Source organism: Geotrypetes seraphini, chromosome 3 (assembly GCF_902459505.1).
Source record: "Geotrypetes seraphini chromosome 3, aGeoSer1.1, whole genome shotgun sequence".
NCBI lineage: Eukaryota > Metazoa > Chordata > Amphibia > Gymnophiona > Dermophiidae > Geotrypetes > Geotrypetes seraphini.
In genome coordinates, this window is record NC_047086.1 from 227,926,259 (window position 1) to 228,054,841 (window position 128,583).

Here is a 128,583-nt window from a genome sequence, read left to right on the forward strand (position 1 = left end):
AGCCCCTTGAAAGGCCCAAATGCTTCATATTACAGCCAGACTAGAGTTGCATGGGGACAGAAATCAAATCTGTCCCCACCTAACCCTGCTGGAAATCAAATCCGTCCCTGCAAGTAATCTCTTCCATCCCCATAAACTTCTTAAGTAGTTATTTAATTCAATTATGCTACTGAATTAAAGGCTCTAGTAGAGACCCATTTACAGATAAGCACAGATTCTTTATTAATTTGGAAATATTAATTGGGAATACATACTTTTGTGAATGGGTCTCTGCCAGATACTCTAATGTAAATATAAATACTCCAGCTGATGAGGACCCTCAAGCTATGTCAAGCTCGAGGGTCCTCAAGCTATGAGGACTTCCTTTGATAGTGGCCAGGGGTCCCTTTTGCCAAGTTTGGCAGGCAGGCAGGCAGCAGAATCATCATCATCATCCCTGAGTCACAGATGCTGGCATCTCAGTGGTTCAGGAATGCTGCCAGCAACAGCTACACTTGGTGGAGGAAAGTTCTGAGGTTTGGAGGAGGTTCTTAACTGGTGGTGTTTGAGGATCTCCACCAGCCATAGCAAGAGCCAGCAAGTACTTAAACACTGGAGAAATAAAACCAGAAATGCATTTCCTTTTCTGCTGAACACAATACATAGACATCAAATATATACATTTCCCAAAGCTAACATATTTCACAGTCAAATTCCTTTTTTTTTTTTTTTTTTTTAACCTTTGTTGTCTGGAGATTTATTTTTCCTTCAAGTGGTTCCAGTTCCTCTTTTTTTCTGTCTTCTGCAAATTCTTCTTCAAGCGGTTGTTGTCCATTGGCTCCTCCTACCATGGTCCAGCATTTCTCTCTTCCCTCCCTCCCAATGTACTGCATCCTCACTCCCTTCTATCCTGGATCATTCTTCCTCTTTTTCCCCTTCCCCGCTTCTACACAGAATTTCTTCCTCTCTTCCACCCCCATGTGCAAAAAGTTTCAAGTTTATTTTTATTTACTTCCTATGTAGCAGTCTAAACGGTGTACATACATATAAATTCAAAAGCAAATCAAAAAAATGATAAAAGCAAATTATACAGAGGGCCAAACAGATACTGACGATGTACAGAGACATGGTACAAGAGGCAGGAAGGTGAAACTGGTTACAATAATTTCCTATGAAAAATAAAGGGTGTGACACAGTGGGATGAATGTGTCTAGGCATAAAGTTTTGAATGATGGAACTACGCAACAAAGGCATCTTTGTATAAAAATGTCTTAAGATTGAATTTAAAGTTTGTCAAGTTGTCTTCTTTCCTAAGGTATCTTCTTTCCTAAGGTAATGGGGGAGTGTTCCAAAGGCAGGGAGCTGTAACTGAGAAGATTGCTTTCCGAGTTGTGTCATAGAATATATGACGAATGGGGACTGAAAGAAGATTTTGTTCAGCTGAACAAAGTGATCTTGAATGGGAATAAGGTATGAGCAGTCGATCAATGAATGTCGGTGTACGTTCTGATCTTGCTTTGAAAGTAGGAGGATTTTGTATGTTATTTGATGGGTAACGGGAAGCCAATGGATTGAAATAAGAGGTGTGACAAGATCAAACTTTCTCTTGTAGATGATTTTGATGGCAGTATTTTGGATTAACTGGAGTCTTCTCATCTCCTTATTAGTAATCCCTTGGTATAGGGAACTACAATAGTCTAGATGAGATATCACCAAAGAACAAATGAGGATATTCAGTGATTGGGGTTCAAGAAGAGCGGAAATAAGAGCAGATCATTTTTAATTTGAAAAACCATTTTCTGACAACTGTACTTATTTGCTGGTGGAAAGAAAGTTTGTTATTTTTAAGGACTCCAAGTTCTCCTCTCTCTCTCTCAAATTCCCTTGCTGCAAAGGGAGTGGGGAAAGAGAAAGAGGGATCCAGGGTACATCTCTGTCAACCCCTCTACTGCCACATCCAACATTTCTCCCTTTCTCATCCCCCAGACCATGTGCAGCATCTTTCATCCCTGCCCACCAGCCCCATGCCAACATTTCTCCTTCAATCACCCCTCTCCAGCACCATGCCACATCTCTCTCCATCCCTTTCGATCTGTCCTACTGTTCCCTCTCCACCGCCATATCCAACTTTTCTCCCTCTCATCTTTCTCTTCCCCATTCATCTCTACCTTGCTCCTCTCCCTCCCTATGCCCAACAATTCTTTTTTCCATTCCTCATGTGCACAGCTCTTTCCCTCTCACACACCCATACTCAATTCTCCCTTTCTATTCCTTCCTACCACCCTCCCTGCCCTCCATCCTGGAGGAGCGTGTGGCGCAGTGGTTGGATCTACAGCCTCAGCACCCTGGGGTTGTGGGTTCAAACCCCACGCTGCTCCTTGTGATCCTGGGCAAGTCACTTAGTCCTCCGTAGCCCCAGGTACGTTAGATAGATTGTGAGCCCACCGGGACAGATAGGGCAAATGCTTGAGTACCTGATTGTAAAAACCGCTTAGATAATCTTGATAGGCGGTATATAAAAACCTAATAAACTTGAAACTATGTCCCAAGTTCATACCCCCTCTCTCTCCCTTGTCCCAATACGCTTGCTTGCTCACTCCCTTCTTTGGCCCAAGTACTTCATTCCCTCCTCGCACAAGTATGTAGCAGAGCCATCCAGATGGGCCACTTCCTTCCAGACACACTTGCTTCTTCGCAGGGCCATGGGCGGCAGTTCCTGCATACTACATATGGCTGACCTTTTTTGAACATTTAGATATACCATTTATTAAAAAAAAAAAAGGTACCAAATTGATGAGGCAAGACTTCCCTTGGATAAATCATACATGAGCTTAAACAAAAATCTAGCCATCCAATATGCATACCTATTTAAATGGGCAGGAGAGGCTCCTGGCAGTTAATTGGATAATGCTACTGAGCATCGCCACAAACTGGCCCTGCACTGTCTGGTTAGTACTGGGATGATCTGTGGGAGGTTTAGTGGCCACATTCAGACAGACAACCAGTTAAGAAAGTGACAAAAATTAGTACAACAAAGAAGGCTGGTCCAAATTTGATTTCTTAGGTAACCAGGTACTAGTCTGAATGTTGGTCAATGCCTTGTTAACCTCCAGCTAAAGGCAAAGTATTTCTGTCTGTCCCCCCGTTTCCAAATCCCCCTCACCTTGAAGAAACATAAAAGCAGGCCTGCACCCCTCCCTCCCTACCTGGATGTTACCGAGGGCAAATAGGTAGAAGCGATGTCCACTTGCTCTGGCTCAGTAGCCTGTTCAAAATGGTTGCTGCAATCTCTAGGGATTGCAGAAGCTATTTTGAACAGCCTGCCATACCAGACAGGACTGAGTGAGCATCATTCTTGCCTGTTTGCCCATGAGAAATCCAGGTAGGTCTGGGGTGGGGGGAGGGGCTTAGGCATTATTTTGTGTTTCTTCCAGATGGAGAGCCTGGACCTCATAAGTGTATATTTATGTATATTTCAGTTGATACTCAGCCTGGACCTATATAAGTGTCTTATGCAAGTCGTAGCTAAATACAAAGGGCATGCAATAATTTATCTACCTCAGTAGGAAAGAAAAGTTTTAAAAAAATTTTGTTTTACTCTTCAATATAGTCCCTGATCGCTCCATACACTTCATCCAATTTTCTTGCAGCGATTTTAACTTCTTTGAAAATAATTCTTCTGTTTGACCTTCAGACCAGGATGTCACAGCTTCCTTGATAACAATAATTTATTATTTCTATAGCGCTACCAGATGTAATCAGTGCTGCAGTCCCTGCCCAGAAGAGCTTATAGTCTACTTATGACAAGACACACAGGACAAAAGGGAAGTTAGAACATAGTGCTCATGTATGGAATTAGAAGGGGGAAAGATGAGTTGGAGTCACACAGGACAAAAGGGGAGTTAGAGCTTAGTGCTTACAAAGGGAATTACAGGGGGCTGGAGAGGTGGGAAGGGAATATTGAGGGGATGATAGACAGATATCTTGGTAGGGTTAGGATTTAAATGCGTCTTCAAATAAGTAGGCTTTCAGTCTGGATTTGAATACCACCAGAGACAGAGCCTGATGTAATGAGCCAGGCATGCAGCAAGGTAGAAGGGACAGACAGGAATTTGCAGTGGAGAAGGATACTGATAGGAGGGACTTGTCTGATAATGGAGTATCTTGTCTGATAATGGAGTGGGGGAGTATAGGGAGTAATAAGAGGAGAGATATTGAGGAGCTGCAGAGCGAGTATACTTTAATGTCAGTAAGAGGAATTTGAATTGTATTCGGAGACAGAGGGAGCCAGTGAAGTGACCCGAGGAAAGGAATAATGTGGGTATAATGACTCTGTCGGAATATGAGGCATGCAGCAGTGTTTTGAACAGATTGAAGGGGAGAGATATGGCTTAGAGGAAGACCTGTGAGAAGCACATTGCTGTAATCCAGATGAGAGCATGGATGAGGGTCTTAGGCAATGTGCTCAGAGAGGAAAGGACAGATTTTAGCAATATTACAGAGAAAGAAATGACAAGTTTTGGCAGTCTGTTGGCCAAGGAGGAGATCGATTCAAAGATGACCCCAATTTTGCAAGCCAACAATACAGGGAGTATAAGTGTTATCTACCACTATAGAGAACAAAGAAGGGGAGAGGTGGGTTTAAGAGGAAAGATAAGGAGGTCAGTCTTGGCCATGTTTAATTTTAGATGGCGGTGCAACATCCAGGTAGAAATATAGAGGCAGGCTGAGAGTCAGGCCTGAATTCCTGTAGAAATTTTAGGGGTAGAGAGTTTCAAGTTTTCTTAGTTTTAATATACCAACCATCAACGTACATAGAGCCAGTTTACAATGCTAAAAAATTTAAAGGAACAGGGGGGGGGGGTATGACATCAGGAGTGGGGGTCACTTCTTAAAAGTGGTTGATAAGTTTTACTAGCTGTTGGAGAGGAAATATTTAAGGGATGTGATATGCAATAAGAATGTGTTTAGTTTTAAATGTGTCAAGGAAATTTTTGAGACAGAGTTGAGATGGCATAGTGTTCCATAAAGTTGGAGCAACTATGGTGAAGTTAGTTTTCCTGGTGTAGTAGAATTCTTTGATGGAAGGGATGATCAATAGATTCTGATCTGCTGATCTAAGTGTCCGAGAAGGGCAAAGAGGAATGATGAGTTTATTGAGAAAAGATGGAAGACGGGAAAGTTTGATTTTAAAGACCAGCATTAAGATTTAATAAGTGATACGGTGTATAATGGGTAGCCAGCGGGCTTCTTTCAGAAGAGGAGTAATATGATCATATTTCCCTACCTTATAAATAAGTTTGATTGCTGTATTTTGGATGAGCTGCAGACGACGTAATTCTTTACGAGGAATTCCATTATATAGAGAATTGCTGTAGTCTAAATGAGAAATGACTAATGAGTGAACATGGGTTGCGATAGTATTAGTTTCGAGAATTGAAGTTAGGGAACAGATAAGCCGAAGTTTGTAGAAACAGGTTTTTATGACAGAGCTTATCTGGTCATGAAAAGTTTAAATCTTTTGTCTATAGTTACTCCAAGTAGTTTTATTTTTTATTCCATTTTTACTGGACATTATTTAATAAAAATTTTTCCTTTTATTATTTCATTGTTCCTGATCGGAAAGAGTATGCCACAGGAATTATTGATGTTAAGGGAAAGTTTATTTATGTGGAGCCAATCACTGATTTTGTCCAGTTTGGTATTAATTTCTTGTATTTCGTTTATATTTGAAGAATCAACCGGGTGGAGTAGTTGAATGTCATCTGCATATGCAAAAATAGTAAAGCCAATAGACTGAGCTAGGGTGAGAAGAAGAGCAATGAAAATATTGAATAGTAATGGAGAAAGAATAGAGCCTTGGGGGACGCCGTAAGTTTGAATAGGTGATGAGGTTTTCTCTTTCAAGTGAACTTTAAAGTTACGTTCGTTGAAATAGGAGGGCTGAGCCTGTGATACCGCAATTCTTAAGACGATCAATAAGAAGATGGTGATCGACAGTGTCGAAGGCTGCGGACAAATCGAGAGAGATGAGGACATATTTTCAATGGTCAAGAAAGTAGTTTATAGTAGTGGTGAGACCGAGTAAGGATAATTCAGTAGAATAATAAGAGCGGAAACCTGTTTGGTCTTCATAACTTGAAAACCTCCGTCCACAGAGAGATTTCATCAAAATTCAGAACAGGAAATAATCTAAGGAGTCAGGTCAGAACTGTAGGGTGAATGGTTCAGCTGCTGAAACCACATTTTCTGATGGCAGCCTGTGATTGTCATGACATGTGCACCAGTGCATTGTCATGAAGAAGCAGCATGCCTGCTATGAGTTTTCTTCATCTTTTCTCCTCGATCGACTCCTGCAACGTGATCATTGTGTTGGCGTAACTCTTCCTGGTTATGGTTATATTGTGTGGCATTATGCCAGAAGGGTCATTCCATGTCAAGTGATCAGATTCTTGGAAAGTGCCCTGCATGACCATCATGGATTTTGATGAAACTTCATATGCAGAGTCCACCATGTCTCAAATGAACTTTGGTAAAGTTTTAGTTTCGCCTGTGGAATATTTGTGGAGATATAGCCATTTGTTTGACCCCATACCACAATGAAATACAGTACTACAATGACATTCTGACAACTTTGAGACACAATATCTCCCGAGCTGTGTTTCCAAAAAAACTGAAACTTAGCTACCCTGCACAACTTTTTGAGCTCTGTTCATTGCTACCAATAACAATTTTTGCCGAGCACTGATTGAATGCCTGAATTACAGTAAACTTGGCCGAAAAAATTAGTGCTCCAAAAAAAGTCAAAGTTTGACATTACTTAGCTCCCACAATAATTGAGTAATAAATGCGAAATTTGGCGCATGTCTCAGTACAACGTTGTTTTCAAAAGTACAATTTCAACCTCCAAGCTCTTTCCATTAGTTTACAAATTAAGTGTAAAGTTGCTAATTTGTGTAAAAAGGCCAAAAATAGGGTATTTTCAGCCTGCTTTTACAGAAAAATACCTTTTAGAAACTCTTTCAAATTAGTCTCATTAGAAAGAGCATATTTGAAACCCCCTAGAAAAGTGGACTTCATTTTTCAACGCAGGTTAACAATGGCTGAAAAAGGGGGACAAAGTTGGGAGACGTTGCCACGGCAACAACCTCTATTTCAACATAGTTCTGTCATTTTTAAAGTTACAGTTTTGTATTGACATAGTATTACTACTACTCTATTGCATTGGTCCATGGTGACATTGTCACTACCAGTTCAAGAGTTTGAACTGGCAACCCCATCGCCATAGGGGTCACGCCCGATAGCTGTGCAATACCAGCCACGGGTGGGCCACTTCGTCCAGGTTCCCAAGCCTCGCATTTGGTTTCTTTGTCAAGGTTCCAAAGCCTTTTGTTGGTATTTTTCTGGTTCCAAAGCCAATGATTAGGGTGTCTTATCCTAGGTTCCCAAGCCTAAATTGGGTATCTTATATGGTTCCCAAGCCGAAGTGAAGTCCACTTTGATTTTAACTGCCAGCAATCTTTATAACATTCTGTTAAATTTTTGAGCCACTTTCTTCAATGCAGTTTCTGGAAATTGATATTGGCGGCCGGATGATGTAACTGAAGGGGCACAAAGCATGCAGATGAGGTGTTGCTCTGGAACCCAACATACGTCTTGCCTTTCTGGCCAATAAAACGAATGAGCTGGACCGTGAGGATGCATAAATTTTATCAATGCATCATTTTGTTCAATTGAGACTTCAACAACGTTGCCTATCCACCATTGATTATCGTAAGTACAGGCAACGTAGCAACCAGGAAAGATTTCAGACGACACTTTCAAATTTGGAATGGCAGTATCAGAAATTTTGGCAACAAAATTTATTGTGTCATTTGAAACTTTGCTGACACGAACCGAGTTTGAGTCGACTGGTACAAATTGGTGGTGCTCTCTGGTACCGGCTACTGTGCTGCTTTCATGCCATCTTTCTTCTTGAAACTTTTTGCTTTCTTCAATTTCTTCTTTTGGAACATAAATGTATTTAACTCCGTGTATATTTTGGTCACAAAAGTTAAATAGATCCTTTGGCGTCAATATTTGATCCGTTGATGGTCTTTGGAGGTTAGCCCGGGCAGCCAGTCATTTAGTTGTTCCACCAACTCCATCGCAGGGTGATTTTCCGTGGCTAGTTCCAAAAAAATTCCATTCAGCCTCAATGTTGAAATCATTTCTGTGATTGCACAAATTCACAAAGTTCTTGTAGTTTTTATATTGTGCAGCTGAGCCGTCACTGAAGTAGTATATTTTGGTAATGTTTGTTTGAGTTACCAAAAATTCGATCAACTTTTGAATAAACCCGTGTACAGATATCGTATCATGTTGCATATGATCAGAAATAATGCAACAGTTTACAACTTGCAATGTGCCCACTTCATTGAGGTAATATGCAACAAAAGGATGTACCGTAGCTTGTGAATTTTCCCAGTGAAAGCCTTGGGCGGCATCCTGTACAACAAATGAGTAATTTTCAGCGAAATCCATCAAAATGATCATTTCCGTTTCTTTTAAGCCTGTCTTCAACATCTTCAAATATTCACTTTGATGTTTTGAAATGAAATGGTGGCTTGTCAACTTCCAAATCTTGCTTGCAAGTCTTTCAATAAAGTTGTCCATGGTTAGTACGCTTGTTTCTAATGTTTCACGGTCAGCGTGAACCCATTGCTTAAATTCTATTGATTCTTCTGGATCTAAATCCTTGAATATTTCTTCCAGGTATGCTGTTAGTGCTTCTTCACCAGGGCAGTTTTGACATTGTTGTAGCATACAGTCCTTGACATTTAGGTTGCACACAGTTTTTTCCATAAGAACTTTGTAGTTCTTTGACATTGGCGCCTTGTAGCATGAGCTTTACATTTTGATGTATCGTGCAGACACACACGGAGTGTGCACCTGATGCACCAACGGTTACACACCACTTTGGCCTGAGCTCACAGAATTTGGAAAAACCAATTTCAGTTCCGTATTTGTTACAGTACGCCACGTACAGCTCTTTTAAATTACACAACAGCAGCCGCTATTGCTTTTGTACTTTTAAACCATTGAGGCGGACTGAAATGCAATCTTTTTTGCCAGGACATATTCTGCTGAATTCATCGTCTTCGTAAAAATCTTGAACTCTATTTGCAATTTCTTTTGGAAGGGACTTGCCAATTTTTGCATCAGGTATAGAACAAATGCCTTTCTCTTTCTTTATTTTTTGGGCTGTTCTGACCATGCGCTCTGAAACGCCAAACTTCATTGCTGTTTCCTTTATTGACCAACTTTTTGGGGCCATCGTCAATAATTGAACTTTCATTGACCTGTTGGATATTGCAATTTTCGTTTTCATTTCTTCATTGAGGTCAGTGTAATCTTCACATAACTTCCATTCTACAGACTGACGAGACGGCCCAACTTCTTCAGCTGAAACTCCAGCAGCAGATGTAATCTTCTTGGCTATCACATTCTGCACACGTTCAATTTTTCGTATCACATAGCCGGCTTTATCTCTACTAGCTAACCTTCAAATTTTCAATGGAGATGTTCCTAAAGCAGTCAAGCTTTGATCAACTGCATCGGAGATGCTGATATCAAAATCGTCTGAAGATGAAGATGCTGCAGTAGCTTCACTCATTGAAACATATTGGGCTTTGCACCTACTGCAAAGTTTCTGACCTGGCTTGATATTTATTTTTGCCACTTTTCTAAAATCATTAGACATGGCAAGATCGACTTTTAACAATCCACTTTGAACAATGTGATTTTTCTTTTCAAATGGATTACAACACGATGTTTGCTTTAACTCGTATTTGTCGAGATACTTTGCTTTGTGGTGGAGGCAGATTTGGTCTTTATCCATCAGTTCAACTTCAGAGCGCCGAGTGATAAGCAATTTTTCATCGGTTGACAAATTATGTAAAAAAATGAGCCCACATTTTTTAGAATAAAATGTGCCATCATGACACTTTGACAACAATTTTTGCCCAATGGCACAGTCTGGCAGAAAAGGATTATTATTAGTCGATTCGTTGGCATCCATTTTAAACTGAATTAATAATAATGTGGATCTGAAAAAGAAAACAAGTTGTAATTTGTGATCTGCGTGCAAGAAAATTATCACCTCAATTTCTAGTTAGGAATAATCATTAATTAAGAACACTATAATTGTACCCAAAGCTTGAGTAAAAATAAACAGGGAAAAACAGTGTGAAAAGTGACATAATTGTAAGTTGAAACGTAGGCCGTTGCCATGGTGACATCTCCCAACTTTGTCCCCCTTTTTCGGGCATTGTTAACCTGCGTTGAAAAATGAAGCCCACTTTTCTAGGGGGTTTGAAATATGCTCTAATGAGACTGATTTGAAAGAGTTTCTGAAAGGTATTTTTCTGTAAAAGCAGGCTGAAAATACCCTATTTTTGGCCTTTTTACACAAATTAGCAACTTTACACTTAATTTGTAAACTAATGGAAAGAGCTTGGAGGTTGAAATTGTACTTTTGAAAACAACGTTGTACTGAGACATTATGCGCCAAATTTCGCATTTATTACTCAATTATTGTGGGAGCTAAGTAATGTCAAACTTTGACTTTTTTTGGAGCACTAATTTTTTCGGCCAAGTTTACTGTAATTCAGCCATTCACTCAGTGCTCGACAAAAATTATTATTGGTAGCACTGAATAGAGCGCCAAAAGTTGTGCAGGGTAGCTAAGTTTCAGTTTTTTTGGAAACATAGCTCGTGAGATATTGTGTCTCAAAGTTGTCAGAATGTCACTATCGTACTGTATGTCATTGCAGTATGGGGAAAACAAATGGTTCTATCTCCACGAATATTCCACAGGCGAAACTAAAACTTTACCAAAGTTCGTTTGATACATGTGGGACTTTGTGCATAAAGTTTTATCAAAATCCGTGATGGTCGTGCAGGGAGCCCTTGATCACTTGACCAATAACCCAGAAGACAGTTGCCATGACTTTGCCTACAGATTTTTCTTTCTTGAACTTTTTGGGTGTAGGAGATGACTTTTGCTTCTACTGCATTGACTCCATTTTGGACTCATGATCTCTGTGTTAGACCCAAGTTTTATCTCCAGTCACTAAATGATGAAAAAAATCCACTTGGTCTTCATGGAGCATCTCCAAGTTTTCTTGACAGTACTGGAATATCACGGCCTTATGACATTATGACATGGTGTCAGCATTCTTGGAACCCATGTTGCACTAACCTTAGAGGTGATACAAGGATAAATGTTGGGTAGAAAATGACATTGTGCCCGTTTCCCACGGTTAACCCATGGCAACCACAGAAATTGGTAAAAATTTGATATGTTGACCATAGGCACAAAAACAGATATTTACTGCTCTACAGGAATGGTAAAATGCTTTGATCCATGGGAACCCTCCCAAAGCTGACCCCCCAAAAAAATTTTTTGAAGGGCAGTTAGAGGCTTGGCGTTATTGTGGCTTTTTGGCTGCCATTGTGGTCCAGAAACCTGTATCTTGGATTTTCCAGCTTCTAGAATATCTGTCTGGAACCTTGATAGGTTTTCCGAGATGAGCCTCCTGAGGAGTACTAACAAAAATATCAGGACCCCCAAAAGAAGCTCTGGTTTTGGCTTCTAGCTGCTTCAGATCTGCTGTTTGGTAAGGACTTGGGATGATGATCTTACACACTGGCTATAAGATCATCCAGCCCTTTGCCAAAAAGCATCTGTCCCTTGCAGGGGAAGCCTGCTAAGCATAGCCTTGGAAGTTGAATGGCCGGCCCACTGTCTAATCCACAGCATACATCGGGCAAGTATGCAGAGACTCTTGCCATGACTAATTACATCGTAAAGTGCATCAGTCACATAGTCCACCCCTGCCAACACAAGCTAAGGTAATGGCTCGGCCACTGCCATGTCCATGGTTTGCAACCGTGAATGGTAGGCGCATGCTACAAAACAAGCAGCTGATGTCACCTTAACTCCCAGGGCCAGGGTCTCGGTCTCAAACTGCCTCCAGAGAACCATATCCACTCTGCAGTCCTGTGCATCCTTCAGCATGACTCTTCCATCACATTTACTGAACTCTTGCTCCAGAGGTTATAGCCTAGTCATGGCTTTCATCCCTTTGAAAGAGCCTTCTAGGACCTCTCAGGGCTCAGTAACCAGGAGTTTTATGTCTGGCACAGAAAGATTGTGGGCTGAGGCGGATCAATCTTGAGCTCACAGACTCATTAATAATGTCTGGCAGGATCAAAGACTGCAGTATGGAGGGGCCCTCTCCTGGGTCTGCAGCTGGGACTCCATCCTGATTCTCAACATGAGGCTGAATATCCCATCAGGAAGGCCTCGCTCTGAGATGGTAAGGGGATCAAATCTGAACTTTTGTCCCCCGAATCCCTGTCCAACTGACAGTCAGGGAGGAGCTCTATTCCTACAGAAGAAGTGCTTCAAGGATTCTTAGAGGTATGCACCGAAGGTTACTCTTTAGTGGACCTAAATTGTGTATTTTGGCCATGCACATGTCTGCCAGAGCAAATTAATGACTTCTGGGGTAAAGACCTTAGTAGGCAACTCTCCTTCCCCTTTAGAAAAGGAGAGACATTTTCTTTGGTTGTGGAGCCTCTGCGCCAGTTTTGCACGTCATGCTGCTGCTCCGGGGCTCCTGAGGAAATTTTCACTCCCCTAACAGGCTCCAAAGTCGTGTACCATGCCTCAGAGACTGCGTGGGAGCTAAACTCAAAAAGTTCCCACCTCTCCACTTTGCTCAACTCGAAATGACGCAAGAGCACTCTTCCACCAAACATCCTTCACAAACAAGGCATGAAATAGAGGTATAGAGTCCATCCCTGGCACTTTGGAAGCAAAACAAGAGAGAAACTGATGGGAGCAGCAGACTCCTGAGAGAAGGAGGAGGCTTCAAAAGCTGTGATTGATATCTTTCTGCAGTATGCTCTTGAGAATGGGCAGAGTACCCCAAAGGTTCAGCATACCATTCCTATTGCACTGGAACCATTACCGTTATTCAGTTTTCAATATAATTTTACACAACAGCCTAACAACCTTCCCCTCCCAAACACTTAATGCAGCTTAATAAAAGGGCCCTAAATTTGTACCTGAATGGAGGGTTAAGTGACTTACCTGGGATCATAAGGAACAGCTGTGGAATTTGAACCAAACTCCCTTCATTGTCAGCTGGTGCTATAACCACTGGGTTACTCCTCTACGCCTGGCCATCTCTAAGGGAAACGAGCTGATGCCTCTCCCTACCTCCCAGAAGGAGCAGCAGTGCAGACACATCAGTCCGTTGTGTGATCACTACAGTTCATCAAAGTGCTACAACATGAACTCCTAGCCTAACAGACCACCTGCTACGATAAAATCAGTCAGACAAGTCTGGCTTCAAATCAGACTTTTAATTTAACAAAAGACATAAGAAAAAAAAGGGAGATACAGATTTATAAAATCTATCCTGTAAGATCCATGAGTACAAACTTTAATAGAACATCGCTCACACATGTTAAAACGCCAGTGATATTGCAAATACAATTTCTTTAAAAACTGATTGTCCAAAGACATTTGCTTTTTTCCTTTGCCAAAAAATCCTTGTTACTTCATATATTTATAGTTTATTTTTAAATTTTGAGTTTAAGGCAGTTATGCACTGCAGATTTGTTTTGCAGCTGGAGCTCTCTAACCTTCACTCCTCTGGACTACTGTTTACACAGATTTATCCTAAAACTCAGTCTGCCAGAGGAAGTATGAACTGATGTGTGCTGCACACCACTGTGATTCTATCCCTGGAAAATTAACCCCCTGGCTGCCCTTTTAGCCAACCATTGGTTTCTTTAAAATAAACTCTTCCAGCAACTAGACAGATGTTGTGCCTCTTGAGATGTCTCTTGTTAAAAACATGAAAAAAAGGTCTTTTTAGAAGCTATGAGCTCAGATGGACCAAAAATGCACAATAATGCCTGCCCCACCAAAAAAGTAAAAATCGGTGGTTGAAGAAAATTGTAAGCAAATTTTGTGTGTGGTAAAAATGTACTATTAAACAATGTGGTGGGGGGGGTGGGGGAATATGCCTGGCATATACGCAGAAAGGTTTTGCAGTGAGCATGACTATTGTGTGAATGCCCAGACAAAAATGGAAGTATCGGCATACATCGGCATTTTTTTCTATGAGGCTCATGTTGAGGCACTATTACTAGTACATGCAATTTTTGCAAGGCTCATATTTAGGCGTGGAAGAATGGATGTGTGCTTTTACTTTTGGTTTTGTTCAGACACACACGTTTTCTCCTCATCTACTTTTAAAACTTGATGGAGACTCCTCCTCCTTCTGACAGATGACAAAATTGGCAGCCAGTTTTTCAGATTAACAAGAAATCCTCTCCTCAAAAACTTCAACACTATCCCTTGAAAATCATTTCAGCACTATAGACCATTTCCTTCTATGCACTGCAGCATTCCCATCTGAGTGTTGCGCAAGAATATTTACTGACCTCATTAACATTCATTTAAATACATTTCAATATAATTTTTTGCCATCTTTACTGCACATTAACAACCGTGCTTAAGCCCTCTGAGCATTCGTCACACAATAACATGCACAGAAACTCGGCATTAACTGCATGTTTCCAGTCACAGTACTTTGAGTACTGGAGAATTCTTCCTGAGTAACAACTCAGGGGGCCTAGCAGGATCTTATCAGTGAAACTGAAGAACAGATATCACAGCAGCATGACAGTAAACAAACAAACAAAAAAAAAAGTTAGAGAAAGTAGATCTGAAGTATTATTCCCCCTCCCCCTTTGTATCACACTATATTACAACATTATGCATTTGCAAATGACTTTTCTCCCAACTTAAGCCATTTAATACTGTTGTAACCCACCTAGCACATCTGCTTGTGGGAATAGCTAAAGGAAGTCAGGGTACTGCAGACCCCAAAACTGCAATTCAAAAGATATTAGCATTATTACACCCCCCCCCCAAAAAAAAAATAGTACACAGCCAATGGAGATGGACATCATATTCCAATATACTTCTAGAAAAAAGTAGGCATTATTTAAATAGATATCTATATGCATATGTATTATATATTAAAATTCTTTTAATCAAGAGAGGTTACAGTCAGCTCCTACATTCTGTTACCAGCTGGGGCAGGGACTTCCTTGTCCTTGGATATACAGAAGAAATGAGGTTCTCAGCAGGGGGAACGGGAATGAAAGAGAGAGGGAGGGGGAGGGGGGAAGAGAGAGAGAGAAACACTGGGTGAAAATAATGATATTAAGGGCATCATAAACCAAAAATATTCCTAAAGGTCTTATAAATGAAACCCTAAGCCTCATCATTTGAGAGTCTCTCATAAATAAAGTGGCTTCTATTTCTGCTACCATAAATTAACAGGAAATCTTGCTGGTAATTGCAGCAACCCTGTTCTGCTCTAGTTTTCATGCAACATAAGCTCCTCCACATAGATCTAGGCATCACCATTTTTACATCCAGGCATAAGAGTGAGCCTGTCCAGGGACAAAGATATCATCCCAGCACCATTCCCTTCCACCAGATCTATAGCGTCATACTGTAGCCAGGCAAGAAACAAGGTTCCAAACGATGCTAGAAGATACAAAGCACATGGCAAGAGGGGACGGGGGAGGGGCAGAGAAATGTTCATTTTACAAAGATCCTCCTCTCCTTTTGTAACCCCAAAAGACTTTAAAGAAGCCCCTAGGCTCCAACACAGGTAATGTGCTGTGCACCTCTTGTCACATATACTAAAGGGGTAGGATGGGAGACCCCAAACCCCTTTCCCTGAAGTTCTTTGGTATGAATTTTAAAAATATATATATATGTATATATAAAGGCTGTCCTGCAAACCAGGAGTTTATTCAATGTCTTTCCTAGTTTTTTGCCTTACTTCTTAAAAAAAAGTCCTAAGGACATGAAATGATGAAAAGTTCACAACAGACCTCCATACTTCTGCAAACCCCTCTTCTCTCACCTGTAAGTCATCCCCCCTACTGAGAAAAAAGGGTACAGAGAGGAAGGGGTCGTGCCACTTATGAAGTGACTCCTTAAACCACCTCCAAGTCTGTAAGGGCATGTCACTCATCGCTGGAAAGGCCTTCTGACTTTCTTCTTCCGTTTGGATCTGGAATCCACTTTGGCTGTGCTGTCCGACTTTGGTGGGGTGGGGAAAGCAGTGCCTGAGGAGCTTTGCTGGGGGGTGTTTAAAAAGTCACCATTGGGCATGGGTCCTGGAGAGCCCTGAAAGATCCGACTGAAGAGGTCTTGGAGGTCAGCAGCAGAGGGGGGGCTGCTTTCTGAAGCCATCCTGGTAGAAAAGAAAAAGCAGATAAAGAGAACACTATAGATCTGTTACAATGATTGGGCAAAAATCTTTACCCCAAAACATCTGCATTGCTTTACTCTCTGGTGCCAAAAAGTACTAAAAAATAAATGTGAAATGCAAAAGACAAATAAGGACATGACCATATAATTAACCAACTAAAGCCCCCCTTCTTTTCCAAGGTATACCAACCTCTGCCGTCCTGTGGCCCTGGAATTTCTTGAACCAAAGGAGATATGGTAAGGGACGCGATGAGTGTCCGGACAGATGCCAATGCGCTGGCAGCCAGCCCACTCTGATGAGAGATATGCAGTGTTAGAAACAGTAAGTTACAAGGAAAGGGAAACTGCTTACTATATGTCAGCTGCAAGAAATTTCCCTATGCTGAGGCAGCATGATCAGACTCTGGCAGACAGAAGATCCAAAACTTAAGACTCAGTGTTGCCAAGCCACAGGGCTGATTAGGGGAAAATACAATTGCCTGGGTACCTGTCACAAAAAGGAGTGGAGGTGATGAGGAAGAAAACCTATTTCCCAGTTATTTAGATACCTGTGATGTCATAGACCTTTCCATCCATCATTGCAAAGTATGTAATCTTCAATCCCAGCATACTGGATTCAGCCCAGAAATCCCCCTCCTCTGCAGGGTGCATCTTGCTGCACTTGGCACAGTAGCGAGCATGGAGGGCATCACGATCCATTTCAAACCTCCTAGAATTCAAAAAGAATTCAGATAGCTACCCCACAGGCAACCAATATTTGTTAAAAATATTTATATCCTGCACCATCTCCAAATTTGGGTGGGTTACACCACATACATTAATCAAGCAATATTGTTACAACACGTACACAAAAACAAGTACCCCAAACTACCATTTATACTCATCTAGAAATTTTGACTTTAAGAATTCCAGCAATAAAACTAGGGTTGTCAGTGCCATAACACTCTTGCTATTGTTAGCTTTATAGAAGTACGATGAACAGATTGGCTGTGCTGAAGTTGCTTGAGAGGATATAGCCAGTGCTTTATATGTCCCTGGTGTGGGGGGAAAAAAAAACCTCTCGATTTGGGGTGAGCTTGAACAGTGTTCAAATTAAAGAGAAGAGGTTTAGAGGAGCTGTGCAAATAAGACTGGGGAGTGATAACATAACTTACCAGTTTCTTTTATACTGCAAGTTTCAACTGGGATTCAGTGCAGTTTGCAATAAGATTGAGATTTACAGTAAGAAAGATATGGTTTACAATAAGATGGATGACAATAGGATGTGGTGGATTCCTGACAAAAGTCTTACTGAGGGAATGAACACCAGTCAAGGTAATATAGGCAGGTTAGGGCTGTATTAAAAAATAAATAGTAATTGTTTAAAATCTGTAAATGTTCTGACTGGTTGAAAATTTGTTCTAAGCGTGTATGCTGAGAAGAGGGCATGCCTGCAGGAAGTGTGCATGACAATTAACAGAAGACAGCTAAAAACTATTTGACAGGCTGATGATTCAAGCAGTAGGGTTTAAAGAGGAAGTTAAGCTGAGAGTGTTGAAGGAGTCGTGTGAAATTCTGATTCCCTTTTTTTTTTTTTTTTGGGGGGGGGGGGATAAAAGTAAAACAGGAGTGGGTATTTAGAAATACTGATTTCTGAATAAAAGTTTCCATGGATAAAAGGGTGACTGATTTGTGAAAATTCATTTTGCTTTAGTGAACTTGTCAAAGTTTAGAGTGAGACTTATCAATGAGGGCTAAATATATAATCTTCACAAAGGGCTCCTATTAGAAAGCTGTGCTAGTGATTCCCGTATGACAAATGTAATGGGAGTAACGTCGCAATGTAGGGGCATTTAATTTTCGAAAAGGCGACTATGATAAAATGAGGAAAATGGTTAAAAAGAAGCTAAAAGGATCAGTTGCAAAAAGATTAGGACTGTAAACCAGAAGTGAATGTTATTTAAAAATACCTGCGTGGAAGCCCAGACCAGATGTATTCCATGTATCAGCACAGGTGGAAAGAAGAGGAAACGGTTAGGGCTCTTCAGCTTGGAAAAGAGACAGCTGAGGGGAGATAGGATTGAAATCTACAAAATCCCGAGTGGTGTATAACAGGTACAAGTGGATCGATTTTTCGCTCCGTCAAAAATTACAAAGACTAGGGGACACTCGATGAAGTTACACGGAAATACTTTTATAACCAATAGGAGGACATTTTTTTTCACTCAGAGAATAGTTAAGCTCTGGAACGCATTGCCAGAGGATGTGGTAAGAACGGATAGCGTAGAACGGATAGCGTAGCTGGTTTTAAGAAAGGTTTGGACAAGTTCCTGGAGAAAAAGTCCATAGTCTGTTATTGAGAAAGACACGGGGAAAGCCACTGCTTGCCCTGTATTGGTAGCATGGAATATAGCTACACCTTGGGTTGTAGCCAGATACTAGTGACCTGGATTGGCCACCGTGAGAATGGGCTACTGGGCTTGATGGACCATTGGTCTGACCCAGTAAGGCTATTCTTATGTTCTTATGAAGCTCATAGGAACTGAATGGACTGTCACATTTTTCTATGTGGGAATCACTAGCATGACTTTGTACAAAGGAATCCATATTGAAAGCTGATGATTTAGTTGTTGCCTTCTGACTAAGTCTATTCTGACCCTGTTGAAATCTGTGGGCTTAGGAAAAACAGGGGAAATGCTGGAGAGGAGAAAGAGGGGCAGAGGAGTAAAGACTTGAGTTATATATGGGTACCTTGGATTACGAGTATAATCCGTTCCAGGAGCATGCTCGTAATCCAAAATGCTCGTTTATCAAAGCAAAGTTCCCCATAGAAAATAGTGGCAACAGCAACAATTCGTTCCAGAACCCGGGGTCTGTACCTGTCGGGTGCTGGGTGCTGCAGCGCCGTCTCCTCCGTCCGCCTCCTCCATCCGTCATCTGAAGAAGAACCCCAGTGTGCCGCTTCAGGGGGGGATGCCAGTAATGTCCGCAAGCCACTGGAGAACCCCGCAGTGCCGCTTCAGAGGGATGCCTCCTCCATCCACCGGCCAGCCCTCCACGTCTGATGCCCCTCGCATGCTGGAGAGCCCCCACCCGAGCGCCGCCCCATCCACACGCCACGCACAATGCCGATGATCGACGCTGTGTGCGTCACACGCAACGAGCAGGCGGGACAGCACCCAGTCACGCAGGCCCAGATAGAGGTCCTCCAACCTGCAGAAGGCACCCGACATGGAAGGCTGGCCAGAAGACGTAAGTGCTCGTTTATCGGGGCAGTGCTCGGTTTGCAAGTCAAAAGTTTGCCGAGTGTTTTGCTCATCTTGCAAAACTCGCAAACTGAGGTTCCACTGTATTTTTATTCCTAAAACTGCCCTTGACTTAGACCACCAATATAAATTTTAAGAAATTATATTTAAAATCATAAAAAGTGCTGTCAAGCATTCTATTAGTAACATTTGTTTAAGGAAAGCTTCTACAAAATATTGTTTATGAAGGCTGAATTAAAGTAACAAGATCTGTTTGTCACAGTGCATATGCTGGCCCTGATCTGCACAGAATCTGTTTTTACTCTCCTTCTCCCCCTCACCATGACTTTCACATTCACACCATCTCCAGTTTTTTCTTCTTGGTGACCAAGTGCTAGGCTAACCTTTTTAAGTTTGTTGGTACACCACAATATTTGCTGGAGCAGTGTGATTTAGGAATAAAATTATGCAGTATGAAGTATTTACATAAGAGGGATAATGAGCTTTCTCATATTATCCAATGCATTAAAGTGCAAAAGCTATGTAGCTGCGAGAAAGATTAATGATACTGGGGTGGGAGAGTGGTAGAAAAAAAAAAGGGCCATGTCTAGAGCTAGCATATTTTCGTGTGGGTCCTCGGGAGTGGAATAAGCTTCCGGGATATATACGACAACAAAAAGATGAAATATAGGACTCGATTTATAGTTTTTTTGATGTAAGGCGCTGGTAGCCTCTGTAATTTTAGGAGGCTTTACATTATCACTATTATGTTTTATTGATGTTTGATTTGTTGTACTGTATGTGACTTGTTTGTGTATGTACTCTATTATGACCCGCCTTGGGAAAGGCAGCGTATAAATAAATAAATACAAATAAAAAACTATGCATCACAGAGTCAATGTGTTTCCTCTCTGGCAAACATTCCAACTCAAACACAGTAAATATTGGCAGATAAAGACCTGCATGGTTCATCCAGTCTGTCCAACAAGGTAGGGTTAAGTGTGCCGCTTGGAAATGAGGAAGGAGGTATACTACCTGTGTTTGCCTTGACACTTGTTGCACATCATGGTGTTCATAGCTTCTTTCAGGTCATCCTGTAGTTTGATAAGAAACTCATCCATAGACCTGATCAGCTCACTCTTTGCCATCTGTTTCCTGCAAACAATTCCATAATAAAATAAGCCACCACCACACACATGGTGCTGTAATCCCCCCCATCCTAATATCACTGAGTTCAACAGCCTTCAACTACAACTGACTTACTGGAATAAACAGCACAGAGTGGAACTAAGTGTGTTTCTATAAGGCAAGTCCACAAGTGATGTAAAATTTCCACAGAAAATGCATTAATTTAAGGGAACCTGTGCACACTTATAGAAAACCCCTAAAGCAGAAAAAGTCAAAAAAAGATGCCAACACTTAACACAAAAATAACCTTTCTAAAAGTAGAAACATTTTGTTCATTCTTAGGTTTAGCTGGGCAAGTACAAAGATGAACCAATTTCACCATACACATCAAATCAACACTTCTAGGTCAGGGCTCCAATTTAGGCATTATCCCAGGACAAGTAGGCAGCATATTCTCACTGATGGGTGACGTCACCACGGAGGCCCGGTACGGACACTTCAAGAGCTTGAAAAAAGCTCCTGACACCCACATTGCGCATGCGCGAGGGCCTTCCCACCCGGAGGCGCACGGTCCCTCAATTCTTTAGTTTCTGCGAAGCTAAGAAGTCACGTTTTCAACGGCTGTTGAAAAATTTTTTCGCTGCCTTCCTGCTCTCGTGGTTTTGTGACTTTTTATTGTTTTTCTAAGTACATCTATTTAAAAAATAAAAAAAAAATAAAAAAAAAAAATCGAAACAAGAAAAACTTTCATTTTATTTTTTCTCTTCGTTGTGGGTTAGGTCTTATGGATCGCCATTTTCTTTTCTCCTCTCTACATGGTTCTTGTCCCGGGCTGGTTTTTCCTGTCCATTCTTCATCCACACGATTGTTTTGTGGGGAATTTGTCTTCACCGACATCCCCCTGTTATTTTAGCAATTTCGGGGCCCCGACCTTGTCAGTTTTTCTTCCCTTGCTTTTTTCATGTGCTTTCTCCAGAAGCTGTTTCCAGTCAACGATGCCATCCATCCGGCACCCAGCGTTTTTCCGACACCGATTTTCCAGCCACACCGTCAGTAATGTTTCTTCTTTTGGTAAGTTGGTTTTCTCCTTTGAGTTTCAGGTTATTGTAACAGCTTGGTTTACCAGTGAGTCAAGTCCTACTAACCTTTTTTTCAGTCCTCTCTCTGGCTCCGCTTCGATGTTGATGACTGTCTTCATATAGGCATGTTCATCTTGGAAGCGTGGAGCGACACCGATGGTGCTGATCATGAGACAACAGTACCAGTGTTCTTTGCTTTCTTCTATTCAGGCTACACCAGGGGTGCCCACACTTTTTGGGCTTGCGAGCTACTTTTTAAATGACCAAGTCACAATGATCTACCAACAATAAAATTTTAAAAAAACACAACGCACACTGTACGCATAGAAAATGTTAATCATCATTCCTATTCCAGGGTTTTCAAAGAGGTCAAAGCAGATGACTCTATGCACTATCACTTCAGTAACAACCATACAAAAATAGACAAATATACTCCCTCCCTTTTTACTAAACCACGTTAGCAGTTTTTAGTGCAGGGAGCTGCGCTGAATGCCCAGCGCTGCTCTCGACACTCCTAGGCTCCCTGCGCTAAAAACCTCTATTGCGGTTTAGTAAAAGGGGACCTTAGTGTAAAATATAGACAGCAGATATAAATTCTGACACATTTTGATCACAAAATTTAAAATAAAATCATTTTCCCTACCTTGTCTGGTGATTTCATGAGTCTCTGGTTGCACTTTCTTCTTCTGACTGTGCATACAATCTTTCTTCCCTTCTTTTAGCCTGTATGCTTCCTCTCCTCCAGACCTCATTCCTTCCCCCAACTTTTCCTTCCTCTTCCCTGCCCTTTCTTTCTCTCTGCCTCCCTTTCATTTTTTTCTGTTTCTCTTCTTTCCTTCTGTCCCCCTGCCTGCCCTTTATCTTTCTTTCTCCCTGCCCTCCCCCAAGTCACTGCCACTGCCATTGCCATCGGGGACTAGGACCCAAACGCCACCAATAACAGGCCCCAAGCTCTCCCTGCTTCGGCCAACCAGCATTCCTCTCCCCGACGTCAATTCTGCCATCGGGAAGAGGAAGGCTGATCAGCCCAAGATCGTGAGCGACCTATTAGGGGAAATGCTGCCGGGTCCTGCCTTCGCGGAAACAGAAAGTAGGCAGGACCCGGCAGGAAGAAGAACAAATGCTTGTCTCCCGCATTAGCCCATAGCGAACGCTTGCTTCAGGGCTCTCAACATGTGCGCGCCGGCTTCCCTTCTCCCCTCCCCCCCCGGACATAACTTCCGGTTTCGGAGGGAAGAGAAGAGAAGCCGGCACGCACACGTTAGAGCCCGGAGCATAAGTTCGCTACGGGCTGAAATCTCCAAGCCGGTTTTTTGTTCAGCAGCGGCAGATGACAGCTGGGCGGATCGCCCAGCTAAAAGGCCCTAGGGAGAAGAACACTGGAGAGGAAGGCTGATCGGCCCGTAGATCAGGACGGCAACACGAGTCTATCACAGAGCCCGGGATAGGCTCCGCGATCGACTCGCGTTGCCTTCCTGAGCTACTGGTCGATCGCGATCGACGCGTTGGGCACCCCTGGGCTACACCTATGGTACCGGTCATCGACCACAGGTACTGGTGTTCTTTTCTTCCTGCTCTGGAACGACTCCAATGGTACCGGTCATGGGCCCTGGGTGCCGGTGCTTTATTCTTTCTACTCTGGACTGACACCATGGGTACCGGTCATGAACTAACAGTACCGGTGTCTTTTTCCTCTCTGCTTAGCAATGACACCATGGGTACCGGTCATGGACCCACAGTACTGGTGTCTTTTTCTCTCTGCTTGAGAATGACACCATCGGTACTGGTCAGGGATCAACGGTACCGGTGTCTTTTTCTGTCTGCTCCAGGTTCAGTGTGCCTCGATATCTAGGGAGTGTTGCACCTTGGTACTGGCGTTATATCCCTTGGTACCGGTTTCTTCCTTTTCCACAGTGTTTTCTTCATGCCACAATTTTGGTTGGCCTCGGCATGTTTTCACTGTTCTTATCGGTGATGTCAACGTTTCTAATTGGTGTCGACCTCCCTGCTCGATGTCGACTTCTATATTGACATCATGTTAATGTCGTCATTTCTGATCGATGTCGCAGTCCATATCGACATTCAAGGGTCGACTTTGTCGACATTTTCTACTGTGATTCCAGTTATTTGGATTGTCAGCCCTATTGACTCCGTCTCTTCTAATGCTGGCCTGCCCGGTTGAGTTTTTTGTTTCCGGGGACATTTTCACTTGAGTCTTCTCTGCTTATGCCTTCTATCCCATGACCCCAGTTGTCGTTGCAGTTTCTGGTGTCAGTGTTGCTTCCAGCATGGGAAGGGTTTGCAGTCATCAAGCTGTATTTGGCCTTAGACATCGACTCCTTGCTGGTCTTGGTTCTGACTGGTTGAGACACTTGGGGTGTCTTTTGGAACTACGCAGAAGCACAAAGAGAAGAATCCAATGTAGTCTGCATTTTGTTTGTTTTAATAAACAACGCCTGCATCTTGTACATTATCTGCAGTTTGTTCATTGTTTTTTGGAACTACGCCCCATCTCTCTCTGAAGTGGTGGGTGTTTCTTCATCACATGTGCTTTTTCCCTTGAGTGGGCTTCACAAAACCTTCATACTTGTATGCCATTTCATTTTTTCCAGATCCATTAGGGAATTTTCTGTAAATACATTCCTTTGGGAGTTGACTTTTTACAGTCATTTCTTTTCCTATGGAATTTCTTCCTTGTACTTATCTCCTCAAGGGTGGTTTGCTTTCTTTCCTTGATCTCTATGGGGACTTTTTTGACACAGCCTATGAAGCAGCTACCAGATATCTTTGTTTCCCTCCTGATGGATTTCCTCCTCACGGCTAGTGTGTAGCCTCTGTCTTTCTGGGCAGAGTGGACATGACTAGGGACTAGTTATCCAACTGGGCTTACTAGATACCTCTACTGCCTGCAAGGTTTTTCTTTGGCATACTTTTGTGTACACATGCCATGTAGCCGCTTTTCAATTTCAGTATCTATTTTTGTAGATCTGTTTTTTTACGGTTCTGGTCTGCATCTGACTGTCTGTTCTTATCATTACTCATCAGCACAGGTTATTGAACGAGTCTGCTTTGGGGAGGTGTTTCTGGAGCTGTGCTGGAACATATTTCCTCTCCATTATGGACTTAGTGAGTTTTTCTGGCTGCATCTGTGTAGCAGTTTTCACTTTATCATATACTCCTATGAACCTAGCTTCTCCGAGTTCTTTGTGCGGATGCTTTATTCACTTAATCGTTTTCCCTATTCTCAATCTCTGGTTTCTTTTGAGAGTCTACATGGGATCTTAGGCTGTCCTTCATGTTTTTCTCCTGCTACTTCTCCTTGCAGGGTTTTCTTCATTTCTTCATTTACTGGCCTTTATCTTAATTGTCAAGGCCTCTGGAAGCTGGTGTTTTTTCTGGATCTCAGACCTCATGGCTCTGCTTCCTGATTTTCTGGGCAGCCGCTACAGGCTTCAATTATTAAGGCTTTCAAGCTGTGTTCATCCTCCTTCCCAATTTTGGGTTGGTTCTTTTCAGATTCAGGTGTCTACTTATGCTAGCCACATCTATTCGATTACACGGCCTTCTTGTTTTTTCCATTTTGGAACATCAGAGTTTTTACCCGGTTGTTTTTTTCCTTGAGAGATGGTTCAGCTGTTTTCTCACCCATCTCATTTTCTTTACCGTTTAATTTTCTGTACCCATTTTCTTTGGGGTACTTTTTCACTCCACTCTTCTGAGAGTGTTTCTTTTTCAGATTGTTTCAATCTTCCTCATGCTGTTTCTTTTGAGCAACAGGCATTCTCCGGTTTCTGTTATGCTATGGATCGGTCTACATTCTTGTACTCCTCAGTGATCTTTTGTTTTCCAGTGGTACCAGGCAAAGGCTTGTCTCTCCACGCATGTATATCTTGGATCTCCTCTAGTTTCTACGGAGGTCCCCTTTTTTACTTGTTACCTCCTTGCATGGTCTTCCTGCTTGCTGCATCTTTTTCATGCCTGGGGGATTTCTGTGACCATTCTTCAGTCTCGGGGTCTTTCGCCTGCCAGGTATCAGATCTTTCCTCATTTTTGTACTGATATTTTAGGACCTCATGATTTTCGTCATCTACTTTGTCCTCAAGTCCTCCTTCCTTGCACAGTTCATACAGGGATTTTACACTACATATAACTGAGCAAGGAGTCTAGGGTTCTCTCCTGTTATCTCAAGAGGCTCTGTTTTTGTGCCCTTGGGGGTGATTGGTCTTCTGCTCTTGCTGTTGAGAAGCTGAATTTCGTAGCAGACATTTCAGCAGAATTCTTTCTTCCTTTTACTCCAGGAATTTTCTTCGTCTGACAACTGTTATTTTTCTCCTGGATTAGGCGAGCATATTTTTCTATGCATTCCCCTCGCTTCTTCTCCTGTTGACCCTTTTTTTTCATCAGGCTCACAAGCGCTGTTGCTGCATGATGCCCAGTCAATATGGGTTCTCGATTCTTCGTCCACTCAAAATTTTTTTGAACCCTCTCTTTTTCTCATTTTCCTGCTCAGGTCTGTCCAACTCAGGAATCTTCCTTGGGTTTTTTATTCTTTGGGCTGCGTCTGTTTTATTTACATCTTTCTCAGCCTTTTTTTGTTGCCCTCTGCCAGGACACTAGCCACTTGCCTTTGTTGAAATCAAATGTGGTTTCATTTTTTTCCTGGTGTCTTTATCTGCCTGTTTCCACCTTCCTATCGGTGGTATTTTTTCTTTGTTGCTTCTAGTCTCAAGTCTATAGCTCTCAGACTTTTCATGCCATGCATTTTTTTTCCCTTGATCTCTCAAGGAGCACCTTCTTTTTGATTACTCCTCTGATCCCCAGGATCATGACAGATGTTTTTTCATGTCTGTAACCACATCTCATTCTTTTTTCTATCTGTTGAACTATTCCTGTGGTTCTTTACTGGTCGTTGATGCTTCCATTTGTAACATTGGCGTCAGCTCCAATTGAGTTTCTTTCCTGGGAAAAGTTTTTCCTTATGTCTCTCACCTCTTCCAGGGGGTAATGGTGAGTTTCATGCCCTGCTAGCAGCTTCATCCTTATCAGTCTTTCATCAAGTCAGGGTGATTCTGTGTTCAGGTCTACAGTATTTTCTACTGTTTTCTTTTCGCTCAGTCAGTTCTTCTGTCTGTATTGTTTTCCGCATCTCATTTTTCCTATGAGGAGCCGAGTTTTGTTTTTGTCTTTTACGCGGTTTTTTCTCCTCCTTGTTACTCAGGTCGGAGCCGCAGTGATTTTATCCAAACTTTTTCTTTTTGATTCACCTCTGTTTGGATATCCTATATTCACGAGAACGATCTTTTGGCTGATTTCTTTTCTCTAGTTCTCTTTTACTCTGACTGGCTGGGCATGGGGATCTCGTCTCCCAGTCCTTCAATTCCAGTTCTGGCAGCTTTTCTTGTTTTCCTTTTGGTTACATTACTGAGGAATTCTGTACAGCTGTCTCCTGGTCCTCAGTTCATTTCTCCACTTCTCCCTTTTGTCTTGTTTTTTTCTCCTGACGGGATGGGCACTTCAGCCATTGTTTTCAATTGTATTTTCTTTGGGCAACTCTCCCACCATCCCATCTTTGTTAGCTTGGAGGTTACCCATCAGTGAGAATATGCTGCCTACTTGTCCTGGGATAAATCACAGTTACTTACCATAACAGGTGTTATCCAGGGACAGCAGGCAGATATTCTCACAACCCACCCACCTCCCCGGGTTGGCTTCTTAGCTGGCTTATCTTAACCGAGGGACCGCGTGCCTCCGTCAAGCGAGAAGGCACTCGCGCATGCGCAGTGCGGGTGTCAGGAGCTTTTTTCAAGCTCTTAAAGTGTCCGTACCGGGACTCTGTGGCGACGTCACCCATCAGTGAGAATATCTGTCTGCTGTCCCTGGATAACACCTGTTACGGTAAGTAACTGTGCTTTACTTCAAGTGGCAACTGGACCCAAGCTCTGTTGGCTTTTAATACATATAAGCATTAAAGCACTATCATATACTCATTGTAAACTGGCAGTCAGCTATGCAGCATTAACAAGAGAGGATCAAGGAGGAAAAAGTAATTCAAATCTGCCTTTAGGCATTACCAATTTCTCAGTAACCCTCTCTGTGCCAGTAAAGAGGCAGCAGGCATATCTTATGCTTGCAAAGCACGAACCTACTGGTGCCAATTTCAAGAAATCAGGTGCACTGTTTGAAGATACACTGGCAGTTTCCTAGTTTCAATGACATGTTCTGCCTCTTCCCTCACCTCCAACTCTGCTCCGAGTAACAGGTGCATTCTAGAGAATTCTGCAGCTATGAGGCAAGCAAGGAGCTTTCCAAGACTGAAGCACACATTCAGGAGACAAGAAGTAAAAACAGAATCTGGCAGACACACTGAATGCACAGTCAGCATCTAGGACAACTTTTTGTCACTGAGGTTAGCAACTACATTTTTTTGTAAAAAAAAATTCCCCTCCATTAACACACTTATTTTGAGGTGAAAACTTAGTAATTTAGTTTGATATGCAGTAGATAGCAAACAGGCTGTTATAGAACTGAAAGGGTATAAGTTGCACCACTTCCCTACCCATCTTTGCAGACATACATTTCATACTCCTTCCGTTTTTCAGGACTGCTCACAATGTCCCAAGCTGACCTCAGTACTTTAAAAGCTTCTTCTGCATGTGGGTGTTGGTTCTTATCTGGATGAACCTGTCAAACAGACAACAGTAGTCAATCAGAAGCTGTACAGAAAAAGCAGCCTTTACACTGCCTAGGGCCATAACCTGCAATGCACGTACTAGCCTGCTGACATGGATTCGGTGCCAGATTTCTCCTATTACCTGGATATAGATCTGTAATTTGCAGTTATACAGTTCAGATTAGAGAATGACACGGGGACTGTTTACCACGGTAAACCGTGGTCACAGCAGTAAATCCGCAGGAATGGAGATATTTGCCACTGGTTTACCATAGGAATGGGGGACAAGACTTTTCACCACCCTGTGGGAACGGGTACAAGACCTTTTACCGCCCCATGGAAGTGGTTCCTGTGGTAAAAAAAATTGCGCCCATGTCAGACTCGGCATCTCCTCCCCAGCTCCTCTTGCGCCTATTTTACCTTCAGGAGCCAGCCATGCCATGATGAAGGTAGAAGGAGCCCACAACCAAAGCCTGAGACCAATGTGATTTGAAGAATAAAATTACCAGACAACAAAAAGTACAAAAAATTAATTTATTTATTCAGATTTGAAATATGTATCCTGCTAGAGCTGGTATTAGACATAACTGGGGATCACAAAGCCCAGGTTGTGCTTCTTTAGCTTCCAGCTGGCTTAGGGCTCTCTCTCTGACCAGGGGGCAGTTGCATTAGTTGCTCTCCCCTAACACTATTCTTGCCATGTGTGACTAAAGTATTCTGTTAGCTTGATTTTTCTATGTAGCACTCTGTAGTAATTTGGTTTGTTCAATTTTCATAATAGAGGAAGGGATAATTGTGAAAGAGAGGGGAGACAGGGATTTTGTTGATCCTTGCTCTTTATTATTTGTGTTTATAAAATAACAATTATACAGAATATTCTCTTTTTATACTTTAATAAAATAAAGTTCAGTATAAAATCATAACTATTCGAGGTTTGTGTGGATGGGATCTGATGGTTTGCAGGATGGGGACAGGGACTGACCTCGTGGGGACGGGGCAGGGACCGAGCTCGCGGGGACGGGGCGGAAACCATGATAAGATTTTTTTTTTCCCCATGTCATTCTCTAGTTCAAATATCATAGTGCTGTTAATAAAGCAAGAGAAATTATGTACTTACCCTGGTAAGCTCTTTTCCAGTAAATAGGCGAGACATTCTAGACAGATGAGATGGGTTATTTCCCCATAGCCACGTGCTGCTGCAGAAGGAATCCACTCTGGATTTTCACTCTGCCTCTGATATACTTCACTGGGTTCTCTAGCTCCACCTACGATTAGTACCCAAGCACTGAAAGCCACCCAATACACGTGAAGTAGAGGCACCTGTAACAACAGGCTTAAACAAACAGTTCTGCTCAAGAATTAACTCAACAGTAATGTTAACTGCCAACACAGGCTTCAAAGGAGCTCAAAAACTACTCCCCAATAAATTGAAACATATATACAAATTCTTCCCAGACTTGAAGGGCTGACAGGCATCCAAAAATCAACTTGGCGAAGCATAACATAGAAACATGATGGCAGCTAAAGGCCAAATGGCCCAACCAATCTGTTCTTACTGAAAACAGTAAGCAGGCACAGGAAGGTCAGGGTGCGAGTCTAGAAAGCAATGTTACTTACCGTAACAGTTGTTATCCAGGGACAGCAGGCAGCTATTCTCACTAGTGGGTGATGTCATCCGACAGAGCCCCGATACGGACGTCTCACAAGCATATTTTGCTTGAAGAAACTCAGAAGTTTCGAGATGCCCGCACCGCGCATGCGCCAGTGCCTTCCCGCCCGATGCTCCGGGCGTGTCTCCTCAGTTCAGGTAGCTAGCAGAGAAGCCAACCCAGGGGGGGTGGGACGTGAGAATAGCTGCCTGCTGTCCCTGGATAACAACTGTTACGGTAAGTAACATTGCTTTATCCCAGGACAAGCAGGCAGGTATTCTCACTAGTGGGTGACCTCCAAGCTAACCTCAATGGGATGGTGGGAGAGTTGGCAACTTAGGAGAATAAATTTTGTAACACTGTTTGGCCAAACTATCCATCCCGTCTGGAGAAAGTATCCAGACAATAATGAGAGGTGAATGTATGAACCGAGGACCAAGTGGCAGCCTTACAAATCTCCTCAATTGGTGTCGACCTGAGGAAGGCTACAGAGGCTGCTATTGCTCTGACCTTATAGGGAAGGGGTAATCCAGCCTGGGCATAGCAGAAAGAGATATAAGCCGCCATCCAATTGGAGATGGTACGCTTCGATACAGGTCGTCCCAACTTGTTTGGATCAAAGGAGATGAAAAGTTGAGGAGCAGTTCTGTGTGGTTTGGTGCGATCCAGGTAGAAAGCCAAAGCACGTTTACAGTCCAGAGTATGAAGAGCTGATTCTCCAGGATGAGAATGAGGATTTGGAAAAAACACTGGAAGCACAATAGATTGGTTGAGATGAAATTCAGAGACCACCTTAGGCAGGAATTTCGGATGAGTGCGAAGGACCACCTTGTCATGATGGAATACTGTGAAAGGTGGATCCGCCACTAAGGCCTGAAGCTCACTGACCCTGCGAGCAGATGTGAGGGCCACCAGAAAAACCACTTTCCAAGTGAGAAACTTTAGCGGAGCCTTTTTGAGAGGCTCAAAAGGAGGTTTCATAAGCTGCGAAAGGACAACATTGAGATCCCAAACCACTGGAGGAGGTTTGAGAGGAGGATTGACATGGAAAAGTCCTTTCATAAATCTGGAAACCACAGGATGAGCAGAGAGAGGTCTCCCTTGTAGAGGCTGATGGAAAGCCGCAATAGCACTCGGGTGGACTCGTATAGATGTCGACTTGAGACCAGACTGAGACAGGTGCAGAAGATAGTCTAATACAGAGGACAGGGAGGCTCGTTGAGGCTCCTTAGAATTGGAAACACACCAGGAAGAAAATCTAGTCCATTTCTGGGAGTAGCATTGCCGAGTAGCAGGCTTCCTGGAAGCCTCCAAGACATCCCTCACCGCCTGGGAAAACTGGTGAGGAGTTACGTTGAGAGGAACCAAGCTGTCAGGTGGAGAGACTGCAGGTTGGGATGAAGCAGTGATCCTTGAAGTTGAGTAAGTAGTGAAGGAAACACCGGAAGAAGGACCGGCTTCCTGCTGCTGAGTTGAAGTAGAAGGGAGAACCAAGGTTGTCTGGGCCACCGAGGAGCTATCAGAATCATGGTGGCATGGTCGGACTTCAGCTTGACCAGAGTCTTTTGAATGAGAGGAAATGGAGGAAACGCATACAGAAAGCGATTCCCCCAATCCAGCAGAAAGGCATCTGCCTCGAGGCGATGAGGAGTGTAGATCCTGGAGCAAAACTGAGGCAGTTTGAAGTTGTGGGGAGCCGCAAAGAGGTCTATCTGAGGCGTCCCCCACTGTGCAAAGATCTGATGAAGGGGGGTGGAATGGAGAGTCCATTCGTGAGGCTGGAGTAGACGACTCAAGTTGTCTGCCAAGACATTGTCCTTCCCCTGAATGTAGACAGCTTTGAGGAAGGCGTTGTGGTGAACCGCCCAATCCCAGACTCTGAGAGCTTCCTGGTTTCTGCTTTCAACTTCTTTACTCTCTTTTCCTTCCAGCGTCTGCGCTGTCTCTTCAATCCAGCATCTGCTCCTTCCATCCAGTGTCTGCCCTCTCCCCCTTTCATGTGGTACCTGTCTTCTTTCTTTGCCCATCTCCCCTTTCCATCCAGCCTGCGCCTCCTCTCCTTTTTACATGATTCATTCCAGCTTCACTGCTCTCTTGATTTTTCTCTCTTCAACACCAGATCTAGCATCTTTGTCCCTCTCTGCTTATTTCTCTGCTGACCCCCTTCCCATCATCAATCTCTCTACTTTCTCATTCCTGTCTCTCCCCTTCCCCTCCTCTAGTCTCCCTGCCAGCTATTTCCTTCCTTTTTTCCCTTCCCTCCTCCTCCTGCCCAGCAGTAACTCTTCCCTTCCTTCCCTCCTAGCAGCATCTCTCCTTCTCTCCAGGTCCAGTAGCAGCTGTCCCTTTTTTTCCCCTTGTCCAGCAGTTTCCCAGACTCCTTTCCCTCCTCCCCTCCCAGCAGCATCTCTCCTTTTCCCTCTCTCCAGGTCCAGTAACAGCTGTCCCTTTTTTTCCCTTGTCCAGCAGCTTCCCAGCCTCCAACAGTGGCTTTCTCTCCTCCCAGCAGCTCTCAGTACTTGCCAGCGCAGCGATTCATTAAGGCAGCCTTGGGTCCTTTGATGGGTCGTGCTGCAACTCAGCAAAAGCCCCAAGGCTGCCTTAGTGAATCGCTGTGCTGTTAAATACCGAGAGCTGCTGGGAGGGGAGAAAGCCACTGTCTGAGGCTCCCCATGATCTCACCGGCCCTGCACGAAGCGACAGGAAATTGTAGCTTGTCGATCTCGCCAGCCCTGCGTGGACTGGCAGGAATTTTCTGTGGACCGGCACCAGTCCACGGACCAGCGGTTGAAGAACACTGGTCTAGAATGTCTCACCTACCTACTGGAAAAGAGCTTACCAGGGGTTAAGTATATAATCTTTTTCCAGTACAATAGGTGAGACATTCTAGACAGATGGGACATACAAAAGTAGTCCCCCCCCCAAAAAAAAAAAAAAGGGTGAGTTTGCTGCACTTACCCTCAAGGACCCTAAGGACCCAAAGGACCCAAAAGCTGAGTTCTGTCTTGCCACCACATCCACTCTATAGAACTTGCCAAATATGTGAAGAGAAGGCCACGTTACCACCCAGCAAATTACCTCAGGGAAGACAGATCTAGCTTTGACCCAAGAAGAAGACACATTCCCAATAGAATGCACCTTAATGAAACAGGGGACCGTTTCCCTGAAAGAATATAGGCTGACAAAATGGCCCTCCTACAGATCCATCTGGAAATTGTGGCCTTGGAAGTGGGAGTGCCCCACTTAACTGAATGAGTTAGCACAAACAAATGGTCAAAGAGATGAAACTTGTTAGTGACCTCCAGATAATGCAGAAGAACTCTGCGCACATCCAGTTTCTTCAACAGGCGATTCTGTGTCCTGGCAGGCAAACACACTTCCTGATTAACATGGAAAGCCGAAACCACCTTCAGCAGGAAGGAACCGTCTGAAGGGAAACCCCAGTCTCCGAAATATGGAGAAAGGGTCTCTGTAAGACAGTGGTCTCAAACTCGCGGCCCGCCAGGTACTATTTTGAGGCCCTCAGTATGTTTATCATAATCACGAAAGTAAAATGAAACAGTTTCTTGACCATATGTCTCTTTAGCTATAAATTACATTATTAAGACTTAATAAACTAGAAAGAGTTTTACCTCATGCAAAATTGTCTTTTTTAAAATAAGACATTAACTATTTTTTTTCTGAGGCCCTTCAAGTACCTACAAATCCAAAATGTGGCCCTGCAAAGGGTTTGAGTTTGAGACCACTGCTGTAAGACAAAGCCTGTAGTTCCGACACATGACGCGCTAAAGTAATGGCAACCAGAAAAACAGTCTTGGACATCAAAGTCCAAGAGGGAAGCATGTCAAAGAGGCTCAAAAGGAGCCTTGGTGAGGTTAGTCAAATTAGGGTCCCAGGAAGGAAAAGGATGCTTAACTGGTGATCTAACACGAAGATCCTCCTTCAGAAATCTAGCGACATCAGGATATGATGCCAATGAAGACTGATGCTCCTGGGATCTAAAACAAGAGAGCCCAGCCACTTGGAGCCGAAGAGAAGCCACAGTGAGGCCTTTATCCAAACCAGCCTAAAGAAAGGCAAGAATCAGCGCGAGTAGAGCTGATTAAGGGACTACCTAGTCTTGGGACACACTTGTTGGAAGGCCTTCCACAGCTTAGCGTAAGCTAACACCATGGATGACTTCTTAGACTTCAGAAGAGTATCAACAACCATAGCAGAATAATCATTGTGCTCTAAGGCTGCATGCTCAAGAGTCATGCCATAAGAGCAAAGTAACCTGGATCCTCCATGGAGACTGGACCCTGTGTGAGTAGGTCCAGATGGGCACTCAGCCAAAGACTGGGCCCCTGTGTAGATGCATCAGATCTGCGTACTACGGTCTGCGAGGCCAATCTGGAGCTACCAGAATGACGCAGCCCGGATAAGCCATGATCTGTCGAATGACCTGGCCGATCATCAGCTAAGGGGGAAAGACATACAGGAGAATCTCCTGAGGCCACAGCTGCACCAGCGTGATGAGCCCCTCGCTTCCGGGCTTGGATCTTCAACTGAAGAAGTGATCTGCTTTCTTGTTTCTTGTCGTGGCCATGGGGCCGATCCAAGCACCCCACTATAGCTTGGAATGCCTCTGTGGCCAGGGCCTACTCACCCAGATCCAGAGTCTGTCTGCTGAGGAAGTCTGCTTGAACATTGTCTACTCCTGCCATATGAGCTGCCATCAGCGCTAGATGATGATGTTCCGCCCAAAGAAAAAGAAGACGGGCCTCCTGAGCCATAAGAGTGCTCTTGGTCCTCCCTGGTGATTGACGTAAGCTACTGAAGTTGCATTCTCAGAGAAGACCTTAACTGCTTGACCCTCCAGAGTCTTCATCAATCTCAGAGCCAGCCAAATGGCTCTGAGCTCCAACCAGTTGATTTGACCATTTTTGTTGCGAACAGGACAATGATAGCAATAGGCAATCCAGCTCCGAAGGCTGGTATCTGTCATCACCAGGATCCAAGAAGCAATGTATAGGTACGCTCCTGCGGAGCGATTATGGGAGAAGCCACCAGTCCATGCTTGCTAAGGCTTCCAGCGCCCAGCGATAGAGCAAACCATGCTGAAGAGGACGCTGCGCGCTCTCACCCACAAAACCACATTCAGTGTGGCAACCAAGGATCCTAGAACTTGAAGATAATCCCATGCCAAAGGAGCCGGCTGCTCCAGAAGGGAAGAAATCTGGGCACACAGCTTCTGCCTGCGGGTTTCTGGTAGAGATACAGCCCGTCACCATGTCAAAGAGAACTTCCAGATATTCTAGGGACTGCATGGGCGTCAGGTGTCTTTCTGAAGTTGACAATCCAGCCCAGGTCCTCCAGCACCTGGAGCATCTGCTCCACCATATGCAGTCCCTTGGCCAATGAGGGAGCTCTGATCAGCCAGTCATCCAAGTAAGGATGAACCTGGAGACCCATCTTTCGCAGGTAAACCGCCACTACCAAAATCACTTTGGTGAAGGTCTGGGGCGCTGTCATCAGCCCAAAAGGCAGGACAGAGAATTGATAATGCTGTTCCAGAACTCAAAACCGCAAATATTTGCAGTGGGCCGGAAAAATGTGAATATGCAAGTATGCCTCCATGAGATCCAGAGAGGAAATAAAACTCTCCTGGGGCCACTGATGCAATGACCGAATGCACAGTCTCCATGTGAAAGCAGGGAACCTTCAGAGCAGCATTCACATTTTGAAGATCCAGAATAGGCCTCCAATCTTCTGAGCCTTTCTTTAGCACGACAAAGGTTAGAGTATCCATCTAAGCCCAAGAATTTGGGCGGCACCGGCTCTATAGTTTGAATATCCAGCAAGCGCTGAATGGTGGCTAGAACCTTGAGTGCTTTGTCCGGGCAAACTGTAGGAGAGTCCACAAACCAATCTGTCAGTGGCCGGGCAAATTCCAGCTTGTAGCCCAACCGAATAATGTCCAAGACCCACTGGTTGGATGTAATGCACATCCAGGCAGGAAGAAATACTGAGAGCCAGCTCACTATCTGAAGAGAGGCATCCCTTAGCCTGGCATCATTGTACCTTTCTGGTAGAGGGTGCAGAACAGAAGGTGGAAGGCTGGGAACGTTTGTAGCCCATATATCATTGTTGGGAGCCCTGGGAAAATCTCTGTGATGTGGCACTCGCATACGGTTGGGATCACTGTGAACCATGAAAATTAGAACAATAAGCGCCCCTGTAGGGCCTGGGTCTGCTATCCAGCAAAGTCATCGAGTGACAGTCCGTCATAGAATCCATGAGGTCATCCAGACCTTTGCCAAACAATAACTACCCCTTAAAAGGCAGCCTAGCTAAAGTAGCCTTGGGAGTGGAATCACCAGCCCACTGTCTGATCCAAAGCATTCTGCAGGCAGAGATGGAGTACACAGACACCTTGGCCAAAACTTGCATGAGGTCATACAATGCATCAGCCATATAATCTGTCCCAGCCATCAGAAGTTGAGGAGGGGGATCCACCGCCTTACTCTTCAGTATGCACAGTCGAGAGACAAGCGCATGCAATAAAAGACATCACCAAAGCAGCCTTGATACCTTGAGAAGCTGCATCAAAAAGTTTCCCTGAGGACCACATCCACACAGTGGTCTTGCATATCCTTTAACACTACACCACCCTCACTGGGGAGAGAGGTGCGCCAGAGAATCCACCATGGGCTGACCCAAAACCTGCTGACACTCCTGTGGCCAGAGAATACAAGCATGACACAGTAGCAATTTTCAGAGCACCCTCCACAGAGTCAAACTGCTCAGAGCCCAGAACGCTCATATCAGGGTGCCAGGGAAAGGCAGCAGACTGTGAGTGCATACTACAAAGCCAAGAAGAAGGGGATGGAATCGGCTGAGTGACTAAATTCAATTCCTGCAAAGACTCAGAAATAAGGTCCTGCAAATCTGCAAAATTAAACAAGCATAGGGCTGTAAGATCATCCGCAGGATCCAAGAAACCAGAGGGATTCGCATATCCAGCACACAGCCCCTGATCTCCCCCTCGGGAAGCGCTGTACCTGCAAACAAGAGATAAGAAAGGGAAGCATCTGCACCTGGGTCCCTAGATCAGGTAGCACAAAAGCCGCAGCAGAGTGAGGTGAGGATGCACCCAAAAGGCACACCACCATTAAGAGGTGCTGCGGAGATGGATTGGGTCTGATCAGAGGGAGAAACTTGTTCTGAAACTCGGACCACAAAAATTTCATAAATTTAAAAAAAGCATCCAGCTCCTGAGGCATAGAGTCACCCTTAGATGACTTAAATTTGCGTTTCTTAGGCTGCGGAGGACCCGCAGCCTGGCTAACGGAATCACCAGCTGCGCCAAGCCCCAAAAGTAACGAAGGCTGCCCTGCTGGGCTAGCTGAGTGTTTGGTTGACTACTTCAGCAGAGGAAAAGCTAAGCTGGATGCCGCTGGGGCTCCCCCTTTCCCCCGCTGTACGTAGCACAAGGACGCTCTAAAAGTGCTAAATTTGCACAATCCTTGCAAGAATCCACATGAGTAGAGCCCAAAGACTCCATCCCAGCAGATTTCTAGGTAAAACTTGCAGTTTTGAAGAAGCAGGGAGCTTTAAGGAAAAAAAAAAAATTCACTTAAAAACAAAGATGGCCCTGTTGGAATCACAGTATTTTTCACACTTCCCAAACTCTAAAAATGGCTATTTTAGGATTTTTCAGGAGGGAGAAAACAGGGGAACATTAAGAAACACTCAAAACCCCACTTTTCCAACCTCCTCTGATTTCTCACACAGGCTGTTAGCCTGTGTACTCACTGTGACCTGACAGAGGATGTGTGCTGCAGTTTGCCTCAGCTCTCTCATAGTAGCTGAATGAGAAAGCAGTTACTTACCGTAACAGGCGTTATCCAGGGACAGTAGTCAGATATTCTCATATGTGGGTGATGTCATCCACGGAGCCCAGCCTCGCAAGCAGACTTGCTTATAAAATTTTAAGAAAATTTTCAACTACCACACCGCGCATGTGCCTTCCTGCCTGATGTAGGGCACGCGTCTCCTCAGTTCAGATAGCTAGCTAAGAAGCCAACCAGGGGAGGTGGGTGGGTTGTGAGATTATCTGCCTGCTGTCCCTGGATAACACCTGTTACGGTAAGTAACTGTGCTTTATCCCAGGACAAGCCGGCAGCATATTCTCAGATGTAGGTGACCTCTAGGCTACCCAGAAATGGATGGTGGGAGTGTTGGCAATTTAGGAGAATAAATTTTTAAAAAACTGCCTGGCCAAAATGGCCATCCCGTATGGAAAAAGAATCCAGACAATAATGAGAGGTGAAGGTATGAACCGAGGAGCAAGTGGCAGCTTTGCAGATTTTCTCAATAGGAGTAGATCTAAGGAAAGCTACTGATACCGCCATGGCTCTGACTTTATGGGCTGTGACTCGACCCTGTAGATGCAGTCCGGCCTGAGCATAGCAGAAAGATATGCAAGCAGCCAACCAGTTGGAGATGATGCGCTTGGAAACTGGATGTTCCAGCTTGTTTGGATTAAAGGAGAAAACAAAAAAAAAAAAAAAGAGTTGAAGCAGATCTGTGTGGCTTAGTCCTTTGCAAGTAGAAAGCCAAAGCATGCTTACAGTCCAAAGTATGAAGAGCTGTTTCTCCAGAATGAGAATGAGGCTTTGGAAAAACACACTGGAAGTACAATGGATTAACATAGAAACATAGAAAAAGCGGCAGAAAAGGGCTACAGCTCACCAAGTCTGCCCATTCCAAGTATCCCCCCCCTGAATTTACTTCCTTAAAGATCCCACAAGAGTATCCCATTTATTCTTAAAATCCGTCATGCTGCTGGCCTTTACCACCTGGAGTGGTAGTCTGTTCCAATGATCCACCACTCTTTCGGTGAAGAAGTACTTCCTGGAGTCGCCGTGAAACTTCCCTCCCCTGACTTTCAGCGGATGTCCTCTGGTGGTCGAGGGACCCATGGGCCAGAAGATATCATCTTCTGACTCGATGCGTCCCGTGATGTATTTATACGTTTCGATCATATCTCCCCATTCTCTTCTTTCCTCGAGTGAGTACAGTCGCAACTTCTGTAGTCTTTCACCATACGGGAGATCCTTGAGCCCCACGACCATCCTGGTGGCCGTTCGCTGAACCGACTCGATCCTTAGCACGTCCTTTCGGTAGTGTGGTCTCCAAAACTGAACACAGTACTCCAAGTGCGGCCTCACCATGGCTTTGTACAACGGCATCATAACTTCAGGTCTCCTGCTGACGAAACCTCTGCGGATACACCCCAATATTTGTCTTGCCTTGGAGGAAGCCTTCTCCACTTGATTGGCAACTTTCATGTCTTCACTAATGATCACTCCTAGATCGCGTTCCTCCGATGAAATTCTGAAACCACTTTAGGTAAGAATTTAGGATGAGTACGGAGGACCACCTTGTCATGATGGAATAATGTGAAAGGTGGGTCTGCTACTAAAGCTTGTAGCTCACTGACTGCGAGCAGACGTGAAAGCAATGAGAAAAAAAAACACTTTCCAAGTGAGTTATTTCAGATGAGTCGAAGCCATTGGTTCAAAAGGAGGCTTCATCAATTGAGCAAAAACAACATTGAGATCCCAAACCACTGGAGGCGGTTTGGCTTGACATTGAAAAGTCCTTTCACAAATCTGGAAACCACATGATGAGCAGAAAGGGGTTTCCCTTCTATAGGCTGAAGGAAAACAGCAATTGCATCGAGACAGACTCAAATGGATGTGGATTTGAGACCTGATTGAGATAAATGCAACAGATAATCCAAACTGAAGACAAGGAGATGAATCGAGGCTCCTTGTGATGAATGGAGCACCAAGCAGAAAATCTAGTCCATTTCTGTTTGCAACATTGCTAGAAGCCTCTAAAATGTCCTTGATAGATTGATTTGAAAAGACTTTAGAGTGGCAGTTAGGTTGAGAGGTACCAAGCTGTCAGATGTAGAGACTGCAGGTTGGGATGAAGTAGAGACCCCTGACTCTGTAAGCAGAGAGGGAAACACTGGTAGAAGTAGTGGCTCCCTGCTACTGAAATGAAGCAGAAGGGAAAACTATGGTTGTCTGGGCCACCGAAGAGCTATCAGAATCATGGTGGCATGTTTGTGTTTGACGAGTGTCTTGAGAATGAGAGGAAATGCATATAGAAACTGATGTCTATTCCAGAAGAAAAGCATCTGCCTCGAGGCGATAAGGAGAGTATTTACTGGAGCAGAACTGAGGCAGTTTGTTGTTGTGGGGATACACAAAGAGATCTTTCTGAGGGGTCTCCCACTGAGAAAAAATGTGATGGAGAGGCGAGGAATTGAGTGTTCATTCGTGAGGTTGCAGAAGACGACTCAATTTATCCGCCAGTTTTTCTCTCCTCAAATATAGACCGCTTTTAGAAAGGTGTTGTGAAGGATTACCCAATTCCACACATTTTGAGCTTCCTGGCAGAGAGGGAGAGATCCTGTTCCTCCCTGCTGGTTGATGTAGTACATGGCGATTTGATTGTCTGTCCGAATGAGGATTACTTGATCGTGGAGAAGTTGCTGAAAAGCTTTGAGAGCATTGAAGATCGCTCTGAGTTCCAACAGATTTATGTGACACTGACGAACTGTGGTGTACCAATGGCCTTGAGTACAGAGTAGTGCTGCCCGATTCAGGAAAAAAAATTTTGATTATATTTGATTCAGCCTATTGAATTGATTTTTCGATTTGATTCAATTTTCCTGCCCAATTGAGTGGGGGTTTTTTTTTTTTTTTTTCAAACATCCTGGTGGGTTTATTTTATAGCCTCTTCACCCCCTTTGCCTTCTCCTAACCACACTGGCGCTGTGGTATAAACAAAAAAACAAAACAAAAAAAAAAACTTTTCCTCTCTCTCTGTTAAAATCCTAGCTCACGCTCGCAGTCTAATACCAGCTTTGGCAGGATACAAGTTTCAAATTAGAGAATGACACGGTGACAAAATTCATCACCGTTCCCGTCCCTGTGGATAACCGCAGGAAATCATCTTCATGTCATTCTTTAAGGAGAGAGGAAAGAATCAGAGTATGAATGGCTACAACCACTGACCCGCAAGCTTTGCTTTGAAGAATGCTGGTGTAGAAGGACTGAGGTTGAAATAGACACTAGAAAATGACATGGGATTATTTCCCGCAGTTATCCGCGGGGACGGGAATGGTGATGAATTTTGTCACCGTGTCATTCTCTATTTCAAATCCGACACATTGTAATCACAAAACAGAAAATAAAATTTTTACCTTTTGTTGTCTTGTCATTTTCCACATCATGTTGATCCCAGGCTCTGCAGCAAACGTCTTCTGATAACTCACTTGCCTGGGTCTCCTGCCCATTTGTTGTTTTCTTCTTTTTCCATGATAACCATTCATCTTCCACCTCAGTCCTCCCCTTCCATTTCCCTTCCCTCCCCAGGAGGTCTGGCATCTTTCCTTTTTTTTTGTCTCCATCCCTGCAGCTGCAGCGATGGACCCCCAACATCCCCAGATCTACCATCTCTCCTTTTCTCAACTACCGTTTCATCCAGCATCGCTCCCTCCTTCCCCACCACCCCAGGGTCCACCATCTCTCCCTTGCTCTTCCCAACTACCCTCCTTATCCAGTATCTCTATCCTTTGTGTCCAACTTCTCTCCCTTTCTGTTCCCTCCCTCTTCTCTGTTTTTAGACCCATTATTTCTTCCCCACCCCCCAGTCCAGCTAGAATTAAAAATGATAAAATATTGCAATCTACTGAAATATTGAGATATATCTTAAAAACTAACACTGATCAAAATATATTCCCTCTGGATAGGGGAATCTTGGCATACACGTGAGTTTTTCAAGAATAGTATTCCAAACATCACTTATTTTACCCAGCTTTAAGTTATATTATAAAATGAGTACTTTTTTGTTTAAATATCTCTTTCTATAAGTTGCTTTAGACCATGCACAATCCCCATTGAGCCTACGGCAACCTAACATTAGTGTGAATCACACAGGAGGCCTCAAGGATAAAGTTGGACTCATATCTGAAATAAAAGCCATTAGTCAATGCTGAAAAATTCCATATCTTGCATTTAGCCACTTCAGCCACCAGGTGCTGCTGCTTCTGGCGAGTCGACTTCACGGCCAGGATAGCTTGGCTGTTCTTGTACTGCACCAGCTATAACATGATCTCGGCGTTCCAGCCCTGCTCCTAAGTGCACCGAAAGTCGATCTCGCAGCCCTCAGCCATCACCACCATGAAGTAGATGTGCTTGCTCGCATGCTCCATGCTGACAGTACCACAAAGGGCCGGGAGTGTGTCGGAGATCATTCCTCCCTGCCCCCGCGCCTGTGAACAGACACCATGTACAAAGCCCGAACCGCCATTTTCGGGCTACCCTAAGTGCTCGATAACCTGCAGTGGCATTGAGAGATAAAGGGGGGGGGGTTTCCTTACCTCAGTGGGTATCAGAAAATTGACGGTGAAGCGCACCCTTGGCCATAAGCACCGCAGCACTGACCCTCCCCCAGGCTGATTTTTTTTTTTAAACGAAATCGATTTGAACTGATTCACCCAAATTGAATCGGTGAATCGATTTGAATTGTGAATTGGGCAGCACTAGTACAGAGACCTTCCAGATGAGCCCCCCAAGCATAGGTCGAGGAATCTGTCGTGAGGACCTTCTGATGAGGGGTGTTTGAACCAGTAAACCTCTGGAGAGATTGGAAGAGAGCATCCACCAGTGGCGAGACCGTCTCAATGAAGGAGTCAGTGTAATGTGCTGAGAAAGTGGGTCTTCAGCCTGTGCCCACTGAGATGCCAGGGTCCACTGAGGAATTCGTAGGCAACGTCTGGCAAAAGGAGTCACGTGAATTGTAGAGGCCATGAAACCCAGGAGAACGATCATGTGTCTCACTGAAAGTGAAGTGAGGGATGACACTTTATGACAAAGTTGAATGCGAGCATCCTGACGCTGCTGAGGAAGGAATGCTCTGAGGTGCACAGTGTCCGGTACAGCTCCCATGAACTGTAGGATTTTAGAGGGTTGAAGCTGGGATTCTGGAAAGTTGATTTTGAATCCCAGTTGTTGGAAGAACCAAATAATCCGTTGGGTCGCTACAAGACCCCCCCTGAGATGCTGAATTGTTGATGAGCCAGTCGTCCCAAGTATGGGAATACCTGGAGACCATGGCTGCACAGAGCTGCTGCCACCACTACCAGGAACTTGGTGAAAACTCTGGAAGATAGATGATCTAGGCCAAAAATACAGTACTCTGTACTCAAAATGATGATTTCCCACCTGAAATCTGAGGAGCTTGTAAGAGGCTGGACGAATAGAAATGTGTAAGCCTCTGAGATTGAGGGAGCATAATCAATCGGTTTGATACTATAGACAGCATTCAAAATTAATCTCTAACAAGGAATTTGTCCAGGATAGGTTGCAGATCCCCGTCTTCTTCGGGACAAGGAAGTAACGGGAGTAAAACCCATGCTCTGCTGTTCCAGAGGAACCTTCTCGATGACATGTAGACAAAGCGGAGCTTAAGCTGCATGAAGAAGAATAGTGGTCCGGAAAGATTGAAAGGATACTCTTTTGTAATCAGAAAGAAGTGCAGAGAGAGGCCTTTCCAGATGAGAGTGAGGTCCTATCCTTGGTAGAAATGATGGAAACGACCCCCTAAGGAAAAAAAGAGACGAGAGAGGTAGAACGAGTAAGGTGTGCGAGTTGATTAAAAAGACTGAAAAAGCTTAGATGCAGCAGGAGTCTGAGGTTCATGCTGCTGTCATTGCTGCTGTTTCTTAAGAGGTGGCCTTGAATCAGGTGCTGCCTTCTGAGAGAAACACCTTTGGGAAGATGTAGGTGGTGTATAACCCTTTGCTATGGAAGGATTCGGGTTTGATCTGCTGACGGAGGCATGACTTCTCATGCTCAGACAAGTGCTTTGTAATTGCCTCAATAGGGTCATCAAACAACTCATTGTCTTGGCATAGGATGTTGGCAAGTCGATCTTGTAGATTTGGGTCCATATCTATGGTGGGGAGCCAGGTGAGACAGCGTATCACCGCCGAGAAAGCAGTGGTCCTGGAGGACATCTCAAAAGTATCTTATGCAGCCTGGACCATATGTATGTGAAGTTGTCCCAGAGTGGAATGCATATGCTGGAACTCTGTAAGGCAATGCTCTGAAAGGTACTTAAAAAGGAGGGCATAGCACTGACCCAATATTTGAGATATGATGTAAAGACAAAATTGTAGTTTAAAATTCTATTTGTCATAGAATTTTAATACAGGCGTCGGCCAAATTTATCCATGGATCTTCCCTCTCCGCCAGGTGGGACTGTAGCATAAACCTTGGCCAGATTGGTTGTTTTCAACGAAGACCTAACAAGAAGATATTGATGGGATAGTTGAGACTTTTCAAATCCTGTACAGTGAACCATTCGATATCGAGATACCAGTTTCGCTGGCACAGCAGGAAAGGAATATGGTGTAGCAAGATTTCATTTTAAAGTTTGAGTGAGAATGCCATTCATGGGTAATTTTAATGAATCTGAAGGAGGATGAGGTATATTCAGTTCTTCCAAATACTTAGAATATGTTGAATCAGACTGCAAAGTGATGTTAAGATCTTTACTCATTTGGCATAGAAATTGAGTAAAGGACATCAAAGCAGAAGAGGGGGAGATCCCATTGAGTCAAATGCGACCGGAAACCCCCTCAAAGTACGTCTTATGGCAGAGAAAGAGGGTGAAGCCTCTGTGGAATATTGAGGCCTGAGATCTGAATACATAGGCAAAAAAGAACCAGCTGGTGATGAAAAAACACAGGAAAAAGACTCAACTGACGAAAATGATTCTGCCATAGATTTCCTTGAGAAGGAAGGTGGCTGTCTCAAGGATTGTCTATGCCTCGAGAAACAAGGTCTGCCTCGAGAAGAGGACCTGGGTCTCAATTAATACCTCAACAGATGGTGTGGAGATGAACTGTGCCTCTGAGAACGAGGTACTGATCTCGAGTGCATGTCAATAAGGAATGTCGAGGAGTCCTCGCCCTGTGACTCGAAGGCAATGCCTTATGCATAGAGGTAGGGCTCAATAGTTGGAGATCGAAGTCAAGACACTGATAAGGACTCAGCTCCTTGTGCAGAAGTATCTCGAGGCACTCTCAAGGACTCAACTCCTTGCATATAGAGTGTGTTGGTTTTTCTCAAGGCACTCTTAAGGACTTGACTCCTTGTATTACTACCGAGTGCTCAGGCTGGCCTGCAGGAAGCAGGATCAAGGCAGGAGTTAATTTGGCAAGCATGTTACCAAACTCCTGATGCAGAATAACCCAACATACTCTGCAAAGCTGGCACCGAGACCACTGGAGCTGGTACAATTGGTGTAGCTATAGACTCCAAGGAAGACAACCTCGAGGAAGAGTGTTGCCTCGATAGAGACATGTGTTCTGGATATCCTCAGACCCACTGGTTCTAGAGGTGGTATGTCCTTAAGGGTTGGCTTAGCAATCGTACCTGATGGAGACACCAAAGATAAAGCACAGTTACTTACCGTAACAGTTGTTATCCAGGGACAGCAGGCAGATATTCCCACACATGGGTGACGTCACCGACGGAGCCCCGCAGCGGACAGCCTCGAAAGCAAACTTGCTTGAAGATCTCGATCTTTCGAGCACTGCACCGCGCATGCGCGCGTGCCTTCCCGCCCGAACTAGGGGGCGCATCTCCTGAGAGGATCCTCAGTTCAGATACCTAGCCAAGAAGCCAACCAGGGGAGGTGGGAGGGTTGTGGGAATATCTGCCTGCTGTCCCTGGATAACAACTGTTACGGTAAGTAACTGTGCTTTATTCCAGGACAAGCAGGCAGCATATTCCCACACATGGGTGACCTCCAAGCTAATCAAAAGGGACGGAGGGAAGTTGGCAATTTACGAAAAGAGATTTTGCAAAACAGATTGGCCAAAGCGGCCATCCCTCCTGGATAAGGTATCCAGACAATAATGAGAGGTGAAAGTATGAACCGAGGACCAAGTGGCAGCCTTGCAGATTTCCTCAATAGGAGTTGATAGGAGGAAAGCTACAGATGCCGCCATAGCTCGAACTTTATGGCCCGTCACTCGACCTTGCAAAGGAAGACCAGCCTGAGCGTAGCAGAAAGAAATGCAAGCAGCCATCCAGTTGGAGATTGTGCGTTTCGATATAGGACATCCCAACCTGTTCAGATCAAAAGAGATGAAAAGCTGAGGAGATGTTCTGTGAAGTTGAGTGCGTTGGAGGTAGAAAGCCAAAGCACGTTTACAGTCCAAAGTATGAAGAGCCGCTTCTCCTGGGTGAGAATGAGGTTTTGGAAAAAATACAGTCAGAACAATAGACTGATTGATGTGAAATTCTGAAACCACTTTAGGCAAGAATTTAGGATGAGTACGTAGGACCACCTTGTCATGGTGAAAAACTGTGAAAGGTGGATCTGCTACCAACGCTTGCAACTCACTGACTCGTCGAGCAGATGTGAGGGCGATCAGGAAAACAGCTTTCCAAGTGAGATACTTGAGGTGAGCTTTGTCAAGCGGTTCAAAAGGAGGTTTCATAAGTTGAGCTAAAACCACATTGAGATCCCAAATCACTGGAGGTGGTTTAAGCGGTGGATGGAGGTTAAGAAGTCCTTTCATAAAGTGAGAAATCATCGGATGCGCAGAAAGGGGTTTTCCATCCAAAGGCTGATGAAAAGCAGCTATAGCACTAAGATGTACTCGAATAGATGTAGTCTGAAGTCCAGATTGTGACAAAATGAAATAAATAGTCCAGAACGGATGTCAAAGAAGCAGATCTGGGTGGTAAATGACGTGTAGAACACCAAGCAGAGAATCTAGTCCACTTCTGACCATAACATTGTCTCGTAGATGGTTTCCTGGAGGCAACCAATATATCTTGAACAGACGGAGAGAATTGAGAAAAGTCTGTTATGCAGAAAGGTACCAAGCTGTCAAATGTAGAGACTGCAGATTGGGATGAAGCAAAGATCCGTGACTCTGCGTGAGTAGAGAGGGAAATACTGGTAGAAGAAGAGGCTCCCTGGTGCTGAGTTGAAGTAGAAGGGAGAACCAAGGTTGCCTGGGCCACCGAGGAGCTATCAGAATCATGGTGGCATGGTCTGACTTCAGCTTGACTAGAGTTTTGAGAATCAGAGGAAACGGAGGAAAAGCATAAAGGAACTGGTTCCTCCAGTCCAGTAGAAATGCATCCGCTTCGAGACGTTGAGGAGCATAGATGCGGGAGCAAAATTGAGGCAGTTTGTAGTTGAGAGGCGACGCAAACAGATCTATCTGCGGAGTTCCCCAACGAGCAAAAATTTGGCCAAGAGTAGGAGAATTGAGTGTCCATTCGTGAGGCTGTAGAAGACGACTCAATTTGTCCGCCAAATAATTTTGTTGACCCTGAATATAAACAGCTCTGAGGAAGATGTTGTGAAGAATTGCCCAACGCCATAATTTCAGAGCTTCTTGACAGAGGGAGTGAGATCCCGTCCCTCCCTGTTTGATGACATAATACATGGCTACCTGGTTGTCTGTACGTACAAGAATCACCATGTCGTGAAGGAGATGTTGAAAAGCTTTGAGAGCATAGAATATCGCTCTGAGTTCCAACAGATTGATATGACACCGACGGTCTGCTTGAGTCCATAGACCCTGAGTACGAAGATCGTCCACATGAGCTCCCCATGCATACGTTGACGAGTCGGTTGTGAGGACTTTCTGATGAGGAAGAGGGTGGAACAGCAAGCCTCTTGAAAGATTCAAAGAGAGCATCCACCAACGGAGAGACTTCCGAAAAGAAGGAGTTATGGAAATCAGTCGAGTTGGTAGATCCACTGATTGCTGCCATTGGGATGCCAGTGTCCATTGAGGAATGCGAAGGTGAAGTCTGGCAAAAGGAATCACATGAACTGTAGAAGCCATGTGACCTAGCAGAACCATCATCGTTCGTGCTGGAACAGTTGAAAGGTGGAAGAGTTGTTGAGAAAGCTGAAGCAGAGCGGCCTGACGTGGTTGTGGAAGGTATGCTCTCAGATTGATAGTGTCCAGAGTTGCTCCTATGAACTGGAGAGACTGAGAAGGAGTCAACTGAGATTTGGGAAAATTGATGTGAAATCCCAAACTTTGTAGAAAAAGAATAGTCTGTTGGGTCACTGCAATAACCCCTGAAAAAGAGGGAGCCTTGATGAGCCAGTCGTCTAGGTATGGAAATACTTGTAGACCCTGGTTGCGAAGAGCTGCAGCCACGACCACGAGACATTTTGTGAAAACCCTGGGAGAAGAAGCCAATCCGAAGGGGAGAACTCTGTACTGTAGATGAAGGTTTCCTACTTGGAATCTGAGGTACTTGCGAAATGCTGGATGAATAGGGATACGAGTATAGGCCTCTTTGAGATCGAGGGAACACATCCAATCTCCTTGATCCATTAACGAATATAAAGTTGGCAGAGTGAGCATTCGAAATTTCTCTTTGACTAGATATTTGTTGAGAGCTCTGAGATCCAGGATTGGTCGCAAATCCCCCGTCTTTTTGGGAACTAGAAAATAACGGGAGTAGAATCCCAAGTTCTTTTGGAGAAGAGGAACTTCCTCCACTGCTCGTAGGAGAAGAAGAGCTCGAGCTTCTTGAAGAAGAAGGGGGAGATGCGACTGATTGGAAGGACACTCTCTTGGATGGCGATCTGGAGGTACCTGAAGGAGTCGAAGAGAGTATCCCTCTCTTATGATGGTAAGCACCCAGAGATCTGATGTAATGAGCTCCCATTGGTGATAAAATGTGGACAGGCGACCCCCTATGGGGAGGAGAGAATTTGGGAACAGAGAAATTTGAATGCTCAGGTCGAGATTGTCAAAAAGACTGAGCAGGCTTGGTGGCAGCAGGAGTCTGAGACTTTTGTTGTCGCTGTTGTTGAGGAGGACGACGAGGAGGAGGTCTGGAAAAAGCAGGAGTCGTTTTCTGAGGATAACGACGTGGAGTCTGCTTGAAACCTCTAGTTGGTGCAGGTTTCAATTTTGGACGAATGAGGGAAGCAAAAGAGCGTTCATGTTCTGAAAGACGCTTGGTAGCCGCTTCAATAGAGTCATCAAATAACTCATTTCCTTGACAAGGAAGATTAGCCAATCTATCTTGAAGGTTAGGATCCATGTCCACAATACGCAACCATGCTAAACGACGCATGGCTACAGCAAAGGCAGATACTCGAGATGAGAGTTCGAATGCATCATATGTAGCTTGTAGCATGAATAGTCGTAACTGAGAAAGAGTCTTAAGGATGAGTTTAAATTCTGAGAGACGAGTAGTAGAGATATCCGGGTAAAAAGATGGTAAAATCTTCAGAAAATGATTGAAGTAGGATGTAAATATATAGCTATAATTAAGAACTCTATTTGCCATCATAGAGTTCTGATATAAACGACGTCCAAACTTATCCATGGTACGACCTTCTCTCCCTGGAGGAACTGAAGCATAAATTTTTGAAGGATGTGCTTTTTTTAAAGATGATTCTACTACCAGGGATTGATGAGAAAGTTGAGACTTTTCATAACCTTTGCATGGAACAGTTCTATAACGGGACTCCAATTTAGATGGAATGGCAGTGATTGAATAAGGAGTCTCCATATTACGAGTAAATGTCTGTTTCAGAACAGGTGTCATAGGCAATCTGAGGGACTCTTTTGGTGGATGAGGCAGCTCCATATCTGCTAAGTATTCAGGAGTATACTTAGAGTCTGAATGAAGGTCCAATTTGAGAGCTTGACCCATATCAAAAATAAACTTTGCAAAAGAAATGGATTTAGGATCAGATGTTTCTTCAGGTGAGACACTGCGAGATTTAGGAACAGTTGAGTAGGATGGAGAAGCCTCTCTAGAGTATGGAGAAAGTGGTTCTGAGTCCAGACGTAAAGTCATAGAAGAAGCCGTACTGTGAGGCGGAGTAAGAGAATGTTTCCTCTTTAGGCTTCTGGAAGGAGAAGTACCAGGTGTACGTGGCACAGAATGGGTCGAGGTGTGAGGTGAACTGTCTCGACGTGAGTGCTTCGACGGTGATGTCTTCGGTCGAGAAGGGCTTCGAGTCGATGCTCGATGGTGTCGAGATCCATATTTCTGCTTCGAAGAATGAGGCAGAGAAGTCTCAGTATCCAAGGTCGAAGACTCCTTCCGAAGCTTGGAAGCAATAGGTCTCGAATGCTTCGACCGGTGCTTCGGAGGAGGTGAGTCTGGAGAAGAATCCGATGAAGAAACTTTCTTCGGTGTCCTTGATAGGCCTCGGGACACTGGAAGCTTCGGTTGAGTGACAGGCTGATCAGTCCGAGGCAAGGTCGAGGACGGGACCAATTGAGCCACTAAGGAGGAAATCTGAGTGGCGAGTATAGATTTCAGCATGTTCTCCAGCATCGGCACCGAGACAGAAGAATCTGACCTCGTAGGTGCAGCAGTACGCTCCGAAGAGGGCGACCTCGAAGGTGAGTATTCCCTTATCTTGGAGGTACGCTTAGACGAAGGACGTGTCGAGGACTCTGGTGGCTTCTTGGGTATGGTACCTGAAAGAGAACCCGGAGACTTACCCCCCGTAGAAGACTTTGTGGATGGTAGTGTCTTCGAGGGAACCGAAGCAGGTAAGGTCGAGGCCTTCGAGACCGAAGTTCCAGCCGGAGTCTGGGTCGAGGCCTTCGAGACCACAGGTGTCGATGTCGTCGGAGTCGAAGCCTTCGAGACCACAGGTGTCGATGTCGTCGGAGTCGAAGCCTTCGAGACCGGGGCAGCCGCCGAGGTCGAGGTCGAATCCGAAGGTTGCTCCATGCCAAAAAGTTGAAAAAAACTGAGCACACCGGCGCCGAAAAGCTCGTGGAGTAAGGGTGAAGCAACGATGACAGTCTTCTGGGGAATGAGTAGAACCCAGACACTGTAAACAACGGCAGTGGGGATCGGTGACCGAAATCACACGATTACACTGGCGACAACGTTTAAACCCGGTAAGAGGCCGGGACATGGAAAAAATAAAGTCCGTGTCGAACGAAAGAGCGAATGGGCCTAGGCCCAAAGCTCACCGGCCGGACAAAAATAAAAGAAAATGTTTTTTTGTTGTTTTTTTTATAAAAGAAAAACCGAAAAAGAAGAGCACAGCGACCGAACTTAACTAAAGAAAAGAAAAGAAACAGCCGCGGTGAAGAGAAGGCAATGCTGCAGAGATAGAAAACGTGTCTTCTTGTCTCCGCGGAATTAAACGAACTGAGGATCCTCTCAGGAGATGCGCCCCCTAGTTCGGGCGGGAAGGCACGCGCGCATGCGCGGTGCAGTGTTCGAAAGATCGAGATCTTCAAGCAAGTTTGCTTTCGAGGCTGTCCGCTGCGGGGCTCCGTCGGTGACGTCACCCATGTGTGGGAATATGCTGCCTGCTTGTCCTGGGATAACGGCGCCCCAGGGGAAGAATTAGCTGAGCTCCCCGAAGACTTCCCCATTGAGGAAGGTTTGATCGAGGTCGAAGATTTTGACCCCGGAGAAAACTGTCGAGGTTGGAGCAGGAATGGGATTCAAGGGCTTAGGCAAAGGCCGACATCAATTTGAAATTGTAGCACAGCGGGCGCCTGACTCCAAAAGTGGTCAGGCTACACTTCGTAACCCTGTGACCGGCCGGGACTGGAATGAAACACGGGTGCGGCAAAATCAAGGCCTGCAGGCTAAAGCCGCAAGTAGGCTCCACAGTGACACGAAGAAAATAAGAAAAACTAATTTAACGTGCAAATAAACACAGCGACCCTGTAAAGAAAATACACGAGCCGCGGTGAGAGAAGGCACGAGAAGAACTAAGTCTAGCGCATAGCGTTGAAATGAGTGACTTGATGGTTCCGTGGAAAACTGAGAACTGAGGAGACGTGTGCCCTATGTCGGGCGGTAAGGCACTTGCTCATGCACGGTGTGGCAGTTGAAAACTTTCTTAAAGTTTTACAAGCAAGTCCGCTTGCGAGGCTGTCCGCTTCTGGGCTCCATGGATGACGTCGCCCACATGTGAGAATATGCTGCCTGCTTGTCCTGGGATAAAATCACTACCACAATGCTTGGAATGCTTCTGAAAGTTGATCTTCGGGCTTCCAGTCAGACTCCTATGCCCGACTATACCTCTACCCCTGCGGACCAACAGATGCACACTGGGACAGGCGGAGGCGAGTCACCACCAAGTCTCCTAAGGGGCCCAACAGCCTGTGCTCCAGCCTTGCTTAACAGTAGGCGAGACCACCTCAGGGATGGCTCTGAGCTCCAGAGAAAACTACGCAGGCTGGCTAACATGTACCCAGTGGGATCGACCTGTCAGCTACAGCCTGAAGTCTGTGAATTTTCAAGCAGGCAGAGCTTCAAATTCACTCCAAGCACCATTACCTTAAAAAGGGACGAAATTACATTGAACTAAAAATTAAAGAATGACACAGTGGCTGTTACCCTCCTCCGACACAACCGGAAACAGGAAGTTGCGTCAGAGAAGAAGATTCAACTGAAGCAGCCGAGAACGCGACTTGTTGGAAAGCGTGGCGCTAGGAGAAGAAAAATTAAATTCGGTACATAAGGTGAGATGGTGGGACGCGATAATCGGGCAGGAGGGGGCTGCTGGACCGTGTGATCTGTGACTGTGCATGTTCCCTCACAGTAAGAAAGAGGGAGTGAAAGGAAGAGAGATACTAGACCAAATGGATGAAGAGGGAGACAAATATTGACAAAGGGGAGGACAGGCAGGTGAGCCAGATGCTAGAAGCAGGGTGGGGGAGAAAGAGGGAAAGAAGCTAGATGGTGTTGGAGAGGAGAGAGACACATTGGTGTGGAAGAGGAAGAGAGGGGAAATCTGGACACAGGAAGGTAACAGAAATAGAGGAGAAATTATGTGCATGAGGGCATAGGGACAGAGACATAAAGGGGAGATATATGGGGATGGTATATGGACATGGGGTGGGGGGGGCAATGCCGGACACAGGAGGGAGTATACAGATACAAAGGGGAGATATGGGGAAAATAGGAACACAGAAGGGAGATGGTTTATGCGGATGGGATCAGATGGTTTGAAGGGGACAGGGATTGAGCTGGTGGGGTTGGGGACTGAGCTGACAGGGGACCAAGTCCACAAGGACAAGCTCATGGGGACGGGGACAAATTTTTTTCCCGTGTCATTCTCTACTAAAAATAACAACATGGGGAGAGCAGAACCCTCCCTGCAGGCATGCGTGCACAGTAGGTGGCTAGAGAATCCAGTGAAGTACAGCAGAAGCAGAGTGAGAAATCCGGAGTGGATTCCTTCTGTAGCAGAACGCAGAAATGGGGAAATAACCCATCTCATCTGTCTAGAACAGTGATCTTAAACTTGCGGCCCTAGGTATGTTTATCATAATCACAAAAGTAAAATAAAACAGTTTCTTCATCATGTGTCTCTTTAGCTATAAATTACAATATTATTATTAAGACTTAGCCAAAAGGAAAGATTTATAAATTATAAAGAGTTTTACCTCATGCAAAATTGTCATTTCTTTAATAAGACTAACTATTTTTTCTGAGGCCTTCCAAGTACCTACAAATCCAAAATGTGGCCCTGCAAAGGGTTTGAGTTTGAGACCACTTGTCTAGAATGTCTCACCTATTGCACTGAAAATATAATTAGAGTGATTAACTCCATGCAACAAAAGGCAGGTGTAAAATGGTAGCCAGAGCTAGCTGGTTGTACAGCATATGGAAGTGAGGTTTATGTGTAAAGGGCTAGATTCACGAACCTGCCCGATTGGGACTGATCCGTGTCTGATTCGGGCAGGTCCGATGGATTCTTAAAATTGCAATAAGCAGATGGGGGGGGGGGGGGGGTGATCGGAGAACGCCTCCATCTGCCGGCACAGATTGCTGCTGTGCCATCCCAACACTTGCGCAGACCCTGAAAGTAGTGAGAGGAGAAGCAGCCTCATGTCACTGCTGTCAGGGCTTCTGCCGGCTTTTTTAAATTTTATTTTTTTTTTTTTAAATTGGGCAGTTGCGTGTATTACACATGAAAAATAACTGCTCTATTCAAAATAAAAAAAATAAAAAAGCTCCCCCACTGAAATGCCTCCTTCCTCCCCAAACCCCTAAAAAATGCCCCCCCCTGCAACATTGCCCCACAAAAGGCAGGAGGGATGCCAACTCCCTCCTGCCATCTCAAACGTCTTCTGCCCTGCCCGCCTCCCTGTAGCTAAGCTAGACCAGCCGGCTGGCCGGCCTGGGCCCAGCCCACCCACTCTCCATATATTTTTGGCCAGACTTCTTTAGACTCCTCCCTAAGGAAGTCCCTGATTGGCTGAGGCGCCCCAGGTCCATCCAAAGGGAGGCGCCCAAGGCACCTCAGCTAATCAGGGCCTTAGGCCCTTCACCATGCATCACATGATGTACCAGGGTATGGCCTAAGGCCGCACTTGCATTGGAGGAGGTCTGGAGCAGGAGGGACTGACCACCCCTCCTGCTCCCAACGATTTGAAAAGTAGGGGAGGGGATGGGCCCAGCCAGCCGGTTGGACTAGCTTAAGCAACAGGGAGCGAGGTCGGCCAGGCCCGGGCAGAAGGGGTTATACATGGCAGGAGGGCGTTGCCCATATTTGTTGCGACATAAATTATGGTTGACTCGTGTTTGGGGGGCATCGCCGGGGGTGGGGGGGGCAGGTTAACACGGGCCAGCCGTGACTTAAAAAAAATAAAATTTAGCTTACTTTTGTAGCCCAGCGAGCCCATGGTTTAAACCCGCAGGTTAAAACCACAGGCTCACAGTGCAGGGCAGAGCAGGGCGGCATTCGGGTTGAGCAGGCAGGAGACAGATCAGGGAAGAGCAGGTTGGCATTCAGGGCGAGCAGGCAGATTGGGGCAAAGCAGGGCAGCATTTGGGGCGAGCAGGCAGGGCTTCTATGGAGCTGGAGAGTTGGAAAGACTTTTTTTACTGGTCTCCAGCAGTCGCTTTTTGGGTTGATTGGCCAGCCCATTCGGTTTTAAAATTTTGGATGGTGAATCGCATCCATGTCCACTTTGCATGCGTTTTTCCTAATTTGCACGCACGGATTCGAAACGGATCGCAGGAGAGATTAGTGAATAGTGAAGGGAAATCTGGTCGCAAAATCGATCGGTACACGATTGGTTTGCTTTGTGAATCTAGCCCAAAGTTAGACACCCAAGCAATATCTATAATACTGTAGAACACATGTAGCTTTCCCTTACTTTTGTTCAGAAAGTGCAGAGTGAATTTTACTAAAAGTAAGCTGATTTTGTTAATATCATGGCAACTTGGTAGCTTACCAGTACAGCCAGCCGCCGATAAGCTTTTTTCAGCTCTACATCTGAGGCAGTCATTTCCACCCCCAGGGCATTGAAGGGATCCAGATCTTCTTCTGGTATATCTGCCAGCTTTAGCAGCCTTTCTACCTCTTCATTTGGTTGGTAGCGCCCCTGTGTGCTAGCTGAGTTAGACCTGAACACCGGGATCTCTGTATCTGTCCGTAACCTCTTGGAAGTCCAAAGCTGTAGCTTCCATTTTTGCAGCAGATTGGCCAAGTACCTGCAAGTCCTTGTGCCCTTCAACCAGGTCCAGAATCTCCAAATAAAAGGCAAGCCAAGATCAGATATAAAATGAGTAGTGCCATTGTCACTCCTGCCGAGCTTTACCATGGCAGATGAAAATGCAGACTTTGCATAGCACCAACAAAGCCGTAGGCAACCTAAGGCCACCATGAGCATCAGGATAAGCAGTGCACATAGCATCTTCAACAAGCGAAACATCAAATCACCCCAGCAGCAGGCCCAGTGCTTCAATCTGACCGAGACACTTCTCAGTTGCTGAACAAAGCCCTTGTGGGCCTGCAACAAGTCAACAAACATTCTGAAGCAAGAAATGCAGATCTGGAGCAGCCTCTCCTCTTGCCTGTGAAGCTCAGGTCTCAGCAGTCGTTTCCCCTCAGCCTGAGTCTTCTTCCTTGTAGGTTTGTTCTTCCCATTGGCTGAAGAGGGGGACTTTCCTTCCTTATTGGAGTTCTCTCTCCAGTCTTCCTTATCCTTCTGGGAAGAACGGTTCTTTTGCCGCCGATCCCCTCTTTTGATGCCAGTTAACCTTGAAGAATCATCAATGTCAATGTGATCTTCACACTGTCTTGTCTTCTCAGGGCCATCCATCATAGTCATCTTCACTGCCTCTTTGAGGCCTTTGAGATGGCCACTGTTTAAGTCTTCAGTCCCTATTGTGCTGGACATGGAAGACAAGTGATAGCAGGTGAAACTGCAAGACAATGCCCTTTCAGAATACATCGCCAAGGAGTCACAGCCATTTCCCTGATAGCTAAAAGGTGGTCTGTAACTGGATTCCTGTGCAAAAGTAGCTTCCTTACTAAATTTAAAGTGCACATTTACATTCTCAAAGTGCAGGCATTCAAACTGTTGATAGAGGTGCTGTTGTTACTATAATCTGATGCTTCCCTCTTGAAAATTCCCCTCCTGTGTCTTCCCTGGTTCCTTGTGCACATTCTCCATCCCTGGACAGCCCGACTCCTTCACTGGATGCCTCAACAGAAGGCCACGACCTACAAGTTTCTATTTACAACCTCTTCTCTGGTCTGGGACTCAGGTGATGCTCTATATCACATCTCTCATCCCAGTGAGGGCATGTCTGCTCCATGTCTTCTGAGCCAAAGAAACACCTGCAGATCTCCAGGCTATTGCCAATTATTCCCAAAGATTCCACTGACCCTGAAAAATGTTGAGGAGCTGGACTGGAAATAGCCTTAGGCACATCACTTAAGATGCAGTGCCTGACATCTGCGGTTGACTAAATGGAGAAGCAATAGACCCAGGAAACGCCTTGGTGCTCCAGAAATGGTAAGAAAGAAAGGCTGAAAAGAAGGGAAGAACAATTAATATAAAGCAATCTAAGAAAAACAAGAACAAAAACGTACACAGCCCTATAAAGAATTTTTTCTCCTAGTTATTGGTAATGTTTCAAAGTATGTTCTACTCTTATATAGTTAGTTGCCTGTCTAGCAAAAAGGGCACCTTTGACCACTGAAGGTAACTACAGTATTTACTTTATTTTCATGAATTCTTCCTCTTCCCAAGGTCTGTCTTTCCATATTGGTAGCCAATGAAGTTTAAGTTACAGCAGTCATTCCTAATTTTGATTCTGCACAATAAAAGAAAAAAGGTACTTAAATACAGAGAGATTCTTTTTTTAAAAGAAAGAACGTTTAAGTTAACACGTTAGTGCACGGTTCTTGGAATGTGCTACACTTACCAGGTGGAAAGACAGATTCTAACACCTATATCTTGGTCTTTTCTTCTCAATGTGCTATTTTGAAAACTGGGGCATAGCTTTATATCTACACAATCAAGAAACAATGACCAGACTTCTATGAAAAGAGTAGGGTGTGATATAGAAAATCAGAAATTGACTCGACTCCAGTATAAAAAAAAAGTAGTAATTAATGTCTACTCTCTCAAGATGGTATGCACTTGGACTGCAGATAAACATTTTCATGCCACTATTTCGTTCTATCAACTTAAACAGGCCCAACCAGTAGTTGCTGGGTAAAAAATACCAAAATGAATTGAAATCATACCCAGAACAGTAGTTAATTAGAAACAATCAATATCAAATATTCACAATCTGAACATCAAGAACCAATGGGCTCTCCAGCGCAATTTTCAAACCATAATGCATTTATTATGTAAGAGCATTTTGTCTCCTTTAGTTTCCCTTCCTTCCCCCAATGCCCTGGCATCTCTCTCCTCTCATCTCCCCCTCCATTATCTGGCATCTCTTCTTCCTTTCTCTCCTTCCTTATCTGCATCTGCCTCCTTCTTCCCTCCCCCCACATCTCTATCCCCCCTCCATGGTTTGGTAGCTCCTGTCCTTTCCCTCCCTCTCATTGTCTTGGCATCTCTTTCCTCTCCTCTCCCTGTCTTCTTTCTCCCCTCTCTCTTCACCAATTGGGTGCAGCAGCTGTTCTCTTCCCTTTCCCCCAAAAAAATTGGGTGCAGCAGGCGGAACATTTCTCTTCCCTCTCCCCCCAAAAATGGGTGCAGTAGCAGCAACATTTCTCTTCCCCCTGCCTCCATCTCAAAAACGGGTGCAGCAGCAGAATATTTCTCTTTCCCCCTCCCCTCCCCCATTCGGTGGTGCAGCAGCATTTCTCTTTCTATCCCTCCCAGCTCACACACCAGGTAGAGTCACTAGGCAAGTTGTAAGCTTCCCTCCCATCTTCCTTAGGTCAGCAATGGAGAGAAGCTTACTGCTGCTCTTCCTTGCTTCGGACCTTCCTCATTGCCGGGTCCTATCTTCACGGAAACAGAAAGTAGGCAGGACCCGGCAGCGAGGAAGGCCCGAAGCAAGCTTCCATCAGTCGTTGACCAGTCTCCTGCCTTAGCCCGTAGCGAACTCAAGGTTCGGGGTTCTAAGGTGTGCATGCTGGCTTCCCTTCCCCCACCCCCCTGGGACATAACTTCCGGTTTCGGAGGGAAGAGAAGGGAAGCCAGCACACACACCTTAGAGCCCCGAAGTATGAATTTGCGTCTCCAAGCCGGTGAGAGGTGTTTTTTTTATGTTGAGCGTCGGCGGCAGCGAGATTCGCGTTAGATGACAGCAGCATCTAAATTAGCTGGGCACAGCGCCCAGTTAAAAGGCCCTGGGGAGAACACTGGAGGAGGTGGGACCGCCGGATGATGGAGATAGGAAGGGAGTGGTGAAGGAGAAAGAATGGCAGAGAGACTAAACATGTTCTTTTCATCAGTATTTACAAAAGAGGACACATCCAACGTACCGGAACCTGAACAAATCTTCAAAGGAGACCAAGCAGAAAAATTAACATCCATGGAAGTAAGCCTCGAAGATGTTCACAGGCAGATAGAAAAACTAAAACCTGACAAATCACCGGGCCCAAATGGAATCCACCCTAGGGTACTGAAGGAGGAGATAGCAGCACTACTACAGCAAGTCTGTAATCTATCCCTAAAAACAGGCGTGATCCCGGAGGATTGGAAGATAGCCAATGTTATGTCCATCTTTAAAAAGGGATCAAGAGGTGACCCAGGAAACTACAGACCGGTAAGTCTGACCTCGGTTCCGGGGAAAATGGCGGAAGCGCTGATAAAAGAAAGCATCGAGGAGCATCTAGAAAGGAATAAACTTATGATAACAAGCCAACACAGTTTCTGCAAGGGAAGATCGTGCCTGACAAACTTATTGCACTTCTTCGAAGAAATTAACAAACAGATGGACAAAGGGGACCCCATAGACATCGTATATTTAGACTTCCAAAAAGCCTTTGACAAGGTATCCCATGAACGCCTACTTCGGAAACTGAAGTACCATGGCGTAGAAGGAGACGTACACAGATGGATCAGAAATTGGTTGGCGGGTAGGAAGCAGAGAGTAGGAGTGGAGTGAAGGGCCACTACTCGGATTGGAGGAGGGTTACGAGTGGTGTTCCGCAAGGGTCGGTGCTTGGACCGCTGCTGTTCAATGTATTTATAAATGATCTGGAAACAGGGATGAAGTGCGAAGTAATAAAATTCGCAGACGATACCAAACTATTTAATGGGGCTAGGACTAAAGAGGACTGTGAAGATTTATAAAGGGACCTGAACAAGCTAGGGGAGTGGGCGACGAGATGGCAGTGAAGTTTAATGTAGAGAAATGTAAAGTCTTGTACGTAGGGAACAGAAACCCAAGGTACAGCTACACGATGGGAGGGCTATTATTGAGTGAGAGTACCCAAGAAAGGGACTTGGGGGTAATAGTGGACAAGACCATGAGGCCGTCGGCACAGTGCGCAGCGGCCGCTAAGAAAGCGAATAGAATGCTAGGTATAATCAAGAAGGGTATTACAACCAGAACGTTGTATCGGGCAATGGTGCGCCCGCATCTGGAGTACTGCATCCAATATTGGTCACCGTACCTAAAGAAGGATATGGCGATACTCGAGAGGGTTCAGAAGAGAGCGACACGCTTGATAAAAGGTATGAAAAACCTTTCATACGCTGAAAGATTGGAGAAACTGGGGCTCTTTTCCCTGGAGAAGAGGAGACTTAGAGGGGATATGATAGAGACTTACGAAATCATGAAGGGCATAGAGAAAGTGGAGAGGGACAGATTCTTCAAGCTTTCGAAAACTACAAGAACGAGAGGGCATTTGGAAAAATTAAGAGGACAGATTCAGAACCAATGCTAGGAAGTTCTTCACCCAACGGGTAGTAGACACCTGGAATGCGCTTCGAGATGGCGTGATAGGACAGGGTATGGTACTGCAGTTCAAGAAGGGACTGGACAATTTCCTGAAGGAAAAGGGGATAGAAGGGTATAGATAGATGGTTACTAATAGGTCCAGGACCTGATGGGCTGCCGAGTGAGTGGACTGCTGAGCATGATAGATCCCTGGTCTAACCCAGCAGAGGCATTGCTTATGTTCTTATATCCAGGCTGAAAGCCCACATTTTTGAAGCTGCGTTTAGGTCCTAACCCAACCAGTTCGTAAAGCATCCACTTTTTCTGCTTATTCCTTCCACAGTCCCCCACCCTATCCACTTCATCATTCCACTTCTAATTCCCTACCTGATCAGCATATATGGATTCATCCTTTAGTCTGGTGTATCTGTCATAATTAGGTTTTAAGCTCTATTGGACATGGACTATCTCTTGCGTGTTCAATCTACAGCGCTGTGTACATCTGATAGTACTACAGAATAAATTGCTGTTGTTGATGGGCAAGCCACTTAACCTTCCACTGTGCTAACATAAGACTTACTTCACCAGGGATATGAAAATACATATCGTACCTGAATGTGGCTCACACTTCGAGATGCTACTGGGGAAAAAAAAAAAAAAGTGACTATACTAAATTCAAAATACATTCCCTTCCCGAACCCAGCCGATAACAGCGTTCTCCGCCCGTTCAGGGCTGCATTGATCTCCCCACAGACAGCCAGAATCCCACAGGTATTCCTGCGAACCAACTCCAGTGCCTAACTTCCGCCTGGATCTCCTCCTGCAAGATACTATCACACACAGAGAGAAGTACCTCCATACGTGCACACTGCACGCTCTCGAGCGTCTTCCCTCTGGGGAGTTGTGACGGGGGAGGGAGTGCTGCAGATACAGGGAAGAGGTAAACAAGCAGGATATGGAACAGAAAGCGCTGCACAGCCGAGGGCAACATGTGATAGTGCAAGACTTACAGAGAGGTTAGAGGTCAGAAGTCAAAGAGATGGTGACAAGGATGCAACAGTCACTACCCAAAAGCGCTCGCTGCCTTCGGGGGTTCTCTTGCGATGAGGGGGGGGGGGGGAGAGTGGAAGTAGCCAGCCGCCCTCGCTCCCGCTTTCTGTCTCCAGCGTCTCATTAGCTGCTCCTACAGCCAAGCCTTTATCTTTCGCCACCGCTTCCGTCTTTTGAGCGAAAGGCAGTTCACGTCACTTCCGGACGGCACTCTCGCGACGCTGGCCATGGGGAGAGAGTTGTGTATTGTGGATCCATGCTACAACTCTTTCCTGGCGCGAATCATTCCTTAGTGGGTCTTTTTCAAACTTAGACGCGTTAGGGTTTATTTGTCTACTGGTCTCGCTTAACAAAACTGTGATAGGTTAGGCCAGGGGTAGGGAACTCCGGTCCTCGAGAGCCTATTTCAGTTGGGTTTTCAGGATTTCCGCAATGAATATGCATGAGATCTATTTGCATGCACTGCTTTCAATGCATATTCATTGGGGAAATCCTGAAAACCCAACTGGAATAGGCTCTCGATGACCGGAGTTCCCTACCCCTGGGTTAGGCGATATTTAAAAATACATACAGGGCTCCAGGGATAGCGGAACGCTTCTTTGGTTGGTGGAATCCAGTTCCACCTCTTGCCCCTCCACAAACTCCGCCCCTAGTTCTCACCACTGGTTGCAATATCAGGTCGTTTTTCCATGCTAGTAAGCATCTTGTTCACGTGCATAACACATACACTCAAAACAAGGGCTTGTAGAACAGTAATAGGGAAAAGCAGAAGTGGAAACTTCAAGAAGTGAAACCATCTATAGCATTACAGAAATAGAAACTAAAATGTGCAGAATTGGAAACCTCAAGAAGAGAAACCATCTATAGCGTTACAGAAATAGAAACTAAAATGTGCAGAATTGGAAACCTCAAGAAGAGAAACCATCTATAGCGTTACAGAAATAGAAACTAAAATGTGCACAATTGGAAACTTCAAGAAGTGAAACCATCTATGGCAGTGCTCTCAAACTCAAACCCTTTGCAGGGCCACATTTTGGATTTGTAAGTACTTGGAGGGCCTCAGAAAAAATAGTTAATGTCTTATTAAAGAAATGACATTTTTGCATGAGGTAAAACTATAGTTTATAAATCTTTCCTTTTGGCTGTCTTAATAATAATATTGTCATTTATAGCTAAAGAGACATATGTTCAAGAAACTTATTTTATTTTTGTGATTATGATAAACATAGCGAGGGCCTCAAAACAGTACCTGGCGGGCTGCATGTGGCCCCTGGGCCACGAGTTTGAGACCACTGATCTATGTTGTTACAGAAATAGAAAGAAAAATATGAGATATCAGAGACATACTTTTCCAAAAGCTGACCCATTTCAATTAACATTCAAAATAAAAAGCTCCTTTCTACCTTTCATTGGCTTATTTTGTATTTCCATTTGCTTTGGTCCCACATCTCTTTTCTTTTACCCCCCCCCCCCCCCCCCCCATCTTTACAGGGTCTCCTATCCATTTGAAATTTCATCTCTCTCCATGTCCCCCATACAATTCCTCTGTTTTATTAATCCTCAGTCCCTAAACTCAGACTGTACACTGGAATCACAAATATTCTGACAATTTTGAAGAGAGGATTGTGGGGTGGGGCACTCAAGCGGCAGGGAAAAGTGGGGGTGGGAAAGAGTGTTGGTGGGGCGCAGCTCCACCCCTTGCTACACCACTGACTGCTGAAGTAGACGCATTTTAATGTTGACTTCCTATGAAGTTTTAGGGAACGTAAAGTGAATGTGATTTATGAGTAAAGTGCTTTATTGAGATTAAATTTGATAACAACTGTAACAATTTTGTAATTATTTATTTAAATTATATGTTTCATATATGTATTATGATGTGAGTTATGGTTTAGGAGTGTGTAGATATTAATTTAGTTAAATAGGGTACCAACTGGGGTGAAGTTATTTGGTAGTGTTTGAAAAGAATTAGGTCCCAATTACTGCCCCACACTCTCTCTGTCATTAGCAAGACAGATGCATCTGGGGACAATATCTTAGAGACAAAAATTCTCCCAAACATGTCCAGTTTATTGTCATCTCTACAACTCTTTTATATCATTTTACATGAGTCAATGTCGTCAGCATGTGACGTAAATACAGAAAGAATATGCAGAAAGAATATGCAGGAGCATGGTAACCTTAGCTAAAGTGCACTGGCCTATCCACTAGCTGGGTAGCTTAACACGGAGCCAAAAGTCTCCATAGAGCCAGTAAATATCACCTAAGGTGAAAATCTGATGCTGCAACAATGGGGCATACCTATGATCCAAGACAGAACAATAACCTGGGGGTAAATTACCTACAAAACTACCCTGTGTCAGATTAGAAACATGACATGTGTACCGTAATTACCCTTATAGATGGTAACGGCAATATCAAGCTTTTTCTGTCCAGGCACCAAAAGGTATTTAGAACACCACAGTGCACAAAGGGGATAGGTAAAATTAAAGGAGGTAGATAGATCCCGTAAGAAAACTGATGGGTCGGATAGCTAGACCCACCCTTAAACCACATGCCCATAATATACATACCTTCATCAGTAGGTCTAGGGTTGTCAATAGTAAGAGAAAGCTTAATAATTTGTACAGGAACACTTTTCCTATAACAGTTTCCAACCTTACGAAGGGTCCTATGAATAAGCAGTAATTTACCATTTTGGTCCACTTTTTTCAGAGCACTTTCTGGTTTATAAGCCCAGTCAGTATCAATATTCCACCCTACCGTTCCCCAGAATGCACACTTACCCCCCAACGTGAGTCAGTAACACATATATATACATTTGTCTTTAGTTTTAGGAATCTCTGAGGACCAATGGCACAGCCTTGGGATATCAATTGATGAACAGTCCACAATGTCACAATACTCAAAAGTGAAGGTGACCACGTGCACACTGCTGGAAGTATACCAAAGGGTAGTATACTGTCTGTCTTTCTGGATTCTAATTGAAGGGCAGCCCTTGGAAGGGAGTCCAGCTTGACGTCGTGTTCGCAAAGAGGTGCCGGGGGTGCTGTTTAAGCAGGAGTGTCATTTACAGATGGGTATGGGCAGAAAGTGTCGTGGACCCAGGACACATCATCCCTGTAGACCCATTTAGAAATCATCCATACAGGAAGAAAAACTAGCAGCAGCGTTGCCAGTAAGAGAATGATAAAGTTGGTAGAATGCTGCAATGAGATCATCATGTTGTTCCACTGGAGGAGGTGAAATCTGCGCAGGGAAGACTTGCTTCTGGGGTTTTAGGTTAACCCTCTTCAAGCGACTTGCGTGGATCCAAACAGAAAACTCCTCAGTGAGTACAGCGGTACTGGTCACAGCGATCGCAGTAGTGGGAAGGCCAAAGAGGAAATCCATCTGCTTCCTATCCTTGGAAAGCTTCTGGACGATCACCAGGCTGGAAAAAATGGGTAGGAATCTGTGGAGAGAAAGGAGAAGTGCAAGACACGTTACTTTGAACAAGCCCTAATATTTCAATGAGCTTTTGGACGTATTCCTCCTGTATCAAGGGAAGATCACTACTCTCAACTATTGAGGGTTTGTCTACCCATGGGGCGGGGAAAGGTCATCCCATGAGAATCTCAAAGGGAGAGCAGCCAGATGTCTGTGCATACAGAAAGAGATACACCGAAAAGAGTCCAAATATCATTCAGCAGCTGTACTCCAATGTGATCCAAATAAGAGATAGAAAACAAGAGAGAAACCATGTTGCCTGTACTGAATGTGGCAACATGTGACAATACCAATACATTTACTTGGTATAGCTATGGCAAAAGAGAGACAATATTCAGTTACTTAAGGTTCTTACTTGAACATTCCAAAAAGATATGTTTTTGCGTGCTGCATATAACTATTATGGCACTTTTAGAGAGACCATACTGATGTACTGAATGTATTCAGAAATATATACTGAATGGATCATTTGTAGGGAGCACCACAAAATAAACGCTGTATAAAGTAAAACATTTTCTTAAACATATAACCCCTAACTAAACTACATTTAGAATATGAAAGCTATAAGTAAAAGAACATTGCGCAATTAGGCTAGTAAGAAGTGGAAAAAGAGCTCTAGAAATGGCCAATGTTATGTATCCTGGGGTACCCACTAAGCTAAAGCAAGTAGACATGACACAGACAAAACATAAAGTTTTAAGCGTGAAGCTATTATTCCATCTGTCAAGTGTGCAGGGCTGAATTTAACTCTGCAAATACATTGATATAAAAAACCAAAACTACAAATAATGTATATCATAACCTCATATTCGGAAAAAGGCATAAAGCTAATGTCTTTTTGGAGCGTCTCTATCTCTGCAGTGATAAAGAGGACCCTTGGAAAACATTAGAAATATCTGTGCCAAAATTGATCTGGGATGGCTATGTATATATCCGAACTACTGCTAAGAAAAAGAAAAAACATTTTAAATTAGCAACATCCTAATAGAAAGGAATTGTGTTTTCCAATTTGTTTTCAATTCACAAACGTGCCAGCTGTAGCTATCGAGCTATATATATCTGTATCAAGGAGCAAAAGGTCAAGAATGAAAATATCACTAGCAAGAAGTTGAAATGTCGAGCGAGCACTGCGATAACCAATACCATGATATTGGGCAATGAATAAGGGAGAGCTAGCAGCTGGTATCCAGGGTTTCCCCTCTTTGCACCAAAGTCCGTCCAAAAGGGCGGCTTTGGGCACCTGGCAAACGTCAGGCATCAAGTTCAGAGGGGGGTAACAAAGGACTGAAGCTGTGAAAAAAGAGAGGAAAAGAATCCTGTTCACCCTTGAGACCCAGAAGCCCATTTAAAAGAAGGGCTTGGACATCGTGAAAAGTGTGAAGGGTAGTGGGGTGACCAAGGGTCAGAGGAGTAACCATCTCTACCACCATAGCACATGCAGCCAGGGCTCTCAAGCAGGCAAGCATGCCATGAACTTGAACAGGAGTGACTGTAGAAAAAAAGGCAACAGAGCGTAACTTACCGCCATGTTCTCCCTTCATGGTGTTACAATGGTCCCGAACAAAGAGATGAAACATATGGTCATAATCAGGAAGACCCAGGCCTGGGCTAGAAACCAAAGCACATCTCAAATGTCCAACATTTCATGAGTCCATCTGATAAGAGCAGTCATTTCAGAACCCAGGGTCTGTCTCAGAATCTGATCATAGAAGGAACAATCAGAGATCCATTGAGTAACCAATCATATCAAGAAAAGTAAGCATGTCTTTCTTGGTAGCTGGGCAGGGCAGACCCAGAACAGCAGCAATGCGGGAAGTGCAGAGTTTCCTCTGACTATGAGACAGGACAAAACCCAGGTATTTCACTTCAGATTTACACCAGTGCAGTTTATTTCGTGGTACCTTGTGACCACACACAGACAACCATTGTAAAAGGTGCAAACTATCAGCCTGACAGGTCTCCTGAATTATGGAACACAAAAAGAGGTACAGGATGAGGACAGAACCATGAGGGGCAGTCCATGGCTGTATAATAGCCCGGAGGACAATGGAGAACACCACAGGGGAGTCAACATAGCCCTGGGGCATTCCACACCAGGTATACTGTTGCTTAAAGGTGAAGGCAAAAAGGGGCTGAGAAGCCTCATCAACAAGGACTGAAAAAAAAACATTCTTTAGGACAATGACAGAAAAAAACATTGGCTGCCGGTGGAATGGAGGAGAGGAAGAAAGGAACATCAGAGACAATAGGTGCAATGAGAATTACCAAAACATTAACAGCCCTAAAGTCTGGGACGAAGCGGGGGGTGCCATCAGCTTTGACAACAAGAGTAAGAAGAGATGGTGGTTTTGATAATACTGGAGGAAAGAAAAGAGACAATCAGTGGAATCATGATTCTCACCGTACTGCTTACAACATTGTCAGTGGAAGCCCAAACCGGGAAGTCTGGGGGAAGGGGCAAAAGCATTCATGCACAGACCCTGATAATGAAAGCAAAGAACAACAGCAAGGCTGGCAATCAAAAGTGCATTTGTACTTTATAGAATTCAAACTGTCAAATAGAAAAATATGGCTTTCAGTCAGAAAGAGAAAACCAGAATCGCATTCCTTAAGGTCAGTAACTAGGTATCCAAATAAGCACAGAGAAAATTTACAACTTGCTAATCTTCTAAAAACAAAACAAAATTTTGCCAGCACAGGACACAAAGGAAGCAGCCGTAGAAGAAACGCACAAAATGAGTCAGGATCAAACTATTATATGTTCGAAAGGGAGACAAGAAACAGTTCTTGTGTACAAGCTGCGAGGGAAAGATCTTAGACTGATTCAAACACCGCTTGCAATTCATTCCACATAACAGCATGTCCTACCTCAGTGTTAACACAGTCTCTACGGTTGTTGGGTAAAACACACTAAATCACAAATAGTCAGGCTTACTTTGTTTAAGAGTACAGACAGTCAAAGTTCACTATGTAAAGAGAACAGATCTCAAGTGTCTGCAGTCAAACCTCAGAGAAACTATTCAAGTGAACAATTTTGACTGATATAACCAAAGACAAATTTTTTCAGTGATTATTGCTTAAGTGATTGTCGATTATAATACTGAAAAAATACTTAGCTTGGGTCGAACTTCACAACCCAGCCCGCTCAATAGATATAATCCAATATCCAATAAGACGGAAGATCTCCATTTCGCCCGGAAATATATTATATCAGGCTTCTTCAGAAAATAAGGATTTGGTCAAGGACAGACACTCTTGGACCATCCATGACTAGCCACAGAGTCGAGCAGTGGTATAACTTTCAACCAACAGCTGAAAGCGGCAAACGCAAAACCTCAGTGTTAAACATATAAACAGTGCAAACGTATACGGAAAAGGATTGGTGACACAGAAAGATGTAAGCTGAAGGAAGAATGTCACACACACAGAGGCAACATAAGCCTTACAAGTCTCATCTGTCTAGGAGGGGGAGAATCCTAAGTGTCTTTATGACTCATTACAAAAACAATATAACAATGCAAAAATATTCGCTTATCTTACCTTATAAGCGAGGTACAGTAATAAGAGACAATAAAATCTTATACTCTATAAAATTTTTAACCTCACAAATGACAGAGTAGGCAGGGGGTTCTATAAAGAATTTCATTCTTCCCGAAAGAATGGCAGCTGCTTATATTCACGAGGGGCGCTTCCCAAAAGTACCCCGAGATTTTTCCCCAAAAACTCCGTAATAGAACCCAAAGCTTGAACTTAAAATAAAGGGTGGGAACAGGACGCCAATACCAGTGAGTATTAAAGAACAGAAAAAATTCAGAAATACTCACAAAATATTGGTGATGTCATCTGTCCATCCCGGACGAGCCCCCAACTGAAAAGAATTAGGTCCCAATTACTGCCCCACACTCTCTCTGTCATTAGCAAGACAGATGCATCTGGGGACAATATCTTAGAGACAAAAAATCTCCCAAACATGTCCAGTTTATTGTCATCTCTACAACTCTTTTATATCATTTTACATGAGTCAATGTCGTCAGCATGTGATGTAAATACAAACCATATATGGACACAGGTTACATGAAACTTTAAAGAAATAACAAACATCTTACTATCTAAAGGCCAAAGTTTAAAGGTGCTTTGGTCAGCAGAGCCTTTTTCTTATCTAAAGCTACTTGCAAATACAGCTTATGAAAACAGTTGAATTCACTTCACAACAAGATAACACACATCTCTCAAACATAAAATGGCCTTGCAGTACTTCAGAGAAAGAAAAACAAACAGGGTCTGGTTTTCTTACAGCTTCAAACACAGCCTAAGGAAAACTACACGTGTCCCTTCAGAGTTCTTACCATATTGTATCAAATGCATATTCATTAGGAATATCTTGAAAACCTGAATGACAGGGGAGAGTATGTGGTGCAGTGGTTAGAGCTATAGCCTTGACACCCTGAGGTTGTGGATTCAAATCCAACACTCCTCCTTGTGACCCTGGGCAAGTCACTTAATCACTATTGCCCCAGGTACATTAGTTAAAGTGGGAGCCCACCAGGACAGTTAGGAAAAAATGTTTGAGTACCTGGATAATTTGTAATCAACATAGAATTGTAGGATATGTGGAATATAAATTATTTAAATTTACATAATTCCACAGGACAGGATTAAGAACCATTGCGGTATAGCAGAGGTGTCAAACTCAGTCACATTAAGGGGCCAAAATCCAAAACACAGGCTAAGCCGTGGGCCAGACCCCGCCCTCTTAATAGTACTAATTGTAACACCATTTTTTCCATTCACTTTTCATGTACACTTCTCCCTCTGAATCTGCGGTTTCAGTATCCGTGGATTCGGTTATTCGTGATTTTTTTTTTTAATCGATTTTAATTTTTTGGGCTATTTTTAAGTTCTCTGAGACTTCCCAGAACCTTACCTGGTGGTCTAGCAGGCTTTCAGGGTAGGAGCGATCTTCCTACGCTCCTGCCCCGTGCAGATCACTCATAGGAAATGGCTGCCTTGAGCACTCGTTCTAACCCACCAACATTAAATATAAAACATTATTTTAGAATCTTTTCAGACAGAATCAGAGCCCATCCCCACCAAAGCTCATCTGAATTACATTTTCTTACTTGATATGGCCTGTGGCCCACTTTGAAGGAAAGTGATGAGGGCAGACTTTTGTCACAAACAAGGGAAAAATTGAGGCTCCAGCTCCAGTCCAACCCAATGCCCGACACTCATTGCAGTACCTTGTGCCTCTCACTGCAGGTCCTTGTGGCTTTGTTTTGCTTCAAGCAGGCCTAATCTTTCTCACTACTGCGGCTCTGCAGAATATGACTGGAGGCAGGAGAGGTACTCATGCTCCCCCACCCTTGCGCACATTGTACTGCTGGGCCTGACCAGTAGGGAGGTAGAGCTGGAGAAGAAAGTCAAGAAGGGAGGTGGAGCTGGAGGTAGAAATCAAGAGGGCAAGCCTACGGTTATAATCAGCGCTCCCCCCTCCTATTGCTGCCTGAATTTTCTCTTGTGGTCTCTTCAACAGTAAATTAACAGTGCCGGTGAGTAATTTACACTGCCGGTGTAGTTGTCAACTTGCACGTGCCGGCAGCACACCAGAAATGAATTTAACTGTGCTGGCCCTAGCGATGCAACCTGGCTGGGGCCGGCAGAGTTAAATTCATTTCCGGTGCACTGCTTTCAATGCATATTCATTGGGGAAATCCTGAAAACCCAACTGGAATAGGCTCTCGATGACCGGAGTTCCCTACCCCTGGGTTAGGCGATATTTAAAAATACATACAGGGCTCCTTTGAAGCGGAACGCTTCTTTGGTTGGTGGAATCCAGTTCCACCTCTTGCCCCTCCACAAACTCCGCCCCTAGCTCTCACCACTGGTTGCAATATCAGGTCGTTTTTCCATGCTGGGAAAACAAAACTGATGAGACAGTGCTGCAGGAACACCACAAAGAAACTACATACTAGCAGAATACAACATCTTGGTCACGTGCAAAACACATACAATCAAAACAAGGGCTTGTAGAACAGTAATAGGGAAAAGCAGAAGTGGAAACTTCAAGAAGTGAAACCATCTATAGCTACAGAAATAGAAACTAAAATGTGAACAATTGGAAACTTCAAGAAGTGAAACCATCTATGGCAGTGGTCTCAAACTCAAACCCTTTGCAGGGCCACATTTTGGATTTGTAGGTACTTGGAGGGCCTCAGAAAAAATAGTTAATATCTTATTAAAGAAATGACATTTTTGCATGAGGTAAAACTCTATAGTTTATAAATCTTTCCTTTTGGCTGAGTCTTAATAATAATATTGTCATTTATAGCTAAAGAGACATATGTTCAAGAAACTTTTATTTTATTTTTGTGATTATGATAAACATAGCGAGGGCCTCAAAACAGTACCTGGCGGGCTGCATGTGGTCCCTGGGCCACGAGTTTGAGACCACTGATCTATGTTGTTACAGAAATAGAAACTAAAAGATGAGATATCAGAGACATACTTTTCCAAAAGCTGACCCATTTCAAATAACATTCAAAATAAAAAGCTCCTTTCTACCTTTCATTGGCTTATTTTGTATTTCCATTTGCTTTGGTCCCACATCTCTTTTCTTTTACCCCTCCCCCCCCCCCCCCCCGTCTTTACAGGGTCTCCTATCCATTTGAAATTTCATCTCTCTCCATGTCCCCCATACAATTCCTCTGTTTTATTAATCCTCAGTCCCTAAACTCAGACTGTACACTGGAATCACAAATATTCTGACAATTTTGAAGAGAGGATTGTGGGGTGGGGCACTCAAGCGGCAGGGAAAAGTGGGAGTGGGAAAGAGTGTTGGTGGGGCGCAGCACCACCCCTTGCTACACCACTGACTGCTGAAGTAGACGCATTTTAATGTTGACTTCCTATGAAGTTTTAGGGAACGTAAAGTGAATGTGATTTATGAGTAAAGTGCTTTATTGAGATTAAATTTGATAACAACTGTAACAATTTTGTAATTATTTATTTAAATTATATGTTTCATATATGTATTATGATGTGAGTTATGGTTTAGGAGTGTGTAGTGTGACAGGGAAGCTCCTGTCACGGTGAAAACTACTACTAAAACTCCCCAGAATGCAGCACAAGGCTGGATAAAACCAGGCATGGAGTCAGGACAGCTGGCTCAGGCAAAAGAAGGCAAGCCCAGGCAGGTTCCAGCACAGCTGAAGAGCCAATTAAGAAAGGCTCTGCAGACCACTGATTGCCCCTATCACTCCTTTCCTGAAGGCAGGGAGAAACCTGAGGCTAATTTAGAAGGGGGTGGAGTCAGACCCCGGGGTTGGCCTTATAGGAAAGATCAATTTACAGAGAGGAAAAGGAGAAGGGAGGAAACTAGAGAAGGAACGAGAGTGAAGAGAGAGGAGAACCAGAAGGAGTGGTTGAGAAGCCAAACTACTCACGTGGGTTCCAGGACACAGAGGGTGCCTCAAGTCCAGCAGGAACGGAGGGCAAGAAGCCCACACCTAGGGAAAGGTGTTACTGCCCTGGAGAGGTATTGTGACTGGCAACTCAAGCCCCAAAGAGCAGGGCTGGGAAAGCCTCCCCAGAGAAAAGCTGCAGATAGTTTTGCAGACGTACAGAGAGGGGGAGGGGAAGCACAAACAGAAAGAAGTGAAGAAACTTCAAGCCAGAGTTCCCGGGAGTGTGAATGGGAAATGGACAGCATACTAAGTAATGAGATAAGTGAAGAGGGCATGGACCTTGGAGAATATGATGTTTGCATGTCCTAAGTTAAACTCCTGAAGAACGGTCTCCTATTGTTTGTATACCCGACAGCATGAGCAGTGCGGGCAGAGTTAACAAGGTGCTAATCAAGTGTTAAACAAATGCAGAGAGCTGAGAAGGAAAGGCTGGACGCAAGCCGTGCTCAGCTAGCTAGGCTCATAAAAGGTGAAGTCCAGAGAGAGAGAGTAATCAAGCCCGGCTGGGGCTACGAGCCAAGGAAGGCATTAACTGACTTATACGTTTGCTGGGGATTTTACTTGTGATAAGGAAGTGCAATCTTGCTCCTTATTAGAACCTGGACTGTAAGAGTATAAGGGGGGGAGAGGCCCTCTAAGCACTGTAACCAACTGAGGTGAATGTTTTATGTTTTTTCTTCTGCTGTGTATTTTCTTTGAACTTTGGGTTAGTAATAAACCTGATACTTTATTCTAAAGAATCCGGTATCCGGGTCTTCCTTCCACTGCCATATAAAAGGCGCATCAAAAATCTTACTTGTGGTCCGGGCCGCAGTTTCCTACTTACTCAGGGACGGGCCCGGTCACAGTAGATATTAATTTAGTTAAATAGGGTACCAACTGGGGTGAAGTTATTTGGTAGTGTTCTTACCATATTGTATCAAATGCATATTCATTAGGAATATCTTGAAAACCTGAATGACAATGAGAGTATGTGGTGCAGTGGTTAGAGCTATAGCCTTGACACCCTGAGGTTGTGGATTCAAATCCCACACTGCTCCTTGTGACCCTAGGCAAATCACTTAATCACTATTGCCCCAGGTACATTAGTTAGAGTGGGAGCCCACCAGGACAGTTAGGAAAAAATGTTTGAGTACCTGGATAATTTGTAATCAACATAGAATTGTAGGATATGTGGAATATAAATTATTTAAATTTACATAATTCCACAGGACAGGATTAAGAACCATTGCTGTATAGCAGGGGTGTCAAACTCAGTCACATTAAGGGGCCGAAATCCAAAACACAGGCTAAGCCGTGGGCCAGACTCCGCCCCCATAATAGTACTAATTGTAACACCATTTTTTCCATTCACTTTTCATGTACACTTCTCCCTCTGAATCTGCGGTTTCAGTATCCGTGTATTCAGTTATTCGTGATTTTTTTTTTTATCGATTTTAATTTTTTGGGCTATTTTTAAGCCCTCTGAGACTCCCCAGAACCTTACCTGGTGGTCTAGCAGGCTTTCAGGGTAGGAGCGATCTTCCTACGCTCCTGCCCCATGCAGATCACTCATAGGAAATGGCTGCCTTGAGCACTCGTTCTAACCCACCAACATTAAATATAAAACATTATTTTAGAATCTTTTCAGTCAGAATCAGAGCCCATCCCCACCAAAGCTCATCTGAATTACATTTTCTTACTTGATATGGCCTGTGGCCCACTTTGAAGGAAAGTGATGAGGGCAGACTTTTGTCACAAACAAGGGAAAAATTGAGGCTCCAGCTCCAGTCCAACCCAATGCCCGACACTCATTGCAGTACCTTGTGCCTCTCACTGCAGGTCCTTGTGGCTTTGTTTTGCTTCAAGCAGGCCTAATCTTTCTCACTACTGCGGCTCTGCAGAATATGACTGGAGGCAGGAGAGGTACTCATGCTCCCCCACCCTTGCGCACATTGTACTGCTGGGCCTGACCAGTAGGGAGGTAGAGCTGGAGAAGAAAGTCAAGAAGGGAGGTGGAGCTGGAGGTAGAAATCAAGAGGGCAAGCCTACGGTTATAATCAGCGCTCCCCCCTCCTATTGCTGCCTGAATTTTCTCTTGTGGTCTCTTCAACAGTAAATTAACAGTGCCGGTGAGTAATTTACACTGCCGGTGTAGTTGTCAACTTGCACGTGCCGGCAGCACACCAGAAATGAATTTAACTGTGCTGGCCCTAGCGATGCAACCTGGCTGGGGCCGGCAGAGTTAAATTCATTTCCGGTGCACTGCTTTCAATGCATATTCATTGGGGAAATCCTGAAAACCCAACTGGAATAGGCTCTCGATGACCGGAGTTCCCTACCCCTGGGTTAGGCGATATTTAAAAATACATACAGGGCTCCTTTGAAGCGGAACGCTTCTTTGGTTGGTGGAATCCAGTTCCACCTCTTGCCCCTCCACAAACTCCGCCCCTAGCTCTCACCACTGGTTGCAATATCAGGTCGTTTTTCCATGCTGGGAAAACAAAACTGATGAGACAGTGCTGCAGGAACACCACAAAGAAACTACATACTAGCAGAATACAACATCTTGGTCACGTGCAAAACACATACAATCAAAACAAGGGCTTGTAGAACAGTAATAGGGAAAAGCAGAAGTGGAAACTTCAAGAAGTGAAACCATCTATAGCTACAGAAATAGAAACTAAAATGTGAACAATTGGAAACTTCAAGAAGTGAAACCATCTATGGCAGTGGTCTCAAACTCAAACCCTTTGCAGGGCCACATTTTGGATTTGTAGGTACTTGGAGGGCCTCAGAAAAAATAGTTAATATCTTATTAAAGAAATGACATTTTTGCATGAGGTAAAACTCTATAGTTTATAAATCTTTCCTTTTGGCTGAGTCTTAATAATAATATTGTCATTTATAGCTAAAGAGACATATGTTCAAGAAACTTTTATTTTATTTTTGTGATTATGATAAACATAGCGAGGGCCTCAAAACAGTACCTGGCGGGCTGCATGTGGTCCCTGGGCCACGAGTTTGAGACCACTGATCTATGTTGTTACAGAAATAGAAACTAAAAGATGAGATATCAGAGACATACTTTTCCAAAAGCTGACCCATTTCAAATAACATTCAAAATAAAAAGCTCCTTTCTACCTTTCATTGGCTTATTTTGTATTTCCATTTGCTTTGGTCCCACATCTCTTTTCTTTTACCCCTCCCCCCCCCCCCCCCCCGTCTTTACAGGGTCTCCTATCCATTTGAAATTTCATCTCTCTCCATGTCCCCCATACAATTCCTCTGTTTTATTAATCCTCAGTCCCTAAACTCAGACTGTACACTGGAATCACAAATATTCTGACAATTTTGAAGAGAGGATTGTGGGGTGGGGCACTCAAGCGGCAGGGAAAAGTGGGAGTGGGAAAGAGTGTTGGTGGGGCGCAGCACCACCCCTTGCTACACCACTGACTGCTGAAGTAGACGCATTTTAATGTTGACTTCCTATGAAGTTTTAGGGAATGTAAAGTGAATGTGATTTATGAGTAAAGTGCTTTATTGAGATTAAATTTGATAACAACTGTAACAATTTTGTAATTATTTATTTAAATTATATGTTTCATATATGTATTATGATGTGAGTTATGGTTTAGGAGTGTGTAGATATTAATTTAGTTAAATAGGGTACCAACTGGGGTGAAGTTATTTGGTAGTGTTCTTACCATATTGTATCAAATGCATATTCATTAGGAATATCTTGAAAACCTGAATGACAATGAGAGTATGTGGTGCAGTGGTTAGAGCTATAGCCTTGACACCCTGAGGTTGTGGATTCAAATCCCACACTGCTCCTTGTGACCCTAGGCAAATCACTTAATCACTATTGCCCCAGGTACATTAGTTAGAGTGGGAGCCCACCAGGACAGTTAGGAAAAAATGTTTGAGTACCTGGATAATTTGTAATCAACATAGAATTGTAGGATATGTGGAATATAAATTATTTAAATTTACATAATTCCACAGGACAGGATTAAGAACCATTGCTGTATAGCAGGGGTGTCAAACTCAGTCACATTAAGGGGCCGAAATCCAAAACACAGGCTAAGCCGTGGGCCAGACTCCGCCCCCATAATAGTACTAATTGTAACACCATTTTTTCCATTCACTTTTCATGTACACTTCTCCCTCTGAATCTGCGGTTTCAGTATCCGTGTATTCAGTTATTCGTGATTTTTTTTTTAATCGATTTTAATTTTTTGGGCTATTTTTAAGCCCTCTGAGACTCCCCAGAACCTTACCTGGTGGTCTAGCGGGCTTTCAGGGTAGGAGCGATCTTCCTACGATCCTGCCCCATGCAGATCACTCATAGGAAATGGCTGCCTTGAGCACTCGTTCTAACCCACCAACATTAAATATAAAACATTATTTTAGAATCTTTTCAGTCAGAATCAGAGCCCATCCCCACCAAAGCTCATCTGAATTACATTTTCTTACCTGATATGGCCTGTGGCCCACTCTGAAGGAAAGTGATGAGGGCAGACTTCTGTCACAAACAAGGGAAAAATTGAGGCTCCAGCTCCAGTCCAACCCAATGCCCGACACTCATTGCAGTACCTTGTGGCTTCGTTTTGCTTCAAGCAGGCCTAATCTTTCTCACTACTGTGGCTGTGCAGAATATGACTGGAGGCAGGAGAGGTACTCATGCTCCCCCACCCTTGCGCACATTGTACTGCTGGGCCAGACCATTAGGGAGGTAGAGCTGGAGGAGGATGTCAAGAAGGGAGGTGGAGCTGGAGGTAGAAATCAAGAGGGCAAGCCTACGGTTATAATCAGCGCTCCCCCCTCCTTGTGCTGCCTGAATTTTCTCTTGTGGTCTCTTCAACAGTAATTTAACAGTGCCAGCGAGTAATTTACACTGCCGGTGTAGTTGTCAACTTGCACGTGCCGGCAGCACACCAGAAATGAATTTAACTGTGCTGGTTCTAGCGATGCATCCTGGCTGGGGCCGGCAGAGTTAAATTCATTTCCGGTGCACTGCTAGCATGCGCAAGTTGACAACCACACAGGCGGTGTAAATTACTGGCCGGCATTGTTAAATTACTGCATGGCCGGCACTGGGGTGTGTCGCTGGGGCAAGCACAATTAAATTCATTTTTGTTGTGTTGCTAACACGTGCAAGCCCACAAGTGCTATTATTTCCGTCAGGTGAGGGCCCAAAACCGAAAGCAAGGCAACATCTTGAAGTCCTGTTTACTCCCCCCTAACACCAGCCCTGAACTGTGGGCCACATAAAACAGCCAGGTGTGCCGGATTGAGCCCACAGGCCTTGTTTTTGACACATGTGCTCTAAAGCATTCACTTTTTATTTACAGAGGAGCATTTTTTTTGTCTGCTTATTGGGGCTGAATGGTGTACATCCAAGAGTACTGAAGGAACTTAGGGAAGTTCTGGCGGCTCCTCTGGCTGACCTTTTCAGTGCTTTTCTAGAGTCAGGAGTGGTACAGGAGGACTGGAGAAGGGTAGATGTGGTCCCTCTCTACAGAAATGGAAGTAAGGAAGAAGTAGGGAACTACAGGCCCATAAGTCTGACTTCTGTGGTAAGTAAACGAATGGAAATGTTTTTAAAACAGAATCAAGTTTATTAAAATTTATTATACCGCCTATAAGAAATTTCTAGGTGGTTTACAGTATAAAAATATAAAAATGGAAAGATGAACCATAGGACTTACAGGACGAACATCAGACAAGTTTAGACATAGTCAAATAGCATTGATAACAAGAGGAAGAGATGAGAATGACACGATGACAAAATTCATCACCATTCCCGTCCCCGCAGATAACCGCAGGAAATAATCCCATGTCATTTTCTAGTGTCTATTTCAACCTCGGTCCTTCTACACCAGCATTCTTCAAAGCAAAGCTGGCGGGTCAGTGGTTGTGCCCAATTATACTCTGATTCTTCCCTCTCTCCTTAAAGAATGACATGAAGATGGTTTCCTGCGGTTATCCACGGGGATGGGGACGGTGATGAATTTTGTCACCGTGTCATTCTCTAGTAGAGAGAGAGAACTACAATTCTGAATAGGAAAGGAAGACAAGATTAATAGAATGGGGAAGGGAATTTTACGTCTGTGTTGGAGAGGAGAAGATATGGTGTAGTATATAGCTCGAAATTGTCAAATAAAAAAAGTCTTCAGATTCGATTTGAATCTGTCCAAGGAAGATTCTTCTTGGAGATATGAAGGCATAGAGTTCCATAATTGTGGGGCTGTGACTGAAAATATTGAATGTGTTGTATCATAAATTATTTGCTGTGGTGAAGGTATTACTAAGAGATTTTGGTTTTGCGATCATAGTGTTCTTGATGGTATGTAAGGGATGAGTAATCTGTTAATGAATTCTGTCTGTTGAGAGATCTGTGTCTTAAAGAATAGTAATAGTGAAGTTTCTGGAATCCAGTGGTATACCAGACCTGAGGTAACATGAATTCATTAGAGGCAGGTCTTGTCAAACAAATCTAATCAATTCCTTTGACTGGGTGGATAGAGGGCGTGCGCTAGATGTGGTGTATTTAGATTTTAGCAAAGCCTTTGACAGTGCTCCTCACTGAGTGCCCTTGGTATGGGCCTCAAAGTGACAGACTGGGTCAGGAACTGGTTGAATGGAAGGCAACAGAGGGTAGTAGTTAATGGAGATCTCTCTGAGGAAAGGGATGTTGCCAGTAGTGTGCCTCAAGGTTCGGTTTTTGAGCCCATTCTTTTCAACATTTTTCTATGCAATATTGCTGAAGGGCTCCCTGGTAAGATTTTCCTGTTTGTGGATGATACCAAAATCAGCAATAGAGTAGAAACCCCTGATGGTGTAGATAACATGAGGAAGGACCTAGTGAAACATAGAAACATGGCCCATCTAGTCTGCCTATCCACAGTAACCATTATCTTTTTCTCTCTCTGAGAGATCCCACTTGCCTATCCCAGCCCCTCTTGAAGCTTAAGGAATGGTCTGAAATTTGGCAAGCTAAGATGTAATGCTAAGAAATGTAAGGTCATGCATTTGAGGTGCAAAAACCCAAAAGAATGGTATAGTTTAGCATTCCAGATTGTCTTAATATCATGGGCCCCTGCAACAGAATGTCATAGTGCAGTTGTCATTCTGCAAGTGGACCAGATCCATGTACCATGGGTGACAAGGCCAATCTGGGGCTATGAGAACTACCAATCCCTGATGAATTGCTATTCTGCGAATGACTTGGCTTATCGGCTACAGTGGAAAACATACAGCAGTTCTCTTGCTGGTCAAGGTTGTACGTGCCTTCTTGTTGTCCGCTGATACCATGATATCAAAAGTCTGTCGTGCCCCAGTGCCTCAATGCAGTTAAACGCTCATTGTGATAATGTCCATTCCCCTTGATCCAGCATCCGCCTGTTGAAGGAGTCGGCTTGGATATTGTCCACTCCTGCTATATGCACCGCTCTTATCGCCTGCAGGAGGACTTCCACCCACCGAAACAACAATTGGGCTTCTAGCTTCAGATAAGAAAGTTCTCTTGGTTCCCCCATGCCTGATGACATACGCCAGCGCTGTAGCATTGTCTGAGATTACTCTGCTTTGCCTTTCAGCCATGTCTGGAAGAAGCGGAGAACTAACTGAATGACTCTCAATCCAGTTTGTTGATGGACCATGTCTTCTACGATGGCAGCCATCAGCTTTGTACTGGATGACCCTCGTAATGACCACCCTAGACATAGAGACAGGCATCTGTCATTAGCGTCACCCATGACTCTATGTGGAGAGGAAGGCCTCTGGATAACGACTCCAGCTGGAGCCACCATTTTAACTTCTGTCACACCTTTGCCATCCAGGCTAACTCCTTCTTGAGTGAGTCCGACTGAGGAGCCCAACATGCCAGCAGTGGGTGCAGGTGTTCTCTTGCCCATGGAATCACCTCTATGGTCACCACCATGGACCTTAGAGCCTGCAGGAAATGCCAAGATGTAGGGGCCAGCTTTGCCAAGGTGTATAGGACAGTGCCAGGGGAACCCCAGCCAGTTGGATTTTCAAAATATCACTAATGAATATGCATGAGGCAGATTTGCATGCCTGTAATAGAAACATGATGGCAGATAAAGGTCAAATGGCCCAATCAGTCTGCCCATCCACAGTAACCATTATCTCTTCCTCTCTCTAAGAGATCCCATGTGCCTATCCTACGCTTTCTTGAATTCAGACATAGTCTCTGTCTCTACCACCTCTTCCAGAAGACTATTCCACATATCTCCCACCCTTTCTGTAAAAAAGTATTTCCTTAGATTACTCCTGATCCTATCACCTCTTTTTAAATTTTAGCCCCCCCAAATGTAAGGTTTTGGAGGGGTAATGTTGAAGTAAAGGCAGCCTTACAATCCGCCAGGTCCCGGGTTCAATACCCTCATTGAAGGTTCAATAGGCAGTAAAATTACTGACAAAGGGTGGGTTGGGTCGGGGGTGGGATCTGTTCGGACGGGGAGGGTGGGTGTGGGAGATTCACGATGTATACTTATGTGAAGTCCTTTGGTAATTAGCTATATTGTTTGCTGTTTTGTGAATCTGTTGAATTGGCTTTTTGGATTGCTTTTTGTACTTGACAAAGACAGCTAAGAGTGCTTGCATAGAGAATATATATATTGTGCAGAAATAAGCTTAATATTACAGAAAAGCAGAATTTATAAAGATATATCAAGCATTACAATTAATGAGAGAGAATAGACAGTTTTCCTGTCTTACAGAATCCAGAGGAAAGAGAGAGAGGGGAGGGATGATGTTCCAGACAGAGAAGAGAGGGGGTGTTGCAGAGAGGGGGCTTTTAGAGGTTGGAGTCTTATTCTCAAAATAGAAACTACTGTATGTCCCAGTATCTTTCTGTTTATAATTTGTAAACTGTTTGAAACAATAGTGAATAAGGTGAGTGGGGTGTGAGAGACTGGAGAAGAAAAGAGGGAGAATTTCCAGTATCACTTTGACAATGGTTTCTGATTAACCCTAACTATCTGTGTTAGACCATACACCTGGGCTTACTGTATATCTTAAGCCAGGGGTGTCCAATGTCGGTCCTCGAGGGCCGCAATCCAGTCGGGTTTTCAGGATTTCCCCAATGAATATGCATGAGATCTGTGTGCATGCACTGCTTTCAATGCATATTCATTGGGGAAATCCTGAAAACCCGACTGGATTGCGGCCCTCGAGGACCGACATTGGACACCCCTGTCTTAAGCTGTCCATCTTAAGCACCAGACATTAATTCATCTTATCTGTCTTTAGCACATCTTCGCACCTCTTAGCTGTACCAAGGTCCTTTGTCACCTTTAAGCACTGATGTAATATAGGCTGTCTGGGACAATCTAAGGCTGTTTGCACTGACATGCCCTAAGGTCAATTATGAATGATATGATCTCCCATAGGCCTTTGCTGACATTGGTAAGGCCAACCAAAAATGCTGAGGCTGACACTCTTAACTTCATCCTATGCCCTCTCATTCCAGAGCTTCCTTTCAAATGAAAGAGACTCAACATGAGCATTTACGCCATGTAGGTATTTAAACGTTTTAAGTTTTTCAAGTTTTATTAAAATTTGATATAATTGCCTATTCCAAGGTTTCTAGGTGAAATACAAAAATAAAAACTGAACAATGTTGGTGTAGTAGGCTGTAAGCAGCACTTCAGAGAGGTGTACTGAGAATGGAACCCATGTGCTCACTTACAGGCTGATTGATATGGAAACGCGTGGGCATTCTCCTCATTATTGCGGAGTCCAGATCCTGAGGACGATTGGTTGCTCCCATGACTATCACCTGACAATTGAAATCTATATCAAGACCATCCCAGAGACTCATAAACTGAGCTTTCATCATGGTTGTAGCTTCATGGTCAGAACTTGAGCAATTTTGAAGGAAAGAATCTATTTCATCAATAAAGATGCTAGAAGGCTGCAATTTTATTGTAAGGGAGAAAACTGCAGCAGCCAGTTTTTTGGATTCTCCATACCACTTATCAGCGTAGAAGGCTGAAGGTTAATAAACTGACAGCCTGCTTCCTTTGCAGTAGCCTTGGCAATCAGAGTTTTACCACAACCTGGAGGGCCATAGAGGAGAACCTCTTTGGGAGGCTGCAACAGCCTAGAGTTTTCAAACGTTTTTTCTTAATAGATAGAATTACTGTGTCTTTCAGATCATTAATAATTATCTAACTCCATGTTACTTGCATGCTGAGAGGGTCTACAAGATGGGCAGCAATGCTCATTTCATATTCCGTAAGCTTCACATTCTTCACGCCAATTTGCTTCATTAACATCTCTGTTTGTTTTTGAACTTCTACTTTTTGCTTTCTAGAAGGAACAATGGCATCTACCATCCACTTGATAGAGAAATACATCACAGCACCAAAAATTGTCAAATTCAACTTCATTGCAACTTATAGGACAAGAAAAGGCTTCAGCATGCACCATGTTGATCATGAATCCCATATGTTTAATACCCCACCATAGTCAATGAAAGGAAACTGAGGTGGAAGTGGATTTTGCACCTCTCCATATCTGCACCAAACCTAGTGTCCAAACTGAGACATCGATATCCTGGACTTCCACACTCAGAACCATACTAGCATAGTACCATAAACTAGTACACTAACCCCAGAAAAGTGTTACCTTTACGCCACTGCTGACACAGGAATTACTTTTCAATATTAAAAACACACAAATAAACTTCCAGTACCTTAACATTCCTACTGACAGCTAATCCATTCATTTAAATCATTTTCATGTACCTTCATATAAACCCTAGTTCACATAATCATTTATGTATTAGTATACCTTTTTGACAGTTAAAAACCATATTAAATCATAGGTGACCTTGAACATACAAACAGCAGCCCTAAGTTTAGAGCGCATTACTTCATTCACCCACTGTATAAGATGCAACACGTGTGAAATTTCACATACTGCACCACTGACTAGTGCTACGCCCAAGAACAAAATCCATCAGTGATGGAGAAAATCAAAGCCACCATTAAAACATATTGTGGTTTCTTTTTCAGCATAGATCCTCCTCCCTCCCCCTTAGAATACACTCCATTTCTTTCAGAACGATCAAAACACCTTTAAACCACACATATACCAAACTGCAGAGTTGTCACCGCAAACCCCAATAACTGTGCACCCACTCAAACACACAGGCATCAAAAGGGGAGAGCCACCCGAGCCCAATCAATTTTATACCACTCTCTTATACGCTGTCCCGAAAAGCCGCTGACAGAGATATCAAGTCACACATTAGGTCGCCCTCACACTCTCACACGCCAAACACCCCTCTTCACATGCATATGGAGATGGTCAGTTATCCATCTCTCTCCCCCCACTCTAACTGGTTAAAATACATAAACATAATTTTGGATTTACCAAATGTACAGGAACATTAGAGTAGGCTGGGAAGAACTACAATTGTTAAATTCAGGGTAAGAACAAAGGGAGGGGGTTTGTAAAAATAAGAGAATAACTTTGATTTTAGCAAAGATCGATGGGTAAGTTCTAAGTTATATCAAGAAGGCATCTTTGAAAAGGTGGCTTTTCAGTTTCCCTTTGAAACGGTCGAGTATTTTTTTCTTCTTTTAGTTCAGGTGGCAGAGCATTCCACAGTTGAGGACCTGTGACAGAGAAGAATACCAAGCGTCTTATACCGATAATTTTTAAGGAAGGTATGATTAATAAATGCTGATTGATAGATCGAAGTGTGCGCAATGGGGTAAATGGTATTAATAGATTATAAATGAATTCAGGTGTTTTTACTCATTAATACTATTATAAATATAACAAGACCATATGGATGTACACCTCATTCAAACAAATCATCATGGTTTAACGGGTGCATGATTGTAATGTTCTAATGGCTCCCATATTTTATTAAATTTATTTAACGCATTTAATCTTTCTGCACGTTTAAATGTAGCAGTTATACAAATAGTATTCCACCAGGTTATATATTCTACCATCGATGCATCCTTCCAATGCTTTAAGATGATTTTAATGGCCAAATTAAGCAAAATTCTTATTAGTTTAGAGTGATCATCAGATATTGGCTGCCGAAGCCCAAAATGACCCAATACAATACTATTCAGTGTTAGTGGTTCTTAATTCTCAGCAAGTTACAGATAGTGTCCCAAACTTTTGCCCAGTAATCCCGTATATTATCATAGTAGTACAGTGAATAGGTTAAAGTGCCAACCTCTTTTATACATGACCAATATTTATTTGATGTATTGCTTTTGATTTTAGATAATTTATAAGGTGTCCATTTTGTGAAGCACAAAAAATATGGATTGTTTAATTGCAGCCGATCTTGCTCCCAACACTGCTCAGAGATGTCATTCTTTATATCAAATTTTCTTTTCTCGTTTTAGAGTGATTAATATATTATCTGTGTGAATATCTCCTGATGAAGCTCAGTTTTGAGTGAAACGGAGACGCTTCATAGAGCATGTGACCATCATTTCACTCGTGATAATAGATTTCCAGCCACCTCTATAAGAATAAAGAACGACAGAATGACTAATGCTTATATAAGCTAAGTACCTTCAATATATATATAAGAGTAAAACATAGATACAGTTAGTCCACAGGGTGATTGTTGAAACCGGTGATAGCTTGCAATAGGCAGTTATGTTTCAGACTAGTTCTAATAATCAAACTGCCGTGAGCGCTTGAGGTTTCTTCATCTTATCCCCTGTAGTATTTCTACTTTAATCTTATAGTATTTTCAATTGAATGTGGATGTCAACACGAGGTGTTTGTATAAAAGAAAAAGAAAAAAAAAGAAATATTTATCCGAATAATTAGAAGAAGAAAGAAGAAGAAACAGATGAGTGAATTTGTTTAGTTTGAAAAGAAACCATTTCTCTTCCTCATCAATTTTGTTATAAGGGGTTGTGTTATTAACATAATTCTTTATTTCAAATTGCCATGTAGATTCCATTCCCTTGGGATGAGAAAATGCATTAGCCTGTAATATTTTATGCCACTTAGAAGCAGCCCCCTTTCTGGATGACATTACTGCCATAAAAGACAGATAGATGCTCTATCTCGCACACTGAGGTAATCAAAATGTAGCATATTTCGTCATGGGGACCATGGAGTTGTGCGACTCATTTAGAGGATTGGGTTTTTTGGTTGGAGGTAAATTTTTGCAGATGATATCTATTTTTCCCTGAAACTATATTGCTAGTTCTTGTGCTGTTGGAGGTTTATTTTCTGGGGTATCATTGGTTTTCCTTTTAGGAGCTAAAGATTTTAAAATCGAGTAAAGAAGCAATGGATTTTTTGCTTTTTGGATGCAAGAAGAATAGTATTTCTTTTTAGCTTGATTTCTTTTACAGTAGTTTTACAGAAGGTTGCTTGTTTTTTGTAAATATTTAAAGTACTGGGTGTTTTATGTTTTCTCCATTTCCTTTCCAGGACTATTAGTTGTTGTTTTTTTTTTGTTTTTTTTAGTAGGATCAGTTCTTCTGTGTACCAAGGATTCTTATGTTTTCTGGAAGAAATAGTTTTAGTTTTTAAGGGAACCAAATTATCAATAAGAGATTGAACCGCTTTGTCCCATTTTGTGATTTGTTCATCAATATGAATGTCCTTTTCTAGATCAGTGGGAATCAATTTTAAATTAGAAGAGACAGTATATGATTCTAACTTATTCTATTCATGATTTTAGTGGGAAAGTTGTTATGTTTGAAGGATAATTTTATCTCAGTAGTTATCAGGGAATGATCCCACAAAGGCATTGTGGTGATGGAAGGGGTTACTAACGTTAGTGTCTGGGTTTGTGGAGAGAGGATTATGTCTAGAGCATGGCCTGCTAAATGAGTGGGTAAGGCTATCATTGGAAATAAGTTGAGATCAGAAAAAAAAAGTCAGCATTTCCATACGGATTGGTAACCGGAATATATCTGTTGTCGTATTGGGGGTGGGCCGGTTTCCCCAAATAATTGGAATTTTTGAGAGTATGAGCATCATGATAAGGTTTGATAGTACGATTATAAGAAAAGTACTAATGAGAGTGATTCTAGGGAACTTTAGGTACGCACGAAGGAACGCATTAAGGAGCATTACTTGCTTCTTAAGCACGCTCCTTTGGTGTGCGCCGCTTTAGGACAGTTTTTAAAGGGCATGAGACCAGACCTGGTTAAGGTGGGTGGAGTCCGTAGCACCATCGCTTTGCGGCGGTGGATCAGCATAAAGTAAGTAGGCAAAATCTGTTGGAAGAATTTGGACAACATTAAACAACACAAACTCTTCTGACAACTAAAGGAACAGCAAAGATAATTCTGTGCAACTGTTTGGTGCGCTGGTGCAGTGCAGTAATTGCTCGGTGAGAAGTGCGTTCCATTAGGACAGTTTTTAAAGGGCATGAGACCAGACTTGATTATGTAGTCTCTATCATATCTCCCCTCTCCCGCCTTTCCTCCAAAGTATACATATTGAGCCTTTCCTCCAAAGTATACATATTGAGATCTTTAAGTCTGTCCCTATACGCCTTATGATGAAGACCACGCACCATTTTAGTAGCCTTCCTCTGGACTGACTCCATCCTTTTTATATCTTTTTGAAGGTGCAGCCTCCAGAATTGTACACAATATTCTAAATTAGGTCTCACCAAAGTCTTATACAGGGGCATCAATTCCTCCTTTTTCCTACTGGCCATACCTCTTCCTATGCACTCTAGCATCCTTCCAACTTTTGCTGTCACTTTTTCAACCTGTTTGGCCACCTTAAGATCATCACATACAATCACACCCAAGTCCTGTTTTTCTGTCATGCACAGAGGGTTTTTCACCCCCTAAACCAGTGGTCTCAAACTCGCGGCCTGGGGGCCACATGCAACCCGCCAGGTATTATTTTGAGGCCCTTGGTATGTTTATCATAATCACAAAAGTAAAATAAAACAGTTTCTTGATCATATGCCTCTTTAGCTATAAATTACAATATTATTATTAAGACTTAGTCAAAAGGAAAGATTTATAAACTATAAAGTTTTACCTCATGTAAAATTGCCACTTCTTTAATAAGACATTAACTGTTTTTTCTGAGGCCCTCCAAGTACCTACAAATCCAAAATGTCGTCCTGCAAAGGGTTTGAGTTTGACACCACTGCCCTAAGTTTTCAAGTTTCAAGTTTATTAGTTTGCTTGTTGAATCGCTTAATCAGATTTCTAAGCGATGTACAATAAAATATACATGTAAGGAAACGAAAACATTACATACAGTTAATTAATTATAACGTAAACAAAAGGTAAGAGGGGGTGAAATACATTTTTTATAGTAAAGAAAGATCATACAGGGAAAACACATAAGGAAATTAAAAAGACAAAAAATAGAAAAATAATTCGCTAGAATAACACTTTATAATAAAATTTAATTAATTTGCAAATGCGTCTTTGAACAAAAAGGTTTTTAATTCGCTTTTAAATTTCCCAAATACCTTCTCCTCCCGTAAAAACATAGGAAGCGCATTCCAGATCTGGGGAGCTGTACATGAGAAGATAAATTGTCTTCTTGTGCTAATTACTTTTAACGAAGGAATTGATAAGAGGTTCCGCTCACTAGATCTTAAAGTTCTTTTAACTGAGTATGGGATAAGTAGTCTGAATAAAAATGCTGGAGTCTTATTTTCTAATGTTTTAAAGATAATAGTACATAATTTATGTGTAATTCTATGTATGACGGGAAGCCAATGAGCCTTTTTAAGGAGTGGTGTCACATGATCAAATTTTTTAGATTTTGTTATTAATAAACTGTACCATTCCCTTGGGTTTTTGCAGTCCAAATGCATGACCTTGCATTTCTTAGCATTAAATTTTAGCTGCCAAATTTTAGACCATTCTTCAAGCTTCGCACCATTGCAGATTTTGGTATCCTCCGCAAAGAGGCAAATGTTACCCGACAGCCCTTCAGCAATATTGTTTATAAAAATGTTGAAAAGAACAGGCCAAGAACAGACCCTTGAGGCACACCACTGGTAACATCCCTTTCCTCAGAGCGATCTTCATTGATCACTACCCTCTGTCGCCTTCTACTCAAGCAGTTCTTGACCCAGCCCATCACTTTGGGACCCATCCAGAGGGCACTTATTAGACATCTGTGTGGAACACTTTCAAAGGCTTTGCTAAAATCTAAATGCACCACATCTAGTGCACTCCCTCTATCCAATTCTCTGCCTCCTGCCTTTTTCTTTGGAGAGGGGGGGAGGTATTTCCGGGCAGGAGAGAGTGGGCATCCCTGCTGCCATCTTTATGGGGTTCGTTGGGGAAGGGGATGGTGGCTGGGTTGGGCTTTTTTAATGGGACAGATGGCGCACAGAACATCTGTTCCATTAAAAAAAAAAGTAGAAGCCCTGACAGCAGTGACTACTGTTAGGGCTCTACATTGTGTCAATCACTTACTGAGCGATTGAGTCAGTGGGTTTGCATGCAAATCATTTGCATGTAAACTTAATAGTGAATCAATCGCTGTTGGAAAATTGGCTGGAAAATCGGCCAACAGAGATTGAGTCGTTAATGTTAGTGAGTCTAGCCCTTAACCTACCATCAGTAATCTCCTGTTAATCTGCTCTTATTGTGCTAAGCTGTTAACTATAGGCATGTTTTAGCAGTTTAGGTTGGGGACCAGCATTCTGAATACTGTTAAGGTAGGAGAGCTGGCAAGCAGGCAGTGAGCAGTTATCTTATTTTATCCCTAAGGAGGGACCGGACACTCTGCTCCTTCTGCGGCCCAGTGATCTCTCATTGGGGCAGCTCCTGGTGGTAGTGGAGCTGCCCTTTAACTTTTTCAAAATGGCCTCAACTCAAGGCCGCATGGAGTTCCACTCCGGTGGGGAGAGGAGGGATATTCTGCCAGCTCCCTCCCTTCTCTCCCTGCTGGGGCTTGAGATCATATCCTTTGCAAGAAGTTCTTTAGGCAAATTTCACTGTGAGGCATTGTACTGCTTTAAATCAGCAGGTTTGAGAAAACAGACCTTTTACAGTTGTAAATTCAGACCAGGCCTGGGAGATCAAAGCCTTCCAAGTAATTCCACAGAAAATTTTGAAACTCATTTAATCAGATAAACAGGTGTGGTTAAAAGTGTGCAAGGCTTCCTTAGTTCAGTTCAAGCACCTTTTAGTGGACTGAAAGGAGGAATCTTTTGAAGGTTATATACAGTAGGTCAGAGAGGGATAGAGTGTGTATACACTTTGTGATATTTTTCCCTTAGCCACCTACAAAAACAAAAAAGTAGAGTGCAGTGTGGATATGTCATACTAATTTGCAAAGAGAAACTACCGTATATACTCGAATATAAGTCGATCCGAATAGGAGGAAAAATGGTTGACTCAAATATAAGACAGGCGGCTTAATATTCAAGTGTCCTGCCCCGTCAGGCTCTGCACCCAGCCACTCCCTGCCAAGCTTTGCACCCAGCCCTCTTCCCTCCATCCCTCCCCTGTCAGGCTCTACACCCAGCACCTTTCCTTTCTTCCCCTGTCAGAATCTGCACTCTTTCTCCCAGGCTCTGCCCTCTGACCCCCCCCCTGCCCTATCTTCATACCTCTGCTGATCTGTGGTGGAGGTGCAGCTGGCAGGAGCAAGCTTTTCAAACTCCTGCCCCGCTGCTAACCGGCGGCGCGATCGAATTTCCTCATCTGAGCGGCACGAATAGCAGTGCGATTTGGCGCTGCTTCCTTACTGGCTCCCATGTAGATCTGATTGGTTTTATTTTCCTTCAGCAAATGCATGTCGTTACAAAAAAATGTTGGATAGGACACTAGCATTCCAAGCAGGATTAATGAATTCATGTTTGAATCTTCTTGTTTCTCCATTTCATACTTACTATCAATTCTGAAAAGATCTTAAAACCCATTTATTTAATATACATTATTGATTTTCATATTATCATGTAGTTATAATGTACTTTTTATCTTTTTATCCGTACTTATTTTAGTCGATATTATGTTATGCTTATTCATTAGTTTTAATACTTGTATTAGTTACTTTGATTTTATTATGTATGATGTTATTATTATGTTGTATGCTGAGTTCCTAATTGTGTAAACCGCTATAACTGCTTATAACTGCTAGTTAGGCGGTATATAACAATAAATTATTATTATTATTTTAGGAACTAGTCCAAACCTTTTTAAAATACTGCTAAGCTACCAGCTTTTTCAGTTTGTTGTTTAGTACCCCTCTCCTAGTTTGTCATCTATAACATTTTCTGTAACTCATGTACATCAAGTGATGGATGTGACTGTGCCACCACTCCAATAAAATTTATTGTGCCTCTGAAATTGATGTGGTTCCAGCAGAGGGCACTGCTTCCTCAAAAATGAGCTTTATAATTTTCATAGAGAATCTCATCCCCCTCCCTTTACTTAGCTGACTGCACAGCACTTACAATCTAACACCTACCTGGCTCATTTGAATCCAGTGTAGTTATTTGTTGCAAGAAAGTCACAGGCATATTTAAATAGTGTTTCCTTATGGCCTCTTCCACAAGTTGACCAGTCCATATCAATGCGTTGTGTATCCGTAGTAGTAGATAGAGATAGAGATACTGAACTATTCAAGTGACATCCCTGATGTAATGTTGGTGTAGCCTGAACTCGAAGGCCTTGAGCATGCACAGATGCTCAAGGCCCAGCAAACAAGAAGACGCAGATCTTCGGGCACCGGCATATCCTGTGTGTTGGTGCCGGTGCCAGATGGGGGTAAGTAGTGTGTTCGGATGGGTGCTGGGGGATGCCAGATCGCGGGAGGGGGGGGGCACGCGAGCAGGGGGGATGCCGGATTGGGGGGGGAGGGTGCCAGATCACGGGGGGCACTGCTTGCAAATCGGGGCAAGCTCGGTTTCCGAGGTGCCGATTTTGCGAATGTTTTGCTCGTCTTGCAAAACACTCGCAAACCGGTGCACTCGTAAACCAAGGTACCACTGTATTTATTTTATTTTATGGAGCTAGGCATACAGTATTAGGTTCCTGTGCTTAGGCAGGCATATTCCATAGCTGCACACACTGATAGGGAGATAGTTTCTCTCCTTTTTATTTATTTTAGCATAGGTTTAGGAAGAAGACAAGTGAAAATATATAAGCAAGAAGGAGGAACGGAAATTAAAGCTGGAAGAAAAGCTAAGTGCACGAAGAGAGACTTTTTACACAGACAGTATCTTTAAAACCCCCAACCTAATTATTTGTGAATATACTTATAGGGCTCCTTTTACGAAGCCGTGGTAGCGGTTTAATGCGCGCTGGACGCACTAGCCGCTACCGCCTCCTCTTGAGCAGGCGCTAGTTTTTCGGTTAGCGAGGGGTTAGCGCGTGATTAAAAGTCGCGAGCGCTAAAGCCGCTAACGTGACTTCGTAAAAGGAGCCCATAATACTGGATCCAGTTAGCTGGGTAAATAGGAGACAAATGTACACAGATTTAACTTGTTGAAATTCTTAAATTGGTTTTAAAGGGTTTTAAAATATTTTATTTGAGCAAACTGCAATTAAAGAATCTTTTGCAATTTAAAAAGCATAAAACATTTGTGCTATTTGTAACATTGAGTCTGATTCTCAATTAATTTCCAAATTTCACCCCAATCAGGTTCTTGACAAATAACTCAGTCAAGATTTGATTGGTGCATTTTTTGTACACTGTACATCTATCCTGAGGTAACTTGGCTATACGACTACTTTAAAGATATGGTAAGGCTGGTGTTACAGATTTACAGACTGAGGCTGGTTACACTAGTGCCCCCACCAACATGGCGCCCGGGGCGGACCGCCCCCCCCTTAATATGCCACTGCATGTGAATTGGGCAAGTGCCAAAATTTGTGCACTTAATTCAAAGCGCTATTTATACAATTTGGGCATAAATGTGTAAAAATGAAAGAATGTCTTTCAAGCCCCGTTTGCCACATCATGAGACCAGGTCATGTTTGTGTGTGTGATGAACTTTTGGAAAGCCCTAAGATCCTGATCAGTCTCCAGCGGTGACAGGTCAAAAGTGCGCGCTGACAAAGGCGCGCAGACAACTGAGCACAAGGCAGAAGCGCGCCGAAGAAAAACAGTATTTTAAAGGTATACTGAAAACATTATACTGAAACCTTCACTTTTTCCCTAAAAAAAGAGGGAAAAAGTTAAGTTTCCAGTAAATGAGGGGGGTTACAACCCCCCAAGCCCCCCACAGCGCCGGCGCAATCTCTATTAAGTAAAGTGGGGGGGTTCCTCACCAACACCCCCCATCAAAGCCCCTTAAAATACTGTTTTTCTTCAGCGCACTTCCACCTTGCGCTCAGTTGTCTGCGCTGGTTGTCGTTGCGCCTTTGTCGTCGTGCGCTTTTGACTATGAACCGTCTCCAGCTTTATTGTTCGCTTTGGCTTTTTGCAAGAAACCACCTCTCCTGCAGAGCTCTGAAACCTTCACACCGATGCAGGCAGAATCAATAGCAGTGGTGTAGCGAGAGTGAGAGCCGTCCAGGGTGTTGGCGCCCTTCCTCCACCCTCTTCTCCTTCCCCGCCCCTATCTGCTCCTTCCCCGCCCCCTCCTGCAGTGCACGCACACCCCTTCCCCCGTACCTCTTTAATGTTGTCAGTTCTTCCTCTTATGTCACTTCCTAGACATGGGTCCTGGAAGTGACGTCAGAAGAAGAGCTAACATTGGCGTGAGCAGCAGGTTGGGGTTGCTGCTTGCGCCTGGAGTTATGGTGGAAGGGAAGGGGCACGTGCGGTAGTGGGGCAGAGAGGAGGACAGGTGCCAGCGCCCCCACCAAGACGGTACCCGGGGTAGACTGCCCCCCCCCTTATTACACCACTGGTCAGTAGTCTGGGCTCTCCTTTGTCAACAATAACTGAGATTGATTACATTCCTCCCCAGGTGTTTTAATGTTGCCCCTGTATCGCTCTATGAGTTATTTTTAACTGTCTTAGACAAAAGAAAGTAGGGTACCTAAATGTTATGCCCTAGTTCGCTAAACTGGTTTCTGACACAGTTATGTGTCCTCCGGTGGTTCCAGTGGCGTTGCAGGATAAACTTCCACACATGGGTTCAGGTGGGAATGGTGGAACCAGTTCTATGAGGTAAGGAAGAGTGAGGTTGGTAGGTACTCCATTTATTTTTGGTTCCCAAAGAGAGATTAATTTAGGCCCTTCCTGGATCTGAAAAGGGTCAGTGCCTCCCTCAGGTTCCTGCACCTCTGCATGGTCAGTTATTGCCCTGATGCAGCTGGGTGAATTTCTTACCTCCCTGGATTTGGCAGAAGTATATTTCTATATTGTCATCAGGGGCTTACAGAGGTGCTTTCTGGTTTTCTTCATGGGCAATCACTTTTAGTTCTGGACTCTTCCCTTTTGCTACCTATGGTGCTGCACACCTTTTCTTAGGTCATGAAGGTAGTAATGGCTTACCTGCACAGGCAGGGTATCCAAGTTCATCCATATGTGGATGACAGGTTAATTCAATCTGACAGAGGAGCAATCACAGATTGCCGACTGACATTATTTGCCTTCTCGAGCACCTAGGCTAAGTAGACAATTTGCCAACAGTCCTTGTCATCTGCAATAATTCAGGGGTAGAACAAAGAGCAGACCAAACGAGTACAGTATATGGAAAAAAAAAGAAATTTAATGTAACGTGTCGAGGGCTGCATCAGAGGAAAAACTAGAGAGGAAAAACAGATAGCAAACTTCTCTCTAGTGTAACAGTAAAACCCCAGACACATGGCCCCACCCTATTCCGCCTCCAGTCTAGCCCCAGCCCCGCCTCTAGCCCCACCCCATTCTGCCCCAGTCCCACCCTCACAGTCTCCTCTTGTCTTCCCCGACAAGCTCCAGCCGCATCTGGTGGGCCTGGAGCATGGGCGGATGTGTGTCATCTGTGCCTGCTCAAAGGCCCTCCAGATGTGGCCAGAGCTTGCTGGGGCTTTCCAAAACCCAGACAAACTGCCAGGTTTTAGAATGTTCGTTCAGAAACTCAGACAGTCCTCTAAAAAAAGGATATGTCCAGGTTTTCCCGGACATCTAGTGTACTCTACTCTAGTGTAACAGCTTACCAAACAATCCAGAGATTTAAACCAAAGAATAAATACAGTTCTCTTTTTGTACAGAGGTACAAAAATTCAGCAGCTGCAACACTCCTGTGGGTCTTATAAGACCCAGAGATCGAGTAATAGCCAGGACACCTTCTTGCTTGCCTGGCAGGGCAAAGTTCCTGGATCCATACGGAAGCAAGATGAGTGTGCAGCTACATCTAAGCTGCCGCGAGGAGAGGAGGATCAGATAAAAATTGTTCCTGATATATCTGCAGCAAACACAAGTACTTTGGCTTTATCAGGGGGAATCAGAACTGAGTTTTTGCCCTTACTTAAACCTAAAGTCTTCAATATGGAAACAAATTCCTTCATTTCCTTTCCCTGCGCTTTGATCTTTAGCTTCTTCTCTTTTGCTACAATCCTTCTAACCTCTTCTTCTGAGTTAGTCAACTCCTGTAATTTGCCCCTTGTTTCTTCCCAGCCTTTTTTCCCCTTAGTATCTAGATGATTCGGAAAAAGGTATCCCGTGAAGCGCAGGGAAAGGAAATGAAGACAAGAAAACACCAGGATCTAAATTGCATATATACCAATGCAAGGAGCCTAAGAAACAAAATGGGGGAATTAGAAGCCATGGCCAATGCAGAGGACATAGACATCATTGGAGTCTCTGAAACATGGTGGAATGAAGATAACAAATGGGATACAGCACTGCCGGGGTACAAGCTCTATCACCAGGACAGGTCAGGACAGAAAGGAGGTGGAATAGCTCTATACATAAAAGAAAGCATATAATCGACAAGAATGGACACAGCAGAGGCGACCAACAAGCTGGAATCGCTATGGGTTAAAATACCGGGAAGGAAAAGGCCTGAAATAAAGATGGGCCTATACTATCGTCCACCCGGGCAAACCGGGGATATCGATGAAGAAATGGAAGCCAAGATGAAGCAAGAATGCAAAAGCGGTAACATGGTTATTATGGGAGACTTCAACTATCCCGGGATAGAATTCCTGGAGGCTACACAAGATTGCTTCATGGAGCAGCTTGTTAGAGAACCAACGAGAGGAAATGCCATTCTGGATCTAATCCTAAATGGGTTAAGGGGACCTGTAAAGGAAGTGGAAGTAGTGGGACCGTTGGGAAACAGCGATCATAATATGATCAAGTTCAAGGATGAAGTAGGAATACCGAAAGGAAAGAGAACCATAGCGACAACTTTCAACTTCAGGAAAGGAGACTACGAAGCAATGAGGGAAATGGTAAGGAAGAAACTTAGGAACACTTCCAAGAAATGGCAAACAGTAGAACATGCTTGGTCTTTTTTCAAGGACATGGTGAGTGAGGTGCAAAATCTGTATATCCCCAGATTCAGAAAGGGGTGCAAAAAGAGTCTAACAAAAGACCCGGCGTGGATAACTAAAATAGTGAAGGAAACAATAGGAAATAAGAAAAATTCATTCAAGAAATGGAAAAAGGACAAAACTGAGGGGAACTGGAAAGAGCACAGGAAGTATCAATAAGAATGTCACCGTGTGGTTCAAAAAGCCAAAAGAGAGTATGAAGAGAGGCTAGCCAGGGAAGCACAAAATTTCAAACCGTTCTTTAGATATGTTAAAGGGGAGCAGCCAGCTAGGGAGGAGGTGGGACCGCTGGACGAAGGAGACAGGAAGGGAGTGGTGAAGGTGGAGAAAGAAGTAGCAGAAAGACTTAATGTGTTCTTTTCATCTGTATTTACAAATGAAGACACATCCAACATACCGGAACCTGAGCAAATTTTCAATGGCGATCAAGCAGAAAAATTAACATCCATGGAAGTGAGCCTTGAAGACGTACGCAGGCAGCTAGAAAAATTTTAAAATTGACAAATCCCTGGGTCCGGACGGAATCCATCCAAGGGTTCTGAAGGAACTAAAAGAGGAGATAGCAGAACTACTATAGCAAATTTGCAATCTATCCCTGAAAACAGGCGTGATCCTGGAGATTGGAAGATAGCCAACGTTACGCCCATCTTTAAAAAGGGATCAAGAGGTGACCCGGGAAACTACAGCCCGGTGAGTCTGACCTCCGTTCCGGGGAAAATGGCGGAAACACTGATAAAAGACAACATTGATGAACATTTTGAAAGAAACAAACTTCTGATAACCAGCCAACATGGTTTCTGCAAGGGGAGATCGTGCCTAACAAACTTATTGCACTTCTTCGAAGGAATCAACAAACGGAGGACAGTGGAGACCCCATAGACATCATATATCTATATTTCCAAAAAGCCTTTGACAAGGTACCCCATGAATGCCTACTTCGGAAACTGAAGAACCATGGGGGTGGAAGGAGACGTACATAAATGGATCAGAAACTGGTTGGCGGGTAGGAAACAGAAGGTAGGAGTGAAGGGCTACTACTCGGACTGGAGGAGGGTCACGAGAGGTGTCCCACAGGGCTCGGTGCTTGGGCCGCTGCTATTTAATATATTTATAAATAATCTAGAAACAGGGATGAAGTGTGACATAATAAAATTTGCAGATGACACCAAACTATATAGTGGAGCTCGGACAAAAGAGGACTGCGAAGAATTGCAAAGTGACTTGAACAAACTAGGGGAATGGGCGACAAAATGGTAGTTCAATGTTGAGAAATGTAAAGTACTACATGTGGGAAGAAAAAACACAAGGTACAGCTATACAATGAGTGGGATGTTATTGAAGGAGAGTACCCAAGAAAGGGACTTGGGGGTAATGGTGGACATGACAATGAAGCCGACGGCACAGTGCGCAGCGGCTGCTAAGAGAGCGAATAGAATGCTAGGTATAATCAAGAAGGGTATTACTACCAGAACAAAAGAAGTTATCCTGCCGTTGTGTCGGGCGATGGTGCGTCTGCATCTGGAGTACTGCGTCCAATATTGGTCGCCGTACCTTAAGAAGGATATGGCGTTACTCGAGAGGGTTCAGAGGAGAGCGACAAGTCTGATAAAAGGTATGGAAAACCTTTCATATGCTGAGAGATTGGAGAAACTGGGATTCTTTTCCCTGGAGAAGAGGAGACTTAGATAGAGACTTACAAGATCATGAAGGGCATAGAGAGAGAAGAGAGGGACAAATTCTTCCAACTTTTGAAAAATAAGAGAACAAGAGGGCATTTGGAAAAGTTGAAAGGGGACAGATTCAAAACGAATGCTAGGAAGTTTTTCTTTATCCAATATGTGGTGGACACCTGGAATGTGCTTCCAGAGGGCGTAATAGAGCAGAGTACGGTACTGGGGTTCAAGAAAGGATTGGACAATTTCCTGATGGAAAAAGGGATAGGGGGGTATAGATAGAGGATTACTGCACAGGTCCTGGACCTGTTGGGCTGCCGCTTGAGTGGACTGCTGGGCTTGATGGACCTCAGGTCTGACCCAGTGGAGGCATTGCTTATGTTCTTAGGTTATTTCTAATCTCCAGATTTCCCTGGAAAACCAGATACAGCAACTTTCTCAAAGTTGTACTGCGGTACTATCAGAAAATTTGGACTTAGAAAATAAATCAGATGACTGTGACAACAGAATAAAATCACTGGAAACGCAAGCGCTAACTTGGGTCAAAGACAGTGCAAGTTTACATTTCAGGCAAGAAATGGTGGAAAACTCCATCAGGAGAAGCAATTTGCGGATTATTAACTTTCTGAAATTATTTTCCATATCGGAAACAGATATGTTTAAGCGTTACCTAAGTAAAGTTTTGAAAGTACCTGACTCATTATATCGACCTCTCTCTAAAATATATTACTTACCAGTGAGACCTAGGTCTCAAAATCCAAATCAGCAGAACTTATCTGCAGATAGTTTGGATTTAACTAATTTCCTAGAGAAGTCGGAAACTGAGACTCAGGTACCAGCTACACTACTAGTACAGTTCTCTATTGATTCAGATAGGGAATGGATGTTAAAAATGTTCCTCAAATATAAAGATGTTCCCTTTTTGTCTAATACCATAAGAGTGTACCCAGATGTTTCATGTCCGACATAGAGGAGAAGGAAACAGTTTCTTATACTGAGACCAAGGATGGTTCAGTTGGGGGTGACTTTTGTTCTGAGGTACCCCTGTAAATGTGTTATGATATATAAAGAGAACAGATATGTTTTTTATGAACTGCAGCAGTTATCTAAATTTATTGCTTCTCGGGATAGTAAGTAATAGTTAATTCTGATTCTCTAATCAGACAGTCCTTTTGGTTTTCCTGGTTATATATTTTGTTTGTTAAATTTCAGCAAAAATTATGTGGATTTAATGATAATTTCTAATTTCATGATATTTTTTCTTGTGTTTTGATTTTGATTGTCAAAATTATAAAACTAATAAAGAAATATAAATATAAAACCCAGAGATTTATTCATATATCTTCTTACATCTTAGATAAGTGTTTGAATTTTTTTGATGGAAATAAAAAATTTTTGACAGTGTAAATATAAGACAACAAAATAATAATTCCAGTGCGATGACTGCAGGTTAAGATATAGACGGTATACACCTTTGGGCTTGTCCTGTTTATCTGGTCTGAAACTAAGGACATTCTGAGTACTGTTGAAGAGGGAAAATGTGTGGTTAACAGTATATAAAGTTACATATCCACTTCTACATGTTTTTTGTATGACCTGAATTAGTCACCATGAAGAAGGGCTACTGAGCTAGATGGACCATTGGTCTGACCCAGTAAAGCTATTCTTATGTTCTTATGTAAAATAGAGCTAACAAGAGGGCCTGGTTTTTGAGAGGGAGATTTCAAGATAAGTCTCTAACCTTGCCCATTTTGCTTAGCCCCACCCTAACCCCACCCACTCTTTCTCATGGCTCCACCCCCCAATTCACCAAAATTCCACAGCCTTGACACCAACAAGCCACCTCTCCTTCTGGCAGCAGGAGATACCTTAATATATCATCATTTTCTGCTGCTGCCGGACCAGTCTTGTGATAAGAGCTGTGAGGTTGTGCAGCTCTAATCTTGAGACTGGTCCTGTGGCAACAAGAGATGACATCTCCTGCTGCCAATGAAGAGAAGGCTGCTCTGAGCAGGAGTTTTCTGCTTCCTGCCAAGCGTGCAGGAGATGGCCCATGAAAGCAGCATCTCCCGCTGAATGTGGAAAATTTGACAGGTCTGACAAAACACACACACAATAGCTTGTAAGAGACAGCAAGTGTGGGTATGTATGTGTTTATAAAATTGCATTGTGGGGTTTGTTGTTTTTTTGCCCCTGCAATTTTTATACAGACATTTGTTTGCAAGAACAGAGAGATCTTTGTTTCCAGTCAGATGTGAGATCCCAGGCAGATGAAATGGAGGAATGCCTGATCAACAGTCACCCAAAGGGCAAGCAGATAGGCTCTTGTCATCCTCTCTGCAGTTTTTGATGGACCAGACACATGCAGTGGATATGGGTAGCAGGAGGAAAGAAAGCAGGGAAAAGTGCAGCATGAATGGGAAGAAGGTATATTGTGTTTGTGTGTGGGGGTTGGAGGGGGGGAGGGCGGGTTTAGAAGGGGGGTTTGTTCTTAAACATAGAACTTTTCCTTTCTTCCTCATTCTTATTGCCCTCAGCTGGTCTCTGAACTCCTTCCAGGCAGAACTCACAGAAGCACAAGAAAGTCAGTCTCAAGCTTCGTTATCATATCTGGCCAGAGTAGGGGTGGGGGAGGGGTGGACTGGGGGTCACTTCTTCACTCTTTTTGTTCTTTGTCTTGCTCTTGGCACCCATACAACTTTTTTTTTTTTTTTCTATTTCTCTTGCTGATAGATGAGTTTCAAAGAACAGTATAGGGAAATGCAAAAAGCAAAGAAGGGAGGGGAGAGAGATGGCATAAGCAGAAGAGGTGGAAGGTTTGCTTCTGTTGCAGTTCTGCCATTCCTTTTACATGGCATGAATCTTAGGGCTAGATTCACTAACCGTGGCCGAGTCTTGGCTGGCGACCGATTCACTACAGCGTCCTCAAGCAAATGTAGTGATCGGACGCATGCCCCTTACCGACCTCACGGATCGCTGCAGAGCGATCCAGACGCATGTGCAGATCATCCTCTCTGCCTGTAGGTGTGATCCGCGCATGCGCCTGCTCTCTGCACAAGCAAGATCAGCACAAGTGGGGCGGGCTATGGAACAGAACAGAATGCGCTTCCAGAAGGTGTAATAGGGCAGAGTACGGTACTGGGGTTCAAGAAAGGATTAGACAATTTCCTGCTGGAAAAGGGGATAGAGGGGTATAGATAGAGGATTACTGCACAGGTCCTGGACCTGTTGGGCCGCCGCATGAGCGGACTGCTGGGCACGATGGACCTCAGGTCTGACCCAGCGGAGGCATTGCTTATGTTCTTATGTCCTTAAGTCCGCTTTCAAGACCAAACTTCAGACAACGCCAGAGTACAGCCCTTTTTTAACCCATGGATTAAAACCGCGGGTTAAAAACACAGGCTCGCAGGGCGGCAGAGAGGCAGGCAGGCTTAATGTGACCATGCGTCCCATTTTGAATGGGACCATCCTTTTTTTAGATAAATAGTCCTGTTATCCCCAAAGACAGCTTTGGGATGCCGAAATGTCCAATTTTCAGAAAGAGAGTAACCTACTAGAACTCACAGCAGCCACCGACTGACCAGGTTAGCAGCTGGACATGAGTGCGGAAAGCTCGCTCCTGCCCACTGCACTCTGGACCACCAGGGATTGGCAGAGGAGGTGCAAAGGACAGGGCAGGGAGGGGGGAAAGGTGCAGAGTCCGGTGGTGCCCTGCAATAAGCCTAGGAGGGGGGCGCTGGCCTGAATATAAACAGAGACCCCCATTTTTGGGCTTATTTTTTGGCCCCCAAATCCTGGTTTATATTCGAGTATATATGGTAAATGAAATTAAAATATAAAGGAAAAGGGAGATTATGGGGATCAGCAGGGAGATCAAAGAGGTGGGCTAGAAGGATTCAAAAGGATGTAGAGGAGAAAGAAGGAGACATCTGAGCTGGACAAGATAAAATAGGAGCTGGCCCTTCCCAGGATTAGCTGAAGACCCATTGTTATAACCATGTTTTGGCGGCCTTCTTCATCTCTGGGATATTGGTTTCTAACCAAATAGAAAGAGGGAGAGAGTTCCCTAGATGAGGACCTTGATAGAAAAAGGCAGAGTACCCCTTGATAAATGTAAGTTGTGACGCAAGAGGTAGGCACAGTAGGGCAGCTTATTACATACTGTATATACTTGAATATAAGTCGATCCGAATATAAATCGAGACCCTCTTTTTCCCCCCAAAAAGGAGGAAAAATGGTTGACTCAAATATAAGTCGGGCGGCTTAATATTCAAGTGTCCTGCCCCGTCAAGCTCTGCACCCAGCCCCCTTCCTTCCTTCCTTCCCCCCTGTCAGGCATTGCACCAGCCCCCTTCCTTCCCCCCCTGTCAGGCACTGCACCAGCCCCCTTCCTTCCCCCCGTCAGGCATTGCACCAGCCCCCTTCCTTCCTTCCTTCCTTTCCCCCCCCCCCGTCAGACTCTGCACCTAGCACCCTTCCTTCCTTTCCCGTCAGATTCTGTACCCTCCCTCCCTGCCCTAGCCTCATAGGTACCGGAGTTTCTTCACCGCTGAGCAACATGAGCAGGAGCGCGATTTGGCGCTGCTGCTCGGTACTGAGAGGCATCCTTACTGGCTCCCGTGAATTCTTGCGAGACTGGGGACAGGTGGGGTTAAGGATGGGGACCAGATTATATCCTTGTGCTCACCTCGTCCATATGTGCCTTCCCACCCCCACGCCATATGTGGATTCCCTTTGTATAATGGGGTATACATGTGTAAATTTTAGACTTGCCCAAACCATGCCCCAATGAAATCCCTACATGGTGTGGCTATTGACATTTAAATAGCAGTGTTCTGAAATCAGTCATTGCACCCGTCTGCAATATACACATGTTAATACTGCCCGTCACACCTCCTCGTTTCTAAAATAACACTGCCTCGCTCACTCTGACACAAGCTCTCATTCTCTTGCTGTACCACACTCACATTGAGTCTCTTTCCCTTTCTGGTCTCTTCATGTTGGCAGTGGCGTAGTTAAGGTAGGAGGTGCCTGTGGCACCCTCCCTGCTCCTTCCCCGCCCCCCTCCCACACCATACTCAAGCCCTCCCTTCCCCCCATATCTCTTCAGCATGTTGCTCGCACCAGCAGTTGGCTTTCCCTCTAATTTTACTTCCTGGCTCCACAATTTCAGACGGGAGTCAGACCGGGCGCAAGCAGCATGCTGGAAAAGTTGCTCACACTGACGAAGATGTAAAGAGGTACTAGGGTGGGAAGGGAGGGCATGAGTGTGGCATGGGGCAGGCAGGAAGATGCCAGCATCCCCCCCAACACGCTGCCTGGGGCGGTCCAACCCCCTCCCCTTACTACGCCACTGCAAGTTGGGCAAGTAAGTCAGGCTGAAAGTGTTCAATAGTATGCACTCTCAGGGGCAATGAAGCTATGTGTGCATATAATTGGCCACTGGTGTGCAGTTTTGGTCTTTGGCATCATTTTGGTCACCACCACAAATTCACAGTAGTTAGTGCACAGTCTTGGCTGCCCAGGCCCATGGCAAAAATCTTTAATGCACTAAATGTTAAAATGTAAAATGTCATTCTCAGTATCCACTTTCACATTCCCATTGGTACTGGGGCATCAGGACACAAGGACTCCAAATCCATCATCAGGTGCGTTCCAAATTAGAGAATGACACAGGGACAAATTTGTCCCTGTCCCCGCAGGAACTCAGTTTTCCTGTCCCATCCCCGTGAGTTTTGTCCCTATCCCATTCCTGTAAGCTTTGCCTTAATAATAATAATAATTTATTTGTATACCGCCCTATCGCAAAGTTTTAGGCGGTTCACATACATTGCTATCATTATACAATCAATGAATAAAAATACAAAACTCTAAGGGGTCCTTTTATCAAGCCGAACTAGCGGGGTTAGCGCGTCGGACATTTCATCACACGCTAACCCCCGCGGCCGGCTAAAAAACTAATGCCTGCTCAATGCAGGCGGTTTAACGCGCGGTATTACGTGTGTTAAACCCCTACCGCAGCTTGATAAAAGGACCCCTAAATAGTACTAAAATTATACAGTAAAAGAATAAAATACGATTTGCTGAAATACAGTAGAAATCCACAAGAACATTCTGGCTATAAGATCAATATACAATTTACCTGTCAATATTCTGGAACATCAGTTTACAAATTTATCAAATAGAACAGTTTTTAGTAATTTCCTAAAGGACATATAAGGGTAGGCCTGGGAGATAATAGTACTTAGCTATTGGTCCATTTTACCTGCCTGAAAACCAAGCAATTTATCAAAAAAATCTCTTGTATCGACAAGGTTTGATGGTTGGAATAACAAATAAATATTGCCCTCGAGTAATTCTGTTAGGTTTGTAACGTTCAAAGTATAGAGACAAGTAAGTAGGAGCCATACTAAACACTTTGAAACAACCAAATTTAAATAATATTCTAGCCTCAAAAGGCAACCAATGCAACTGTCTATAAGATGGAGTAATGTGGTCATACTTTTTCAACCTGAAAATTAGACGGACCGCAGTGCTAACTGCTCAAGCCTCGAACACTTATGATTTTAAAGGTTTGAGGCTTTTGCAGAAGAGGCCAGAGCTTGCAGGAACAGGAAAAGAACTCTCCTGGACAGGACAGAAAAATAAGTTTCCACAGGGATGGGGAAAAATTTGTTCCCCTGTCATTCTCTACTCCAAATCACTCAAAAGTAGTCTGTGACAGAAGAATAAGCAACGCAGATGTGATGATAATTGTACAGTATACTGAATATACATAATTCCAAAAAGATCAACAGTCACGTAAGTTTTCATAAGACATTATCAACCATGCCCAAAGTTAAAGTGTGTACAGTATGTACACATTTCCTTTCCAAGTACACACACGTACACCTCTATAAAATCACACATATGCTTATGTACTAACAGATAACCATGCAGGAATAAACACATATGAGCCTACTCACCAATTTGATGAAACCGAAACCATGTTAGCGTTTTGTTTGTGACTTTTGTTTGTTTTTAGATTATGTTTCATATGTTTGAATACAGATCCAGGTCTGTTTGAGGCCCCCCTCTACTATTCCCTCCAGTCAAGGAAAACAGGAAGTGGCTAATAGAAGGCAGATGTGCTGAGTGGCTTCCACAGCTGGGAAAGGAGGTGACCACTTGAAAGTGATAGTGATGGACTTTAACTTTTATGTGACCCCCCTTCCTATCAGTTGGACACACAGGCTAAGGCTTCCTGGTCAATTCACCCCCTCCTCTTCTACTGAACACTATCTGAAGGAATAGTGCCATATGCCTTTCATCTGAGACAGGAAGAGGAAAGATTCAGGTTATTCTGGATCTGTCTTCAAGAAATCTGCTCCTTATGGCATAATACTCAGCCAGATCTACAAATATTTGGTTGGTGCCTGATTCATGTCATTTGGACAGGCTGATCCAGTCTTGGTTTTACTTTGCTGGATCTATATAGGGTTACCAGATTTTGTCTGTAAAAAAAAAAAAAAAAAAAAAAAAATAGGACCAATGACACCCAGATCTTTTTCTTGGGTGCTGACCCCCAAGGTGGACCCTAGCATCTGGTAACTATGATTTAGGTTATTCTTCCCAATGTGCATCACTTTGTATTTGTCCACACTAAGATCATAATTATTTGAGGCTTGTGCGGATGGATTCAGATGGTTTGCAGGGACGGGGTGGGAACAGGGACTGGTGGAGACGGGGACAAATTTTTTTCCCCATGTCATTCTCTACTCCCACGTACTTCTTAAAATGTTTATCGGCACAAGCAGGGGCAGGGAGTGCACAATGTGGTGGGGAAGAGAAGGGGGTACATGGTGCGGTGACCTCTCTAGCTATACCTCTGCATGCCCCTGATTCTAACTTTCCTCATCATAACTCAGTTATAACACACACCATCTGGCTCCTCCTCTCACCAGACATTCTCTGAACACGCTGCCTCCTCTAAACATGGATATCTGGTTAAGGGCAAGAGGAAAACCACCGATAAGAGAGTGCAAGATAGGGAATAGTGGGGGATATTGGTTGCAGGTGGGTGGCAGGTGTAAAAGCCACGTTGTAAGGAACTGGCAGGAGCAAGACAAGTTAGGAGAAGCGAGAGGGAAGGGGAAAGGCAGAAATAGAAGTGAGAAACAGCAAGATATGTAGAAAGATGGTATGAGGCCAGTGAGGTGAGAGACAGCTACAGTCTGCACATGTTCACAGGCTACAGCCTACAGCCTGGGAAAATCTTGCTGGCTGGAATCCTGCTTGGCCAGGCCTCAGGGTGGGTGTCCACAGCTCAAACTGCTGAATGGGGAAAGAGCTCTGACAATCAATGGCCACTGAGCCTCTCTAGGAAAAAAAAAAAGGCAACAGAAATAGCTCAGACATGAACCTGGCAGAAAGAGAGAAGGAGAGGGGAGGGGTGAACTGGAAAAGGGAGAGGTGAGGGTAAAGAAGGGTGGGTGAGAGGTTGTAAGGGAAAGGGGGAGATTCTGTAGCAAAGAAAGAGAGAGAAAAGAGACTGAGAAAGGGGAAGAGACTCGGCGGCATAAGGGATAAAGCAACGTGTTGACTGCCAATTCTTCAAAGCTTTGCAATGAATGCCCACTTGCTAACCTACTTTAATATACATCTAAGCGTCTCTCTTACTTGAAGAATACTTTTGCTTCTGCCACCTGCAAGATTTGGTTTTTAATATTAGATATAATTATTCACCGTTTCCTAATTTGAACTCAAAGCAAAGATACATTCAGGTACAGTAAGTAGGGCTTAGAAAACTAAACTGCCCCCACCCCTTTTTTTTATAAAACCGTAGTGTGGGTTTTAGTGCTGGTTGCAGTGATAAACAGCTATGACGCTCGTGGGAATTCTATGAGCGTTGGAGCTGTTACCGCTGCGGCCTGCGCTAAAAAACACGCTACGGTTTGGTAAAAGGGGGAGGGGAGGTAAGTTTGTACCTGAGATAATGGAGAGCCAAGTGGCTTGCCCAAGATCACAAAGAGCAGTACTGAGATTTGAACCATTGGCTTGGTGGCAGCCTCTGCTGGCGAAATCAGGCACACTACAATGGCCTATTACCTAATCAGTATGTACAACCCAGGATAGCTTTTAGGTGTGCTACTTGTACAGCTGAAAAGGGAGCTGTGCACAATGGAATGCTACCATGTTGCCCCCTCCTCCTCAGAAGCAATGGGGGGGGGAGGGGGAATAGTGTTGCAGGAAATAGGTATTACCATTACATCATCCAGTGTCACAGAGATTTGTTTGAGTTTCTCTGATTCATCCAAATTGAATACCATTTCTGGTACCGGTAACTCTCCCACACCTTCCTCGGTGAAGACTGAAGCAAAAAATCCATGTAATCTCTCCGTTATGGCCTTGTCTTCCCTGAGAGCCCCTTATGTCCCTCGATTGTCTAGTGGTCCAACCAATTTTCTTCCCAGCTTCTTGCTTTTAATTTACCTAAAAAAGTTTTTACTATGGGCTCCTTTTACTAATCTGCGGTAGCGCTTTTAGCGCGCGCTAACCCCCCACGCTATGCGGGAAAACTAATGCCAGCTCAATGGAGGCGTTAGCGTCTAGCGTGCGCTAAAACCGCTAGAGCAGCTTAGTAAAAGGAGCCCTATGTGTTTTTGCTTCTTTTCAAGCTCTCTTCGCCTTCCTTATGAGCACCTTGAATTTAATTTGACATTCCTTGTGCTGTTTACAATTATTTTTAGGCGGATCTTTCTTCCACTTTCTGAAGGATTCTCTCTTAGCTCTAATAGCTTCCATGCTATTTCTGACAGACATTGAGTGAAGCTGAAGAGTCCCAGTCCCGATCTACTTTGTCAACATGTTCTTGATGGTTTCTGGGGTGGCCATTTTGAGGAGTGCCACTTCTGCTTGCTCGTTTTGTGAAAGTGTTTGGGGAGAGCAATGCTAAGCAAACTTTACTGAAGGCCAACAGTGTGTCAGATTTTAAGAGAAAATGGGATATTCACATGGGATCCCTAAGGGAGTGAAACCAGGGGGCGGGTATTTGGAATGGGCAGACTTGGTGGGCTATAGCCCTTTTCTGCCGTCTTTTTCTATGTTTCTATGTTTCTAACTTTTCCCCTGAAGCAGCCCTGATAGGGCGAAACAGAAGTGCTTTCTGTCGGGAACAAGAACAAGTACTGGGGAACGAGTATAAGTATTTTGATACATTGGATGAAAAGATTACCTGCGTTGAGAGAAGTGTTCCCCAAGATAAGTTTTGCCAAAACCTTCACATGTTTTATATGCTTTGATATGAATTTGAAATAATTTTCTTACTACTAGCTGTAGCCACTTCAACCTGTTTTACACAGAATTAACCTTATATTCACACTAGAATGATAAATTAGAAAGAAAATGAATTTTTGGAAAAGTAGTTCATGAAATGAAAGATTGACTGCAAAAATATACATGTACGGAGTTTTTTTCAGACCTGTGATGATATGAGTGCCAGCTTAGGGTACTGTTTAGTCCCGGCTACTCGTGGATGAGGCCCGTTTTTCTGTCTGGTTTTTGGTTTGTTTTTTTTAATCTTTATTCATTTTTACATCTTACAACAAGTGTATCAATAAATTGATAATTGAAATTAAATACATCACTTAAATTTCTGTCATATTTAACAATAATACATAAAATGTAACCCCTTCCCTCCCAACCCTACCATAACATATGTAATCAAATATATCCTAAGAAATATTCTTTTTTTTTTACTGATCTAAACATTTAATAAAATTCAGAATTTCCCCCCCCAATCTCCTCACTTGTATTGTACTTATAATGGAAAAATGGTATCCATTACAATAATTTGTCAATGGCCCCCATATCTCTTTAAATTTTTTAGAATTCCCTTTTTGTATGGCTATTGTTCTCTCCATCTTATAGATGTGATACAATGAGTTCCACCAGAAACTGTAATTAAGCCTGCTCCAATTTTTCCAATTATGCGTGATATGTCATATGGCGACTCTTGTCATAATCAATAAAAGCTTATTATTGTTTGATAAAATTTGGCTCTTTGTTCTCATTGACATATCAAATAGAATCGTGTCATACGACAAAGCCTGAGTCCAGATTGATTTCTAAAAGGTCAAAATCAAGGGACAATAGTATAACAAGTGATCTAATGTCCCAATCTCAAGATTACAATGCCAGCATCTATTAGACTTAGAGCTATTTAACTTCTGTAATCTAACTGGGGTCCAAAATGCTCTATGTAAAAGGAAAAACCAAGTTTGTCTCATAGATGCAGACATTGTACATCTCATTATCCAAGACCAAATTCGTGGCCATTGAGATGCAGTAATTTGATGCTTGATCTCAATGCTCCAAATGTCCCTAAGTCCAGTTTTAGTTTTTTTATTTACAAATCCGTTTATCAATTTATACCACTATGCAGCCTGGTGTCCCAAGAAGTCCACCTGAAAGCATAAAAATTCTAAACTATATTGCTTATTAAGATTCTTCCATTCAGGGAACCCTGCCTGAATGGCCTGCTTCAGTTGCAGCAACCATCTAAAGCTTTGTGATTTATTAAGATCATATTTATGTTGCAACTGTGAAAAGTCAAGCAGTTTACCATTTGAAATAACATCACCTAAAATCCGTATACCTGCTATCATCCAATGCTTCCAGATGACCTTAAATCCGCCAATTTGAATCTTGGAGTTTAACCATATAGTTTGATTTGTCGATTTATAGATTGGAATAGATGTTAAATTACTGACATATCGCAGAGTTTTCCATGTATCCATAAATATTCTGTTTTCTTTATACAATCTAGGCATTTTAATGCTAAGAACATGACATAAACGTAGAGGGAACATGAGTCGCCATTCCAGCCACAACCAGTCTGGGGTAATATCAATGAGCTCTGGGAGGACCCAAAACATACCCTGGTGCAAAATATAGGCTTGATGATACCTATAGAAATTGGGAAAATGTACCCCACCCTCCGCAATTGGTTTTTGTAAAGATACTAAAGCAATCCTAGGAGTTTTGCCCAGCCAAATACATTTTGTAAGAATACTGTTTAACTTTTTATAAAAGGACCCTTTAAAAAAAACTGGTAACATTCCCATCTGATAACAAACCACAGGCAATATCATCATTTTAATAGTTTGAACTCTCCCCCACCAAGACAGATGTAGTGGATTCCATTGCTCGCACATTTCTGTTACCTTCTGCAATAGAGATTTTTCATTCTCTTTCATTGTATCTTCCAGTGTATTTTTTTATCCAAATTTCTAAATATTTTAATCCACCTTCCTTCCATACAAAAGAAAATGAATCAAACAAGCCTTTTGTATAATATACGTTTAATAGAAGAACTGTCTGTTTTTTGCTTTATGATTGGGTGTGATTGGGTTTTTCTGTTAAACGAATACACAGTACATTTTCTTTAGATAGATAGATAGATAGAGATATATATATATACGGCTGTACTTCCATTCTTTCATCAGTTATATCACCTGGCAGCAGGAGACACATTTGATCTGGCAGCATCTTCTACTGCCACGGGGTCAAATCTCACGGGGTCAAAGCTCTTATCATGAGACTGGATCCACAGAAGCAGTGGTGTAGCGAAGGTTAGAGGTGCCCAGGGCCTCCTGTCTACCCCCTTCCTTCCACAACAACCCCCCTTTTGCCATCCTCTCCACACCCCCGCTCTTTCCACGCCACACCTACAGCCTCCCATCCCACCCCCCAAACTTCTTCAAATCTTCACCAGCGTAAGCAGCTTCTCCGGCCCACTGCTCACACTGGCTTTCCCTCTGATGTCACTTCCTGGCCCCGTGATCTGGAAGTGATTTTAGAGGGAGCCAGGCCGGTGCGAGCTGCAGGCTAGAGTAGTTGCTCGCGCCGGTGAAGATTTTAAAGAGGTACGGGGGTGGGGAAGGGAGGGCCTGAGCACAGCATGGGGAGGTGGAGGTGCACAGCGAATGCACCAAGATGCCGCCCGGGGCAGTCTGCCCCCCCTCCCCCCGTCCCCTTACTATGCCACTGTACAGAAGATCAGCCATGTCTCCTGTTGCCATCCAGGAATCATTGAGAATGCGTTAACAAAGTAGAGCAGAAAAGGCTAGCAGAAAGTGGCATTGGATCAAGCAGAGATTTTTTATTTTTTAATGCTTTATTTTCAATTTAACAAAAGCAAACAAAAGGAAAAATCAACAACAATATACACTTCACCAAGCAGAGAACACCATAAAAATAATACATTAAGGATGTAGAATCAAGATGGCGACGGTGTGTTAACAGCTAGTCTGAAGTGCTCCGTCTTACGTTGCAAAGTTTCCACTACGATGGTTCACGGCTTGGTTTTTTTCTGTTATGCCTCATACCAAACTCAAAGGTCTGCTTCAGATGGACCCCTCTACACTCAGGCAAGCGACAATGGAGCACTTTCTAGCTAGTTCCCCCATCTGTTCCAGGAGTGGAGCTGCCTGCATTTGCCTTGGAGGAAGGAGCCTCTGAGGCTTCAGGGCCGGAAATATAATTATCTCCTCCTGTTGCTCATTTGCCGCCGTGACCGGCACTGGAAAATGTTGAAGGCACAACTGCCGAAGCCCGGATGTGCTTGACGCAACCGCATAGTGGGGGCTCTCACACGGAACAGGACGCCAAAATTACAACTGGTTTGAGAGTGGGTGAATCCCGCTCCTCCGCGGTGACATTAGAAGCCATATGGACTACACTCCACAGACTCGAAAAGGCTGTGAATAAATCTTCTGAAGATGTTTCATCAATAGTGAATAAACTTGACAATTTATCACTATCTGTTCAAGCTATGAAAACTGAAACTCATGTTCTTTTATTCTTTTACTGTATAAGTTTGAAAAAGTGGACAAGGAGCTGGCTACACTACAGAATTTAGCGGGTAATTTTGTCAAGGACAAGATTATTTACCAGAGGAAATTGGAACAAATTGAAAATCACAATAGAAGACTCAGTTTGAGAATACTTAATTTTCCTAAATCACTAGGGGCCTGTTTTATAAAGCCATGCTAGTGCCTGCCGCGCGGCAACAGCCCCAAAGCCCTTTAAATATCTATGGGCTTCAGGGCCATTACCGCGCTGCAGCCGCTAGCGCAGCTTTGTAAAACAGGCCCTAGGTGTAACGCCTAATTATATGTTAAAAAAATATGTGATGGAAAGTTTGAAATTTACTTCTGAAACAAAGTCTTCTATCTATCAAAAACCCCAGAAATACCAACTGAAACAAATCAAGGGGAGAATCCTCCAGTGTTGGATTTAAATAATATAACAGCAATTCTTGAAAATTCTGAAGTTCAAATTGACTCTAGATGCACGATGTTAATATGCTTTGTTTTTGAACAAGATTTAAATGCTGTTAAGAGAATGTTTTTCCGCTTTTCTCAATTGTTATTTTATGGTGAAAAAGTATGGATATTTCCAGATGTTGCTAAAATAACTCAAGAACGAAGAAAACTTTTTCTTGGTATGAGACAAGAAGTTAAAAAGTTAGGAGCTAGCTTTTTGTTAAGTTACCCCTGTAAATGCTTGATCAGATATATGGGGACAAAATATATATATTTTTTGCTCCTGAGCAACTTCATAGCTTTTTGAATTTTAAGACCATATTCCATAATGTATAGGGCAATTTATAATTTATAGGATGATTATGACTGATTCACGCTGTTTTTTCTTTATGCTAAATATTTGTATTTAGATCTACTTATCTTTTCTTGACTCTCCAAGGTATACTTTATGGTCTAAGGAAGAGTATCAATATGTTGTTAAGATGGATTATTTGATTTGTTATTTCTTTAACTCTATTTCTGTTAACAAGTGGATGCTTGTGGATTTATTTGAAAATGTATATAAATAAAGTTTTTTAAAAAACCCAAAACATCAATACAATAACACCATATTCCCCCCTACCCCAACCCAAAATATAAAATTATATAAAAAGATCCCCTGCTATCATATCACCACATAAACATACAAGAAAAAAGTATCAAAAATAGCAAACTGTTACAACTAAAAAAAATAAGAGGTTGAAGATATAGATTCTCTCCATTGCAATTAAATGTCTCAAACTTTATGAAAAGCTTGTAGACGTCCATATTTAGAGGCAGTCAATTTCAACATTAAATAAAGTCCAATTTCCGCAACAAGTGGGTCAAACAAAGTAGGTGCATAGTTCTTCTTCCAGTGAGATGTTATGAGCAATTTGCCAGCTGTAAAAAAATAACAAGCTAGAGTGTGTCAGTCATTAGACACGTGTAATGGCTTCACATGTAATAAATAATAAATAGGATCCTAACAAGATGGTACTTATAAAGTAAACGAGCCCAAAACCTCTAAATAATGGGACATTTTAATCAAGCACAAAGATTTTTGTTATCCTAAGCCCGATTGAATTGGCAAAGAGAAGGCAAATTATTTTTTGAAATGGCAGTTGCAACCCCACATACAATCCAAAAAAACAAGGTAAACAACCTCATGGAGAAAGCACAATAAAGAGAAAGCAGGGCAGGAATCGTACACATCAATCAGAAATGAAGCTGAGTTTATTGAATAAAGTCAAATATCAAAACATATAGAAACATCTAAAAAAATAACCAATGTATCATGTTTGTCCATTCAGACCCGACACGGTCCGTGTTTCGGCTCCTCAAAGGAAGCCTGCTTCAGGGGTGCAGGTGATAATCCGATAGATGGCACCAATACACTAATATCAAAAAAATAAAAGAGCTGTATTCCTCAATAACAAAGATGATGTCAGCTCAGTGCAAAAAAGCAGTACGGTTCAGAAGCTGTGGCATTACTCATACGTAGGGTTACTATATGGCTCCCAAAAAAGGAGGACGAATTGAGACATCCGGGTTTTACTTCCATTGCTTTCAATGGAAGTAAAGCCCAGATGCCTGTATGTGTCCTCCTTACTTCCACTGCTTTCAGCAGATGTAAAGCCCGGATGTCTCAATCCGTCCTCATACTCATACGTGAACAGCACCCCATAGCAACGCCTATGGTGGTTGCAAACTAAAGTACTACATGACTTGACTTTCTAACCTCTTTTAGAAAGAGGGAGTAACTAGTATTGCCATATTATAAAGATATGGAGGGAAATGTTTGGTAGGAAACTCCCCCCGAGTATAAACCCCTGACTTGTATTTGAATAATCATCTTTGTTTTTTCTGTCTTCCCAACTACTGACCATATAGACTAGGGAAGATCCCGTCAAGCTAAGCCTTAGCCTCATAGACCCAGAAATTCTAAAATTCTATGAGGAGCCGATGAAAAGTTCTTAGCCCAATCAAGAAGAGAATGATATGGATCCATGAAACTTACAAGTTATTCCACACTTTTATTGGCCCTTTTTATTTCATTTCATATCATTGAAATGAAAAGTATCAAGAAAAGTGTGGAATAACTTGTAAGTTTCATGGTTCCACATCATTTTTCTCTTGGATGGGCTGACAATTTTTCAACAGCCCCTCATATAGTGTGCTACCTCTAACTGGTATATCAAAGTCAAGTAGTGATCCAGGAGCTGCTTAATCATCTGCTCTTTTGGCTGTTTGAGGCCCCTCCTCTGACGTGCAAGATTGTGGCAGAGGGAACGTGCTGCAGAGGTCGATGGCAGCCTGCTAGGTTCGCTACAGCCGACTGGCGATCCTCTGCAGGCTGCTTTGAAGATAAAACCGAGAAGCTGCGATGGAGGGAGGGAGGGAAGGAACAGCGGGCCAAATTTGGCCCATGGGCCTGAGTTTGACACTCCTGCTCTAGATCAAGGTTATAAAACACTGCTCTAAGTTGCTATAGTTCCAAATTCAGTAAGAAAGAGAGAATTGCATGTCCATAGAAGCCAAGAGGACAAACACAGATGAGCCTGTCCCTGACATCCTTGAGCTCTCTGGTAAACGCTAGATCAGAGTTCCTTTGCACTTATGACTCAGTCAAGGAGTGACCAAGCTAGACTGCAGTTGTGAGGCTGTGCTGCATAACTGCTTGGTGCTCCGCCATGTTGTGTTGTGTTACATTGTGCTTTGCTGAATTCTCTGTTTTCCTCTCTCCCATACCCTGGCTGGCTGGGGTATCTCTTCCATTGGAGCTGGAATACATCCATCAGGCTGTTTTGCTGGAATGTTTTCCATAGAACAAGGCTACTGTAGAAAACAGGAAGGAGACTTCCCTGGGATGGTGGACTGAACCTCATTCTCTCTTCTCTTGGAGAGGAAATGATGCAGATACTGGGATATCAGAAGACAAAAAAATACAACAACCTAAAGGATTCCTAACCAGCAAAGGTTGTAACCCAAATTCTCAGTGGTGATTTCTCGTTCTCTCAGCATTGAACTCTCTCTTAGTAACAAGCTCTCTTTCTACCAGTATTTTTCTTTTCTTTTTTTCAAATCTTTTTTATTCAGTTTTTAATAAGTACATCACTCTGAGTCAAAAGCATTACATGGTGATTAACAGTGAATAAAACAGAACATGAGATTTTATTTAAAAGGAAATAAGGCACATATCAAATATGCAGCAAGCGGTACATGTTTGTTATCCAAAGTAGAAAGGGATTCCAGCCTTCATCAAATTGTGCCTTATAATTTTTCAATACACATGTTAATTTTTCCATCTTGTAAATCATTCAGTCCTTATCAACACCCAGCAGTAAGCCTGTGATACAGCCTTGAATGGAAGAGAGCAATACTGTGATTAGCAAGAATATACTCTGCAGCATGCAGGAAGCTAATAAGATGCATATTTTAGGCACAGCAAAATCATGTTGGAATGAAGAGGATGGCATACACATGCATTTTTTTCAATTGGTAATAGTGGCCATGTCTGGAAAAGCAAAAATTGTGGTGTTCTGTGATGCACAAATTGACAGCATAAAAATGTAGTTATAATGGATATGCTTATTCACTGGACCCTATTAATCAGCACTTAATAACACACACTGTAATGAATCCCTGGCACAGTGGTGTAGCGAGAGTGAGAGGCGCCCTCCCGCACCCTCCTCTCTACCCTCCACTTCATCTACATCCCCCTGCTCCTTCCCCACCCCCTACACCACACTCGCACCCTCCCTTCTCCCCTGTACCTTTTTAAATCTTTGTCAGTGTGAGCAGCTTCTATGGCCTATTACTTGTGCCGGCATTGGCTTTCCCTCTGATGTCACTTCCTGGCACCATGACTCAAAAGTGATTTCAGAGGGCAGCCAGGCCGGCGCGAGCAGCAGGCCAGAGAATTTAAATAGGTACGGTGAGGGGGAAGGGAGGGTATGAGTGTGGTGTGGGGTGGCGGAGAGGTGCTGGCGCCCCCACCAAGACGGTGCCTGAGGCAGTCCGGCTTCCTTACTACGCCTCTGCACTGGCATTCTTGTATGGTGTGATGGAATCCTGGCAACAGAAAAGAAAACCAAATAAACAGATAGGTGAAATAGAAAGTGATGATGCCAGAAAGTGAGGAAATGCTGAAAAACTGTAGTGAATAATAGTGTGTTTATAAAATAAATATTGTGGCAAATTCTTTGCATAGTGCTGCTGCACATACCAGCATTTAGTTTTGGGAGCTCCTTATCCTATGTCTTGTTTTCTGCTTTATTATTGACATTTATTTTGAGGAGTTCTATGTCCTGCGTCTTTTTTTTATAGTTCCAACAATGTTCTCCGATTGAAGAATGTTGTAGCCCAGGGGTGTCCAACCTGCGGCCCCGTGAAGTATTTTGTGCAACCCCGGTCAAGGGTGATGCAGTGTTTTCCTCTGCTTCCCCCAGGTGTTTACTGTCTTGCCGGCTCCCTCCTTTGTCTTGCTGCAGCGTTTGTGCGGCCCTCGAAACATTTTTTTCAGCCAATGCGGCCCAGGGAAGCCAAAAGGTTGGACACCCCTGTTCTAGCCTTTCATTTAAGAAGCTCAAAAATGATAGATACCAAACAATCTGTGAAGTTCCTTCCAAGTAACATGTTTTTCAAAATATTTTTCAAAATGTAAAATCCCCTAGTGATGATGTGATGCAATCACATTACAATGTAATTTGTACAATTAAATGTATGAGATGTTATAATCTACTACTACTATTTCTATAGCACTACCAGACGTACGTAGCGCTGTACAGAGTCACAAAGAAGAAAACAGTCCCTGCTCGAAGGAGCTTACAATCTAATCATGATCAGATGTTTCAATAGGATTCCCTTCAATTCATAACAACATGGAGCTTAAACATTTAAATATTTGCATTTATTTGTTGCAACTTAAAAAAAAATCTAACAACTGAGGGTGAAAGAAAACAATTGTTATCAGATGTTGTTTAAACATGGTACATTAAATTTAAATTCATGTGTGATCAAATATACATTGATTACACCATTATAGTTAGTAGTAATATTCAAACCTCAAACAAACATGTCATACCTTTCAACTTTATACCGTCTTTGTTCCAGGATATCCAGAACCACAGGTATTTGACTAGCTGACTCTTTTTTTTAAAACCAGAGTGTTCCTCAGTCCCAAAGTTCAATAAAATACAAAAAGTGTATATATGGGTATATATACTGTATGTGTGCACACAAAAATATTTTTAAAACCCTTTTTTCACTGATATCGTCAAATTTTTTGTTGGGTACCACTGAGTTGTTGTCCTGCCACCTGTCTGGAACCAGCAGCTCCTTGGAAGATCTAACGGTTTGCTGTTATCCTATCTGAAACAAATGAAAGGGAGCAAAACTCTAACCTCCCTAGATGAATGCAGGCTAAAGTCAGTGTCTTCTTAGGCTAGGGCCACCTGTTTCTAACTAAATGTGCTGACCTCACAGGAAAACAAACAAAAAAAAGTTTCTGATATGTCATCAGCTCACAGAATTTCAATATACATTCACACAATATCTGAGCCACCTCAGCTTTATCTGTATATCCAAGTATTTTTTATTCAGAAATAATGAAACGTCCCGGTAATTATCTCATGGTCTCACAGCTTCCTCACATAGAGCTTGTTAGTATAGGAATATTGATTGGACACAGCTTTGTACCACAGAACTTCTTAGAACTCTAAGACAAAAGAACACTCTTGACCTTCAGTTCTAAAAAAAAAAACCCCAAAAAACCATTTAGCTTTAAAAAAAAAATAGTTTCAGATTCTTCAAGCTTCATACAACTGTGTATAACAGTTAAGGTCTCAACAGATTAGTAATCAGAAAAGACTGCAGGAATGCATTCCAACATTGCAGCAGAAAAAAAAAACCAGCTGAATATCAAATTAAATATAAAACATTTGCTTTAAACATCAATAATATTAGACAATCTGAGTTGAATCAGTGGTCTTATACAGTAAAGGGATTAAAATGTTCTGTTTCCCAGTACTTAATAATGAAGTCACAAAAAATCCAGTTTAAATTCTGAAACATACTTTAAAAGTACTTATCAATTTGTCTTTGAAATATAACTCCAAACTTAATTTAGAACGCTCAATAAATCATAAGAACCAGCAGGTATCAGATAAATTCCTGACCAACTCACACAAACCCAGCAGTATCCTCCTTCACAGCCTTCTTATTGCACACTTCAGCTCAATAGCCCATAAGCAGGTTTAATTTACAGCATTTCTCATATAATCAAACATTTATAGGAAATATTATTTCAAAACAGAAACATGACGGTAGATAAAGGCCAAATGGTTCATCTAGTCTGCCCATCTACAGTAACCATTATCTCTTTCTCTCTCTCAGAGATCCCACATGCCTATCCCAGGCCCTCTTGAATTCAGACACAGTCTCTGTTTCCACCATCTCTTCCGGGAGACTGTTCCATGCATCTACCACCCTTTCTGTAAAAAAGTATTTCCTCAGATTACTCCGGAGCCTATCACCTCTTAACTTCATCCTATGCCCTCTCATTGCAGAGTTTCCTTTCAAATGAAAGAGACTCGACTCGTACATTTATATTACGTAGGTATTTCAACATCTCTATCATATCTCCCCTCTCCCACCTTTCCTCTAAAGTATACAGATTTAGATCTTTAAGTCTGTCCCCATTCTCCTTATCATGAAGACCACACACCATTTTAATAGCCTTCCTCTGGACCGACTCCATCCTTTTTACATCTTTTTGAAGGTGCGGCCTCCAGAATTGTACACAATATTCCAAATGAGGTCTCATCAGAGTCTTATACAGAGGCATCAATACCTCCTTTTTCCTACTGGCCGTACCTCTCCCTATATAACCTTGCATCCTTCTAGCTTTTGCCATCACCTTTTCAACTTGTTTGGCCATCTTAAGATCATCACATACAATCACACCCAAGTCCCGCTCATCTGTCATATACATAAGTTCTTCACCCCCTAAACTGTACTGTTCCCTCTGATTTTTGCAGCCCAAATGCATGACCTTGCATTTCTTAGCATTAAATTTTAGCTGCCAAATTTCAGACCATTCTTCAAGCTTTACCAGGTCTTTCTTCATGTTATTCACACCATCTGGCGTGTCTGCTCTATTGCAGATTTTGGTATTATCCACAAAGAGGCAAATCTTACCTGACAACTCTTCAGCAATATCATTTATAAAAATGTTAATAAGAACAGGCCCAAGAACAGAACCTTGAGGCACACCACTGGTAACATCCCTTTCTTCAGAGCAATCTCCATTGACCACTACCCTCTGTCGCCTTCCACTCAACCAGTTCCTGACCCAGCTCGTCACTGTGGGACCCATCCCAAGGGCACTCAGTTTATTTATTAGACGCCTGTGTGGAACACTGTGAAAGGCTTTGCTAAAATCTAAATATACCACATCTATCCAATTCTCTGGTCACCCAGTCAAAGAAATTGATCAGATTTGTCTGACAAGACCTACCTCCAGTGAATCCACGTTGCCTCCAGTTCTGTAATCCACAGGATTCCAGAAACTTGACCATTCTCTGTTTTAAAAGCATTTCCACAGAAGTCAGACTTACTGGCCTGTAATTCTATACTTCTTCCTTACTTCCACTTTTGTGGAGAGGTACCACATCCGCCCTTCTCCAGTCCTCTGGTACCACTCCCGATTCTGGAGACTCATTGAAAAGGTCAGTCAGTGGAGCTACCAGAACTTCCTTAAGTTCCTTCAGCACCCTCGGATGTACACCATCCAGCCCCATCGCTTTGTCTACCTTTATTTTAGCTAGCTCCTCATGAATACAACACTCTGAAAATCGATCAGGATCTATTACGCCTCCATCCCTATTCACATTTGTCTTCTGCGGTCCCGCTCCCAGCACTTCAGCCATGAACACAGAACAGAAATATTTGTTAAGCAATTCGTCCTTTTCTTTATCAGCTTCTACATATTTCTCCCCTTCATCTTTGAGCCTCACAATGCCACTTTTGCACTTCTTCCTATCACTAATATATCTAAAAAAATGTCTTGTCTCTCCATTTTACCACGTCAGCTATTTTTTCTTCCAGTTGCATCTTTGCTTTCCTGACTACACGACCAGCCTCTCTTAACTTTTCCAGATATTTTTTTCTGTCTTCCTCTTTCTGCAATCTTATGTAGTTTATGAAAGCTAACCTCTTATTCCTTTTCCTCTTACTTTTATTTACTTGCCTCACAAAATTTTCACTCCTTCTACACATACACAAATTCTGGAGCTGACAGATAAATTTTCACTGTAGCCACATACCATTTCCTCATCAATTCCTTGTACTGGTTTAATCTCTCTGCTCTCCACTCGGATTAACAGTCCTGGGGCACTTAATAAGACATCTGCTATTAAGTGCAGCTTCCTCCAGTCTTCCTGCTGCAGACTCGCTGTCTCCCAGGCTCTGTACATGGGCCCAGCCTCTGAGTAGTTTTCAGCATTTTCCTTTTATCTCTTCTCTATAATGCTTTAAATTTATTACATACTTTTTTCTTACCGTTATAAAAATAACCTCAAAAATTATAGTTATAAACTTTGACAATCACATGATAACAGGCGTCTAAGAACAGACACTTATGAACAGGTGCTGACAAAATTCCATTTATTAAAGCTAATCCAAAATTAATACTATAAAATCCTCTCCATGAGATTGCAGCTTTGCTTGTAAATATGGCAGCTCCACTGCTTCCAGACAGTGCATGGAATTTCTAGTGCTGTGTGTGCATCCAAGGCAACTGTTTCTTTTTTTTGCATAGCTAGTAACACTCAGTCGGTTACATACATTTTACTACAATTTGCGGCATATATACTGCACAAGTTAAAACCATGCTCAAGCTGCTTGTGCATTGCTTGGCCAATAATGTGTGTGTAACATACGATAACTTTACAGCTAGGTTTGTGGTAGCTTTCAATATCGCTTCCCATACCCAGTGACATAAGGTCCAAATTACAATGTACAGAGATTTCCTGTTATTTGTTGTAAAAAGGACCAAATTTGCTTCCAAAAATTTTGATTATAAGGACTCTCCCACCAAAGGTATAAAAAAGATCCAACATGTCCAGAGTCTTTCCAATAAAAATCTGCATCTTTTACCAATGAGGTAAAATAGGGTTTTTTTCTTTTTGCAGGTTCAGTGCTAATTTTTCCATTAGTGCATGAGACCTACAAAAATATTAACGCAGGAGCACTTATTGCCTCCTATTTAGGAAGCGCTGAGTACTCCCGCATTAAATCTGCGTTATCCAGTTAGCGCACACTAATGCAAACACACTAGCTAGATAACGCTTCCATGCCCATTCTCAGTCAATGATATGCCCTTGTTAAAAATATTTTTTTAAAAAATACATCCCGCTCTCGCTGTCACTAAGGAATTGGTTAGTAGATTCTATGAAGGCCTTAAAAAACCTAAGAGATTCCATCCTCTGTATAAAGTACTGGACCTTTGGATCACTGACTTTGGCTTCAAGATACTGAGCAATTTTTTAGTAGCCTATGCTCTGCATCACTGTTCTTAATGGGAATATACATCTAGAGCAAAAAAGATGGGTCTTCCCTCAGAAGGGACCTGTCTTAAGTGTGAAATATCTGATGCTTCCTATAAGCATTATGTGTGGGACTGTACTTTCATTTGACAATTTTAGACTGCAGTGTGGGTTCACAACATGGACACCAACTCCACACATCTGTTTATCGGATGATATGACTTTTAGATCTGAAGGTACTACTGTACTAGTGTCTAGTCTCTTTCTGTGTAAGGCTGCCCTAATAACTAAACGTTACATATTAGAGAATGACACGGTGACTAAATTCATCACCGTCCCCGCCCCCGCGGATAACCGCGGGAAATAATCCCATGTCATTTTCTAGTGTCTATTTCAACCTCAGTCCTTCTACACCAGCAATCTTCAAAGCAAAGCTTGCGGGTCAGTGGTTGTGCCCAATTATACTCTGATTCTTCCCTCTCTCCTTAAAGAATGACATGAAGATGGTTTCCCGCATTACAGCAGTGGATTCACTTGACTCCTCCAACATTGATGCATTGGAGGAATCAAATGCATGAACTTTTACATATGAAGAGGCTTTGACATTTCATGGATGATGCATAAAAAGGAGATTTCTTAAACCATGAACATCTTTCATCAATGCTCTTCCAGTACGAGTACGCTCAGTAGTCCTGAATGATCTAATGATCTGGAAGTATAAATATTTTTGTTAGTTCTACCCAATGCTGTTTATTGTTGGCATGTTGGGTTGGACCCCTCCCCCCTGTGGGGGAGGGGGATGCAGGAGATGTGTGAGGGGAATGAACTAAGGGGGAGGGACTGCAGGATAATGGGTTCAGGTTAGGAAGAGTGTGGCGCAGTAGTTAAAGCTACAGCCTCAGCCCTCTGAGGTTGTGGGTTCAAACCCACGCTGCTCCTAGGCAAGTCACTTCCCCCCATTGTCCAAGGTACATGAGATAGATTATGAGCCCACCGCGCTCAATGCTTGAATATCTGAATAAATTAATGTACCATTCTGAGCTGCCTTGGGAGAACGGTATAGAAAGTTGAATAAATAAATAATTTCAGGGATTGGAGGGGATTTGTTGAATGCTTTCTGACTTCTTGTGCAGTTTCCACTTTGGTACTAATGCTTATTACACTGTTGACCTTTGCATTGTGTCTGTCAGAGATTGATGCATCTATAAAGATATTCAAACGTATAAATATATCCTGATAGCATTAGCATACACAAATGAGCAAATTACTGCAAACCGCGTAGCACACTTTAGTAAAAGAGTTTATGAGACATATTAAGGGCTCCTTTTACAAAGGTGCGCTAGTGTTTTTAGTGCACGCACCGGATTAATGCGCGCTACCCGAAAAACTACCATCTGCTCAAGAGGAGGGGTAACGGCTAGCGTGTGCTATTTTGCGCTTTAAGGCCCTAACACGCCTTTGTAAAAGGAGCCCCAAGTTTCAATTTGCTGATTTATATTTGGTCTTTTTACTATTGTTATGCTGTTAACAAAAATTGTAAGTTTCATGTTGAATCGTACTTGCTCTACACTGCATCGGGTGAATCTATTCATAAAGGTGGTTAATAAATCATATAAATAAATAAATTGAAGGGCGATATAATCCCTGCATAAAAGTTATACCTGGGTAGTTAACAACGTTGCGGGGTTGAGAATCTAGGCAAAGATTCTCATAAAGGGATCCAAGAAATGTCCCTGTCTAAAGGTCCTAGATCTCTCTGCTCTTTATTCTGAGAAGAGTGTGAGGTTAATGGGAATACAAAGAGTGTTATAATTGCAAATTAACACTTATTACAGTGGTTCCCAAACCTGGTCCTGGAGGTACCCCAGCCACTCAGGTTTTCAAGATATCCAACATGAATATTCATGAAATAGATTTGCATCACTGCCTTATTATTGTCCTTTCTGGCCTGTTTCTGACATGAACTGCTTAGTGCAAGGGTGGGTACCCTGGAGCTCTCGAGAGTCACAGCCCAGTCAAGTTTTTATGGTTTTCACAATAAATAAAAAGGCAAAACAAAAGGAACCAACAAGAACTGCAGTAAAAATGCAAAGCAAAAAAAACAAAAACCAAAACTGCAGGGGAAGTACAAGGTGCAGGAATTTATTCAATAAAATCAATAAAAATCATAAAAGCATGTGGCATAGATGCAATAAATACAATAATGATACCCAAAAACTAGTCCTTGTATTCGTGTGGACCAGACCTGACACGGTCCGTGTTTCGAAAAACACTTCTTCCTCAGGGGTCCCGGATGTTGGTATGTAGAGAACCAAAAAACAAAATTGGGTTAAATAAACAAAATTGAACTGAACAGGCATAAAAAATCTCCTGTCAAAGGCGCTGCACTAAGGAGATTTTTACACCTGTTCAGTTCGATTTTGTTTATATAACCTAATCTGGTTTTATGATACTCTACATACCAACATCCGGGACCCCTGAGGAAGAAGTGTTTTTCGAAACACAGACCGTGTCGGGTCTGGTCCACACGAATACAAGGACTAGTTTTTGGATATTATTATTGTATTCATTGTATCTATGCCACATGCTTTTATGATTTTTATTGATTTTATTGAATAAATTCCTGCACCTTGTACATTCCCCTGCAGATTTGTTTTGGGTTTTTCACAATAAATATACATTTGATCTGTTTGTATACAGTGGAAGCAGTACATGCAGATCAATCTCCTGCAAATTCATTGTGGAAATCTTTAAATTCCAACTGGGACCCTGGTTGCCCACCCCTGGGGCTTAGGGGAAGATTGTGTGTTGGGTAGCAGTGCTCAGCTTGGGAGTTCATAGAAGAAGGGATATTTGGCTGGATCAGTTCATGCTCCTGGAAAATGTTCTTTCACTGACAGTACACAGGAACAGTGCCTACCCAAGTTAGTATAACAGTGCAAAACACAGCATTCCTGTTGCTCTCTTTGAAGGCAGCTATAATAAGTGACCTTACCTCCCTGCTCCCTCAGTTCCCTGAGCTCTCCAAAACAAAATACAGTAAAACCTTGGTTTGCGAACGTAATTAGTTCCAGAAGCATGCTTGTAATCCAAAGCACTCACATATCAAAGCAAATTTCCCCATAGGAAATAATGGAAACTAAGACAATTCATTCCACAACCCAAAAACTTTAATAAAAAATACTATACGTACTTGCATTGCAGTACCTCGCTCATATAGAACAGTCACTACAATCTTGCAGGGTCAGAGAGAGAAGAACCATCGACTCAGTTGTGATGTGTGAAAACTGTATGTACTTGCAAGACATTGCTTGTATATCAAGTTAAAATTGAATTAAACACTTGCAAACCAAGTTACTTGCAATCCAAGGTTTTACTGTACTGTAATTCCCCTGCAATTCAAGATCTCCACAAAACACATACAGTCCACACTGGCAGACAGAGAGTTATTTTCTACCACCTACTCTGACCTCCCCCCACCCCGTTACCATTCTTACTCCTGCTATTCTGTCTTATCTATATGCTCCAACTTTGCTTACACCTTATGTTATCTATTAAAATGTTTTACCGTGTACCATGTAAGGGGAGAGTGTGGCACAGTGGATAAAGCTATAGCCTCAGCACCCTGAGGTTGTGGGTTCAAACCCACGCTGCTCCTTGTGACCCTGGGCAAGTCACTTAATCCCTCCCAGGTATGTTAGATAGATTGGAAGCCCGCCGGGACAGAGAGGGAAAACTGCTTGAGTACCTGAATAAATGCTTTATTGTAAACCGTTCTGAGCTCCCCTGGGAGAACAGTATAGAAAATTGAATAAATAAATATTGTAATGTAGCATGCTAAGCCACACTTTGATTGCGATGTGAATATTTTACTGCTGTAATTGTCTTTTGCTTATGTTTGACTTATTCTTGCTGTACAGCACCTTGAGTGAATTCCTCCAAAAAAGCAGTAAATAAATTCTGCAACCAAGAATTCTGGGACCATATTGTTTACATTCTGAATGTGGTCTGCACTACAAAGCATACCAATGGTTTTTTTTCCCCATTGAAACAATGAAACCTCACAGGGAAGGGAAAGATTTTGTTCATTAGATTAGATAACAAAAACCATGGTAACTCTTTATATATAACAATGGGGATCTCCTTTTCATATTTACTCTGACTGTGCTAGTGATGAGAGAGACAGACAAAGGTTACTTAATATATTATTCAAATACAACCTGCATTACATGTCCCGACTCCCAATTGAATTCTGCTTTCATTCCATATGCTGAAAACATATTAAACAATGCTTCGTTTCAAATCCTATTTTTCTTTAATTTCTTGCTAGACAAGGCATTAATGTTCTGAGCTTCTAGTCCTTTTCAGAAAAGATAAAAGGATTTTGCATCTGGTTAAGAGGGGTCATCACGGGTCTGTTTATTCTATGTGCTTTAATTGCTAAGCCAACCTCTAAAAATACAGAGCTCCTTGCTAAGAAGCCAATGCTCAGATCCTAACACTAAATTGAAGAATTGCACTCTAAATTTGTATTATAGACTTTTGTGTAAGCAGGATTATACATATAGAAATAAGAAAAGGATATCTCTCCACACCCCTTTCAATAAACTCACACTTATGTCAATCTTTCTTCACGCACCATTTCTTCACCGGGTCATATTTATATAAATGAAGAAATGATGCGTGAAGCCAGATACAGTGAAATATTTTGAGTATCAAGGTGGCACCTCTGAGGGTCAGTGAACATTGAGAAAGATTGAGATAAGTGTGAGTTTATTGAAAGGGGTGTGGAGGAGATATCCTTTTCTTATTTCCAGATCCTAACACTGGCATTAGAGTGGCATTAGAGGGCTTTAGAGCAGGAAACAAAGTGTGTGCCAAAGATGGCCGTAAATTGTATTTAAATGTACTTGAATGGATGTTAATGAGGTCATTTGGTACTCCTTTCCCAAAGCTCAGAGAACAGCACACAAACAAATGCTGCTCTTAACACTGGAAATTTATTGCCAGCTTGGAGCTGGTTTTGAAGAGGATTTATTTGGATTTTTCAGTTTACCGTACAACTTGTCAGCTTTGGAAGCAGAAGGAAGCCTGTGCAAGTCCGTAAATGCTGATCAGTGGCATCCTTAGTGTATGTGACACCCGGGGGCCAATCATTTTTTAACACCTCCCTCCTCTATTTGCAAAACATGATTATTAGTAATACTCCACAACAAGAGGGTACCTAGGAAAATGCAGCATCTTACATACTGCAGTGAGGGCTAGAACATCAATATACTCACTGTAAAACTAAATAAGCCAGATTAGTACAGATTGATCCTGCACAGTCAGTGCTAACAGAAAACCATGTCTTTCATACACACAGAAACACCATTGCCCAATATAGAATAAGTAATCACAAACTAAAAATAGAAATAAATTATGTAAACGAGAGTTAAACTGAACTGCCAAGAAGCCAGATTGCACGTCCCCTAATATTATGCAAAATGTAAAGATAGCAGATGTAAATTTGAATAAACAGAGAAATAACAATTATCACTTAACAGATTACCAAAAAAAACAATAAAACAAAAATGGAAAATAAGATAATACCATTGGACTAATACAGGTACATTAGATAAATAGCGCACCAGGACAGATAGGGAAAATGCTGAAGTACCTGTATGTAAATCACTTTGAATGTGATTGCAAAACTACAAAAAGGCAGTATACAAGTCCCAATCCCTTTGCCTAATACATTTTTTCAATTAGCTTTCAGAGGACAAAACTTCCTTCCTTAGGTCAGTAAATTATACTGCTGTTAAGGTATCCTGTCCTGACTTGAGGAAGGGGGTTTTGATCGTTGAATTAGTAAAAAAGCATTAAAATGAGTCTAATAAAAGGATCACCTTATTTCCATTTTCTATGGTGACAGGCGAGGAAGTCTACCCCGCAAATGGACTTCCTCGCCTGTCACCTTACAAGCACTACACTAAAAAACTCACTAAACTGCATGCTCTGTTATATAACACCAGGTAACTGGACCACAGTGAGACCGGAATTTGAAAATTTAATCTACCATAACTCTCTAACAGCAGACTATAACCTCATCCTAGGAGACTTAAACCTTCACCTAGAAGACCCAACCTCCGCACCAGCAAAAAACTGTCTATCTTTTCTCAATGCCCTATCCTTCCAAATCCTAAACCCACACACCACACATGAAAAAGGCCATCAACTGGACATCGCAGCATTCATGACCCACCAAACAACCACCCCAGCAATCCTAACTCCCAACGGAACCTGGTCCCCCTCCCTCTGGTCAAACCACTACACATACAACTTCAACCTCAACTGGACCAAGACCAAAACTACACCTCAATCTGAAAAAAAAAATAGCATACACCTCACGCAAACATATCGAGCCAACCATTTTCTGGACAAAAGTAGATGAAACAATCCAAGACTGCGACCCAATAGACTTCATCTCTCATTGGAAAAATCTATCAACCAACATCCTTGACGAACTAGCCCCACTACAAACCAAAACCAGAACCAGCAGGAGATCAGACCAATGGTTTGACAATGAATGCTCCAACTCAAAAGACAGTGTAGAAGACTAGAAAGAAAATGGAGAAAAACAAACCTAGATCAAACTAAAATCGCTTGGAAAAAAATCAACAAACTATACAAACTTCTACTAAAGGACAAGAGAAAAACTCATTACACAAACCTTATAGGCACAGAAACCCAAGACTCCAAAAAACTATTTCAAATCTTAAAAGACCTCACAGATACCAAACCCTACACAACCACTAATAATATCTCTCCCCCCTCAGCTATCCTCCTAGCAGAGCACTTCAAGAACAAAATCACAAACGCCAGAGCCACCCTCAATGTTACCCCATCCCACCTAAACGTAATCACAACTCACCCCACAGACAAAGATTCAACTGCAGCAGACAGAACTTGGTCTCATTTCCCCAATATACAATGGTCCGAACTCAACAAACTCTACAAAAAATACAGCCATGCCTCCTGTGACCTCAACCACTGCCCTTCATATCTCCTTACTACCTCCAGTGTAAAATTCCATACTCTACTTCTACAATGGATTCAAACCACGCTCAAAGATGGCATTTTCCCCTCGGTCCTCAGCGAAATCATCATCACCCCAATCCAAAAAGACCCAAAAGTACCACCAGATCAACCATCCAACTTCAGACCTATTGCCTCAATACCACTATACGTCAAACTCACAGAAGGCCTAGTAGCCAAACTCCTCACTAACTATCTGGATGACCATAACCTACTCCACCCCATGCAATCTGGCTTCAGAACCAACTTCAGCACAGAGACACTACTA

The 128,583-nt window shown here is 43.2% G+C and overlaps 1 protein-coding gene and 1 pseudogene across 4 annotated transcripts; both read right to left on the bottom strand.

The window, feature by feature from the left end:
* Positions 1 to 13,376: 13,376 nt before the first annotated feature.
* Positions 13,377 to 61,491, bottom strand: DNAJC14 (DnaJ heat shock protein family (Hsp40) member C14). 4 transcript variants are annotated; one of them, XM_033937902.1, is made up of 7 exons: positions 61,315 to 61,491; positions 55,396 to 56,978; positions 28,324 to 28,448; positions 20,596 to 20,715; positions 16,885 to 17,045; positions 16,527 to 16,629; positions 13,377 to 16,319 (listed from the first exon to the last, which is right to left on the bottom strand). In XM_033937902.1, exons 2-7 carry the CDS (start codon positions 56,395 to 56,397, stop codon positions 16,094 to 16,096), a joined length of 1,737 nt encoding a protein of 578 aa, XP_033793793.1. In that variant the 5' UTR covers positions 56,398 to 56,978; positions 61,315 to 61,491; the 3' UTR covers positions 13,377 to 16,093. The 4 variants fall into 4 exon arrangements, with proteins under 4 accessions (XP_033793793.1, XP_033793795.1, XP_033793794.1 ...); XM_033937904.1 differs by lacking the exon at positions 61,315 to 61,491 and adding an exon at positions 61,158 to 61,176; XM_033937903.1 differs by lacking the exon at positions 61,315 to 61,491 and adding an exon at positions 57,171 to 57,253.
* A 20,473-nt stretch (positions 61,492 to 81,964) lies between these two features.
* LOC117357254 lies at positions 81,965 to 82,749 on the bottom strand (annotated as a pseudogene).
* Between the last annotated feature and the right edge of the window lie 45,834 nt (positions 82,750 to 128,583).

Coding starts and splice junctions, on each gene's coding strand:
- DNAJC14 (XM_033937902.1), bottom strand. CDS start 56,397: ATGTATTCTGAAAGGGCATTGTCTTGCAGTTTCACCTGCTATCACTTG. Junction 28,449..55,395: donor ATCGGCGGCTGGCTGTACTG/GTAAGCTACCAA, acceptor TCTGTTTGACAG/GTTCATCCAGATAAGAACCA. Junction 17,046..20,595: donor AAGTGTCAAGGCAAACACAG/GTAGTATACCTC, acceptor TTTGAATTCTAG/GAGGTTTGAAATGGATCGTG.